The sequence below is a fragment of the Molossus molossus genome, unplaced genomic scaffold (assembly GCF_014108415.1).
Source record: "Molossus molossus isolate mMolMol1 unplaced genomic scaffold, mMolMol1.p scaffold_m16_p_6, whole genome shotgun sequence".
NCBI lineage: Eukaryota > Metazoa > Chordata > Mammalia > Chiroptera > Molossidae > Molossus > Molossus molossus.
In genome coordinates this window covers 5,847,642-5,983,000 of record NW_023425399.1, presented here as the reverse complement: position 1 = coordinate 5,983,000, position 135,359 = coordinate 5,847,642, and the positions used below count along the sequence as shown (strand labels likewise).

General features: G+C 50.1%; 1 protein-coding gene across 1 annotated transcript; it reads right to left on the bottom strand.

The window, feature by feature from the left end:
• Positions 1-30,210: 30,210 nt before the first annotated feature.
• On the bottom strand, positions 30,211-99,002 carry BCAS1 (brain enriched myelin associated protein 1). The gene is made up of 13 exons (XM_036245287.1): positions 98,920-99,002; positions 90,018-90,094; positions 88,277-88,355; positions 78,545-79,116; positions 64,855-65,010; positions 63,390-63,434; positions 60,901-61,035; positions 56,557-56,733; positions 50,535-50,576; positions 45,634-45,808; positions 39,072-39,133; positions 35,819-36,082; positions 30,211-30,429 (listed from the first exon to the last, which is right to left on the bottom strand). Exons 2-13 carry the CDS (start codon positions 90,087-90,089, stop codon positions 30,355-30,357), a joined length of 1,854 nt encoding a protein of 617 aa, XP_036101180.1. The 5' UTR covers positions 90,090-90,094; positions 98,920-99,002; the 3' UTR covers positions 30,211-30,354.
• Positions 99,003-135,359: the final 36,357 nt, after the last annotated feature.

Sequence of the window (135,359 nt, the reverse complement as noted above, 5' to 3'; positions counted from 1 at the left end):
CTGTTCTTATTATTGAGTTTTAAGGAGTTCTTTATATATTCTGGACTTTCATTGGATACATATGTGTTTTGCAAATATTTTCCCCATTTGTGACTTGCTTTTTCATGTTCTTGGTGCATGGGTCGAAGCTTAAAAAAATTTTGTTTTTCTTTATTGATTCTAGAGAAAGAAGAAGGGAGAGGGAGAGAGATAGAAACATCAATGAGAGAGAACATTGATCAACTGCCTCCTGCATGCCCCCCACTGAGGATCAGGCCCATAACCTGGGCTTGTGCCCTGACTGGGAATCGAACCAGCGACCTCTTAGTGCATGGGTCCACACTCAACTACTGAGCCACACCAGCTGGGCTGCTTTTTCATTTTCTTAATTAGTGTCATTTAAAGAGCGTAAGTTTTTCATTTTTATGAAGAACAATTTTTATGGATGATGCCCTGGCCGGTTTGGCTCAGCAATTAGAGCTTTGGCCCACGGACCAGAGAGTCCGGGTTCGGTTTCTGCTAAGAGCATATACCTTGGTTGCAGTTTGTCGATGTTTCTCTCTTTTCCCCTCTCTCTCCCTCTGACTCTATCTGCAGATAAATGCAAAAATGTCCTCAGGTGAGGATTAAAAAAATTGGATGATGATCTTGTAACCAAAGATGACATCTTTACCTAGCCCAAGGTCACAAAGATTGTTCTCCTGTGTTCTTCCAGGAGTTTTATAAGTTTATCTCTCACATTTAGATCTATTAGCTCTACAGTTCATTTTAATTTCTTTAATTGAATTTATTGGGATGACATAGTTAATAAGATTATATAGGTTTCAGGTATACAACTATAATACATCATCTGTATATTGTATTGTGTTCATCACCCCAACTCAAGTCACCTTCCATCACCATTTATCCCCCTTCTTCCCTCTGATCCATTTCAAATTAATGTTTTACGTATACTGTGAGGAAAGAATCACAGTTCATTACTTTTGCATATGAATATCCAATTGTTTTAGCATTGTTGTGGAAAAGACTACCATTTTTCCCACTAAATGAACTTGGCACCTTTTTATGAACTCCACTGATCATATTTGTGTGGGTATATTTCTGCATGTTCCATTGATCTATGTGTCTGTCCTTACACCGATAACACACTGCTTTGTTACAGCACCTTTAGAGGAAGTCTTGAACTCAGGTCGTTGAAGTCTTCTAATTTTTTCCTCTCAATGTTCATTTACGGAGTGCCAACTACATATCCAGTCCTGCTCATTTGTTCACTGAATCATTCAAGAAATATTTCTAGAGCATCTATAAGTGCCAGGCATGGATTTTGGTGCTAGGCTACAGGGGTGATAAAAATATACAAACTCCTGCCCTGGCCAGTGTGGCTCAGTTGGCTGGAGCATTGTCCCATGCACCGAAAGGTCGCAGGTTCAAATCCCCGTCAGGGCACATGCCTGGTTGAGGGTTCCAACCCCAGTTGGGTTACCTTTGGAAGGCAGCTGATCAATGATTCTCTCTCACATGGATGTTTCTCTCTCTCTCTCCTCTCTTCCTCTCTCTCTCTAAAAAAAAACAGGTGGTGTGCTTCACTGTGACATAGTGGCCTGTATTTCATAAATGTGTCAAGCCCGAGAAACCACTGGTGTGCCGTGGTGCCATCTGGCATCTTCCTGTAAACCCCCTACTTCGGGAGAATTTATGAAAATGCTCAGGGAGAGATGTCCTCACTTTTTGACTATCGAGTTGTTTTGGGTGCATACAGGAACTCTGGCTTGCATGAGCCTGAGGAGTGAGTTTTCATACAAGGGGCATGTGTGCGAATGTGTGGTTCGGATTCTGAATAGTGACTCATGAAGTGTATTTCCACATTCTACTTATTGTTGATAACCTTTCTCTGTCCCCAGTTCTTAAAAACACCTTTTCTATATAAAATTATGTCAAATTTACCAAACAAGTTGTAAACATAGAAATAATATAAAGAATACCTATATACTCCATATGAGATTTACCTATTAATAATTTACTCCATTTTTTTTTGGTTTTGTTTTGTTTTTTCCTCACCTGAGGACATTTTTCCATTTTTTGTTCAGATAGAGTGGGAGGGAGAGAAAGGAAGAGAGCTAGAGAGAGATATTGACGTGAAAGGGACACATTGAGTGGCTGCCATCCACACGACCCAACCAGGGAACAAACTGCAACCAAGGTACATGCTCTTAGCGGGAACCGAACCCGAGTCTCTCTGGACCGCAGGCCGAAGCTCTGACCGCTGAGCAAAATCGGCCAGGGCATACTCCATTTATTTGATGGTTTGGGTTTTCTGTCTCTCTTCACACACACACACACACACACACACACAATGTTTTTCTGAACTGTTATATATATATCATGGCCCTTTACTCCTAAATTCTCCAAGTATGCATTTGCTAAAAGTGTAGTGTCTTACAGAGATAGCTCCAGCAAACAACTTCTTCCATTTATACTGATGCAAACCTTTGGTCTAATTTGCCATCCACATTCCAATCTCACCAGTTAACCTCATACTACTCTTTAGGACACTCCCCGCTCCAGTACAGGGTCCAGTGGAGAGGCCTCCTTTAACCTAGAACATTGCCACAGCTATGCATTGTCCTTTGCCATACTAGCAGTTTTGAAGAATATGGTCCCCACCCCTTCGCCCCGTCCCATAGGATAGAATGTTTCTCATGTTGTGTTTGTCTGATGTTCCCTCCTGATTAGATATAGGTCATGCATGCTTGGCTAGAATGTGGGGCTTAGAGGATGTTGTATCCTTCTCAGGATGTCACCCCCACAGCCACATGATGTCCAATGTCATTAGTGATATGAAATACCTGCCACCTTCTATCCAATGTTGCTGGATGACACGGTGGGGGGTGGAGGGGAGGGAGGAAGAAAGTAAAAAAAAAACTGGGAGGCAGGTGACTCAGCACTTAGTTAAGTTCCCGAGTCATGTGCGTTGCTGATTTAACCATCCAAAGTAAGATTTTGTATAATCACCAGGGGTGGGCGAATTGGCACACACATGCACACACATGTACAGACACATGCTTGGTTCCACTTTGTGTTTTTTAAAGCGATCATCAAAGTCCTGTTTTGGCACATGGGGCATTGGGAGAAAAATTTTGAAGAGATTTTGAAATTCTGCATTAAGGCTTCACCTATAATCATTACTTCCTGATAATTCCTTGGGTCTTAAAGGATTTGGTGCTCTGGTTCGGGGTTTGTGGGCACCAGCCAAATAAGTGCATTTGCTGAGAGCAGTGGTTTTCAGCCCTGGCAGCTCAATAAATTCTCCGGGGTGCACTTAACAGGCTGGGCTCTGCCGACCCCACCCCATCAACTGAATGAGAACCTCCGAGGGTGGGGCTGGGGGACAGGAGAAGTTTAAAAGCCCTGCAAACTCTCTAGTGCCTTGCCAAGGTACAGCAGCGCCAGCTTAAAGCTATGCTTCCAGAACTTCAGTGATCCCCAAACAGGTCTTAACTTTGGGTCAGGTGCTCCCAGAAATAGCTAAAGTGTAGCCCAGCCAGTGTGGCTCAGTGGTTGAGCGTTGACCCATGTACCAAGAGGTCAGTGGTTCGATTCCCAGTCAGGGCACATGCCCAGGTTGTGGGCCTGATCCCCAGTGGGGGCCGTGCAGGAGGTGGCCACTTGATGTTCTCTCTCATCTATGTTTCTCTTTCTCCCTCTCCATTCCTCTGTCTAGAATCAATAAAGAAAATAATAATAATAATAGTAATAATAAAAATAGCTGAAGTGTACTGAGTGTCATAGATTTTGTTTTCAGAGTGTCCACTTTCTCTTCTCTGGGTATGAAAACTCCCTGCTGTTCCTCTGGCTAATTACCACCCCCCACTTGCAGCTCATGTGGTTTTGGGGGCTGACCCTGATTTCTGACTTCAGGTGTGGGCACTGATTCCTAGGCTTGGCAAATTGGTCAGTTCATGAATGGTCTAAGTTGTTCAGGTGACACTTGAGCCAAGACTTTTGCTGGAATGGTTGGCAAAGAGGTGTTTTATTTCTGTTGGGGCTTAAAATGGAGAGAATGTAAATGTGAAGTAACCAGGGGCTACTATGGAAAGGAGACCTATCCAAGAGTGAAGTCAACACAGAAGACAGCAGAGAAAGGGATAAACTTGGTCGCTGGCTGTGCTTTGAGCTCCTGGATCCAGCCATGCCTGAAGCTATCAACTCCTAGATATTTTTTTTTTTTTTTTTAATCCTCATCTGAGGATCTTTTACCCCTATTTATCTTCAAATAGAGTTGGGATGGGGGGAATGAACATAGATGTAAGAGAGGCACATTGATTGGTTGCCTCCCGCATGACCCTGACCAGGGCTGGGGACAAACCGCAGCCGAGGTACGTGCCCTTGACCGGAATCAAACCTGTGACTCATTGGTTCTCAGGCCGACGCTCTAACCGCTGAGCAAAATGCTGGGCTCAACTCCTAGACCTTTAAGTGATATGAACCACTAAATTTCTACTTGGCTTAAGTCAGTTTGAGTTGAGGTTTAAGAAGCAGGCAAGACAAATCTTACCCAAAGATCAGATGACTTGACAGAGGGCAGGAAGTTATCAGAGGCAGGAAAGCCTTAGAGAAGGAGGATTCAAACACAGATTCTCTGGCCTGTGGCCATGGGGCACCACCCACCACCGTTGTTTAGCCTCCCTGGGTTCCAGCCTACGCCTTGGAGGGGGCAGGGGGCAGGGGATGGGATAGCGGCCCCTCAGTGTCGCCTCAGCATTCAGCTGCACGGCCTGGTGTGGCCCTTCGCAGTGGTGACCGCTGGTGCCATTTTAGGAGCCTGTGTGAATTCAAGTAGGTATCTGGGAGTGGGTGGAGCAGGAGATAGGGACGTCTGTCTCTGAACCTAATTAGTTCCTGGGTCAGCCGCCTCAGTCCCCCTGTTTGGGGCCTGCGTGAACAGGACGTGGCCGGAGAGCTGGGCTCTTACTTGCAAAGCCTTTTTATGAGCTTGCTGTCCATCCTACCCCTGTCCTGTCCCTGAGTTCAGGCAGGAGCTGTCGCTTCTCACCTGTGCCCCCACCCCGCCCCACCCCCTCCTGCTGTGTACTTGTCACTTTAGGTGGCACAATCCAGTAGTGGGAGGCAGGCTGAACCCTAACAATTGCAAGGCCATCGGAGTGGCCTTAGAGCGCCAATGGGGTCCTGAGCCCCAAATGAGGTTCAAAAGAAAGATGTATTAAAGCATAAACCAGAATGATGGTTTTTGTTTTTGTTTTTTTTTGTTTGTTTTTTTAAAGGACACACAGCATTATATGCTACAACTAAGTTATTTCCTTTGAGACGGTCTCTTTTTTGGGGAGGGAAGCCCCTTCTTTGCTTGGGCCTCCATGGTGGGACTGCTCAGTGCCTGCTGGGGGCCTGCGCGACTGCACGGAGCTCTCGCCTCCGCCACCCTTCTGCCCGGAGAAGTGGGGTGATTGTCCATGGCCTTGGGGCTGCTCCGCTCTGGGGGTAGGATTCCATGCCAGGTCTTAATCTCCTGTCTCTCCCCCTCCCTCCTCCCTTCTTCTTATCTATCTATCTATCTATCTATCTATCTATCTATCTATCTATTATCTATCTACCTATCAATGATCCGTCTACTTATCTATCATCTATTTATCTACCCACCTATCAATGATCTATTATCTATCTTTCCATCCATTTATCTATCATCTATCTATCTATCTATCTATCAATCATCATCTTTTTTCCTACATATCTTTGTCTGTTATCCCTGACTTTGAACTTACCCAGGTCTGGTGTTATGTTCTCTGTACAGTGACCTTATTTATCATCCAATCTAGGTGGCACCTTCAGGACTTAGCGCCCACTGGCACGCTGAGATTTGGGGGATGGGGGTGGCCAGGTATTTTTTCCCCTAAGGCTTAGCTCATCAAAAGGGCTCCCTAAATTGTGTGGGTGTGCATGATCAACAGTCTCCGGAGAGGTGGTGAGCCAGCGTTGTTCAGAGGGAAACTGAATCAGACAGCAGTGACTTACAAACTCTCGAGGAGGAAGTCAGGGTGAGGGAGCCAACCGCTCCTCGCAGGTTCAGGGGATACTGAGCTCCCTCCAGCAAGCAGCTGGCGCAGAAGCCAAGCTGGGGGCCTGCTGGAGGGCGGTCCTGGCAAAGAACATAGTAGGAGCTGGTGTTCGCGAACCCACACCACGTGGCTTCGCTCAGTCCTCCACATCGGGGTCTTATTTATTCCTTAAGGAAGGTACGATTATTACAGAAAAGGAAAACGAAGGTTCAGTGGACAAACGTCGCGCTGCCAGAGTCCAGGGCACCCGCCGCCCTCGTCCCCAAAGCGCAGCGCAGTGACTGCTTTCCAGGGAGAAGCCCCATCTAAGTCCTCCGGGAATCTGCGCAGAGCAGGGACCGGCTTCATCCCCACGTACGTGCCACGCACCCACGCAGGCCAGCCTAGGACCCCGTCTCTTAGCGCGCCCCGGAGCTGCATCCCTTAGATGACGAAGGCAGAGCACAGCTAGAGGTCAGGGGTCAGCCACACGGGGAGCCCAGGGCAGGAGCCCAGTCAGCCAGGATGGCAGCCCCTTCTGGGGGGAGGGGAAGACTCCTGCTGAGCAGAGGCCAGGGGAATGGGGTGATGGGGTGGAGAGAGAACAGAGACAGGCTGAGAAGTGGGGAGGAGGGAGGAGGGAGAGAGAGGCGAGGGGAGAGGAGAGCAAGGAAACAGGAGAAGTGAGGAGGGGGTGAGAGAGAAGCAGAAAGAGATGAAGAGGAGGGGGCCTGGGGAGAACAAGAAGCAGACACAGAGGAGACGGGGAGAGAAAGAGGGGCCCATGGATACACAGGTGGTGAATGCTGACTGACGTGCGGAGCCAGGCAGCCAAGCCAAGTCCCCCGGTGGTCCCTGCAGGGCCACCACCATTTTGTTGCCTGGCCGGACTGGGACATGCTGGGCTGTCTCAGAGGAACACACAGTGCCTGCCAGCCCCGGGGTGCAGCCCGGGCAGCTCCTCGCACGCCAGGCCTGCCTCTGGGCCGCCCGGGCTGCACGCCCCGCAGTGCAGACCTCCCGTGTCGGGCGTTCTGCAAAGTGGTGTCTGCCGTGTGCAGTTCAGGCTGCGGGTGCCCGAGCCCGGGCAGGGCAACGTGCGGTCCCCACCCAGGTGGCTGCAGCCTGGACGGCTCTCATCTCCGAGTTTTGATGGCCCGTCCTTCGGGTGATCTATAGCTGGTACCTCCGAGTGCTGCTCACAAAAAGTATCACTGAAGGAAAAAAAAAATCCCTCCTGAGCCTGTAAGTAAATATCCTTTAGGAAGAGTATTAAACTCGGGTGCCCTCTGCTGGGCGAGACAGGTAGGGCGCAGGCGAGCGTGGCTGGCGCCTGTGGCCTGTGGCCCTGAGCTAAGGAAGGCGCCCTGGGGTGCGCACCGTGCTGGGGAGCTCAGAGGAAGAGCCACAGGAGGGCTGTCCCCTGCGCCCATGACCCGCGGGCATCGTTCCGGGCCAGAGGGCCCCTCTGAGCTCTTTCAGGCAAGGGGAAATGAGAAAAACTGACACCGCTTACAAGGTTAAGCATGCACTTGGGGAGAACTGGAAATTCCTTCACCTGGATCTTCCCTGGTTCTAGACTCACCCTGTTCGATCTGGCACCCGGGAGAGGATCAGGAAAAACGAGGACAGGGCTTTGCTGACTCTGCCCAGCACAAAGGCTTCGGGCGCAGGGAAGTCTTGGAACACAGGTGGCCCCGGGGGTGGTGGAGAAGCCCTGGCCAAGTCCATTTGTGTTACTAAGTTATATTTCCCACTCAGGACGTGATTAAGTGAAAGAGGGTGCTATTAGTGATTATACCAGGTGTAACCCAAGGAGGTCCCAGGACAGTCACATAGTCTAGTCAGACTGTCCCGAAAGAACTTTCCATGTTGATAAGAACATTCTAGACCAGCGCTGGCCAATACAGCAGCCCTACCCACGCGCGGCTATTGAGTATCTGAGATGTGGCTACAAAACCGAGACCAACGTGTAGCTTCCTTCCGCTTCTGTGCATCTAGATGTAAATGTAAGTAGTCGCATGCGTGGTGGCTAGTGTACTCAGAGCTCTCTAGCCGTCCCGTTCCAAGGAAAAGGCCAGCACAAAGCATGGCAGCCGCTCAGGCCCCGGCTCAGGGCTTGCTGAGAGGCCCTCGGTAAGAATCTGTTGAACAAATACAAAACTCAGTAATCAGAAGTCACTGTGATCTGTCTCCATAGGGGCAGGAACTCCAACTACCTCTCAGAGACTTCCAGGAACTTCAAGAAGCACGTTTTCCCCGGGGAAAGCCGAGCCCAGGGACATCTCCCATAGAATGTCTAAGCCTAACCCAAGGTCTGAGTGTCAGGACGCGCGGCACTGGGGCCGGCGGTGAGATTTGCACTCGTTTCCAGTACTTTCCTGGTTGTGTCCTGAAAGCCAGTGGAGTTTCTGTCTGGTCAGAAAAGATGTCTTTCATTGAAAATTTCTCTCTCTCTCTCTCTCTCTCTGTTTTGTTAATCCTCACCTGAGGATATTTTCTCATTGATTTTAGATAGAGTGGAAGGGAGGGAGGGAGAGAGAGATACATTGATGTGAGAGAGACACATTGATTGGTTGCCTCCTGCACGACTTGGACTGGGGCTGGGAATCGAACCTGCAACCCAGGTACATGCCTTTGACAGGAATCAAACCTGAGACCTTTTGGTCTGTGGTCCGATGCTCTAACCACTGATCCAAACTTGCCAGGACTCCTTGACAGTTTCTCTAAATTTCTCCTGGTGTTAAAGATTTGGAAAGAGGCAGTTTTGTTTCTAATGCTATATTCCTGGGTGATATCATCCAGTTCCCAACACCCAGTGGGGCGATACTGAATAGGAGGAGACGCTATGCTAAAAAGTTATCTTGGGGTGTCAGCAAGAAATGATGAGAAACAGCATAGTTTGGGGAAATTTTTTCCAGCCTGCTTTCTGGTTTTAGCAACTGCATTGGCAGAGATAAGATACACATGACTTTTATGGAGGCAGCAGGATCTCCAGGGGACATGAGACAGGAGAAAACGTCCAATCACGGATTCACTGAGACACAGATAACAATGTAGCAAAGGAAGCTGTTTAAGGAAGGGCTCCTACAGGGACTGCTGGGGCCAAGATTCTGTGGGCGCTGGGACCGCTTGACTTCAACTCAATGGTATTTGAATAATCTGCCAGAGAGAAAACGGACCCAGCGCACACTGTCACATTGAGGGTCGGAACTCTCAGCTTAACTCTGAGTAAGGTTCAGCCATGCCCCAAGGTCAGGCCGACGCTCACTCAGAAATAAGTGGGGAATCGCAGCAGTTACTGAGATAGCCACAGACCGAGCTACTGGCCGGGGTCGCATCCCCAGTTTAGCCCAGAAACAGTAATGCCGTAAGAAGCTGATTGTGATTTGTGGAGCTGTCTTGAATGTGAATGTATTAAGGAGGGGAGATTTCAGAAAAATCAGAATGTCAGTGGGAATGTGTTCAGGTTGCATCATGCAGCCAGAGTGAAGTGAGAAATTGGGGGCCTTTCATCTTGCTTTCAGCCAAAACGGGTAGAAAGATCTGGGTTTAAGTTTTTCAGACGGCTCAGCTCTCCACATGGCTGTTCATTACACACGTCGTTGAGAAATTTCATGTTGCATTACATTTGGGCCAAAAGGCAGAACGTGGTGAAACAGCACATTAAGAATTTTGAGATGCTATGAATAAAGTGATAGTGTTTACAGCTGGCCCTTAATTAGTCTTTCCTGGTGAGTTCTGGTGGACTTGCCGTGGGGTGCAAGTGGCCCCCCAACCCTGTTGTTTAGAGTAGCTTGGAATAGAATACAGTTTATCTGCCTATAAGACAAAACCTAAAGAGCAGCAGCTTAAATAAGAGTTATTTTTCCCGTTCAGTAAGAATCCAGAGGTAGATGGTTGCTGGTGTCCCACCGACTTGAAGGCCAGACTTTTTGGCCTTTTTCTCATGGTCACAGAGCCTTTCAGGTAGCAGAATAGGAGAAGGGAAAAAGAGATCACCTGAGTGTCCCTCTGCCCCACCAGGACCTCTAATGAGCTTTTTGGGAAGTCTACCCTGTGACTTCTGACAGCTCATTGGGCAGAACCATGTTAAATGGGCATGTATTTTTGCAAAGGTTTCTGGGAAATGTAGTTTTAAAAGCTGACCATCCTAAAGCTACTGCCCCCCCATTAAAGTTGTTCTGTGAGTAAACATCAAGTAGACTTTACCACTTTAAAGAATCCTAAAACAAAAAAAAAATGAAATTTTTTTAAAATCTAGTTTTGCAAAATAAGACTAACTCAGTAGTCTTTATGAACAACTTGTGTCTATAACTAATTACCATGTAATAAAACAATGATCATTTATATTATCAAATATGTAAAGGAAGAAAACCAGTTAGTTAAGGGGGGTGTGTGTGTGTTCTCTAGGAAGGTGAGCTGCATTTTTTTTTTTTTTTAATCCTCACCTGAGGACATTTTTGCATTTATCTTCAGACAGAGCAGGAGGGAGAGAGAGAGGAAGAGAGAGAGAGAAACATCAATGTGAGAGAGACACATCAAGTGGCTGCCATCAGGACGACCCCAACCAGGGCCAGGGACAAACTGCAACCGAGGTACATGACCTTAGCAGGAATTGAACCCTGGTCTCTCTGGTCCGCGGGCCGACACTCTAACCGCTGAGCCAAACCGGCCAGGCTTGAGCTGCATTCTCACTGGAGGATCTTCGGGGTATTTCTCTTGGGTGTTTAGAAGGACGCAGTGTGACTGTCCGTCAGCAGCACAGTCTTCCCCGTCAGAACCTGAGCCGAGCAGGACCCTCCTGAGAACTAGACAGAGCTTCAGTCAGGGTTCATTCAACCAGAGACGCACTGTCCAGAGCAAGTGCAACCTCATTAGTGATTTGAGAGAGATTTAATGAGCCACAGGGAAGACCTCTCTGAACGGAGTGTGTCTACCTTGATTTGAGTCACTAGAACAGTCATGGCATTGGAGTGGCAGTTAGGTTCAAGTCTGAAACAATTTCTCTGTGAGTCAGCCAGTATTCATGATGGAAAAAAGGAAGAGGTTAGGGGGAAAGGCTGGGAGTTAAGGCTGGGGGTAGAGTGCCAGGCCATATCACACAGGGTCTTACGTGCACATTAACAAGTTGGATCTTAGCCTTTGGTTCAGGTTGAAAACCTTTGGGACCAGGCAGTAACATGGGTGCATGAGGCTGGCTTGGCCTAGGAAATAGGGAAGGGAGCAAAGTGCCTGGCTCCCCAAAGTCACGGTCACTGCTGGGCTCAAGCCAATTCATTCCACGTAACAAACAACTTTTGTTTATAACTAATGACCCTGTAATAAAACAATGGTCATGCATGTCATCAAATATGCAGATCCAGGGCGGTTAGCCAGTCAGATGTTTCAGGCTCTGTCTGAGTTAGATGTCTGAGTGTTGATATGAAACCTGATTCGATAATGCTGGGTCAAATTTTATATTGCTGGGCCAAGTGCTGATCAAATGTGGCCACCGTTAGCAACTTTGCTTTATGGGCAGTACGGCTGCAGTAATGCTGTCTGAGCCGGGGAAGGACCTGGAGACTTGCAGCTCCTTCTCTTGATCCTTCTCTCCCTCCCTCAGCCGTGGTGAGTATGTTGTGGGATGGAGAGGAGGGTAGTACGTAGGTTGGGGTCGCGGTGGTATCAGCTGGTGGCAGGAAGCCGGTTGGGGTGCTCTGGTCATAGCAGTGGCAGAGAGGGCGGAAGGGTGGGCTGGGTTCCAGAACAATTTTATTTTATTTTTTACATTTTATTTCCATTTTTTGTTCATATAGAGTGGGAGGGAGAGAGGGGGAGGAGAGAGAGAGAGAGAGAGAGAGAAACATCGACCTGAAAGGGACACATCAAGTGGCCGCCACCCGCATGACCAACCAGGGCCGGGGACAAACTGCAACCGAGGGACGCGCCCTTAGCAGGAACCAAACCTGGGTCTCTCCGGACCACAGGCCGACACTCCAACTGCCGAACCAAACTGGCCAGGGCCAGAACAATTTTTGAGTTGGAATTAGAGGATTAGTGACGGATTGGGTAAGGGACAGGGCTCGTTTATGGGAACTGAGGAAGCGGAGGTGACTTTGAGTAGACATTCCCTTCTGACATCTTGGCAGCTGGACCCTCCTCATAGGTGTGTTTTATGTACCACGTGGGGTTACAATTTTTTTTCATGTTATTTTAGACTCTTAAAAGTTGTGAGCATTTACATACACATCTAGATTTTTAGCTCCTTTTGTGAAAGATCCTAGCATGGTAGGCACAGATTCTGCAAATGCAACAACAGTTGGAGGTGGGTTGGGTTGGATTTAAAAAAAAAACAAAAACATTTTTTTTCTTCTTTATTGAGTTTTAGGGAGAGAGGAAGGGAGAGGGAGAGAGATAGAAACATCAATGAGAGAGAACATCGATTGGCCGCCTCCTACATGCCCCCCCACTGGGGATTTGGCCCACAACCTGGGCATGTGCCCTGACTGTGAATCCACCGGCAACCTCTTGGTGCATGGGTCGGTGCTCAGCCACTGAGCCACACCGGCCGGACTTGGGTTGGATTTTGATGGGAAATTCTGATGGACTTCAGAATTTTTCTTACCCACGGGGCTCCTGTAAGTATTTGAGTCTGTGACCCCCCAGGGGGCTGTTGTCCCAACCATGGGAGTATAAGTGTTCAGGCTTCAGCCACAGTTCAGGACAGTCAGGGGACATTGCCAAGGGGACGTAAGAAAGATGAGCTGGGAGAAGGAAAAAGCAACACGAAGAGGTGGAGTAAGAAATAGAAGCAGCTGCCTGCTGCCTTGATGCTAGTGGAGAGCTCAGCAGTGCAGAATTTAAGTAAGCTTTTCATGGGGGTTTGTGCAGTTATCATGGAGGGGAGATTCAGCAATACCTATTAATGGTAAGAGGTCCAGTGCTGGAGGTCCAGAGTGGCCTGGAGGTCCAGTGCTCTGAGCTGCTCTGGAGGAGTGGAATTCCCACAGATGAGTGTGGAGAGACAGGTAGAGTGTTCCTCCTCTGTTGTAGTGACGAAATAGAAATGCCCACAGTGTCCATCAGTAGAGTTCCATCGTTTAATGGTCCATGGTATATCTGTGCTGTAGAAACCCAAGAATTAGTTAAAAATATAAGAGACACTGAAACTTCCAAACAATACTTAGCAGTATAGTGGTGTTCTTACATCTCTCTCTCTCTTAGACCTGAGGGCCCGCCACCACTCTTGCAATGCTAGTGGAAGGAGAATGTTTCCAAGATCAGGAATAAGTGATTACCTTTATCTTTAAGCTGTTCATTGTTTTAACTGGGGAAATCCATTTCTGTGTTTCTTGTGTAGTTAAAAATTAATCGAAAGCACAGGACACTGCATTTGGGAGTGTGCAAGGTCTGTCTCAGCAGAGCAGTGGGAGTGACGAAGGGATTACAGTATCTTGAGCAAATGGGAGGTAAAGAGTAGGAGATCCAGGCTAAGGGAAGAGGAACACAAGGCTGTGGGCAGGGCGGGGGTGGGGGAGTCAGAGAAAGTTCTCTGTTGGTTTGCTTTTTTTTAAAATTGCTTTTTTTTTTTTTTTTTTTTTAAATAGAGAGAGGAAGAGAGAGAGGCAGAAAAACATCGATGTGAGAGTGAAATATGAATTGGCTGCTTCCTGCACGCCCCCTACAGGAGACGGAGCTTGAAACCCAGACATGTGTGCTCACCAGGAATCGAACTAGCGACCTTTTGGTGCACGGATGATGCCCAACCAACTGAGCCACATTGGCCAGGGCTGGTTTGCTTTTAACTGGCTGAGGGAAAAGCTCAATATAAGGACATTTTGGTTTCTGCTACAGGGCACTGATTTTATAGTAGAGCACAGGGTTTGCTTCTGAGCTGAGATCACACCTAATTTTGCATCTCAACTTTTTTGATGTAAAAAACTCTAGAAAGATTTTGATGGAAAATTAAAAGTGTTTGTTTGGGCCCTGGCCGGTTTGGCTCAGTGGTTAGAGTGTCAACCCACAGACTGGAGTGGTGTGGGTTCGGTTCCCACTAAGGGTACATGCCTTGGTTGCAGTTTGTCCCCAGCCCTGGTTGGGGTTGTGTGGGTGGCAACCACTCAATGTCTCTCTCACATGGATGTTTCTCTCTCTCTCTTCTTCCCTCTCTCCCTCCCGCTCTATCTGAAGATAAATGCAAAAAAAATGTCCTCGAGTGAGAATAAATAAAATAATATAAAATAAAATAAAAAGTGTTTGATGGGATAGGACCCCAAAACTTGTGTAAAGGGGAACCATTCATATGAGGAAAATGTTGCTTGAAATAAGATACAAAGGAATGTCCACCAATGGGAAAATGATTAAATATGTTTTAATGACCGCTAGGGCAGACTATTAGGTAGTTATTTTTAAAAATCATGTTTTCCAAGTTTTAAAGTATAAAACATAGGGAAATGCTGATCATACAAGGTTTGATTAAAAATTGCATGCCACAAGAACTTTGTATGCAGTTGAGTCCAACTGCACTTACAAAAAGTAAGTATGTGTGCATAAGGGGAAAAAAGAAAGAAAAGTACTCAATTAGTAACACTGCTTCCCTCTGGATGATGGGGAAATTGGTGATGTTATTTTACATGCATTTCTGTTGATACAACCCTTTTCTACCGAAAACACTATTGCTTTTACAATTCCCCGAAGGACTTGTTTTTAAAACTGTAGTTTGAGAATCGTTTATAAGGGAAGATAGCCAAGGAAGGGTTCCTGTTTGGCAAGGAATCGGGCAGGCGGGGCCCAGCAGCCTTTTGGAGACTTTTTGCCTTCTACCCAAATGTCAGATGTCAGGCTCCCATACAGTTAAAAGGACCTAGAACCATAATCATCTTTGCAAGGGCTGGGTAACAAACAAATGCGAACTGCTCCCCACTCCCAGTCTAGGGCTGTTGTGTGATCTTCATTTCCATGAGAAAACACAGAACTCAGCTGGGTTGGAGCCACAAGCTGGCAACAGAAGCATGGCCCCGTCTCCTAGGATGACACCCCCCCCCCCAAGTATTCTGTGTCCCGCAGAGAAAAGATGGCTGGTCCTCTTCCTTACCTCACCCCCTCCTTCCCGCCAACGTGGCAGGAAGCTAAGCAGACTCATGATGAAGCCCATAGACTTGGAATCAAGCCAATCCAATGGAATTCTTGTTCTTTTACTTCACAGCTCTGTGGCTTCCAGAAAGTTCTGCAACTTCTTTGTACTTGAGTTTTCTCCTGTGTAAAAAGGGGATGAGGATCCCCCACTTCACCGGGTCCCTCTGAAGATGAAATGAGATGAAATGCACCACGAGGACATGTAGCAGGCATCGAATGGGCGGTCTCATTCTCGGGTTGCCTGACTTGGTTTTCTCCTCGCCCAACCTTCCAGCCATCACTCACTGGCTGACAGAAGGAAGGACAGTTTGGGGAGAAAGATGCTCTTGTTTTCCTGTGAAAAGCAGAGCCATCCAGGGCCACGTTGTTGAGCACTGTGACCTTTCAGGGGGTGTGCATGGGTGGGTGTCACATAGTCACATCGTCCTGTCATGTTTTATACAAACCAACCCTGAAAACAGGCACTTCCTGCCACCCCAGCACCCACACTAATCTAAGCTACCATATTCCCTCAAGAAGTGACCGTGCCCTGGCTGCTGTGGCTCAGTGGTTGGAGCGTTGGCCTGTGCCTTGAAGGGTCTCCGGTTTGTTCCCAGTGAAGGGCACGTACCTGGTTGCAGGATCATCCCAGGCCTCGTTGGGGCGTGTGTGGGAGGCAAGCAAATGCTGTGTCTCTCTCACATCAAAGTTTCTCTCTTCTTCGCCTTCTTCACTCTCTATTTAAAAAAATTTTTTTTTCTTTATTGATTTTAGGGAGAGGGAGAGAGATAGAAACATGGATGGGAGAGAACATCGACTGGCTGCCTCCTGCATGCCCCCCACTGGGGACTGGGCGCACAACCTGGGTATGCCCCTGGGGAACCGAACCGGCTACTTCCCGGTACGTGGGCCAACACCCAACCACTGAGCCACACCGGCTGGGCCCCTACTTCACTCCTTAAAAAAAATAAGTGACAGCAATAGCCTTCTCCTGGATGATTCTTCCTGGCTGTTCAACCAAAATAAGAGAAGAACCAGTCTGGGCAGGCGGGCGTTATGTGTGGGAGCCCAGGACACTTGGAGGCAGGGAGACTTGGGACTGAACCCTGCCTTGGTTGGTTACTGACTTACCTCTGTCACAAGGCAGCAGGTGGCAGAGCCACTTGTCATACCTATGCTGATGGGCTCTGGAGACCCCACTGTGGGCCGCCAGCTTGCAGCCCACCATGGCTGCTCTGGGGAGGGAGCATGGGGCCGTCTCACCCCTGAACATGGCTGAGACTCTCCCCTTCCTCTTGTCTTCCCGACCCAGGAGGGAGGAACTGGCCCACCCAACCCATCGTGGGATTTGGGGGCTGCTGCTTCAGGAAACATAATAGGCAGCTGGGAATCTTTCCTGCAGCTTTTTAAAGTCGAGCTTTGAATGAAACAGAAGATGTAATGAGATCTCTCCTTGCGTATATCTGGTCAGGGTGAATTTGTTGGTTTTGTTCATGAATATATCAACATACTCATATCTGTTATTGATCTGTGTTGGGGGATTTGGGAGTTTTAATATATATATATATATAATTTGTTTGCAAGAGCAAAAAGCAAAGCTTCAAATGAAAATAGGCTCACCCCATAATCTCATCACCTTCTAGAGTTGATTTTTTTTTTTTTATTATAGTCCAGTCTTATGGCAGGAACCCCATTTTGGTTTCAGCTTTTTTGGGCTCCCTTCCAGCTCACTTAAAGGGGAAAGGGAAGTGCTTAGCCAAGGCTTGTACTTTTGACACAATGAGATATCCTGGGCCATTAAAATAATAATCAGATAGCTTAGTGAAAACATAAGGGGAATGTACATGATATCATTAAATATTGTAGTATATAATACATAATTATAACCAAGGTACATAAAACATAAAACAAAGTAGTTTGCATAAAGTGGGACAGTCAGGACCACTTCTGGTCAAGATGGCGGGTAGGTGAACACGGTATCCATCCTCCCACAACCGCATCAAAGTTACAGCTAAACTACAGAACAACCACCATTCAAAACCACCTGAAATCGAGCTGAATGGAAGTCCTACAACTACGGAATTAAAGCAGCAGTTGCATTGAGACTGGTAGGAGGGGCGGAGGGGACAGGCTGGTCTCACACCCACGTGTGGCAGATAAAAATCAGGAGGACACCTCGGCTGGGAAGGTCCTTCCTGAGGACTGAGGGGTCCCCGTCCCACACCAGGCGCCCCGCTCAGGGTTCCAGTGCCAGGAAGAGAAGTCCCCATAACTTCTGGCTGGAAAAACCAGCAGGAACTGAGGCTCAGGGAAGCTGATGTGGCTGGAGCCCCAGGCAGCTCCTTAAAGGGCCTGCGCATGGACTTATCGGACTCGCTCCCTCTAAGCTTGGAGGGGAAGCAGCTCGAGGGGCGCCAGAGACACACAGGGAAGAATTGAGCTGTTTGGCACTGGAGCGAGGGCTGGGGAGGGGGCTTTCTCGAGGACAGACGTGTTGTCAGAGGCCTTTGTTCCTTTGGTGAGCCCTTCCCTGGGGCGGCAGACAGAAGCCATATCTGGGACTCCAGCAACCTGGCTCACACTGGTAGCCCCGCCCTGGTGACTCCCTGAGGCCCCGCCCCACCCAACTTTCAGGCCCACCCAAGCTGTTGCCACTTGCTTAACCATAGGATTGGTCTGTCTTGGATCCTGCTTCAGGTTTTCCTAAATTCTTTCAAACAGGCAGCATCTGGTCTCAGTTAGCCCCATACCTCTCGTTAAGTAATACACAGAAACAAACACAGGGAGGCAGCCAAAATGAGGGGACAAAGAAGCAGGTCCCAAATGAAAGAACAGAACAACCCCCAAGAAAAGAACTAAGCGAAATGGAGATAAGTAACCTAATAGATGCTGAGTTCAAAATACTGCTTATAAGGATGCTCAATGAACTTAGTGAGAACCTCAGCAAACTTAGTGAGGGCCTCAAGAGCATAAAAAAGGACCACTCAGAAATGATGGATGCACAGTCAGAATTGAAGGAGGCATTAACTGAAATAAAGAACCAGATTCAATAGTAGAGTACGTAAATCCAAGAAGCAAACCATCGATTTGGAATATAAGGAAGCAAAAAACGCCCAATCAGAACAGCAAAAAGAAAAAAGAATCCAAAAAAATGAGGAGAGTGTAAGGAGCCTCTGGGACAACTTCAAGCGTGCCAACACTCGCATCTTGGGGGTGCCAGAAGGAGAAGAGCGAGAACAAGAAATTGAAAACCTGTTTGAAACAATAATGGCAGAAAACTTTCCTAACTTTGTGAAGGAAACAGACATACAAGTCCAGGAAGCACCGAGAGTCCCAAATAAGATGAACCCCAAGAGGTCCACACCAAGACAAATCATCATTAAAATGCAAAATGTTCAAGACAGAGAATCTTAAAAGCAGCAAGAGAAAGGCAGCTAGTTACCTACAAGGGAGTTCCCATAAGGTTGTCAGCTGATTTCTCAAAACAAACTCTGCAGGCCAGAAGGGAGTGGCAAGAAATATTCAGAGTGATGAAAAGCAAGAATCTACAACCAAGGTTAATCTATCCTGCAAAGCTATCATTTAGAATCGATGGCCATATAAAGAGTTTCCCAGACAAGAAAAAGTTAAAGGAGTTCATCACCACCAAACCAGTTATTATATGAAATGATGAATGGTCTTTTTGAAGAAAAAGATAAAATATATGAACAAACAAAATGGCAATGAATACATATCTATCGACAATGGAATCTACAAACAAAATGAACAGGTAGAACAGAAACATTCTCATAGATACAGAGAACATTTTGTTGGTTGCCAGTTGGGAGGGGGGTTGGGGGAATGGGTAAAAAAGGTGAAGGGATTAAGAGGTACAAATTCATTGCTAGACTGACAAACCTCAAAGGGAAAGGGGTTGGGAGGTGGGAAGAAATAAACCAAAGAACTTATATGCATAACCAATGAACACAGACAATAGTGTGGGAAAAGGCGGGAGGGGGGCGGGAGTGGGGAGGAGGGGGTCAATGGGGGAAAAATGAGGAACATCTGTAATACATTCTACATTCAACAATAAAGATTTAAAATAAAAACAACAACAACAAAAATTGGACAGTCGGGCAGTCAGTATGCATTTTACTGAGCACCTACTGTGTGCCTGCTTTCATAACTATGAAACGCTCAATATAAAAAAGTCTTTGAAGGAACTATTTAGAAATAAGATTGAGTCAGAGAAATGGGATTATGATGGACTGTCTTACCTTTATTCTCCCCTAAGATGAAAAAAAATATCATGGTGTTATAACAAAAAAGGGAAAGAAATGTTTCAAACATCATGATGATACAAGTTACAAATACTAATTTTGTGCTGACTTACTCCCAGGCACTGCTCTGAGCTGTCTGTGCATATTATCTGATTTACTTCTGTAATGATGGCAGTATCAAGAATGTCAATCCCATTTTACAGTGAAGAAACTGAGACCCACTATTTCTTATCAAGCCCAATGTCTCAGAACTAGTTCGGAGAGCTGAGTTCCAGAATGTTCTGAGCCACTACGGCAAACACATCACACAAAGGCATATGACCCAGTTGTGCAAGAGAGATTTCCCCCAGCATGTCTTTGCCATCTGGCCTCTGAGTGAGGTTTCCTGAGCTCTAACGGACCAGGCTCATCTCTCCTTGTTTGTCTCCCTTCCAGACCCAGGCTCTCCGCTCACAGTCAGTGGGTGAATCAACCAAGTCCACTCTGATGGAAGAGGCCAGGACTTAGGTTGACACTCGAGTGTTTTGGAAGTGCCTATCAACTTTGGGGGACCTTCACAGGGTTTTTATCTGGGTGCCCACCATTCCAAATTGAAACAGATGGTGCCCGCCCAGTTCACAGGAAAGGACAGTGATTAAAACAGGAAATTACTTCACCCTGGGAGTATTCTGGAAACCAAGTTTGAAAAATTGCTTCATGTTGAGTTGGACACAGGTTCATTTGCAGGTTGACTCACACATGTAAATACTTCTGACTACCTTATGACTGCCACACATACACATAAACACCTATCTTTCCAAACTGCTAACTGTGCAGAATGAACCAGTCACTTTTATTTTTATCTTTTTTTTAACCATTAAAAATTTTTTTTATTGATTTTCAGAGAGGAAGCAGGGGGACAGACATTGTTGTGAGAGTGAAACATCAATGGCTGCTTCCTGCTGATTTATTTAGTCCATTTATATTTAATGCAATTGTTAATCCATTACTAACACAATACTAATATACTATTAGCTGTTTGCAGTTAGTTCTATCTGTGATGAGTTTCCCCTTTCTCTCCTTTTATAATAATGAGGTGTTTTGTTTTTTTTAGATCAATCTATTTTTCCTCTCTATAAGCTTATTTCCATATTTTCTTTATCACCCTACAGAGTACAAGTGTGATCCTTGACTTAATAGAGTCTAATAAAACTAGTGCTTTTACAACTTCTCAGGCAATGCAAGGAGGATGGGACAAGATTAATTCCCCGTTCTTTCTTGCCGACCTTTTGTGCTACTGCTGTAATATATTTTAATTCTACATATACTTTAAACCCCATGAAACATTAGTGTTATGTTTTAAATACAGTCAATATGTATTTGAATTCACTTATACATGTTTCCTTCTGCTGTTCTTTATTCTTTCCTAATTTCTTTTTCTTGCATTTGAGATCATTTGCTTTCTCCCTATAGAACTGTTTTTACTCTTTTGTTTGGTTCAAGTCTGCTGGTAATGTCTTCACTCAGTTTTTGCTTGCCTGAAAATGTATCTCTTTCATCTTAAATTTTGATGGATATTTTGTACTAGGTGTAGAATTACAGTTTGACAGTTACTTTCTTTCAGCCCTTAATTGTTTTCCTAAAGGGTTTTGTCTTCTAGGTTCTAGCAGTTTTACCGACATTCAGCTGACCGGCTCCTCATTGCTGTCTGGGGGAGGTGGGGCCCTGTGTCTCTGTCCCACGGTGCCTTCAGAACAATCTTTTTTTTGTCCAGCTTTTCTAGTTGTTCTCAGTGGGTGAGATTGTCTGCAAATAGCTATTTGGCCAGTTTTCCAGAGAGAACTTTTATATATTAAATGGCTTGGGTTTTGCCCAAAAGATTAGCTGTTGTCCGGAGGCAAAGGGAAGATATGGGGACAGAATGGCACTTTCTGAAAATAAAGGGCCCCAGAACCTCAGAGGTGGTGATCTCCAATGTCACACTTTATATTGCTCTTCATAGTGTCATTCTTCCCTGAAGTGACTGAGGTGCAGGGGTGTAAGTCAACGTGTCCAATCTCATGGAGCTGGTACATGTACTAAGATTTAAACCCATGCCTGTGGCCTCCAGTGCCCACACTTTCAAACAATAAACTGTAGTAAAGACCAGAGACTTTTAAGCTTTTCTGATTATAAATCATAGTAAGAAAAACATATTGAGTCTATATATACATATTCATAATAAAATACCTGACCCCTCACTAATTGCTGTAATAAAGCATGAAATATTCTATTCTATTCTATTCTATTCTATTCTATTCTATTCTATTCTATTCTATTCTATTCTATTCTATTCATCCCATCCCATTCCATCCCATCCCATTCCATCCCATTCCATCCCATCCCATCCCACCTCACCCCATCCCCTGGCTCAACATTAATGAGTTGGTCCCAGTTTCAAGTAAAAATCACTGCTAAAGACAATGCCATACCTTAAGGCTTCATTAAGTACATAGCTCCGATGTGCAAGGGAATGCTCAGAAAGCGAGGGGCGGGAGACAAAGAAGCCACTTGTGATGGTCTTTCAGGGGTTTTCACACACACGGCTTTGGATCACCCACTTCAGACTGGGTGGTAGGCAGCCTCCAGGAGGGGCTTGCACTCCCACGGAGCACTGAGCGAGGGGGAGTTACCTGCTGTCTGGGCCCCTCTCCACAGTGCTCGGGACACAGTGAACCTCCAACAACATCTGCTGCCCTAGTCAATAAAGGGTCGGATGAAGCCTTTGCTGTTCTGATCCTCTCTGTGAAGCCCCCGAAAGAAGAAGGCTCCCCATTGCTCTCTGGATCAGCACCAACAGCAGAAGAACATGCTAGAAGGGTCACTTTGTCCAGGACTGCCATCTTCGCCTACTGCAGCACTCACCACGGGATTAAAGACAAATGCCACCTCCCCACCCCATCCAGAATTTCCTGTCCTGTCTTGTGGTTGACTGAAAACATTTTCAACTCCCTCTTTCTCACCCTCTCCTTTCCAGGGTTAAAGAGGTTGTACATCTGCAAAGGAAGTGATGAAGCAAACGCAGGGGTCTGGCGAGGGGACTGGATTTCTCAGGGCCCTAGACTCAGAGCTGAAGACATCTGCCCAAGGAAGGGTTTGCACAGGTGAGTTTAGCCTTAGTCGGGCGGGTGCCTGGCTTCCTGTTTCTGTGTCCTCAGCACTGCTCAGCGACTGTGAGCCACTGGCCCTGAGAGGCGGGTGAGGCCTGGAGCCCCTGGGAGCCCAGGGGGGGGGGAGAGGCTGCTTCTTCACTGCTGGCAGGACTTCTGTGAAAGGGGAGAGGTTTTTTGTTTTTAAAAGGCAATGAAGTACAGAGTAGAGGTAGATTCTAGACATTGATGTTGGGGGTTTGGGTGGTAAAGAGAAGAAACAAGTCTGAGCAGGAATTTTAATGGGCTGCCAGAGATCCAAAGAGCCGCGGAGTCTCCAAATGTTCTGATAAGCTCGAGCATTTATTAGACACTTACTGTGTGCCAGGCACAGAGCCAACTGCTTCGCCTCGAATAGATCCTTAGATCCCCATGGCAACCCCACGAGGCAGCTTCTAGGCTCACCCCATTTTATGGCTCTGAAAGTGACGCTTGAAGAAGTTAGCCATCTGGGGTTCTAACCAAGGCCTTTTGGATCCATCGCCTGTGTGGTTAACCACAAACGACTCTGTTCTGAAGCTACAGGAAGTGACAGGTTTGTCACTGGGACCCTGATCTACGTGTTTGTTTGTTTAGATCCAGCAGAGGCCATGGGGCCCTCACCAAAGTGGATCCCTGATTTTTGTTTTCTCTCAACGCAGGGCTTCAGAAGGTGCTGGGCATTTGCCTATTTGCTCTTAGCTCTTCTTGCCACGTTGCCCTTTAAACTGCTTTGCCCAGGTGCCATTGCCAACTGGCACTCTCATCATCAGAATGGCAAAGCTTCTGGGGAGCCCCCTCTGGTTCCAGCTACCCCCCTCCCCCATGGTGCTCCGTTTCTCCTGTGCATCCATGTTTCCTGGCTCTGGGAACATCACTTCTTTTTGTCTGCCTGGTCCTAAGGATAGTTGTCGCCTCCTTCTGTCTAATGCCTGGATGGCCTCTTTGTCACAGGCTTGCCTGTTCTGCTCTTCCAGCACCTTTAAAACTGGTGCCCGTATGGATTTCCCTCCGTGAAACTACTTGGCATGAGCTAGGTTTCCCAATAGGACCCCACACAAGACAGGCTGTGCCTTAGACACAGACACTGAGACAAAGACTCGGATGCAGGTACTTTATTTGGGAAGCGGTCCCTGGAGGCACAAGTGGGGGGCAGCTGGGTTCCGTCCTGCTGAGGACCCTTTTGGGAATATGGAGAAGACACTTCAAAGTTGTCCCACTGAGAGATGGGGAAGCTGAGACATTTGTTTGCCATCTTCATCCTTCACTGGTTGAGGGATGCATAGAATTCCAGGCCTTTCCCCAGTGCCCTGTATGTGGGCTGAGCAAATTCCCACCACCCCGGAGAAAGCCACCCAGAAGGAAGGCCAATGACGGAGGGGTCTGTGAGGCGGGCGGCTGTCATCGCTGCAGGTGAACTCAGAAGTGCTCTGCTACCATGGCAACCTGGCTAATGTTATAGATACATACAACCAAGGCAAGCCGAAGGCAGTCCCCTTCACAGAAATGGGACCTGACTTTAGAACGGGAAGGACATCAGGGAAAAATCAACATTTTCTTTTTTCTTCTCTCCTTCCTCCTTTCTCTTGCTTTGGAGAAGCCAGTCAGCCAGCCAACTGGTTACCTGCAGGGGGAGAGACTGGGACACCGTGTAAGGGTGTCCTGAAGACTGGGTGTGCTTTCAGCCTGAGACAGAGAACACATACATGCCACCGTGGGCAGGTGTCGTCCACACCTCATCAGTAGTGCTCAGTGGGTGCTTGCTCCTCACCAGGCATCACAAGTATGTGCTCTAAATGCATTGTCTCCTTACTCTGCTCAGCGACGAGTACCATTGCTATTCCCATTCTACAGAGGGGCAGCACTGAGGCTCTGAGTCAAATCTGAGGCTCACAGCCTTGGGTCATAGGTATGAAACATCTGAGTGGATGGGGCCAAATTCCAAATTCACATTTATGACCCTTGGATATAAGCATTTTCAGTACCCCCTTAAGAGCCAAAGCCACTGAGAAGTTTTATGTAGGTGAGAATTTATTTATTTTTTTATCCTCACTTGAGGACATGCTTAGAGAGAGGTGGGGGGGCGGGGAGAAACATCCATGCTAAAGGGGAACAGTGATCGGTAGCCTTCTGTGCGCTTCCCAACTGAGGGTCAAACCTGCAGCCCAGGAATAGACCCTGACCGGGAATTGAACCAGTGACCTGTCGGCACACATGATGCCCAACCAACTCCAGCCAGGCAAAGTGGGACTTTCTTACACTCTTTAAAGAAACTTAGAAAGAATGGTTACACATTATTTTCAGCAGCTAGTTCAGGTCATTCCATGAATATTAGTTGAATTGAGTTTGTATTAGATTCCACCTGCAACCAAAATACAAATCTGAGCGAGTCACGATCCAGCTCAGGTCTCTCCCGTGGCCGACCCCCTGTTGCTCTCGGGAGAGTGGAACCTCACTGTGGCTTCTCTCCCTGTGTCCGAGCCTCCTCTCCAGCCTCCATCATCTCATCTGCCCTCCTGCCACCTCCCTCCAGCCACGCTGAACTACTTGCTTTTGCATTTCCTCTTCTGCCTCCTCGAGTTCCACAACACCCTGCATTTACTCTCTTACATCACATTATCACTGTCTCTCTGCCCATCTCTCCCACAAACATGACAACATGTCTTGAAGACCTTAGGTTACGTTTCGACCTGGCACAGACTCAGGTCCCATGTTTGCTGTGATTGTTGCATCTTCAGGGCTGGTTTATTTTCTTTTCTTTTTAAGTTGATGTTCAGTAAGTGGTAGCTCCACCCTGATCGGTGGTTTTCCCATTTTCTCATGCTCAGAACCACCTGGGTCCCACCCCCATAGTTTTTTTTATCTAGTGGGTCTAGAGTGGGCCCAATCATTTGCATTGTTACCTGATTCTCAGGTGATGCTGGTCATTATGGGACCACATGTTAATAACTGGGCTGTCCACCTGTGGAGGGTGGATGTCTGATTAGAAAGACCAAACCCTTGGAGCTGAAATCAACTCAATTCCCAGTGGATGTGGCCATAGTCTATTGATCTATCAATCTATCCAGTCAGCCGGTATTTATTGAGAATCTCCTATGCCCAGGTCTCCTGTGATTCCCAGCCCACCCCACACAAAGATCGAGTTGGCTAGTTTGTCTTCCCATTTCTTTCAGCTCCGTCTGGGATGAAGCTTAAGGACGTATAGCGTGATTGCAAACTTTTAAGCTGGTGTCCTTGCAAAGCCATGAAGTCATCCTTACCAGCCTTGCCTCCCACATCTCCACACTCAGCTTGAGGGCCAGGGACCCAACCTCTCAGTTCCCTTCCTGAACAACAGGACACCAGTGCCTGCGTGGTGGAGTTGCTGTGAGCGGGCGGGAGATGGAGCATGCCCGGTTCGGCCCCCTTGCTCTTCAGTAAACTTGACAGCTTTCTAGAAGTCAATCAACAAACACACCCTTGAGCGCTGCTTCTGCCCAACCTCCGGTTTGGGGAATCAGGAAAGAGCCCCAGTCCTGCACTCCCCCTTGTGGCCAGATGGAAACGAAATCGTCCCCTGGAGAGTCCATGTCTGTGCTCCTTCGTGGCTGGCACTGTCAGAAATGCAGCCATTTTGTCAAAAAGTGATTCTCTGGAGGGGGAGGGGAGCCATACAGGTGCAGGCCATTCCCCTCGGAATGAAACGCAACACAGGCAGCAATTAAGTTCAGTTGGGGGCACACAGCTCTACATTAGATAATGCATTTAAGACATTCTAAAGCTGTGACGTGTGATGCCTACGGTATTGTTAGTATTTCCCTTACTTCGGTGGAATTGCATGGGTCTCCCAGGGGTAACTAGGAGACGGAGAGGCTCCAGCGAATAGCTCTCTGGGGAAGGAAAACAGGGGCGAAAGGGTTAAACTCCCCAGAAAACCAATTTATTCGAAGGACTGGGTTCTGACGCACCGCACTGGTGTTCAGCCAGTGCTAAGGATCTGAATTCTGAATTACAAATGGACCGAATTCGTTGCTCAGGAAGTAATTTCTTTTCTTCCTAATGGAGCTCGCTCTTTGCAGGGGCCAGTCCTCTTCATTTTCACTCCAGAAGGAGATCTAGACCACAGAGGAGCCGGATTCTACTCCCCTTGGGAGTTCCTTTTAAAAAGGCTTCACCCAGGGCCGTGGGAGGAGGGTTAAAACCATCCCTCAGCAGCTTACCTTTCTGCAAAGGGGATTCTCTGCATTTGCTCCTTGGGTAAGTTAAGAATGAAATCACCTTCCTCCCCTTTAAGGTGGGGGTGGGTGGTGGTGGTGGGGGGCTAGCCCATTGCATTTTTAAAGCTGCAGAGCAACTTGGTACTGTCTGACATAAGAAATGACATCTCAGCTCCCAGGGGTAGAAATCTGCCCCCTTCCAGGCTCTTTGAGAAGGACGCCTCTGGGCATCTACCTGAAATCTGGGCTGTTTGCAGACAAACAAGGACCATTAGCTACAATGTGCACGTGTGTTTACCCCCCGCACCCCCGCACTTGGTTTAAAGAGCCGGGGTTAGGGGTTGACCACAAAAAACACAAGAGCTTCACTTTCTTTCTCTTTCCCCTCCCTTTTGGGCATTTTTTGGGGGGTGGTATGTGTCCTTTCCCCCAAACTGATGACTTCATGAGGGACCTAAGGGCTGCTGAGAAGACCCGTGCATTGGAACGGGTTCTCATATGGACGTCAGTCAAAAAGTCACTGTCGCTGGACCTGGCAAGCGGAGTGTTTCGGCTTTTTGTTTTCCCAGTGGTGGCTTCTCAGCTCCATTGCTCAGTTCTTAGGAAAGGCCACTGCTCCTTGAGAGGCAGAAGACACACTTCCCTGCGCACCTACAAGTAAATGAGTGAAGAAGTCAAGAGAGCACGCGCTTCAGGAAGGCACCTCTGCCCCTTCCCCCAGGTCTTCCTTCCTCTTTCTGTCCGGGGCGGGGATTAGAATGCTTGGCTGTGCCAGTCATATATTTTGAGGAACATTAGTCCCTCTCTGAGTCCTGTCTCGAGGGCTTTCCTGAGCTCACCTGGGGGTTCTGTTCGTGTTCACTCTAGTTCAGCACAAGGCACAGACGTGTATTTACTGTAAATGCTCAGGAATAGGCTCTCGACTAAAAAAAAAAAACCACAAAAAATCTCTCCACCCCCGCAAACCTCATAAAACAAAAGCCATGCAAAACTCAGAGATGGAGTTGAACTTGCTTCTTAGGCTATAACTCGATTTAGAATCCCCCATGTAAGTCAGCTCATGCCTTAAAAAAATAAAAACAAAAAGCAAACAAAGAAACCAAACAACTAATTTCATTAACAGATTGCTCTCCTTGGCCAGGAGGATGGGAAACCAGTTACAGAAACTGTTGGCACACTTAGCAGGGAAATTCTCAGCAAAGTACCTCTCTTTAAAAAAAGTTTTCGTTTTTTCCTGGGGAGATAGCAGATGGGAGGGTTCCCTCTGCACTATGACTCAGGTCCCCAAGGGGGATTTCTCAGGAGGGCCAAAAGCCCCAGTGTCCAGTGAGGTTAAACTCGCAGAGGACACTGTCTCCTTTCTCAGCGGACTGGTGTGGCCCCGCGACAGCCCAGTGTGTGGGGACAAAGGGCTAACCAGCTGCCTGGCTCCCGTGACCCTTCCCTTGCTCTGTGATGTCAAAGTTGAGGGCACATTACCCTCCCCAAGGGCTTTCCCAAGGGGTTTACTCCTGATTTGTGTCAGGTTAAGCATTTCAGACATGAAGTGCCATGAGATCATTCTTCACTGGGTGAGTCACAGACACCAGTGATCTCCAGGGCTGGGCAGGAGGTCCGAAGAGGCTAACTCAGCGGCAAGGGCAACACCTCTGGTCTTTATGGGAAACCTAGCATCCAGCAGGCCCCGGCAGCAAAGGGCCCCCTAATCTGGTGTTTTAGAGAGACCGTTTTCATGTTTCTTCTCCCAAATACATTTTCCACATGCCTCTTAGCCAAAGCCATGGTTTTGCGGTGCAGACTTGGGAGAAGAGATTCAATTATTTCCCGTCACGTGTGATGGATCACACCTGTGATGGATTTGTATGCGCCCGTGTGTGGGTGGATCTGTTATATGCATCCATTTGTATGTGTGTGACTATGAATGTGTGCACCTATTTATTCCTGTGTGCATTTATGTTTATATGTGTGCACATTTATTTATATGTGGTGTATGTTTATATGTATGAACACGTGCATCTATGCTTATATGTATGCATGTGAATGTATATGTATGTATTTGTACTGGTCCCTGTCTTAGCTGCTAAGGGATCCCAGCTTCTCAGTGCAATGGAAGTAGCACCACCTCGCAGGGTGGCCCATGACTCACCGACAAGGATTCAGAGGCGCCCCTTGGCTCAGGGTAGCACCAGCTGTGTGGTGCGGTTCCTGCTGCAGCGCCCCCTGGGGATAGTGCAACTCAACTCCAGCTGAGCCCTCTGCTCAGCTCCTTCCCAGCCCTGTTCTCTTCCTTTCAGCTGGGAGGCCTCCCTGGTATTTCACATGCATGGGAATGAATCCCTGTCTCAGGCTCTGGTCTAGCCAGCCTGGCCCAAGACAGTGCTTTTATCTAGGTGCGTGTGTGTATGCAAATGTACACGTGCACACGGTGTACCCCGGTGTGCCCCCACAGACAAGGAAATCTAGGGGGATCTGGGAGAGGAGGCAAGAGCATAATTTTTTTTTTAAACTGGGGAAGATAAAGGCATCTCAGACACAGGATATGAGAGACCTGCTTTAAAAGTGGAAAATTAAAAGATGCTTTAGATGTCAATGTATTTTTTTTATTAAATCAGAGAAAGAAAGATACAGTACATGATATCAGTCATTCATATGCTACTTTTGAATTACATTTTAATAGACTCATGGTCCTATTTACTTCTCTGTACAAGTATTAAAGAAAACTCAGGTATTTGAATACTCTTCTGTGAATTTTTATTAACTGGGGTTATGGGGAGGGTTTTATCAGAGCACATCCCGAGAACATTAGGAAATTACAGACAGACTTGAGATAAGCTCCAGACAGAACAGATGCAGCAAGCCCCTCAGCTGTCTGAGAAACATTAATAATATAAGATCTCGAACACCACATCTCTGTTAGGGACACAGGACGCAGGATTAAAATGGAGCCCCAAGCGCCCCCTTGTGTTGCAAAATAAACTTGCATTTATTTGTTTTGGTGTGTGTGTGTGTGTGTTTAAAAGTTGTAATCGTCTCGCCCTTGTCACTGAGCCTCAAAAAACGCAATTGTTTACCCAAATCATTTCAAGCCCTCTCCAGTCAATTTGCCCCTCTCATCAATAACTTTCAAGGACCCTATTTGAAAAACAGCTCGTATTCATTCTTTTTCCTTCCCCACACATTCTGTTCCAGGAAATTGGCAACCTCCCAGTACAGAGCCTATGTCCTCCCTCCTTGAAACATGAACTTGAACGAATTCTCATCTCCCCCCAGATGAGCCTGTGTTTACCACAAAGCTTAGGGCAGCCATTTCTTTCCTGCAATTTACGTGCTGGTGCCCTTTTCCAGAACTTAATCAGAATGCATTCCTCCACCCCACCACCGGCTCTTCTGACCTGCCTCGTTCACCTGCTAAACCATCCTTATAGTTATGTACCAGGAAAGATCAAACCAGAGACATAAATAATACATCTCAACATATAACAGCTCAGGCTTGGTTTGTAGGCAGAATTTCATTGATGGCCATCAGAAGAAAAAATATATATATACATGGAGTGGCTTTGGGGAGGAGACGGACAGGGAGGAAGCATCTTGGTGGCAGGAGGACTTGGTGGAAACTGTGGCGATTTGTTTACTTGGATTTGCCAACTGGGCCAATGGCTACGGGGTCTGTCTGCACTTGAGCATCCAACATCCGCTTTGGTCCCTGGAGAAAAATATAAAGAAGTATTTCCTAGTGAAGATCAGTAATATAAATAGCAACAACTGCCATTTATTCAGCAGTGCCAAGTGCTGTGCTCTGTGCCAAGTGCTGTGCTCAATAAATACACCTTCCTTGCCAGTGGTGGATAATAGTCTCCCATCAGATGCCCAAGTTCAATGCCCAGTTACATTCCTTTCTAGCTCTGTGATGTCTTGGACAAATAACTCATTGTGCTTCAGGAGGTTTCTTTTTTTTTCTAGAGAGCGAGAAGCCTCAATTTGTCGTTCCACTTATTTATGCATTCATCGGTTGATTCCTGTTTGTGCCTTGAGTAGGGATCGAACCCACAACCTTGGCATATTGGGACAATGCTCCAACCAACTGAGCTACCTGGCCAGGACCAGTTTCTTCATCTTTAGAAGGAGGGTGATACGACTCCTCTCAGAGGACTGTTCTAAGATAGTGAGTGACTTGCACCAGGAAGAGCTCCGGGCGTAGAAAACCCTCCGGTTACAGCTCACATCCGTAGCCTCTCCAATCGCTCCCTAGCCACACTGCCCGTTTCCTTTTCTTACAAAACACACCCCCTGTGAAATGACGCTCTGTCTGCTGTGCCCTCGGTGCGCAGCACGTGTCTGGCACACAGTCAGTATGAACTGAATGTGGTTGGATAAACTCTGTGAGTCAAGCACTATTATTACTGTCGTCATTATTATTTAACCTTTTCCATCAAGTATAATTTACCTACAATAAAATTCACCCTCTTTCGTGTGTGCATTTCTGTGATCTTTGACCAACACAAATAGTCATGGAGCTACCACCACAATCAAAACACGGAGCAGTTCGGTTCCTTCCAAAACCCCCCTAGATGCCTTTGGAGGCAACCCCTCCCCCAAGCCCCAGATGCTGGCAAGGACTTCTGCCTCTTTCAGGGTGCCATAGCAATGGAATCACGGAGTATAGAGCTTTCGAGTCTAGCTTCTTCATGCTGCATAATGGATGTGAGGTTTACCCAGCTTGCTGCCTGTTTCAGGGGTACTATTATTGTTGGCCCCATTTTACAGCACAGTAAATATGGTGTAGAGTAGTAGAGTATACTATGGGGTGGTATATACATACAGTAAAGCATGTATATAGTGCAGATAGCACATACAGTGAAGTACATATAGTACAGAGTAGTATACTGGTACATATAGATAGTGCCGTGTAGTATAATGTAGCATATGATAGTATACTACAGGATTGTGTATATCGAATAGTATGTTATATGCACATATATAGAAATCCAGCATGGTAATATAGCACAGTATAGAGTAGATATAGTCCAGTGTAGTACACCATAGTATATATTACACAGCATAGATACTATATACAGGGTAGCATGGTGTAGTATAGTCTAGTATGTATAGGGATGGGCAGAAGTAGGTTTACAGTTGTTTTATGGAAAATACAAGAGTTAATGAATAGTAATACAAGAATAAGTTCTGTCCCAGCCGGTGTGACTCAGTGGATTGAACGTTGTCCCAGGGACTGAGAGGTCCCAGTGCGATTTCCGGTCAGGGCACGTGCCCGGGTCACGGGCCTGATCCCCAGTAGGGGGCGTGCAGGAGGCAGCCGATCAATGTTTCTCACATCCATGTTTCTATCTCTCTCTCTAAAAAAATAAAAACATAAAAAAAAAAGGATCAATTCTGTGTTTGGCGTACTCACAACTGTAAACCTACTTCTGCCCAGCCCTGTAGAGTGCATGTAATATGCAGTGTGGGTAGGGTAGCAGAATCACTGTGGTGAAGGGCGTACAGTCCAGCATGTACCCATACTACCATGTCATGTGTAGTTCAGCAGAGTAGACATCTCGGTAGGATAGGATGGCACATAGCACAGTGTGCTTGTGTCCCGAGCACCTACTACATGTGATATGCTGTTAGTCTTGACCAGTACAACATGGTACAGTGAAAGCCTGGGCTCAGGTGCAGCCACAGCTGGGTTTGAGGACTGTCTCATCCCTCCCCAGTTTTGTGAGCTCTGCTGCATCCTTTGCCCCGTGAGCCTGTTGCATCACTAGTCGGAGTGGCGGGTCTTAGGGCAGTGATCACACCTGTCCTCACAGCACCCTACGAGGTTGACTGATGTCACTCACTCAGCCAAGGAGGAAGCTCAGCGAGTGTAAGTCACTACAGTGAGATCTCCGCTAGTGTGGTGGCCCCGGCTTCTGTCTCCCATGTGCCTGAACCCTGAGCTAGTTCCCGATTCGAGGCGATTTTCACCCACCTGGTTTGCATTGCATTGTAAATACCTGACGCTGGGATTAGATGGCCAGCTCCTCAAACAACGAGCATCTTACTCATCCCTGCACCTCTATGACCTGGCAATGGGCTGACTAAATGATACGCACGAAGCACTTATCCCTTCCTGACCAATCACAACGAGCCAGTTTGTGCTAAGGACACGCCACACCATCTCATTTCCTCTTCAGGCTGACCCTGTGACATCAGCATTTTTAGCCCACTGATAGGGTACCTGAATTTAGAAAGGTGACTTGTCCAAGGTCACATCGCCACTATGTGGCAGAGCTGGTTGAAAATCCAGCAACATGCTCATTGGTTTCTAGGGCCTGGACTCAGGCTACTGTTGTTTTTTTTTTCCTCTTACCTGAGGATATTTTTTCCATTTATTTTCAGACAGAATTGGAGGGGGAAAGAGAGAGAGACAGAGAGAGAGAGAAACATCGATGTGAGAGAGACACATCAATTGGTTGCTCCCCACACGACCCTGACCAGGGCTGAACACTGAACTGCAACTGAGGTATGTGCCCTTGAGCAGAATCGAACCTCCGACTCTTTGGTCCACAGGCTGACACTCTAACCACTGAGCAAAATCAGCCAGGGCTAGGCTGCTGTTTTAGTAAGTTGCCACAGACAATATGTAAATGAATGTACCTGGTCGTGTCCCAATAAAACTTTATTTATAAAAGCAAGTGTTGGGCCGACTTGGCCCACAGGTTGCATTTGCAAACCCCTGGTCCAGCCTTGACTTTATTGATATCTCTTCTTTGAAAGGGACTCTCATGTACCTCGTAGGACATTTAGCAACATCCTTGGTCCCTACCCACAATGTCCCAAGAGTACCTACACTCAGTCGTGATCATCAAAGTTGTCTCTGGACACTGCCAAATGTCCCCTGTGTAGAAAATCACCCCTGGTTTGGAACCACTGGTTAGACCCATCCCGTTAGATCCAGGATTTCATAGGTAAGGAGACATGCAGAGAAAACCTTATGGGCCTCTGGCAAAAGAAACCAAGAACCACCAAGAAAGAGACGCTGGGGCTATGAGCTCCGGACCTTTCTGGAATACAACCCTCCCCACACTACACACCACCAGGTGTGCTGCAGCTTGGCAGGTCATGATTCGACCAGAACTCTGGGCAAATAAAATCCACAGTAGGTTTGGAAATTACTGAGACAAGTCTGATTAGGGTTCGTATTCTGCAAGGAGCTAGAGCTGAGCGTGGAGGCAAACACTCCAACAAAACTACCTAAAAGATGATCAGTCTTTTTTTTTTAAAATACTCACCCAAAGGTTTTTTTTCTTTATCTTCAGATAGAGTGGGGGGTGGGGTGGGGGAATGAGAGACAGAGAGGGAGAAAAACATCGATGTGAGAGAGACACATTGATTGGTTGCCTCCCACATAATCCTAGTTGGGGCCGAGAACGAACCCAACCAAGGTACGTGCCCTTGACTGGAATCGAACCCGACTCTTTGATTCACAGGATGATGCTCTAACTGCTGACCCAAACTAGCCAGGGCGTGATCAGTCTTTATCCATCTTCCCCTTTTGATGGTCACTCTCCCTTCTTCATCACCTCCTTGAAATTGGAGGAGGGCCTTCCCCTAAGGCGCTGGGGACTCAGCTCTATGCGAGGGTTTCTCGTGGAGTATATCCTCAAATGGCTTCACATTGTGACTGTTAACACTGTCTCAGACTGAGGTTCTACACACATACTCGAGGACACAGAGACTGGATAGGAATGTGATGACATCAGTCAGACAACTTTACAGTGGGGTCTGAGATTCCTCATTTCCAATAGGATCTCCAGAGATGCTGTTCTGAAGACCAAACCTGGGCCGGGGGAGCATTGCCCTCACCTCCTTCCACCTGTTAGAGGCCACCACTACATACAGATACTCACAGGATGGAATAAGGATGAATGACGAGGTAGGTGGAGGGTGGTGGGCTTCACGTAAATGCCCATCTTTATTACAGCATGAAGGTTAACCCCAGTTCATGGCCTTATGACTGGTGTCAGTGTTATTTCCTTGCCTTGCCCTCCTGGCTCAACCCACTTTTCCCTGCATCCTAGGTCTGATTTTACTTGTTTCTTTTTCTAGTTTATGCTAGATTATCTTGTCATCTGAGTAATGATCCTTCAGACACTCCTCGTTTGCCAGGATTTACATTCTCAAATACAATGAAATATTTCCTAGTACCCCTATCTAGCTGTCCATGCATCCATCCATGTATCCATCCATGCATGCATCCATCCATCCATCCATCCATCCAGTCTTCTATCCATCTACCCATGCATCCATCCTTCCAGCAAACATTTATGAAGCGTCTATTATGTATTAGCCACCACACTGGGGAGGTAGCACATTTGCCCATGACAGTTATGGTCATTGTCTTCCCATAGCCAATAGTCTAGGGAAGGAATCAAAGAACCAAATAGAAACAAAGAACAGAACAGGTTGACTAATTATTTAATGTCTGGCCTCCACTCACCCCTGACTGGGCTTCCCTGGAAGGAAGGAGCTAAGCACTAGTCACCTCTGTGCACCCTGTCCGGGGTCAGGCTTAAAGTAATTTCCCTGGTTTAAATTCTTCAAGACTCCCTTTGGCCACAGAGAGACATCGATGCGTCTGGCTCTTCCCTGTCCCTGCCATCTCCCATCCTCGCGTCCTCTCTTCCAGCCACACTGACTTCAGTTCTCTGCTGCCTCCCTAGCACACCTTCCTTCTGCCTTCAGACCTCCCCTTGTCCTCTCCATCCACAGGCTAATTTGAGATCCCACGTTTCCTCTGAAAAGCCCTCCCTGACGCTGCCCTCAGACCCAAGGCCAGGCCACCGTCCTCACCCGCAGGCTCTCCTTGGACGCCTGCCTTCCGCCTCCTAGCTGTTCCCAGACTCAGCACCCCTGCCCCACCCATCCTGCCCCGACAGCAAGGCCTGTGTCCACCCTGCCCCCGTGCCCGCCCGGCGCCTGGCACACAGCAGTGCTCAATACTGTTTGACAAACGTCCGGCCAGCCTCTACCCGACCGGTCCCCTCTGGAGGCGGGAAGCACACCCCTGGCCCGAGAGCCCAGAAAGAAAGGCTGAAAGATCCACCTACCAGGCCCTTGAAGAAGCCCCCGAGGGACTGCCGCCGCTTCGCGGGTCTCTTGTGGGGCCTGTCCCCGTTCTGTGGTGCTCCGGCCTGCCCCGCAGCGGGCTCTGCACACGGGCACGGGGCGGGCTCTTTGGCTTCCTGCTTGTCGCTCCGCGGCTTGTTGACCTCGGCCGTGGCCTTCCTGTCCTTTGAGGAGCCCTCCTTGCCCCTGTGGCTTGCTCCTGCTGGCTCGCGCGGCGTGCTGGCCTTCTCCGCGGGGTCCGGTGTCTACAGCGAGTTCAGACAGAATGCATCTCAGCGGCTGCAAAGCAACTCTCAATAAACATGTTAAAACAGAGATGTTCAAGGGTTGGGTGGTATCTATGTTTTCACGGGTCCTGGGTGAAATGAAGGAAAAAGAAAAAGAAAAATGTGCTAATACTTATTATGGTACGAGGTCATGGTAGGGAACATTTATTTATTCATCGAATAATTCATGAATCTCATGCTTTCCCAGCCAGCATTCTTCTTCCTTCTGGTAGAACCTGGGTTTTCCTTGGGGAACCACTCTTCTCTCTCGTCTATTCCTTGGGGTTTAGCTAAACTAATTACCCTGCTGGATAAGGGCACGTGACTCAGAACACCGCATGTGATTGGGCTGCTGTGATTGGTTCAGATGGCCAAACACAAAAACAGAGCTAATCTCAGAGCTTTGCTAAAACAAGAGAGAGAGACCGACCTGCTCCTTTCTGTTGGGCTTAAAGATAAAAATCTAGAGCTTCCAGAATCACCACCATTTCCTAGAAAAATCTGCTAGAAAAGTTATCTAACAGAGAGGAAAGCTGAGAGATGAGAGAGAAAGAGAGAGAGAGAGAGAGAGCTGAGAAATGAAGAGAGAGAAAAAGAGCTGAGAGATGGAGAGAGAGAGAGTGTGTGTGCTCACATGCTGATGGCATTGTGTGTGCTCCTGGATCTAGCTGTTCCTGAAGGCCTCCCATGCTTACACCAATTTTGAGAGAGTTTCTGCACTTGTAACTGCATGCAACTCTTTTTGGGGGATACCTTTTCTTTTCTGTATGTCTATCTTGATTTCTGAAATTGTCCCCTTGCTTCATAAAACAGTGATGAAGATGATTGTTTTATTTCTATTTTTGAACTTACATCCTTTCAGGCTAAAATGAAGTGTTTACAATCCTACTTGGTTTCTACAATTTAAAGGGATGAGGCTGTAAAATCCAAAATTCTAGAAAATGCTGGGTAAATTACAGATAACAAAAAAAAATCTACTAGGAAGTAAAAGCCTTTTCCCCACAGTTTACTTGGGCTGAAAGGCCTATGGGTGCCAGATAGATCACATAAGCCATGACCGAGGCTACAGGGAAGAAAAATTTTATGGAGACCTTATTCCCCCAGTTGTGGAACCAACATAGGGCCAAGGAAATGAGGTTGTTCCCCCAAAATGTTCCCACAACTTTGAATAATTATAAAACTAGTGTTTATTAAAATACACTTCATTTTCAAAATGTAACAGAATCTATAGACACTCTGTATACATTTTTTTTTGGACACTCTGTTTTTCTCTAGTGTGAAAAGAAAAACACCAGTCTGGCTGGTGTGGCTTACTGGTTAAGTGTCGACCCATGCACCAAGAGGTCGCTGGTTGGATTCCCAGTCAGGGCACATGCCCAGGTTGTGGGCTCGATCCCCAGTGGGGGGCATGCAGGAGGCAGCCAATCAATGTTCTCTCATCGATGATTCTCTCTCTCTCTCCCTCTCCCTTCCTCTCTAAAATCAAAAAAGAAAAAAAAAAAGAAAAAAGAAAAAGAAAAACACCAGTTCCAGCAATGCTGTCTGTGATAGGGAGCTAACCTGGAGCAGGGGGAACTGTGGAGGACTGAATGTCACATGCCCTGTCCAAATAGCTACTCAGACCCAGCTGAGAGATGCTATGCAGGGTTACAGCCCAGCATTGTCAGATCTGGTTTTTCAATAGAAACTTAAAATTGAATTTTTAATGGTGAAATATGTCTGTTTTGAAATATTGGATTCTCATGTTTGAAAGCCCTGTTCACAGCTAACCACCACAGCACCAGTACCTGTGTGGGCCACATTTGACCTACCAGATAGATGTTTGCAATCTCTGACTCATAAAGTCATGTACTGTCCCCAGGTCCAGAGAGTCTATGACAAAGGCAGTTGGGTTGAGGAGGCAGCAACCAGAGAGCTGTCACTGACCCCCGTGGACGAAGCATACCCCTTGGAAAGAAGTGAGAAGACAGGGGAGATTCCATCTGGGGGTCTCTGCATCCCCCTGGAGGGCAGAATCTCTCAAGAAAGCAGCGTCAGACATCCAGTGCACCCGAGAAGCTGTTCTGCAGCCACCCATCTTCAACATTCCTGCCGGATCCGAGCTGCCTCGGTTGTGGCAAATGTTAAGAAACAGAAGTCTGAGTACAACAGAGAGCCCCGAGCAGATACCTGCCTTCCAGTGAGCTAGGGACTCCTACCACACTGCCTCCAGCAAGGCCAGAAACCTGTGACCCCATTCAAACAGCTCATGAACTGTTTTTGCTGTGTGCAAGAATTTAAGACACAGTGACTAGCCAAGGGCTTAGTGTCTGAAGTCAAAGGGACCTGGTTCAAGTGCCATCACACCCTTGCTGTGTGGCCTGGAATGAATGGTTCCATCTCTCAGCTTCCTCGTCTGTGTGGGGGTAATTAAAGTCATCATGACGCCACTGTGTGGGGAGGACTAAACTAGCCGGCAAGGGGAGCCTGTTTGACACCAAGCCAGGCCCATGTGAAAGGTCAAACATAAAGGGGCCAATCATCTTGGCTTGCCTGGGAGTGAGGAGGTTATAGGACATGGAACTTTCAGGTTCAAAACCAGGAAAGTCCCGGGGAAATTGGTCATCCTGGTTCAACATCGCCAGAGGGGATCCTGAGAGACCACGTGGACCCTAGTGCAGGGTGCAGATGAGGCACTCGGGAAATACTGTTGAATCAAGTCCCCTGTGACATTTAGGCCAAGACCGAAAGGACAGGAAGGAATTTTCCATGTGGAGAAGAGCTTTGCAATAAAGGGGCAGCTGGGGAACTATGGCTTGTTCATGCTTGTATCTGCAAAGCCCAATTCAGGGCCTGATAGACAGTAGGCACTTAGCCTATGCTTTTTAAAAGGGTTGGCATGGTTGAGGATTGCACTGGCAATGAGGCTGGAAAGAACCAAGAACATGCCAGCTAAACCCACCACCGACCCGAGGCTACAGGCACTTACTTGGTAGCTGGAGTCTTTCCCATTTATTTCTTCTGGATGGGTGACCCCTCCATCCCCTTTCACTGAATGAAATAACAAACAGACAGTGGGCTTTCAGCTACCGGAGGCATAGCACAATAGAGAACGCAAAGGAAGTTCTGATCCGGGGGGCCACAGTCATTTGTTGTTGAGACTTGGATCCAGACAAATGGAAGACCAGGGGAAATGGATTACTTACAAGATACACAATTTCCATGTGGTCTGTACACACAGTCTAATTAAATTCAAGTGTGTTGGCCTCTCAAATGACAACAACAAAAATCTTACACTCTGGGGTCAGGTAATTCTGGGATGAATAAATGATGATGAAAATAGCAATGTTGGAACCAGGACTGAACGTATTGAACGGAAGAATCAATGAACACACAGGCGGTCCAATGGTACAAACATCCTGTGATAAGATCAAGTACTAGGATGTAATGGACAACAAGATGACTATAGTTACCTCTGCATATGATCTATAGAAACACTGTTGAGATGGTAAGTCCTAAAAATTCTCGTTACAAGAAGAAACATCTTTTTTCTCTTCTCCTCCATTCCTTTTTATTGTACTTGTATGAGATGACAAATGTTAGCTAAACGTATTGTGGTAATAATTTCAGTCTATGCAAGTCAAACCTTTATGCTATACCCCTGGAACTCGTACAATGGTATATGTCAATTACATCTTAATAAAATAGGAAATATTAAAATTAATAGATGAATAAACAATAAACCATTGGTAGCCTTTCACTGGTGACATTTGTTGATCCTCCCTCCCTCCTCCCTCCCTCCCTCCCTCCCTCCCTCCCTCCCTTCCTTCCTTCCTTCCTTCCTTCCTTCCTTCCTTCTTCCTCCTTAATTCCTTCTCTTTTCCCTCCCTCCTTCATTTTCTCTGTATCTCCCTTCTTTCCTCTGGGTAGAGCTCTCTTTCAGAGACAAATTAGAGTAGTGCATGTCTGGCTTTTTGTTAAAAGGACCATAACCACAGAAACCTCTTTTTCCCAGCTGTCAAAAATAGCAGAGTTCCTGTTGTTGTTGTTTTTTTTTATCCTCACCTGAGGACATCTTTTGATATTTTGTTCAGATAGAGTGGGAGGGAGAGAGAGAGAGAGGAACATCGATGTGAAAGGGACATATCGAGTGGTTGCCACCCACACGACTCCAACCAGGGCTGGGACAAACTGCAACTGAGGTACATGCCCTTAGCAGGAACTGTACCTGGGTCTGTCCAGACCACACAACGACGCTCTAACCGCTGAGCCAAATAGGCCAGGGCCAGAGTTCCTGTTTAAAGAGACTACAATTCTTTCGGAGAGGAAGACTTAAAGAACAGGCTGACCCCTGCAACACAATTCTGAGACTTCTCCATGTGGAACTGAGCACCTCCTTCATGGAGACTACTCTCGTCTGTGAGTGTCCAGGGGAGAGCCTGTCCACACGCTCATCCATCCTGCGGCACAGACACAGGACCTGGTTGTGACATCCAAGCCTTGCGTAGTCACAGAGTCATCTTCCATCTCTTTTGCTTTGTCATACATTCCTATAGCTTGATCCTTGGAGGCATGTTCAGACCACCTCCAATACATCGATCTCGTAGCTATTCATACTCCTCGTGGAGATGTTCGGCGGTCAGTTCACATTTCCTTCAAAGGAGTGGAAGTGTGTTTCGATGGAGATCTAATCCAACCCAAACCAGGATTTACAAGAACTTCACTTTGACTTGGTGTGAGCGCTCAGCGTCACCATGACAAACCCAAGGAACACGAGCTGCTAGAAATTTCCAGGATAAACTGAGGCTGTGCATCCAGACTACTGTGTTTTACCAACATGCTCATTTGAAATGCAATCAAACTGTTCAGACAAAATTACAGCCAAATAGAGAAGGCAGCGGAGGTCAATCTCATTGAGTGACAAGTACTTTCAGAAGGTCATGTGTCAATTCCTCTTTGTTGACTTATGATTTCAAGTGCGTGTAATCTGAGGGGGCTTCAGGGAAGCCCAAGACATAAGAATGATGTCTGCCTGGAAAACATTACCAGGAGAGTCACCAGAACAGGGCTACAGCTCTTCTGTCTCCACGGGCCCTCCCGGGAGGAGCGCAGGAAGCAGAAGTGACAAGAGCACCAGGGCGAGCATTAGAGGCGACAGGAACGGGAGCTTCGCCACTTAGCAGCTCCGTGACGTTGGCCGAATCGCTTACATCCGAGTCTTCATCCCTCCCTCTGCACAGGGGGCAGGAGGCACCGCTTGCTTCCCCGGGGTCTGCTGTGAGGGACGGGCTGAGACCCGCCACGTGCTCACTAGCCTAGCGTGGCCATGCCGTTTCCACGCAGTAACCGGTAGCTACTATCGTCATGATGACCGAGAAGTGCAGAATCCCCTTCAGGGTGGAAAGGAACTCAAGTCCTGGTGAAGACAGAATTTGCCCAGACAAACGGTGTTTTCAGACACCTTTCCGAGAGCGGCTCAGGATTCACATGTCACACTCAGGGGAGAGTTTGAGATCCAGAACTTTGGCTAGAAAATGCTGGGTTTTCTGATTTAGAATGACCATTCCAAACCGCCCTCTTTCCCCTCCAGCGAGTAAATTTCAGCAGGTTTTCTTAGACTTATTAGATTGAGTGTAATCAACAAGAAAAACTCTGATTTTATGCCCTGGCTGGTTTGGCTCAGCCGTCAGAGCTCTGCCTGCGGACCAGAGAGACCCGGGTTCAGTTCCCGCTAAGGGCACATACTGCAGTTTGTCCCCGGCCCCAGCTGGGGTTGTGTGGGTAGTAACCAGTTGATGTGTCCCTCTCACATCAATGTTTCTCTCTCTCTCTCTCTCTCTCTCTCTCTCTCCCCCTTCTTCTCTCCCTCCCACTCTATCTGAAGATAAGTGCAAAAATATCCTTGGGTGAGGATAAGAAAACAAAAAAACAGCAACTCTGATTTTGTGGCTGTCTCTTCATTTGGGCCTGTAATTTGCCCAATACTGAAGTTCACTGTCTTTCTTCCCTAAGCCCGAGAGTGATGTTCTAACAGAGTTTCTTACCAAACAATGGTTTAAGGGGACTGGAGGAGGGTTCAATGAGACAATGTATGTGACACGAATTTGGAGGAAGAAAGCGCTTTTCAAGCACAAGGTGTTATTAACACTGACAAATGAAAAATCTGTCTCTATTTCTCCCTACTGCCTTCATGGCCTCATCTGCCTACCTGGTTTGTGGGTACATGAATACAGTTCTCTACCCACTCACTTTACAAAAATATACCAATGCTTTAACTGTCCTATCTCCTGACATACCATTCAATTAATGCATAGAACAATCTCTTTTTGATTTAAGGCATGACAGATGTCTTAGCTGTTCCTTGCAATTATTTTGAAAGTCTGTAGGAGCCCATGGGTTTTTTTGTGAAGTGCTATATTTACCTGTAATGTAAGGATGTATGTGACTCTTTTCTTTTCCCTGAAATAAGGTTATTTGAAAAAAAAAAACAAAAACGATCTTTCTCTTTTGACTTTTAAGAGGTTAATTTCTCAGAAGGAAAAGCTCTCTTTAGAAGTGAACCAGGCAATGCATTTATTAAACTAAGAACTCAGCCAAGAGTTACTTTGTCACGGGACAGTGACTACATTGTCTGAAGGAAACTGAGGGGTGACAAAGGCCAGAAGGTAGGAGATCTAGGTACAGATAACAGAATAAGGGTGATGCCTTTGAAACCGAGTTTTCTCTTCTATCAAATCAATTCTTTGAAAAAAGTATGCTTTTTGACAATATCTAAAATCAGTTGAAACATTCTATTTTGCTAAGAAATAAAATAAAATAAAATAAAATAAAATAAAATAAAATAAAATAAAATAAAATAAAATAAAATAAAATAAAATAAAATAGAGACAAGATACTGTCTTTGTTTCCAAGGCCTTGGAGCATTTTTTTTTTTCTCTTTATTTTCTTCTTTCATAAATGCAAAGACTTTAGATTTGTTTGGGAGCCATGACATGTAACCTAACTGTGTTTCCTCAAAATAATCACTGACGCCGGACTCCCAGGAGTCCACACTAAGAGGATATTAACACAGATGCCTAGAAGTAGGGGGCACGGGTTCTCCTGCAGATGAGCAGAGGGGCTGAGATCTCCATGGTGCGTGATCACTGAAGGCAGCAGAACTCAAAGCAAACCTCAGCTTTCCTCATTCCGCTGTATTCTCCACCAGGCCAAGAACAATAGGTGTACTTATGTTCACTGTTGTATCCCTAGTGCCTGGAACAAACCGGATGCTCAACAGTTATTTGTTCAGTAAAGGAATGAACGTCATGTAACAAGCCAGAAACAAATCAGTGGTCCATCAACAGAGCAATGGCCAATCAGAGTATAATAGATCCAGACAATGAGATTCAGTGAAGTTGTTATAAAGAACGAGCTGGCTCTAGACCAGGGGCTGCAAACTCAAATACTTACACGGATAGGGCCAGGAACAGGAATGAGGGAGCTGGGCTGGGTGTGACGGTGTGACGGTAGGGAGTGGTGGGGACTGTGGTAAACTGGAAAACCCAAGTCTTCTGTGGATTTGAATTAACCACAAGAGTCATATAATGTTGTAATGAAAACAAATCAAAATGTAAGACAAGGATCGTTCAGATAATCTGGAATTTTAGGGGGAATCCCAACCCTCATGGGAGTTTTGGAGTTTAAACATTAAAAGGAACAATGTTCTCCCTGGCCGGTTTGGTTCAGTGGTTAGAGCGTAGGCCTGCGGTCCAGAGAGACCCAGGTTCAGTTCCCGCTAAGGGCACATACCTCGGTTGCAGTTTGTCTGCAGCCCTGGTTGGTCGTGCGGGTGGCAGCCACTCAATGTGTTTCTTTCACGTCGATGTTTCTCTCTCTCTCTCTCCCTCTCTCTCTCCCTCCCACTCTATCTGAACAAAAAATAGAAAAATGTTCTCAGGTGAGGATAAAAAAAATAAAAGTAATAATATTCAGGCTCCCAGGCACCACCCTTTTACTGGGCAATAGGTAATAAGAACTATGGACATTGTGAGACCTGACCCCAGTGAAGTCCACTTCAGGAAAAGGGGTTCTCTTCTCCCTCCCTCTCCTAGGGAAAATCAATTCCAGAGGACTTTTGTTCCCCTAACAGTTCAGATTTGCCCAGTATATCACTAAGCAATGGATAGGTCTGGAGGATGAGTTTAATGTGGGACACCACTAGAATGTAAGGATTTGTTTTGAGTGAATGGTTTAGATGTCTTTCATGCTTTATTTGACATCTCTTGTATTTTTCTCTCTTTTAAATGAAGAAGTATCATGTTGGTTATTTGGAAGAGACAGTTATTTGGAAGAATATCTCTCAGCTCCATTCAGACACAGGCAAAATGGAATACACTCAATGCTCTGATGAGCTCTTTGGGGATCCCATTTGTAATGTAGATGGGGTGCTAGAAACAGGCCAAATGTTCTTTTCTTTCCTAGACATCGTGTAAAAAATTGGTTTAAAAATCTCAACTCTGGATCCTCATTTTCAGTGCCAAATCGCAGAGTAACTGGCCAGGAATATAGATGGGGATCCAGCCACACGGACCGCCCCCTCCTTCCCCGACGCATCTCCCTCCGTGAGAACCCAGAAAGGAAAGAAAATGATCCCTGCCAACAACTTCTCCGAGTTATTTCTCACGTGCCTGACTCCCACCGGCAAGGGTGTTGCTTTGTTTTGTCTCCAGGACTAGAAAGAATTCCTTAGCAGGTTGGGCCTGGGAAATTAGGGTTGCTTTCCTCAAGGCTTACATTCCCAAATACGCCCGAAATCAAAGGCACGCGATAATGAAACTCTGGTTCCTTTCATTAAAAGAGAATTAAGCCAATGACCTTTTACATTTTGCATTTTTGGTGTTTTGTCTTCCGGCTGAGTTGGGTTTTAGTGCATTCTGGTTCAGTTCTTGGATCTTTGGATGTTTAGTGTCGACACCCGGAGATGCCCGCCTGCATCCTGTCCGTGCTGTGTGAGCTCAGGGCTGGCCGACAGCCAGCTAAGCTACAAACGTTCACTCTCGGAAAACGACGCGGTCACTTCCCTGTTCGGATGCTCTGCACGTCAGCCCCCTCCCAGTGTGTGGCGCTCACGTGTCACCTTCCCAATTTTTCCGACATCAATAGGTAACGCCTATGTATTCCCTAGTGTTTGAAAACGCCCGTGCTTGATGTCAGTGAGTGTGCTTCAAAGGAGCCGGCCAGGGTTGCCGCAATAAGCAAAGCAGCATCGTTCGCCATAAACAGGAGGGACCCGTTTTCACTTCGAGATGAAATGGAAAGTAGACAATACTGTTAACTTCCAGGTGGATACTGTTGCCTGCCGAAACCCAAGGCCAGCTGTTTCTCTGTTTACAAAAGGGGTTAGTTGAGGTTAACGAAAGGTTACGAAATATTAGCGATCAATGGAGACTCTCTCTCCGATCGGACCCCAAGCTCTCACGCACACGCGTGTGCCGTCTACACCACCTGCACCGCCTACGGTTCTATCCCGCCCCTGTGACCTGGGTGCGGACTCCCACGAGCCGGGCGGCTTACCATTTGTCTGAGGAACGCCATCAGGGAGGATCTCGGCGGCTTGTGTTCTTCTCTTCCGAGCCTTCCTTCAGCGGGTTCGGGGGTGGGCCCCTCTTCACCGAGGTCCACTGTCTGCAGGGCCGACTCCGCTTCCTCGGACTTTGTAACCTCTACTGGTGACTCGCACACCACCTGGATCATTTCGCCAGGTAATAACACAGTGAAAAACCCCCACAACACTCCCCCCAAACATGTTTCATAAAGCGGGGTCCGGGGCCCCTCTGTCCACCTAGTGGCTGCAGGTCTGAGCCTATGACCGTTTCTACACAGGCACATCTTCAAAGGGGACACTCATGTCGTACGAGGTGTTTCACAGCTAAGTTCTGGACGGTCACCAAATAGCCTGACTTGGGGGCAAAATCCCCGCCCCACGAAGGTACAAGGCTGGGACAGGAAGTCCCTTTTGGGGACTGCCCCACGCGCACGCACAAAACCCCTTCCACGCTGGAGGGCCCGCCTGTGCTCTGCCATCAAGTATAGCACATCTGGCCTGTGTACATATCAGGAGGGATCAGTCCCTTAAGCGTCTGACTTGAGAGGTGGTGACCGAGACAACTTTCATTCCCCCTCCTGTTTCCCCGTGACTGAGGAGAAACCGTCTCCTCTGCGGAAAGTGTACTGGCAACGCCACCCCATTGACAGACGCCACGCCCCGGTTCACTCATCTCCCACCGACCCAGACGGTCACTGGCCATTTTTGCTCAGCTGAAGTTCATGGTCCCAGGAGAGAAATGAACTTGTCATGAAAAGTCTGGCTAAGTTGCTTATGGCTCCCAGCAAGGTGCCCAGTGAACTCAGTGTCCCCTGATCGTCTGTGGGGGGAAGGGCTGGCCAGCCCTGGGGGCTGAGCCTGGAGGTCTAGTTCACTTGATCCCACAGGTGTTCTCGTGCACGGCCCAACTGCCTTCGTGCGGGGCCCCAGCCACGCCTGGGACGGTTTCTGCATTGGCTTCGGTCCCTGCGACAGGACAGAGCTAAGTGGCCCAGTTCCTCCGAGCTAAGAATGGATTTCACGTTCTTTAATCCTCACCCAAGGATATTTTTCCATTTTTTGTACAGATAGAGTGGGAGGGAGAGAGAGGAAGGGAGAGAGAGAGAGAGAAACATCGACGTGAAGGGACACATCGAGTGGCTGCCACCCGCACGACCAACCAGGGCCGGGGACAAACTGCAACCGAAGTACACGCCCTTAGTGGGAACCGAACCTGGGTCTCTCCGGACCGCAGGCCGACGCTCTAACCGCTGAGCCAAATTGGCCAGGGCGGATTTCACGTTCTTAAAGGGCTGTAAACATTTTGTGAAGAGATGGAAAACATCCACCAGAGGCTGTGTGTGGTCTGCGACGTCTAAAATCCTGACTCTGGCCCCGACACAACAGCTTGCCGCCCGCCTCGGAGGGGGCACTCTCTCAACTGGCTTTCCTGGTGCCCCGCCCCCTGCTCAGCATCTTGTTCAGGGAGCAGGGGCAGGGAACCTCTTTCCTTCCAAAGCACAGTACGCTTGTGGAGAACCACGTTCCTGTCCTTCAAAGAAAAACACACCATTGGTTCTCCAAGGACCCATATGATCCAATTACAAAGGACCCTTACCTCTTATTGTCACGGGAGCAGGAAGGTGCCTGTCCCTCAACATATCAGCAGGCAGGAGGACCCCGAAATAAGGGAGTAAAATCACAGCTGTCTCTCCCTACTTTTTGCTTCTTAAAACGTTGACACGACCTCTAGCATCTTCGCTTTGTAAACAGAGATCTAGGCTGGGGAGCCACCAACTCAGAAGTGCCCAGGAGCCAGGCAGCTGGCTTTCCGCAGGTGACCTGAGCATGGACTGAGCAGGTAGAAGGCAGAAAGGAGCGACGAGCAGTCTAATGAGCAGAAGACATGTTGCTCCATTTAAAGGTATTCAAAAACTGAGAGCCCCCGCTGGACCAGCCAGAGGAGGAGGAGGCGGCTTCCCTGTGGGGTCCGGGACCCGGCTCTGGCCCTTAGGAACCAGGCTCAGACGGGAGCCATGTGAGAGGCTGGAGTGCAGCCCACGTGGAGTGGATTTCCACGTCCAGGCCTGATTGCACTGAATGGCATTTCTGTAAAAGAAGCTTCAGCCACAAGAGCCCTGGGGTCAGCCTGAAATGCAGGCCTCTGACGTGGTGATTGCGCAGCTTCTAGCAACAGCCTGCCCAGGTCCAACCTCGGCGCAACCCTGCACGGGGGCTCTGAGAAACCGCGGTCCCCACGCAGCATCTCTGCGCCTGTACGTTCTCGGTGGGAACAGCATACACCTCAGGAAGTTGTGTTGAGAATCAGATCAGGCAACGCATGTCAAGTTCCCAGAACAGCGCCGGGCACACAGGAGCCCTTGGTTAACACTGTGGCTTGTGACTGGGCGGAGAGCTGTTGACTCCATGGACACGGACTGCCTGGAATACCCACCGTGCACACGTGCACCCTTCAGAGATGACACGACTACCTGATATTGTACCTGTCATTGTCCAACGTAGTTTTAATATATTCCCTCTAAACAGTGTCAGAGACAGCTCGGAGCAGATACATGATCTCTATCTACAGATGAAGAATCTGAAGGACGGAATGACTCTGCCGAAGTCACACACACGTAAGTAGCCATTTCAATGAGGATGAAGCTATCTACCAGTAACGGAATATCTAATGGTGTCTTAATCAATAATGACATAGAACAAAAAGTCTGGACGTTGGAAGTTCTGGGATTGGTCTAGTGGCTCCACAGTTTCTCCAAGAACCCGGGCTCTTTCTGTCTCTTGGCTCTGCCATTCTTAGCATGCTGGATTTCCATCTTTTCATTTGCTACCTCATGGATATAAAGTAGCTGCCACAGGTCCAGGCATCACATCCTCCACCCCATGTCCATGATATGGTTAAGCACACCTAGCAGTCCAGTTTTGAAGGTTTCGAGTCCCACACATTGTTTGGACAAATACCATCTCTTTTATTTGGGAGAAAGAAATTGGTTTACACCCCATGTGGGCACTGGTCAGCTGTGAGCTGTATACTTTCTTGGGGAAACATAATCACTGATGACTGGGGAACCTTCATTCGTAATGTTACAGCATCAATGCAGGAATGGTGACTGTAGGGGGCAGCACCTTTCCCTGCAAAGGGCTTTGTCAGGACCACTCAACTCTACAGGTGTAGCACAAACCCAGCCGTAGACCATGTGTTAAGGAATGGGTGTGGCTGTTTGCTAATAAAACTTTACTCGCACACCCTGAAATTAGAATCCCGTATAATTTTCAAGTGTCATGAGATATTATCATTGGTCCATGAGCTGTAGTTTGCCGACCTCTGAATTACTGAGTTCCTTCTTCTTATACTTCAGGAAGTACGGACATTACATGAATTATCCATTTAATTCTCACAAGAAGCCTTAGTGGTCGGTAAAAGTATTACGGCCATTTTAGAGACGAGTAAACTGAGGCCCAAGAGGTGGCACAGCCTGGGGATGATGCCGCCAAGATCACAACCTTTTAGCCTCGTTCCCTCTAGCTAACAGGCTGTTAGAAGATGAAATGCTGAAGCTTAAAAATAAAAACCTTATTTCGGGGCTAAGCAATCTAAAGCCATTTGTATACTGCTCCTTCATTTCCTTGAGAAAATGTTTTGCTGCCTTTCATTTATGAGCTTTTGTGTTTATCTTTGGTGTCAGAAATTTAATTCACGTTTCTATTTCTGTTTTAAGTTTCACACTGGACAACGGAATGCTTCCCGTTAGACATTCACACTGCATCGCAGCGTGCGAGTGCGAGCGACCCGGGGTGCCTCAGACACGCAACCACCCCCAGACGTCCAAAGGAAACGTCTCTGCAAAATCTCGGGACCGAGAAGCTCACTGGTGCTCCAGAGTTAACCAGCAGATCTCAAAGATCCTCGTCCTAACAAGAACGAGAACGTAGCCATTCTCATTTCTACTCCACATCGTCGACGACATTCCTGGCCCAGACCTGGATTTGCAACATCTGCTCAGTCCAGCAACTACATGAAAACAGAGATGCACGCACTCTCCAGGGCAAATACGCAGACACCTGGAAAGGGCGGAAAATACTCCGCTCTTGCTAAACGGTGGGGGTCAGTTTCTATGTGGAGCAGAGTGGATTCGCGCATCCCCGACTCGAGACACTTTCCAGACTGCCCCTTCTTTCGGAGCAGACAGCGCCGTTTGGGTCGGGAATGCGTGAGGCCAACTCATTCGTTCTCTGGAAGGTGCTTGGGGAAAATACATGTTTGTGGTGTCTCCTATAGTGTCAGCTCCTCCAGACACGAGTGCACCATCTTGAAGACGTTGACCATCGCTGAAGATAAAGGCCCAAAAGATAGCAGGGCTCAACCGCTGCCTCTCAGGTGTAGACCCACGGAGCTGGCTCTCCGACCCGAGACCAACAGTTGCAGCATCTACTGCAGCAAGATGCTCTCATGCCGGGGCACTACCTGTCCTGGGCACCACCCACAGTTAGCAGAGAATCTGGGTTGTCATGCAAAGAAAGGCGAAGGAAGCGATCAGAGCAGAAGCAGAGGGTGCCCCATCCTTGTCCCGGAAGGAAGTATAAAGATGTTCTTACGTGTAGTAGACTCTTTCAGCCCCTAAAGGATAACCAATCAACAGTGTGCGCTCTGAGTTGGCACTTCGTCTGCACTGATTCGATGGGCGTCACCAATATTCACCCGAAGTGATTCCCCAGGGGTCCCTGATCCCGTGACGGGGTGAAAGAGTCTACGGTGGATGAACAACGCTGAGAGCACCAAAGAGCCCAGGACTCGAAAGCGGAGATGCCCACAGTCCAACATGCAGACGATGAGAATGGAATGGGTCTGTCACGTAACATGTCACTTACATTCTCCTCTGCACCTGGGGGGACTGAATCCTCTTTAACTGACTGAAGGGAAGAGAAAGACAAAAGCAAGAGTCAGAACGTTACAGACACCAGGCCGACAGCCTCCCGGTGCAACTCCCGGATGTCGCTCCTGTGTGCCCGGTTCCAACACAGCAAGATCATCACGTCATGTCTTTTTCAATGCAACAGAGCAAAAATAAACAGCCAGATGCAGCCAGGAGAGGGGTTACCACAGAAAACACAAACCACAGTCTTGGCTGTGAGTAAGTAATATGCTTATCTTGACATTTCCTGGCAGCGGATGATAAGAGGGGAATGTGATCGGTCATGCCATACATGGGCACCGTTGGGTAGAAACCAATGATGATCAGGAAAATTCTGGTAGCAGGACCAGAGACATTGTCCCAGGTCCTCAGGCAGCAAGCAGGCACTAGTAATAAGCAGGGTCCTTGCCTTGTCCTGACCTTGACCAGAGCCAGACACTGCTTCTTACATCAGCTCTCGATAGGGGCCAAGCTCACCACGTCCAAGCTGAGTTCGGTTAAAATGCTTCTACGGAACGTCAGCGGGCTGGGGTCCAACACATCCAAGTTCAAACACTGTTTCTTCCTGTCCGGCCCCAAATAAGACAGCAATGACCCCAATTCTATCCAAAGCCACAATCGTATCGGTGTGCGGGGCTCCAACTTTGGAGCTCGTGTCTGGATCATTCCTGCCTCCATTCTTAAACTTTTTCGGGACGGTGGTGTCTACAGACCACGTTGCGATTCACTTGACAGATCTGGACCGTCTTCCCTCAAAAATAAACGTCCGCAAAATATTTTTGCCAGTTAGTGTCAGGGTGTCCGTAGACTCGCACAACTCTTCTCTGGGATTCCCGGTGAAGAACTGTTCCCTACCTCTAGTTCCAAGGCCCGCCTTTATTTTCACCTTGAAAACACCCAGGGCAAGGGGAAAGGGGCTGACATTTACCAAGACATCTTTTGCCCTTGGCTCTTTGTATACATTTTCTCACTTAATGTAGCCCCGAGCGGGAAGTACGGTGACCCTCATTTTCTCAGCACGGGGAGGGGCAGTCACTTGCCTGAAGCTAAAAAGTGGCGGACGGACGTGGTTCTTCAGACCAGGCTTCCCCCTGCCCAGCTGACTTCCAGGATCAGAGGCCTATTTGGGGGTGGGGGTGGGGTGGGGTAGTGACTGCGTTTGTTTCTTTCTCCATTAGCAGTCTGCTTTCTCTCCGAGTGAGAGCGTCCGTGTGGACCACCTGTTTCTATTTATCTTCTTCTCTGGTCCGCAGGCCGACGCTGCAACCGCTGAGCCAAACTGGCCAGGGCTATTTACCTTCTTCTCATACCGATGCTTGCCTGGGCACAAACATGTCCCTGGAAAGGACGGTGGGCTTTCTGGAAGCTTCCGATGGCTAAGAAACCATAGCACGTTCAGAAGTGTTGCTTTCTCGGAATCGCGCCCCCTTCTGCTGGAGCCCAGTTGCGTGCACGCTTAATCGTATGAACGGACAGAGAAGGAAACAGTAGTTGGGAAGCCAGAGCTCCTGAAACTTGACCCGCAAACGTTTTAAGAGTCCGTCGACGGTCTACTGCAGGCTGAGAAAAGCCTTCTTTCAGAAGAGCAGATTTTAGTTTTTCAAGCCTCTCCCCGGTCCCAGTTGGTTGTGATGAGATTCGTCCGTGTCTTCGGTTTCCGGAGGCGGGGAAGTTCCTGGCCGAGGGTGGCCCACTGGAGATGGACCTGGGGTAGGAGAACAGCAGAAGGCGGTGCCTCTGGACACTGATGTTCCTGTGAACTTTGTCGTGGTTTCCGACTTCCAGATCTTCCTGATGTTTCAAGAAATTGGCATGATAACTATTGTCTGTTCCAAGAGAACTTGCTATTTCATATTTAAAAATTATAGGACGCAGCAAAACATGCCTTATTTGGGGAATTAGTCCAATGGAGCATTTCCCATTGACTTCGACAACGCTCACCATCGATGCGATTCTTTACCTGTCCACGAACTACCTGTAGTCACTCGGTATCTTTCTTTAAATTGACTGCTTTCTTATTTAAATAAATCTCCTTTAAAAGAAAACGTCATTCTAGTGAATGTAAAACAAACACCCTTACTGTAAGTACTTGTAAAGAAGTACTTGTAAAACCATTCCATGAATAAAACAAAAACGCTCGTGAGATGCTGATGACTTCAAGCCTTTGTTAAAGAGGGAAGTGGGCAAGTGTTAGCACAGTGAGAGATGTTACTGATAACACGACGGGGTGCCAGAGGCGGCGGCGGGGACGGAAGGGACAACTGTGCCACGTGACTGATCACGCTGTAGGGCAGTGTCCAAGAACCACGAGAATCCTCTCGCACAACTTCACACCTTTGCACACAGGCCTGTTAGAATCAGGACCCACCAATGGGCTCTGTCCGCCTCGGGTGTTTGGCGCCTGTCAGAGAATCCTGCTCAGGACCCGACGAGAGCATCGTGGACTGTGGGTTCGTGACTGGAAATATCAGCTGTTTCTAGTGCTTCTCTGTATGTTTTCAAACATTTTACAAGGATGATTTTATAACGGAAACTCAGTTTAGTTTAAAGAAAAGAAAACAAGGTGTCCATGTTGTTTTTGACTAGAAGCTCCCCCATGAGGCTGTAAAAACTGCCAGAGGTCAGCCGCCTGCCCACTGCCACCTTCCCTGATCGACTGACTGATGTTCCAGCTGGGGTGACGCTGGTTCATAAATCTACACAGGTTTCCAGTGCACAGTTCTCTAATATGCCATCTGTGTGTCGTACTGTGTGTTCACCACCCCGAATCAGGTCTCCTTCCATCACCATGCACCCCCTTTCCCCTCTCCCACCTCCCCACCCCCTTCCCTCTGGTCCTCACCATCACCTTTCCCACCCCAAGCCCTCCCCTCTGACAGCGGCCGGTCTGCTGTCCGCGTAGGAGTCTGTCTCTGTTCTGTCTGAGAAAGACGAGGCCCGCAGGATTGCACTGACCGCTGGAACCCAATGGACAAGTTCAGCTCATGCCGCCTTTCAATGCCGATTACTTAACCGCCAGTATTTACACGCAGAACAGTCGCTCAGGGAAACTGATGAGAGTACTACCTTCTAGTGGTGTGAGTGAGCCTTCCCCACTTTACCTCCGGGAGGGCTGCTCGCCCCGCTGACCGACAGGGACTGACGAGACCCACACGGGACTCAGTTTCTCTCTCTCTCTTTTTATCCTCACCGAGGACATTTTTGCATTTATCTTCAGATAGAGCAGGAGGGAGAGAGGGAAGAAGAGAGGGAGAGAAACATCGATGTGAGAGGAACACACTGACTGGCTGCCACCCATACGACACCAACTAGGGCCGGGGAAAAATCGCAACTAAGGTACGTGCCCTCAGTGGGAACCGAACCCGGGTCTCTCTGGTCCGTGGGCCGCTGCTCTAACCGTTGAGCCAAAGCGGCCAGGGATCAGTTTCTCTTAACTACGTAATTTTTCTAATCTACTAAAGAAATAAAGCCAGATAATGTTGGGGGAAAAAAAGAATGAACGGAAATAAATGAAATTCTGTTGTGAGGGAGATACATGTCAACTACCCGCCTTTTATTTTATTTTATTTTATTTTATTTTTATTTATTTTTTTATCCTCACCCGAGGACATTTTTCATTTTTTATTCAGATAGAGTGGGAGGGAGAGATAGAGAAAGAAACATCGATGTGAAAGGGACACATCGAGTGGCTGCCACCCGCACGACCCAACCAGGGCCGGGGACAAACTGCAGCCGAGGTACGTGCCCTTAGCGGGAACCAAACCCAGGTCTCTCTGGACCGCAGGCCAGCGCTCTAACCGCTGAGCCAAACCGGCCAGGGCAGTACCCGCCTTTTAAAAAGGAAAACTGCCCAGCTGGTGTGGCCCATGGTTGAGCATCAACCCCTGCACCAAGAGGTCGCCGGTTCGATTCCTGGTCAGGGCACATGCCCAGGTTGTGGGCAAACCCCTGGTGGGGTGCGCAGGAGGCGGCCAGTCGATGTTCTCTTTCATCCATGTTTCCATCTCTCTCTCCCTAAAAAAATCAAAATCAGTGACACAGGGACTGTGACGATGCTCACCGGCCACTTCCCTGCCGGGCACCGCGTCAGGATTCTCCCGGAACTACCCCGCGAGCCCCTTCCATTGTCACCACGGAAGTGCTGTCATTATTTGCATTTTGCACATCAGGAAGCAGAGGCGGATCAAGCAGACCGGGACGCGGAGTCAGATGGGTCTGACACCACAGTTTCCACGGAAGGCATCCTCAGACGTCCGTGCCGACCTCCTCTTCGGTCCTAGCCGTGCGGTAGGTGCCATGTGTACCTCCACGGGAGTGTGGCACGCATTTCTCTGCAAGGGCAGCCTGGGACTGTCGCGCCTTCAGCGTCCGAGACTGTGGTGCTGCCCAGGCTGTGTCCTCCCTGGTGGCTCCAGCCAATGACTCAGCAGTTGGGGTGCTGGGCCATTTCTGCCCAGTGCAGGGTGCCCCGAATGCCTGTGTCTGCGCTGGGATTCCCCACTGGCTCAGCCCCCCCCTCAGGCGGAGGACCTTCCTGTTCCTTCTGCCCTCTCTCCGGTCCCAGGTCCCAGGTGGAAGACCCTCGGTGGTGGGCAGCTCTGTCACCTCCTCCCACCCCTCCCCTTTATCCGTCACACTCGCCTGCCTCCAGCAAACCTCTGGCACATCGATTGCGTCTCGGTGTCTGCTTCCGGGAGGACCCAAATGGACCATTATTGATTTACCATCAGTACCGTAATGTATGTAAGACTTTCTTTCTAATGGGGTTACGTTTTACTGATCTCACCTTGCACGAAATATCTGTTAAACCAAATTTAAGGTACCTGTTCTGTTTTCCCTAATACCCTTTACATTGATAGATAGTTAAATAAAAATAAAACTGTTAGGAGTCACCAGGGTCCTCTCCCTTTGCCACCCATCTATGATGTCACTCACTGGAAAACTGTCCCCTACATTCTACTGCTGATAAAAGACTTTAGAACGTAAGTCATCTTTGTTTGGTGAGGGAAGAGGCTCGGACCGAACACCAGATGACATCACCTGAAGTCTCCAGTTACCCCTGGAGTTTGTTTCCGGGCGGAACCTAGAAGGGAGAATTCCACACGCGAGGAAAACACTCGGGGAAGGTATCCAGAGATCCAGCCGGATTCTGGACAAGGGAATAAAACTAGCTTCCCAGTGGCGCCTGTATTTTATCACCAGCCCGGACTTGTGTGCCAAGTGGCATGGATGTGGATGAAATGACATTCGATTCCCCCAGCTCTGTGAATCACACCCCGCTGCCTGCCTCACCCACCACGTCTTGCTCATCTTTTAGCCACACTGAGAACAGGCCAGACTTGGGAGCGCACGGCAGCTGGGGTGTACTCAGCAGCGAGGACCAAGCGTAGGTCTCAGATTACTCAGCCCTACCCAAACCACTTCCTTGCTCCTTAGAGAGGAAACAAAAAAATCAGACTGTGGTTTGAACTTTCCTACCATAGAGCACGTTGTGAGCTGGCCCTGGTGGGAAGCTGGTGGACACCTGCTTTTTCAAAGAGGACCGTGAAACCGGGTCCTTCTAATGACGGATTGTCTCTGGCTGGGGAGACAGGGAGCCCAGCGGTGGTTCCCCTCGCCACGGTGAGAGCGCACAGAGGAAACCAGGGGGGATCAACAATCAATGATTTTTGAAGGAAAATGAAATCACGAAATACCACAACCCTCAGTCATGAACCGGAGTGATTCCAAGAATGAAAAATTCTATTTGTTCATTTCCCTTCCTTTCCCACGAAACACATGTTTACACCCTGATAGGCGTTTCATGCTTCCCTGGAGTAAGTCAGTAAGTCCTCAACTCAGTGGCTAATTGAGTCATTTGAGGGAAGAAAGAGAAACTCCAAACACTGTTGGAGTTAATCATTGATTGGCCTACTAGAAGTCATTTCTCAAATCATCCTGGCCCCAGGTACTTCCCACACCTTGAGAATAGGACTTACCTTTTTCCAGAACAGTTTGCTCAGAGGCAGAGAGGAGGGTCCCCCCTTCTGCTTGGCACCCTCCTTTGCTGTTTCTGTGGGTGTAGGATTCTTGGCTGCCCCTTGGGTCTCCTGGGGTACAAAGGTGGCTTTGTCCGACTTGAGGTCTGTTGAGGTGGTGGGTGACTTTTCAGCACCCTGTAGTGTTAAAAAAACATTCAAATGATCTCCAGGCTCCAAAAGGGAAAGATTCTCCCTTTTATAAACATGGGCTGGGGTCATGCATGTTAATTTTCCTCCTTCTCCCTTTTATAAACATGGGCTGGGGACATGCATGTTAATTTTCCTCCTTCTCCCTTTTATAAACATGGGCTGGGGTCATGCATGTTAATTTTCCCCCTCCTCCCTTTTCATAGTTTCCAAAGGTGCTACTATGAATGTGGATTTGTGTTAAAATCTTGGAAAAAGTCAAGATACTTTCCTTTTGGAAGAAAAAAATCTATGGGACTGTTATTTGTCATGTTTTTGTAAGTAACTCATTAGGAAGCAAGGGGATCGGAAGAGGCAGTTGCTGTTAGAATGGTATTTAGTACCGAGGCCACTGGTCTTCAGACGATTTCGATGGTGTTTCCATCAGTAGGAACGTTTTGAACATGCCCCTCCGATACATGCATGTCTGCATGGGGATGTATTGTTTGACTGACTCAGGTTTGAAAAGAAAGAAGGGTTAAAATAAACAGGGTTTAAAATAGAAGTTCTCCTCTTTGGAGATCAGGGATCCGGCCTGTAAGTAAGGATGAGACAGATTGGAGCTCAGTGGAACCATCTTGAGTGGGAAGAGTACCCACAGATCCTATTTCTTCACGTTTGGATGAAATTGAATTGATTGTAATTGACTTAAAACTCAGTGTTCTTTATTTGACCCCTATTTTCTCTCTCTCTCTCCCCTCCCCCTCCCCTGTTCCTCTCTCCTCCCTTCTAAGTGGCCAGCTGAGGTCTAGTCCCAGGACATCTGACTTCCTTGGTGGCAGGGCTGTCATTTCCCATGCGCTGCCTCCTCCGGAGTCATCGGATGAAGGAAGAGTTAGGAGAAAGACCATCTCCATTTTTCTCGACATGATTGAACATTGGCATCACCAGTTTTAACACCCGGCCCGTCTGACCTAACCTCTTTATCTTAAGCATCTTCGTTTTGTGAATTTTGCTCCTGGAGTTTGTGACACAAACCCTTTCAATCCCGGGGATGTCCGATCTTTGACTAAAAGGAAAAAAAAAAATCCGGCAGTAAAACTGGGGTGTGGAAAATTCAGGAAGTCTCAGAGCATTTTTGACACCGGACAGAGTCTTAGAGACCATCTGGGCCAATGCCTGAGTGTTCACAGACAGGGAAACCGAGGCCCACGATCTGCCGGTGTTTATTAGGGGCCCGCAGCCTGGCCTCAGGCAGGACTTGGGTTCCTCGCCGCTGGTCTTTCCATACAGCACACTCTCTCCAAGGATGTTTGCAAAGCACACGAAGTTGACTGTTTGAAGCCATACGCTAGGTGTTCTGGGCTTTTTGGATACGAGGAAGGAGAAATTCTAGAACTTCAGAATCCGGACGGCTTTTGTTTTTGTAACCCTCAAGTGGCTTTGGCTGAATGGGCTGAGCACAGTGACCGGGCAGCCAGGAGCTGGACAGATCCCACAGCTGCTACAGTGTGGGTCACCAAGCACCAGATTTTCGATCAAAACAGCACGGGGTCATGAAGCAACCCAGCTTCTGCTGTGATGACATCGGCAGGACCGCTGCTTGGCTCATCCCAACCCCTTCCTTAGAAATGGGAGTGAGGGTAGCCCCTCGGGGAAACCTGAGTGGGGAGAGGAGCATTTCCCGGCTCGGCAAAAACACTCGGACACCATGCCGGGCCTGTGTGCACGTGGCCACGGCCTTGTGTGCACGTGGAGGGCGCGTGAAAAGGTTTGACCCCGAGGCATTGTCTGTGATGAAACCAAGAAAAAAGGTTCCGATCCAGCCTGAAGGAAAGCCGATGCCCTTATTTTTTTATAAAAATAAACTTATTTCATTTATTAATTCCAGGCTTCTCTACTTTTTTTTTTTTTTTTTACTCTACTAATAGTCTTTTTATAGGAAGGAAAATTGAGACCTAGAGAAATGAACCTAGGCATTAGCCAGAATTGGTAACCATTGTATTTTTATTTTTATATTTTATTTATTATTATTATTATTTTTAATCCTCACCTGAGGGTATTTTTCCATTGATTTTCAGAGAGGGTAGGAGCAAGGGAGGGAAGCGGAGAGAGAGAGAGAAACATCAATCCGAGAGAGACACATTGATTGGTTGCTTCTTGTACAACCTTGACAAGGGCCCGGGATCTAATCGCAACCAAGGTACGTGCCCTTGACCGGAATTGAAGCCATGACTCTTTGGTCCATGGGCCAACGCGCTAACCACTGAGCATCTGTTTTGTTTGTTGTTTGTCTTTTTACAGCAAAACTAGAAGATAATATTCCATCCTTGAATTTGCTTGGATTTCTACTTTTCTGCCCTAGGTTACAATAAATTCAAGAAGAATGATTTTAACCACACCTCCTATAATCAACCACAAGGTTCATTGATAGAATCTGGTTGGTCAATTTCAATGGCCCTACTTTCCGATCTTTCTGGAAAACAGGATCATCAAATGAAGAAAATAAATAAACTGTCCTATGCATTGAGGCAAGAGCCAAAGAGATCTACCAAACCGCTGCATAAATGAGGATGAATAACATTTGGGAATCGTCCCCTTATTCAACTTTTACATAAAAAACAGACTGAGTGTAGCTCAAGGCGAAACCCGAAAGTCCCTGCAGGTGAATTACAGAATCCCAGAAAGGGACACCTGCTCTCCACCTTCCAGTGGTCAGAATCCTGGCCTGCCCCAACTTGCAACCCAGTGGCAGGATGTGAGGCCGATGATTCGGCGAAGTCTTAGGAATACTAGACTCGAGGGGTCCGCTGAGGGTGTGGGGAGAGAGTCTGGATATGGCATGAATGTCGTCAGGAAATGCAGATCTGGGGCTGGGGGTGGTTATCTTACGTTTCCAAGGCCCCTACCCGCCGAGGCTCCAAGGGAGGGCTCGGCTCCGAGAGGGGGCTCGGCTCCAGTCCTTCGTACGAGATCTATGCTGTCTCACTAACTGTTACCAAATGGTCTCCCCACACCACACACAGTACCACTACTTTTTAACGTCCCCCTGCCATGGCAATATCCATCACTCACCCCTTTCTCTCTTTACGGAACAAAAGAAGCCTGTATGGACATTGAAGGGTGGCTTCCTAACGCATTTATGCAAATATAGAATCAGCAATGAGAATTTTCTATGGGGCTTTTATTTGCATATACAATCCTGGGACTATCACATCCAGCTGGGGCAATTTTTTTAATAAGTTCATTCAATCGAGTGGAGAATGCTTGATATTTTAGACAAATTTCCAAGTCTGCTGACTCAATTCAAGGGTCTTTTTAATGGATGGTTGCAGACAAACACTGGTGTCACCCGAGTCATTGGAAGAGTGAAATCTCCCCAAACGAGGTCATGGAGATAGACTCGTTCTGCCCATTCACTGTTTCGTCCCACCGGGGCCTTTATGTGGGTTCAGTATAAGCTTAGTCAGTGCTGGCGTGGATGGAACAGATCACAGAAAGATCAAACTGTTATCTTTGAGGTTAGACGAGCATTTCCCAAAGTGTAGAAAGCATGCCGTTGATGGTTATCAGAGATGATCTGACATTGCACAGAGATATGACACGAAATGACACTCGAGGTATGAGAACCGAAAATTCTTGGTCTGCTGCTGTTACGTCTTGAACATTTCTCGACTGTCGGCTAATTAATTGCCTTTCAATGCAGCTAGAAAGGGTGTGAGACTCAGAGCTTAACACAAACAAGACCTGATGTATTTGATATATATATATATATTTATTTTTGTGGCATCTTTTTAAATTAGCCATATTAATAGTTACCTTTCTCTAAAGGTATTTGGGTCGGAATTGGGTCAACTTCAATATGAAATCAAGTAGATAATAGTATATATGATAACAGAGATGAACGTGGCATGCACACTTTCAACATTTGGGAAATACTGGGTTAGAAGAATAATTTCCGAACCCTGGTCCACACTAGGAAGAGACTAATCTGAGATGGTTACAGCTCTGGAGACTTTAAAAAAATTTAACTGAAATTCGATTCACAGAGTCTTGATGCTCCCTTTCCTGACCCCAACCACCCAAGGCTCCGTCTTCACTGGAGCGGAGCTGGGTGGGTACGAAATGGTGAAGACCAGGGTTCTGTCCCCGCTTTTAGTTTGACCAAATACAGACCTTATGCCTAAAGAACTTTCTAAAGGTGAGCCCTAGCCGGGGGCTATGCAGGTGTTTTTTCTTGGCGCCCTTCACAGGGGTCTCGGACATCTTCTGCCCAGCTTGCCCGTCGGAGACACTTTCTGCTTTGCGTGCCTTTGGGCAACAGCGGTCACCGTTTAGAACTTCGTTTGAAACAAAACCATTTCTCCTCATTGTTTTTAAGTTCATTAAAACACCTCGACAAGTAACCGCTGGTGTGTGACCTCCATCCCCCAACCCCAAGACGCCATGTGACTGTCTGTCTCCTTGAAACTCTTACAGATGATTTGCCAAAGGGCATGGTCCATGTCAGGTGCATACGGATTTTCAACAGGGCGACCTGGTGAAATGACCCCAATGAACAGCTCCTTTCGCTAAAGACAATGATGGGACATTTCAACTTTGTCCACATGACATACAATATCCAGATGGAAAAAAATCTTCAAAGTCAAAAAGATAATACAGTCCCTACTTGATGGTTTTAGATATCTAAATGGTACTGTCCCATGGGAAAGAAAAAAAAAAATGATTTGAAGGCAAATGATTGATTTTTGCATCCTAGCATCAAGGCAAATACTGCTACTAAGTGACTTTCATTCCCAAACGAATCTCCTTGTATTCAGTATCAGCGACACAGTATCACCCACAAAAATGTTAGCCGACTTCTAGATGGGCAGATCTCCCAGGCAAAAGACGTTTCTAGTATGAGCCAGCCCACCGAGCCAAAGTAGGGAGACATTAGAACTGAATAGCCCAGCTACGTCCATTCAGAATTGTTGACTCAAGTTACAAACGGCAGCCCATTTTTGGTAGGCTGTGTAGTGTGCGAAACACCTCCCAGGGCCAAATGGCAAGATGGACCAATGGCATAGACATTTCAAAAGTATGATTCCAAGAACTTCAGTGGAAAAGGTGTTCAAAAGGCAAGGTCTGAGAACCAGGGTTGTAGAAAGAGTCTGTTGGTGGGTGTCACGGACAACCTACATTCACAAAACCCTCTTTTGAGACCTGGCTCCACCAGTAGGGACCCCACAACTGTTTGGGCAGGACAGTGAGATTTTATCAACTAGGCCTGTTCAGCTGGGACCACATTCTGTGTGGAGGATGCGTCGTGGTGTGTGAGCAGCTGAAAGGCCATCTGAACATCAGGCCACTGAAGCCACAAAACACACCCACACACCCCGCTATTTAGAACACATTGTGTAGGTGACCTCAATGCAAAACACAGACCCAAACATTCATTGAACTTGACCCTGGCTGCCTTATAGCCAAAGAAGAATTTTATAGGAAAACACATGTAGATGTCTCAGGTATCTGCTCTTTCAATAAAAGAAAAACAATTCTGGAGGACCCAGCCAATACCAGACCAATGTAATCACAGTGTTCTCTGCCTTCCAGTGATCATGGAACGGGGGGTCCCCTACATCTGAGTAGAGCTCCATGGTGACCAGGCATTGTCAAGTGTTCACTCATTCCTGGGCTGGGGAGATAGAATGTTTGCTGTCCCCATTTTACAGATGTGGAGATCTGGGTTCAGACAGGTTAGGGTCACACAGCTATGGAGTAGCAGGACCAGAGCTGAGATGTAGGTCTTCTGAGACAAATTCTAGGATCCTTTTCATAACTTAGCTCCTTCAAATACAGGTAGCAGATGTGTCGGGCTGGCCAAGCTATTTATTGGGTCCCAGTGTCTTTCAAAGCACTTTCAGTTAACAAAGGAAGGATGCAAGACCCTTAGCTGTCACCAGGCTAAACTTTCCTCGGGGGTCTGTGAGTATGAGACCACGTGGTCCACCAGAGATAATCAGGCCTGTCCATTATGAAGGGAAAACATCTCTAGCAAGTAGTCATTCTAAATAAAATTTATTTTGAGGGGAACTGGCTGAATTTCCAGTATGAGAGTGGAAAATACCCAGGTTCCCTAGGGCATCCCTACTGCTGTCCAGGCTTCTGCAGTGGGGGCGTCCGCTGGTGACTCTTATTTCATCAAATAATTGCCGGTGCAGTGGGATTTATTTTTTCAAAGGACATGAAAAACAAAGAGCATATTTTTTTAGAGACCAAAGATACAGCAGCCTTTACTTCTGTTTTAAATTGAGTCTCACCCCTTCCTCATGGCCATGAGGTAATTTTTACTATATTCCCTGGGTCTTGCTACATTTCAAAAGACTAAGATAATTATCAGTATTCTGTTCTTATTCTACCTAAGAAATAAGTTATTGTGACATTATTTAGTCAGATTTGGCATGCATTTCAAGTTTCCCACAAAAATTTTTCTTAAAATGCCATCAACATAAGTGAAAAATTTAATCTAACAGAGCTATTAAATTGCTAAATATGTATATATGTGCGTATGCACACACGTGCACACACACACACACATACCCACAAATTCCAGAAACAAAGAAGCAGACACCGATTCGAACCCAATTCTACACACAAATCCAAACACACTTCAAACTACCTACCGTATCTTCCAGGTCTTTTTTTGTTTCAGCTTTGTTAGGCGAAACCTTAAAAGTTTGAGAAAACCAACTGTTAAAACTTATAACTCTTTAGGGTGATTTTTATTTTATACACACACAGTGTTTAGGTCTGCTCAGTACACTATATAGATAAAGAATGTAATCAGAAGTCCTTCAGTCTAGTAGAAACCCAGAGACTTCTGGTATACCTAGGTATGCCAAGTGAACAAAAATGAATGTTTTATAATAAAATGCGTCAGATCTCATACATTCCCCAAGAGTTTGACCACAATAACAAAACTGATGCCTGGCCTGGCTGGTGTGGCTCAGTGGTTGAGTGTCAACCCAGGCATCAAGAGGTCACTGGTTCGATTCCCGGTCAGGGCACATGCCCAGGTTGTGGGCCAAATCCCCAGTGGGGGGTGTGCTGGAGGCGGCCAATCGATGTTCTCTCTCATTGAGGTTTCTATCTCTCTCTCCTTCTCCCTTCCTTTCTTTTTAAAATCAATGAAGGAGCCCTGACCGGTTTGGCTCAGCGGTTGGAGCGTCCGCCTGCGGTACAGAGAGACCCGGGTTCGGTTCCCACTAAGGGCACGTACCTCGGTTGCAGTTTGTCCCCGGCCCTGGTTGGTCGTGTGGGTGGCAGCCACTCGATGTGTCCCTTCACATCGATGTTTCTCTCTCTGTCTCTTCCTCTCTCTCCCTCCCGCTCTAGCTGAACAAAAAATGGAAAAATGTCCTCAGGTGAGGATAAAAAAAAAAAAATAAAAAAAATAAAATCAATGAAGGAAAAAAAATGGATGCGTGGAATGCCACAGACTTTCCATCCGATTCTGCCACAAATCCAAATGCATGCACAACCCTTTGGTGTTTGTGGCGACCTTATTGTTTTTTTGGGGGGTGATTCTTCTGGTTAGTCTTGGCCTTTGGAAATAGCCCAAACACACTTGGAGCTGTCTGCTTAATGACACTTCATTCCCAGCCCTTTTCTGAGTATCTGGCATGTGGCAGGCCGTGGGCTCTGCCCTGGAGGTCAGAGATGAGCAAGCAATGCGACACAGGGGTCCCTGCCTCCATCCAGGGTAAATGGTAGACTGAGCTGGAACAACACGGAAAGTGGTTTCTACAGCTTTATTTGCCCCGTGAATGTCAACACTGCTTTAGTGGGTTAATAACCCAAGGACGTATTCTCCAGTAATTTTCATGATCCATGGCCACCCAACTGCAACTGAGTTCCATTACGACATAGCTCACGTTATGGAGTTTGGGCACCCGTGGTCCCCATTTCTGAAGCCTCCCGCATCGAAAGCCTGGCAGAACCCAGTTTCCTTGCAAAAACACATCTTGTCGCTGTTCTCCAGTATCCCAGCTGCATCGTTCAGAACAATGACACTCCAAAGTGTATCATTCTTAGCACAACAAAACTTTTGAGCAATAGAATTGAGGGGAAAGGAAGGAACGAACTTACCAGTGTTTTAAAGAAGCTCATGATGGAATTGTTATCCTCAGTTATATCTCCTGTCTGGGGGCCCTCCTTGGCAACCTCCAGCTCTTTGGGGTCCCCCGGGAGAGAGCAACTCGCAGGTGTGATTTCCTGTCCTTCGTCTTTGCCTTCAACTATGCCCTAGGAGCAAAGCAGAGTTTTCACAGTTGCAACTTGTTGAATGTGGACTCTCCAAGTCAGATTTCTGCTCCGCACCCCTTTCTGCCTTGCCCCCTAATTCCAGCCATACTTCATCTGCCCACGGGTGTGTAGAACAATCAGGAGCTTATGAGAGTCCCTCTTCCTTCCCCTCCCCCTCTTTCTCACATCCTCAGCATTTGCAGTTAGCTGGAGGGACATTGTTTGGAGCCGAGGCCACAAACACAGCCCTGCTCGCTGCAGTCCAGACAAGAACCCTTTCTCCCAGTCCCGCCAAGAGGTTGGGTGCGATGCCCATGCTCTCCGGCTCTGCGGTCTCCCAGTGCAATGATCCCCAGAGACGCGTCTGTTTGAGTTCTCACAGGCTACACAATGATGAATCCTGTCGACTAAAAAAAGTGCTTATATTTGAGAAGAATGATGATGTTGTCAGGATCTGGCTGTTCAGTGGTGCCAGGAAAGCGATATGGGGACTGAGTTTCTCCTTTAACTCCGCCGGGGGTAGGATGCATTCCGACTCTATTTTCCTGTCCCAGGCGCTCCTAGGTCCCTGGGTCAAGCCGCGGCCATCTCTCCACCCCACGACTGCAAGGGCCCCGCCCCCCTGTCTGCTTGAATTCTTGGCCACTCTCACCCACTGTTGACTCAGCAGACCTCACCCTCCCGCGCCTTCCCGCCCCCCAAAGGCTTCCTATGGCCTGTGGCGTCAGTCGCCCATCCGTGCCCAGTCCGGCCCACGTCCACCTGTCCGGCCTCTGTGCAGCTCTCTCCTCCCTCCACTCTCTCCGGCCCCGTTGCTCGGAGTCTCTCGAACAGACTGAAAGCTAGCTCCACCGCAAGGCTTTCTGTCTGCAACGTTCTCCCCCCTGTGCCTGAGTAATTTCTGTCCATCCTTCACGTCCTCACCTCCCCCTGCCTCTCTGGACTTTTTTTTTTTTTTTTTTTAAATCCTCACCGGAGGGTATCTTTCCTTTTATCTTCAGACAGAGCGGGAGGGAGGGAGGGAGACAGAGAGGGAGAGAGAGAGAGAAACATCGATGTGAGAGAGACACATTGACTGGCTGCCTCCCACACGACCCCAGCCAGGGCTGGGGACTGAACCACAACTGAGCTACGTGCCCTGGACCGGGACTGAATTCGAGACCCTTGGATCTGTGGACCGACACTCTAACCGCTGAGCCAAACGGGCCAGGGCTCCCTGTCCTTTCTAAGATGCCCCTTGCCCTGTCCCGTCTTTGCTGTTACAACATGTTTCTTTATTTGCTCAGAATCTGCCCCTTTCTGCCCCCCCCCTGAAGGTTTGACGAAGGCGGGGTTTACATCAGTGTGCTCGCTGCTGCCTCTTTAGTACCCGGGGCAGGGAGGCCCACGGCGGGCATCCACTCAAGAGGGGCCATTTGACTCCTTCACAGACGACTGGAAGGAAGTAAACGTGATGTACGTGGGTGGTGCTACTGTATCAGCTCATTTTCCCACGGAGCACAAGAGTGCAGTTCGCAAGACCCTGGGTCTGCGCCATTCTTCACGTCGCACGGGGTCCTCTGTTGTTCGGTTGTGACACTATTCACTGCCTAATACCCCTATGGATGGGAATCTACGGTGCTGAAGGCTTCACTTCTAGGATGCTATAACCGTGTTTGAATCCGTCATGTGTATCTATATTCCCTTTGGGTAAGGTCCCAGCAGTGAAACTTCTGGGTCCAGAGTATGCACATTTTACAACTTTATAAATATTCTTACACGTAAAAGGAAGATTTCACTTGGAAGGTCCCCTAGGGGACGACTGGGGGTCTGCAGGGCTGTTCGGTTCATTGGCAGGGGTGGTAGGTGGTACACAAAACACGTCCAAGGTAGGCAGCCCCGTGCTGGGCTGTGGGTTAACCGTGGGGGCTTGACCTAGAGGGGGGTGAAGTGAGGGAGAGCTGAGTCGCTGACTCCCCCCAAATACAAATAAACCAATCAACGTAACACACGACTCAGGCAATGCAGACTGAGAGGGAGAAACTGAAGAAGACGAGGGAACGGGCTTCTTTAAGAGGCTGTGTGTGGGGGGTGCAGGGGAGACAACTGTTCTGGAAGGTTCGGACCCTGAGGCTGGGTCAGCTCTCTGGGCCTCTCTGGTCTCACAGCTCATGGGCTGGGGCCCGAGTGCTCACAGGGAATGGAAGGGTCTACGTCTAGGTCACCCTGCTTCCCAGGACTAAACACAAAGGAGCATGTACTGAGCTTCTCGGAAATAACACGGAATGCAGCAAAGTCAACTGAAAAGGAAATGAGCTGGTAGAACGTCAGGTGATCCTCATGGACCAGGTCGGGTCTGCATGGACAAGGCTGGCGTCAGGGAGAAGCTGCCACAGTGGGTCTCCTCTGAATGAGGGTGAGGGGACCCTAGGACTTCTTCACTGAAGAAAGGAACTCTGGCTGGGGGGACAGGGCGCCCCAGAGCTCAGGAAGAGAGGAGCCCTCCAGCCTCCCTGGGGCACTTGCCCAGCCGCCTGAAGATGCTCTCCCGTTCCTGACTCCCCAGGTGCAGGGACTTGGAAGGAAGAGGCTGGCAACCTGAAAATGCCCACGGACACTGACCGGAAAGAATTCTCTCAAAAAGCCGCCTCTCTCAGCCAAAGTGTCGTCTAACAGCACAGAGCTTCCGAACAGAACTGCCCTGCATCAGCCAGGCACCAACTATGTGAATCAACCCTCATTTCAAGGTTAAAAAGTAAAAAAAAAAAAAGCATTCTAGGGCAGGGCTGGAAGGGTAAGGACGAAGACCCACGAGAAAGTCTGGAATAGGGAGATCAGGCAGCGCGTGGTGTGAACGTGTGAGGGTTACCTATGCGCACGCGGTGCAGTATTCTGCAGCCATGATTGTTCTAGGAACGCGTAATGAGAAGGAAAAGTGTCCATGACGATAAGAAACATGGCCCATCTTCATGTGTCAGGCTCAATGCCAAGCTAGTGAAACATCTCATTTAATGCTTAGAACGACCCCATGCAGTATGTACTATTTGTAATTTCGTATTTACTGATGAATAAACTGATGCATGAGAAGAACGAACAACTTGTCTGTGGTCACAGAGTAGAGCTGGGATGTGACCCCACACTCAAATGATTTCAGGGGCAAAAAGCTTTTTCATTGACTGGCGGGGGGGAGAGAGGGAGATATGAGTTTGTTGTTCCACTTATTTATGAATTCACCGGTTGATGGTTGATTCCTGTATGTGATTTGACTGGGGATCAAACCTGCAACCTTGGTGTATCAAGGTTGACTCTACCCAGGGCCAAAAAGTTTGTTTATTTTATTTTATGAAATATGTTTTCATTGGTTTTTTTAGAGGGGAAGGGAGAGAGAGAGATAGAAACATCGATGTGAGAGAGATACATTGATTGGCTGCCTCCTGCACGCCCCCTATTGGGGATTGAGCCTGCAACCTGGGCATGTGTCCTGACCGGGAATCGAACCGGGACCTCTCAGTCCATGGGACGGCGCTCCATCCACTGAGCCACACCGGCCGGGCCTATAAGCTTGTTTAAAGCACCACACTGCATTGCCTCAGTCATCCCCCTTCCTCCAGGTGTTTACTTAAATATCATCTTCTCTGGACTGCAGGCCGATGCTCTAACCGCTGAGCCAAACTGGCTAGGGCAATATCATCTTCTCGCCAAAGGTTTTTCTATTTTAATTTCCTTTGCCTCTATTCCTTTTCCCTGCTATATATTGTTCCCATTTTCGTCATCATCCATATACAACACAGTTTACCCAAAGACATATGGGAATGTAGCGTATCATAAAGGTAACACTTCACATCTATCAAAGCGAAGAAGGACTTTTAAATAAATGATGTCAGGACAACAGGTGACCATCTGAAAAAAAATTTAACTTGTCATTAGTCAATCATAAAATAGGATAAAATCCAAATGAGTAACAATACTAGAAGAAAACATGGGAAAAGTCTTCTATAATTTTGGATCAAGAAGCCTTTTGCAACGGACTAAAAACCCAGAAGTTACGATAAGAAAGATTGAGACCGAAAACGGCCACATGTTTGGAAGCATTCCTCTGGGAGCCAGAAAGAGACACAGGCACACGTTCAGACAATGCTGTTTTCAGTGTCAATTAATTCAGCCCTGATGAAGGGCTGACATTTCAGCGTTATTGACTGAAAGTCAAGAAAAGAATACATTCTTCTGTCCAGAAACATCACATCTAAGAGCTGATGCTGACCCTCCATTCACACACGTGTGAAATAACAAATGTACGAGGTGAGTCCCTGCAGCGAGGTCTCAGCAAATGTTTGGAAACCAGCCACACGCCATTAGGAAGGTCCTGGTTAAATACTCTCAGTACATCCATTCAAGAGAAAACTCCAGTAGGTATTGCAAAGGAAGAAGCAGTACGGCTGTAGAGAGAAGAGCTCTCTGTACAGACGTGAAAAGCAGCATCAGCTGAGAGAGTGTACAGAGTCAAAAACAAAAAACAAAAAAGAAAGAAGAACTTATGCTTGTATTTACTTTGTGTATGTCCAAAGAAACCCTAGAAGGATACATTTAAAAATACAAAGAATGCCCAGCTGGTGTGGCTCAATGGTTGAGTGTCGACCCATGCACCAAGAGGTTGCCGGTTCGATTCCTGGTCAGGGCACATGCCCAGGTTGTGGGCCAGATCCCCAGTGTGGGGCATGCAGGAGGCGGCCAGTTGATGTTCTCTCTCATCGATGTTTCTGTCTCTCTCTAAAATCAATAAAAACAAACAATGATTATCTGTTGGGTGGCATTGGTAGGCAAGGATACCATTTCATCATTTCTTTTTTTTTGTTTTATCCTCACCCGAGGACATTTTTCCATTTTTTGTTCAGGTAGAGTGGGAGGGAGAGAGAGGGACAGAGAGAGAAGAGAGAAACATCGATGTGAAGGGACACATCGAGCGGCTGCCACCCGCACGACCAACCAGGGCCGGGGACAAACTGCAACCGAGGTACGCGCCCTTAGCGGGAACCGAACCCGGGTCTCTCTGGACCGCAGGCCGACGCTCTAACCGCTGAGCCAAACCGGCCAGGGCCCATTTCATCATTTCTTAATTTTCATGAAAAATTACAGTGAAAACAAAACGTGGGCTACTCATTCAAATTTAAAAAAATATCCCGAGGGCCAGCCTAGACTTGGCTGGAAGACGGTTCACCCCTCAGCCCCGGTTTGTGGCCTGTGCCTTAAATACGGGGTTGTTGGGAGGCTCTTTGGCCTTCAAGACAAATACGGTTTTGCTATTCTTCTCGCCTCCAGATCGTTCTCAGAGAACAGACATCGCAGACGGACCCGCACACGTTCCCCAGCCAGCATTTGGAGCCTCCTTCGGGCGACAGGTGTTCCTGACGTCAGCCTGCTTCTGCTCCGTGCGGAGGAAGCCTATATATCTTTCTCCTTTCTGCTGACTTCAAAGCGCAAACAGACAGGAACACGGGTTCGATGATGACAATTTGTCATGTTGAAAAATAGCGCCGCCTTCGCCTAATTTGATTGTCTGTGATAAAACCCACATGGAACTCGGGGCGCCTTCTTTCAACCGCCCGTTATCGACTGGATCCCGGGCTCCTTTAAGCAGAGTCGACGTTGTCAAAGTGAAAGTGTTAAGTTGAGGCAGGATGATCAAGGCTCGGAAGGCCTGGTCTGGAACCATTTGTGATAAACGTCGGCCCCGCCTACAAGTCCCCCAGTGATTGCACCTCGCTGGTTGCGTGTGGAATCTTTCCACCGGAACCTCACGTACCGTCGGACACGGGGAAATTTGTCTGAGAAATGTTGACGGCACAGAAACCATTACTCCGCTCCTTTCCATCTGCTAGAAATTTGGGCCACATGCTGCCCGAGAGCAAAGGGAAAGCTGTCTCCTCTCCCACTTGGATGCCCCCACGGTACAAACGGCACCGCCGGCTGGGCAGCAGCGGTCTCCAGACGGTCATTAAGTCTTTACCTTCCTCCTGAGAGCACCGTCACCTGCAGAGAGCCACGGTCAGACTGAGGAGGAAAAGTGGCATTTGGTCCATTCTTGGAGATGCAATTAGCGCCTCCAATTCGCCTCGGAAGGAAGGCACATTCAAAAGTAAGCAGGGACTCTCCAAACCCAACGCCGACCAAGCATTGTTGCGTGGAACATCAAAATGTCCCAAGTAGATTGGTCTTCGTTAATGAATTAATGTTATTATTATTTGACTTGGCTTTACAACAAAGCTGAAACTCACCTAAGTAGGATCTATTGCTGTAGCTATTTTATATTTTTATTTTCCCCACTATCCCTGCCCCATTCACAGCAACTGGTAAGAACGTATTCCCATCTTTTAAGCCCCTGGTTAAAAAAAGGGGGGGGGGATGAACACAAATTGCATAACCATTAGAAATGTCAATTATGAGCGGGCCCCCAAAACGGCCCACCCACTACGAACTCTCCCCTTCCGGAGGTTACTGCACACGAGCTCGAAGGGAATGTTTGGAAGGCAGTGTGATTTCGGAGCAAGGACTTGGCACGCAGGCTCTGGGTGGCATCGTTGGGGAATTACCAGAAGCGCAAAATCACCTCTGTTGCCATTTCTAGTGAACTCAGGACACCTCAAGCCTCATAGCACAGCTTAGTGGAGAAATCAGGAAATGACCTGGATTGTAGTTTTTTTTTGTTTTGGTTTTTAAACTTAGCTAGGCAGTATGTTGTTCTTTTTCCTTTTATAAACAAGAGGAAATATAGATGAGCAAAGAGGAGTTATATAAAATTCCCCCTTTATCCCATTACTGAAAGAAAATACTGCTAACAGTGCACAGTTTTTCATTTTAGACTTCTTCGGGTGGAAAGATGACTATGAGTCAGGCATCGTTTTACCCCGAAGGGATCACGCTGTAAATACTATTCTGAAACCTGCTCTACCTTTTTTTTTTTTTTTAAATCTTCACCCAGGGATATTTTTGCATTGATTTTTAGAGAGAGAGGGAGGGAGGGATAGAGAGAAACATCGATGTGAGAGCGATGCCTCTATTGGTTACCTCCTGCACAATCCCCGATTGGAGCTGGGGATTCAACCTGCAATGCAGGTATGGGCCCTTGATCGGAATCACACCCGAGACCCTTTGGTTTGCAGGCCGATGCTCTAACCGCTGAGCCGAACCACCAGGGCGAAACCTGCTCTTCTTGATTCACATGATATCAGGCCTGTCTTCACACGCCCGTGATCCTGTTGCTATGCCATCGTTTCTCCGGCGTCCGAGGAAGGGACCACATCATAATAAGAGCCGTCCTGTCGGAACTTCTCTATCCTTCCGGCTTTGCTCGTGCGACGCTGGCATTACAAAGTCCTGGGCATGCCACTTTGCCCCTTTTCTCAATGAGTTCCTGGGTGTCAAATTGCTCATAGTTTCAGGACTTTACAACTGAGTACTGCCCAAGGGCCAAGCGCCATGGTGGAAACAAGCCTCCCAGCAATCCAGGTAGCTGGTTAAGAACGCCCAGAGATCTCAGAGATCTCAAAAAGATAACATAAAAATATTGAAACGTGGAAGGCAGACTTTTGTGGTCCTCCGGGATGTTGTCCACGAGGGGAAGGCAAGCTGCAGGGACAGGGGTACACATGCTCCTTCACCCGTTGTTCCCCTCCTCTTGGGGGAAGAGAGGCATCGGCGTGCATCTGATCTGCTTGTTCTAACTGACTAGAGCGAGGCCGGGCCAGTGGTCCAGTATGATGCTTTCTACTGCACAGCCTGAGATCAGCACCTGCTACAGTACTCTGCGGGCATAGCCTCAGGGTGCTAGAAACTCGTCTCTCGGTAGAAGTCTTCACGCACACCTTGATGGCCGGGCCTCATTCTTCTGCAGTATTGACCGATGCAGAGATGTTATACGATGAAATAAACCCGTTGCTCGTCGTGGTCCGAGACGGAGGGTGGAAAAAAATCAATCAGAGAAAGCAATTCATACTGGCTTCCTATAAAAGGGGGTTTTCCATGTTCTCTCCCAGCAACGCCTCCGCTGGAGGGGTAAGTGAATTTGTCAACTTGATTTCCAGCGGCGAGTGAAACGTGGGCAGGGAATCAAGCAGCAAGATACTCTTTTCCTCTTCCTTTCTTTCGGTTCCTGTGGGGCAGCAGTCATGACGCTGGGGACAGTGCTGAGCACACATGAGCTTAGGAATGAGCTTTCTTTAAGAGCACACTCTTAAATAAAGTCCACGATGTACGACACGGAACAGAAACATACATTGGCTGTAGGCACGGAGTGGGTGGAGAGCATGCCCAGGGCAAGTCACATCGGGCAAAGGGATCTGTGGCAGGGTCTCTGTTCCATGTTTAGTTCCAGCCTGTATCGACATGGCGCTTCACGTTTATTAGAGCAAAAGTAGCCAACGTGAAAAAAAAAAACGACTTCAAAATGCGAAAGCCAATAACCCAGAGCCTAGAACGCGTTCGTCATCTATTTAGCAAACACTTCCCAGGAGTGGGAAAACTGTTTTGGATGCTGGTGGAACGAGGTGGCAGGCTTTCTAAGAACGGTTTGGCAACTGTGCAGAACGGGGGGCGGGGGGGCATCGCATATGTTTTCCTGAATTTCTGATTAGACCACACTCCTTCCTGACCCTACCCCCTACCCATTTTTTTTTTTTTTTTAATTAATCCTCACCCAAGGATATTTTTCAACAGAGTGGAAGGTCGGGGGTTGGGGGGGGGAGAAACATTAATGTAAGAGAGACACGTTGATTGATTGCCTCCCATATGACCTCAACCTGGGCTGGGGATCGAACCTGAAACCCAGGTACGTGCCCTTGACCGGAATTGAACCCGAGACACCTTTGTTTTGAGGGCTGATGCTGTAACTGCTGAGCCAAACTAGCCGGGGCTCTCCTACCCAATTTTAATGATCAACTTCCTATCTCACATTTTAATGATCAGCTTTCTATCTCGAAGTCGTTTATTTCATTCATAGCCCTTTTCATACTCTGGGACTGTTTGCTTTGTTTACTAATTGTCTTGTTTTTTGCTTACAGGTTGGAAGCACCCTTGAGGTACATTGTTCTGTCACCCCAGACCCAACACCATTCCTGGCACAGAGAAAGCGCCAAGATGTTTGCTGAATGAATAAACAAAAGTATTCATGCAAGGCGGTGTGGCTCAGTGGGTTGAGCGCCGTCCCTTGGACTGAGGTCCCGGTCAGGGCACATGGCTGCGTTGTGGACTCCATCCCCAGTAGGGGGCGTGCGGGAAGCAGCCAGTCGATGTTTCTCACATCAATTTCTCTCTCTTTAAAAAAATCAATAAAAACATTCTTAAAAAAAGTATTCCTGTCTCTTATTTATTCCACACGTGCCAACCGAAGGACATTCTGGCTGGATTTACAGTTTATTAACCAGATGGTCACCTTAAGTCTCATGAAATTGTGGTAAGTGCTGTGGAGGGAGGAAAGTTTTTGTTTTTTTTTTTAAGTAAATATTTTAACTTGCTCTCAACTCTAGCGCAAGAAAATGACAAAGCAAGTGTTGTAAGGGACAGCTACTTTACACCGCTGCCCAGCTGGGGATCAGCGGAGGGTGAGCACCTGGGCGAATCGGCGTGTGGATGCCCCGTCTCAAGGGACAGTCACAACGCACGTTCCATCTCGGAACCCAAGACACGATTTCCCATTTCTCAGAAATGTCTGAAATGGGGAGTTGTATCGAGACCTCATAATTTTAAAACATTGTCAACGTTGCCAGTGTAACAATAGTATCAATTAATTAGAATATTATTTCATACACTGTATATAGGTCGAATAAAACCATTTTCCAACTTTGGTCTACACGCCTACCTCAGCATTTCCTAGAAGAACTGTACCTTGGAAGATATGCCCAACCACGTGGCCCAACTCTAACAAGAGCATTTTTTGGGGGGAGGATAAAAGCCTGAAAGGAGCATATTCAAGACAGAGAATAAAAGGAGGAAGCCAAACCACCCAGTATTTTTCTTCGTATCAGTGGTCTGGACCCATTTGCGGGTCAATGCCCTTATCACAGTTCCCCTTTAAGAAACGGTGCCTCTTACTAAATCGCATGATCTTTGAAGGACCAGGACGAGGTGGGTGTTTAAATAACAACTGCAGAATTCGATCACACGTTGAAAAGAAAAGGAATATTCCTATTTGCATCTCAGGACCTGCGTTTGACGACATTTTTGAGGCATGCCTCCTGCCCCCAACACAAAGACACTTCTGGAAGTCTGGCCGACAACAGCAATGTAGTGTGTGTGTGTGTGTGTGTGTGTGTGTGTTTAACCAGTAAAGGTCAAGTTTTTATTCTGTGCGTGCGATGAGTCTTCAATGCAGATCTTATCACTTTGGTTCAGTTGTTGAGAGGGGAGAGAAATTAAAAAGAAATCTTATCCTCGCGGACACGTTGGTTCGCGTGAATCACAGCTCTGTGAGACCTCCCGGGAATCTAATTTATCTTCCCTTTGGCCTACGTAGTAAATGCTTCATTTGTCCATGAATTCTGGCCTTGTTTTAATTCTGCCATGCCCTGAATGTAGTTTTACGAGGCACAAAAATCAGATTGTTGTTCGGAAAACACAGGAGATTTGTGTGTCCCCCCTACACCTCCCCCAAGAATGAAATGGTAGCATCTTCCTCCCAATACAGCCTGGTGGGTCTGTGGTTGGAACTCCACAGCAGTGGGGGGGGGGGGGCAAGGCTTGCGTGGGTGGGAGGGGAGGGACAGCGGTCGTGGCCGAGCCCAGGCGTCATTTACTCCAAGAACTCTGAATCAATACATTGACCATTGATGCACACTCTGCCACCCCCACCAAGAAGGCCATTGATGGGGAGCGTCATGCGTGTCACTTTCGCAGGCTGCACTTGCTCAGCACACTCGGGGAGCAGCTGGTTTTGTTTGTTTTGTGGCTGCAGGCTCACAACCGAGCGGCCAGACATCAGAGGAGAGAAACCAGCAACCAAAAAGCTGATTGTGAAGGCGCTTTGCAGACACGTGTGTTTGCATGTCCTCCAGCTCACAGGCTGCAGGGAAAACATGGCACGTGTTTTCCACACGTGTCTGTGTTTCACGTGCAGAGTGGCATCGAATCCCACCGGTCCTGCCCCCAGGGAACGGAAATCGGCACTGTCCCCAAAACAGACGCAATTTTTATTAGTGAATCTAAGGGTAGTGATTCACTCAAAAAGGAAGGCAAGTGACCATTTTGGGGTCTTCTGAGGGGTGAGGATAACTTCAAAACGTCGCCTGTGTGCAGACAGGGGTCACGCTCTCAACATCAGCCCCCATCTTCTGACTCCAATCCCATGTTGAAACTCATTCCAGTCAAACTGAGGTGCTCCCCGTAAGAGTCGTCAATGCGAACAGAGAGCCAGGTTGGCCAAGCTCCACTCGAAAACGTCTCTGCGCTTTTCCTACGGATTGAGGGAAGTTGCATGCGTGCGAGGCCCCGTGATCAGATGCTGGACTGGTTTCCTTAATTAAGACGGGGATTTGGGTGAGTCACTAAGTCACCGGTCCAAACACGGGTCTTGCCACAAAAAAAACCCCCAATCTTTCCCTAAAGCAGGCATCGAGTTGACTTGGGAGGCCCGTGTTAACAAGACGTGTGACTATTTGATGAATCCCAAGCTCGGAACGGCCGTAGGAGCCCATGGCCGATAACCTGGACTCAGTTTCCCTGCTCAGAGTAAAGTGGTACCTAGTTTCTCACACAGTCCCGATACTGATGGCCAGTTTGTGGCCCCCAGACACGTCACGTTCTGCTGCAGGCTGATACAGAGATATGCTGCTTCCCGGGCCAGTGAGGCTAATCCCTGTGTGTGGGCACCCTCTCCAGCAGGTGGTCTCCCCAGCAGAGCCTGAGACCTTGCATCATAATTGTGGGGTTCTCATACCGCTTCTCTGCGGGACGACACACTCGCTGAGGACAGGGACACTGTCCTGCCCACCCCAGGGGCTGGCCTCACCTGCAAGGGCTGTGTCACACGCAGCAAAGACTCGACACCTGAACACATCCAAAGACTTGCTTTGACTCACACAGAAAGCAATTCTGTTGGCTCTTGAATTGGTGCCTTTGGGGAGGGGGTTGTTTGAAGGGCACTTTTTCAAACCTTTGAAGGAAAATTTGAAGATCCTATTTCTTGGAGTCAAATTTCACGGGCACAGCGAGAATGCTGACAGTTAAAAACCTAAGCCCACGTGCTTAGTGACCTTTGCCCAATTTTTCCTGTTCAGATTTTTCAGCTGGTGTTTAATATGTCCACTATAATGCGTGACACTCCATCCGATGCATTACAACCACAGAGTGATGTGATACAATGCATGGACAGTATTTAGGACAGAGCCGGGCACACTGTTAGTGCTCAATAAATGGCCGGTGCAGCTCCGTTGGTTGAGTGTCGTCAGGCACCAGGAGGTCACTGGTTCGATTCCTGGTCAGGGCACATGCCTGGGTTTCGGGCTCAGTTCCCAGTGTGGGGCATGCAGGAGGCATCTGATCAATGTTTTTCTCTCATTGACGTTTCTATCTCCCTCTCCCTTGCTCTCTCTCTCTCAAAAAAAGAAAGAAATAAAAACATTAAAAAAAAAAAAAAAGGCAGCCAGTGTTCTTATGAGCAACTTGGCCATGCACTTGGCTTTTATTAAGACAAATATATTGATAGTCATGACACATGGCCATAGAATAACAAACAAACTCAGCCATCTAATTTCCCCCTGGCTCCAACCTCAACTAGAGGCACTGGAGTTCATCCCAGCGTCGGAGAAGTGCTGTTATTTAAAAGTCCATTAACGAAGGACATAAGTGCCTTAAAGGACAAGTCTTCGCTTTTATTTCCTTCTTTATTCAAGAAGCTCTTTTCTCTGCCTCGAACACAAACACACATTTTCATGGTTCAAAGCAAATAAATGCTCTTCCTTTGCCCAGGCGGAGTGTGTGAAGGAAAAACAGCCTCTGGACGCTCCTTGAAAAGACGTCTGTTTTTGTACAGGTATGACGCCAGGTTGTTGGAAAAGAATTAGTGCATAAAAGAATCTGCCCAGAGCGGTAAGCTCTTTATTTAAACTCACCCTTTCCTACGAAAGATAGAGATCGATGCGGGCTATTCAGAGTAAGAAATGCCCTGTTCCAAGCAGAGCCTGGACACACACGGTGCGGGAGCCCAGCCGCTGAGGGCTGGGGCGTAAGTGAAGGCTTTTAGGACCCATTTTCTTCTCCTCCTGCCCCCCCTCCCGACTCCATGGATCATCCACACCGCCCGTCCCGCTTCCCCTTGATAGATGGAAGGATGGATTCGTCCCTGTGTAACTCGCCTCCTCCCGCCTTTCACATAAAACAAACGGCGCAGCTGTGGCTGGTCGGCACACAGATGTTTCTGCTCACTGAGCAGAGGCACCGGCTGCGCTGCGTTTGCTGGGGGGCCCCCGAGGGCTGACACCTCGAGGAACCTGAGTGCCCGCATCCTGCCCCCGCGGGGCGCCCCTGAGCGCGCGCCAAGAACAAATGCACTGTCGCTCTCAGCACTTACCCTCTCCGCGGGGACATGGTCCGACGGCCCGGGGCGTCCAGGAAGGTCGTCAGCCGGGTCCGGGGGCGCCAGGCTCTTGGCTTCCTGGTGGCCGACAGCGGGTGCCTTTTCCTGCCCCTTGTCCAGTTTGAAGAGTTTGTCCAAAAAGCTGGCGTCCTTTGGCTTGGAGGGGGACGCTCGCCCTGGCTCGGGTGGCAGAGGCCCCGAGCCCCAAGTGGCAGAGAGGACTTGGCGGCGGGCGGGGGTCTGGCCGGGGTTCTTATCTGGGTCGTGCCCCTGGGCAGCTGCGGGCGGAAGGGCCATGCTGTCACTCGGGGCTTTGTTCCCCGGCGCTGCGGCCGAGCGGACAGGGGGCGCCCCTGGGGCCCTGGCTGGGTCCTCAGCTCCGTCTCCGGTACGCCCTGGTACAGGCCGAGAGAGTGACAAGAAAAAACGCGATCTGGCAGCTGGTGCCTCGGGGTTGGCCTCTTTCCCAAGATTCTTTCCGTTGGCACCCGCGACGGCGCGGCTCTCCACGGTCTCGGGGGAAGAAGCGGCCACATTGTCGTCCCGGACACTTATTCCCAAGTCGACTGTAAACACAAACACAGACAGGGGTCACTCAGCCGCGCCAGGAACTCCAGGTGGACAACGGACTGCAGCCGTTGCACCCAGGCCACCATGCAAAGTGGGTCCCCTTGTTCTCCGGCCACCAGGAGCAGGAGGCGGGATCCAGACGCCCGTGGACCCTCCTCTACCGGGACAGAGGAACGGAAGGTTAGTGAGGAGGAGGCCCTGCACGGGAAAGTACACCCCGGTGCTGTTCCTGAGGCTGGTGGCAATGACCTCTCTGCGTCGTCCTGGGACTCTGGGAGCAAAGGGTCGTGATTTCAGCCGGGAGGCAGGAGCGGCTGGGAGCTTGGGCTCCACCTGGAGAGGAGGTTTCTCAGCCTCGGGACTCCGGGCATTTGGGTCGGGTCCTTCTTTGTTATGGGCCCATCTCACGCCTTGTCGGGTAGTTGGCCCCATGCCTGGCCTCAGCCCGCCAGTTGCCGGCAACAGCCCCAAGATGTGACAACTAAAAATGTCCCCAGACATGGCCAAATGTCCCCTGGGCGGGGAGGTGGGGGGAAATGACTGATATTTGAGAATATCAAGTATCACTGAGCTCCAATGTCTATTTGAATCCAAGTCACCTCTTCTGCGCCTCAACCGTCTGGTACAATGAGGCACTTTGCTATGACAATTCCACGGGTTGACAGACTTCACACACACAGCCAGCTCAGTGCTGGGACAGAGTAAGTCCTCAGGAAGTACCAGGACCGTTACCTGTGCTCAGGGCTCGTGAGTGGGAGAACGGACAGCCAGAGAGGCTACGGTGAGAAATCTGACGAGACTACGAACAGATTTTCAAGATGAAGACGCAGGGAGTTTCTCTTTGGAAGGCGAGAGCAGATGTCCACACACGAAGGCCAGCCAGACCTCCAGCCCACGAGGAATCGGACATCCGGGTTCCCCGTCCAAGGCTGTCCCCTGCGGCGTGCAGCGCCTGGCGGCTCCGTGCTGCGCCCTGATCGACCTCATTCACCCGCCCGCTCCGCTGGGCCCCTTTATAAGGCCGTGCAGTGTTTAGGGGGAAGGAGAAAAGCCACACAGTTTGGAGCCACAGTGAAAGACCAAGATTTTCCGCTGATAAGTGGAATGCCCTTGGACCAGTCACTAACCTGTTTGCATTTATTTCCTCACTTGTCAAATGGGAATGAGCAGCTCCCTTGCAGGGCGTTGCGGTCTTTAAAGGGGGAACCTTCCTGAGGTCTGGCACCTGCCTTTTCACAGGAGGTCTTTGTTGTTAATCCTCACCTGAGGGTGATTTTCCATTGATTTTTGGACAGAGTGGAAGGGAGGGGTGGGGAGGCATCAATGTGAGAGAGAGACATCTATTGGCTGCCTCCCGCATGACCCTGACCAGGGCCAGGGATGGAACCTGCAACCCAGGTACGGGAATCAAACCCGCCCGACCCTCTGGTCCACGGGCCAGCGCTCTAACCACTGAACGAAATCGGCCGGCGCTCCATAGTAGGTCTTGATAGTTACAAGATACTGTGGTGACTTTGAAGATTTCTGCCAGGCCTTTGCCAGTGTTGCATCCTGCTTTCTACATTTGTGGAGTCACTTCTTAGTATCTGTTTGCGGGGGGGGGGGGGGGGGGGGACCGAGGCTTCTTGGTCTACTCATACTGGGTGTTAACATGGAGTGAAGAACACACATGTCCACACACACACACACACGTCCACCCATTAGCAATGATTTTTGCCAAACTCTAGTATCTGCCAGTGTCTAGAGTGAGGAATAAGCAAACATGGAGAGAGAGGGAGGGAGGGAGAGAGGGAGGGAGAGAGAGAAGGAGAGAGAGAGAAGGAGAGAGCTGTAGCCTCATGCAGAGCTGGTCTCCCCCTAAGCTCTGAGGAGCAGAGGGGGAACTGACCCGAGACCAGAGGCCAGCACCAGGGTCTCCTCATAAACGTGGACCTCCGGGGAGTCACCTGCAGGAACCCCGCCCATGTCTTCTAGCTCTTCTTAGCCTCTCTCCTGCGGTCCAGGAGCTCACGGTCACGGTCAGTCTTATTCTCAGGGAGGACCGGAGGGAGAGAGAAAGGGACAGGTGAGTGTGTCGGGGTGCCAAGGAGGCAAGTCCGTGGTTGAGGTGTCGGAGTGACTGTCACTGCATTGTGTGGGCATGGTCCACGCCAGGGGAGAGGAGACAGGTGACAAAAAGGGAGAGCGTATGATTCAAAACAAGGAAGGGCTTTTGAAAATGCCAAGAGCATCAACTGATGTGGTCCTGCCTTCTTCCTCGCCTCCTCACTCTTGGCTGGGAGCCAAAGCAACACCGGTATGTGAGGGAGGGTCAGGGCTGTGGAAATTGCCTCTGAAAAAAATCTTCCCGTGGACAGGTTTTTTAAAAAAGTGCCAACATATTGCTTTGATAAAAGATACATTTCTTACATCCCGGTATCTAGACAAGACTTGGATGCATTTAGAGGGTACAACAGATGTGGCCCATAGCTCTTGATATCAGAGAAGGAGAGAAGTGTTTTTGATACGTTGTGTGACTCCGGACTCCTTAGGTGGGACACCCCATGATGCTTTGTCCCCCAAAGTTGGGTGAGTGCACACCCACGCCCATCCCCTGGACCTTCGATTTCCCTTGCTAAGATGCCCGCCTCCCAGGTGGGCACAGGACCTAAGCAAGACCAATGAAAGAAACCCCGTGACTCTTGCTGAACCTATTAGAACGGAGTTTTGCTCTTTGTGCTTGGGTGGACGAACAAGTAGGGGATATTTGGAGCTGGTGGCCTTGGCCATCATCTTTGGGAATGCTTACCTGCGGGCAAACACAGATGAAAGCAGAGACAAAAAATCCAGGGAGCAGATGGCCAATGGCAGCATTTGGACACCTGAATCCAGCTGTGCCTGAAGCTTGATTACTGTTACAGGGCCAACAATCCCTCACCCGCAACTTACGCCAGTTAAAAAATTGAGTACATGCTCAGTACCTTGGAGAGAATTTCAGGGACTTGGTCAGTCCTATTTCACTGGTCTAGTAGCAGCAATCAGATCTCTCCCTGAGAAGCAGTGTCCAGGCCCCTCGCGTCTGCCTACAAGGCATTTCGTATGGGAGGAAGGAAGGTGAAGAGAGTTCTAAGGAGCTGGGCAGAAGTTAAAAAACACCCACCAACGTGTTGTCTTCTTAGTAAAAGTGAAGGAAAAAATCCACTTGGGGAAAAGAGATTATAGTCCTTTGAGACCTTAGGTAAACATTAAAAACAAATATGTTCTAAAATAATAACACACACACACACACACACACACACACACACACACATCCAATCTGTGTGAGTGAGCAGGAAGAAAACCTATTGGAGCCCTGACCGGGTAGCTCAGTTGGTTAGACCATCGTCCTGATACGTCAAGGTTGCAGGTTCGATCCCTGGTCAGGGCACATACAAGAATCAACCAATGAATGCATACATAAATGGAACAAGAAATTGATGTCTCTCTCTCTCTCCCTATTCCTCTGTTTCTAAAATCCATCAATAAAAAAAATTGTAAAAACCCCTTGGAGTTACAAGTTTTATCCTCTTTCCCTTGGAGTTACAAGTTTTATCCTCTTGCAAAGGTGGGGATCGCTGACACACCTTCTTCACGTTACTCTGGGAAGAACACTATGTTCCTTCCAGACGACCAGAACTAAACTTGCACTTCCTATAAAAAGCCTTGGGAGAAGCCCCTCTTGAATCTGGTTTCAATAGAACGTCTCCTCCTAAAGCAGATTCACAGATGACATACCGGGGAGTTTTACTTTCCGTGAAAAAAAAAATGTGCAAGCATTTAAGGATGATGAAAAGGAACCGCGTGAACGCGCACGGCAGCTCCCCAGTGGGTAGGAGGGATGAGAGCTTTGATCTCTGCAGTGCAGGAAAGAGATGGTGTATTTGGTGTGTGGTTTTCCTTTTTCAGAACGTCACTTTATCTAGACGTGGGATTGAGGACTTACTCCGGGCCAGCTCGGTGTCATAGTGAAGGAACTTGGATTGTGGCTCAGAAGGACCTGGGCTTAACTCTGAAGTCCTCGTTGATTAAATACGTGCCCTGGTCAGGTTACTTCATAGATTTGTGCCTCATTGTGACTATAAAACGAGCAGGAGAATAACAATGCCTTCCCCAAAGGGTGATTTCCAGGATTAAATGACGTATTTCCTACAAGACACTGAACGCGGCAGTTGGTCTGTGGTGGATATTCAGTAAACCTCCGTTGGTTTGTGACATTTTTGTCATGACTACAAAGATCTGTCTTAGAACAAGGAGTTTTTCCGGTGGTTTAACCTACCGACTTAGTGCTCGGTGGAGACTTTTAAAAATAGAAATGGGATGAATTAATGTATCCTCGGAAATTGAGGAGAAAGAGAAGCTTCAGGAATGAGTATCCTTTTCAAGCACCAAGTATTCTTAGTCCAAAATGCTTCCTCAGCCTTCTAATTCTGTACCCAAAACAATACGCGCACAATGTGCATTACAGTGTTCAGAACTTCCGAGGAAGGATTATCAGCTTTTTAGCGAACATTTTATTTTTTTAAAATTTTTTTAGAGAGAGAGAAAGGGAGGGGGAGAAAGAAAAACTTTGATGTGAGAGAGAAGCATCGATCGCTGCCTCCTGCATACCCAGACCGGGGACTGAACCCACAACTTAGGTATGTGCCCTGACCGGGAATCGAACTCACAACCTAGGTATGTGCCCTGACCGGGAATTGAACCCACAACCTCTTTTTTTTTTTTTTTTTTTTTTTATCCTCACCCGAGGACATTTTTCCATTTTTTTGTTCAGGTAGAGTGGGAGGGAGAGAGAGGAACAGAGAGAGAGAGAAACATCGACGTGAAGGGACACATCGAGTGGCTGCCACCCGCACGACCAACCAGGGCCGGGGACAAACTGCAACCGAAGTAGGTGCCCTTAGCGGGAACTGAACCCGGGTCTCTCAGGACCACAGGCCGACGCTCTAACCGCTGAGCCAAACCGGCCAGGGCGAACCCACAACCTCTTGGTTACTAAATGGTGCTCAACCAACTGAGCCACTTGGGCGGGGGCTCGTTTATTTTCCGGTACCGAAGCTAAAATTGTCCCTTGGTACAACTGTGAAACAAATCTAGTATTCATGTGTCATACATGATGGTAGATGTTCCATGTAACCAGAGCATTTTATTATTTATTATTTATTTATTTACCTATTTATTTATTTTTAATTCTCACCTGAGGATATCTTTCCATTTATCTTCAGATAGAGTCGGAGGGAGAGAGAGAGAAACACTGATGTGAGAGAGACACATCGACTGGCCGCCTCCCGCACGACCCTGACCAGGGCGGGGGATGAACCGTCACCGAGGTACGTGCCCTTCACCGGAATCGAACCTGCGACTCATTGGTCTGCGGGCTGTTGCTCTAACTGCTGAGCCAAACCAGCCAGGGCCAGAACATTTTATTTCGTTATGATGGCAACTCTACGAGCAAGGTTCTGTCATGCTCCTGGTTCACAGGTGGGGAGATCGAGGCCCTGAGGAGTCAAGTCACTTTTCTAACATTGCCCAGCTCACACTCGGCGGAGTCAGGATTTGAACTCATTGTGCCCGATCCCAAAGCGGAAACAGGAAAGAGGGAGGGAGGAGAGAGGAAGGAAGGAAGCAGACACAGTTTGGTTAATAGAATCAGACTTCCAAAAACACGCCCAAAAACCGTGCACAAGAGAAAAAGAAAACCTGTGTTTCCTCACATCTGGAAAACATAAATGATTTTTTGGTTTGTTTTAAGTAGAAGTCGAATCGTGCCATTTATCTGCATAAAACCGTCCAAAGAGAGCCTCATCACGGAAAAATCAAGTCCCGAGTCGACCAAGGATCACGGCTCATCCCGGCATCTTCCTCCCCCCCGCCCGGTGCACACACCAACCTAGTTCCCACCCGGAGCCCTTCGCCCTAAGTGTTCTTTCCACCTGGTCACGCTTCCCCAGAGACCTTCCCATGACCACCTTGTCGTCACTCGGCCTCGGCCAGGCCTCCTGGAGCACCCTCCCTGAAGGAACCTCCACTCACCCCTCCGCTCTGGGTGGCAGAGCGTCCCTTGCTGTCTGAAGTCGGCTCATGATTCACGGATGGAGGCCCCGCGTGGACAGAGACTCGCACTGTTTCTGTTTCGGCTGCGCCCCCCGCATGCCCAGCAGCGATGGGCACACATAACAGAGTTCCGGGAACCTGATGCCAAGCACTCAGAGACCACGGCTGTGACAGTGGTGGCAGAGGGGAAGCTCCGACCCTCTGAGAACCCATTCCCCAAAGCCCCCAGTTCCTAAGGGCCGCGGACCCTGTCGTCGTGATTTTACTCACACGTGGAATGCCCGCATATGAAAACGATTCCCCACTCCAATCTCCCTTCCTCAGCAATGCCCTAGTGGGTCAGGATGAAGGACAAAGAAAATGGAATCGAGTGCACGCTCCTTGCAAAGAGAAATGGTGAATCTTGCCCGAAATTTGGGAGTTTGAGGACGTGTGAAGCGACTGGATCACGCCCGTGGCCGTTGTGGGACCAGGACCTTCAAGTTCAGACAGTCCGCCCGCACCCCCGAGGAGGAGGGGGAAGAGATGACAACACGCTAAGAGCTGCAAAAAGAGAATCATGTTTGAATACAAAGGAAGACGGCAAGCGCTTAGGAGATGCTGATGGAGAGCTCACAAGGTTTTGCACAAACGGTCCTTTTGCGATCACACTGTGGGAGTCGGCGACACTTCAGACCCCTGCGCCTCCTGAGTTGTGCTAATGCAGGGGTTGTGTTAAAGGTCTGGAAATGAGGGCCCACGTGGCAGATCACGTGGGGCTTGGAGGAAGAGGTCAGGCTTGGAAATTGTGCCCGAGCCTCAGATTTCATGCTCTCCACCTCAGCATTGAAAAGCGAGGCTGTCTCGGCCCCAAAGGTCTAGCATGAGGAGAAAAGAATGGGTTTGGGGTGCGAGCTTGATGTGCCGTCTAAGCATTCAGCGGTGAAGATGCTCAACTCCTGCGTGATGTGGGCGGAGGTCCCTGCTCACCCCACGCCGTCGCCAACGACCCTCTGCCGTCGCCGGTGGGCGTCTGTCGCTGTGGGGCTACTCTGCGGCTCTTCCTCCCTCTCCCTGCTCCCGGGTCTACAGACGGCTACGACAGACAGGCAAGTCCAGGGCAAAGCCTTCACTCCGACAGACGCAAATATTGTCACTCACCTTAGATGCTTGAGGTTTCTTCCTTCTCATTTTGATGACACACTTTTAAAAAAAATTTAATCCTTACCTGAGGCCATTTTTCCCATATTTTGTTCAGATAGAGTGGGAGGGCAAGAGAGAGAGAGAGAAACATTGACATGAAAGGAACACATAGAGTGGCCGCCACCCGCATGACCCAACCAGGACCAGAGACAAACTGCAACCAAGGTACGTGCCCCCAGTGGGAACCGAACCCGGATCTCTCTGGACCACAGGCTGACGCTCTAACCGCTGAGCCAAAGCGGCAGGGCTGATAACACACTTTTAACATGTGTTTACTACCCCACCTGATTGCTCTCTCCACCCCTTCCTGTCCCTGTCTATACTCTTCACCCTCACCTGGAGTCATGTACCTCTCAGAGGTTATTTTATTTTATTATTTTTAATTCTTTTTCTTCATTGATTTTAGAGAGAGAGGAAGGGAGAGGGAAAGAGAGATACAAACATTGATGGGAGAGAACATCGATTGGCTGCCTCCTGCATGCCCCCCACTGGGGATCAGGCTCACAACCTGGGCACGTGCCCTGACCGGGAATCGAACCGGCGACCTCTTGGTGCAGGGTCGATGCTCAGCCACTTGGTCACACTGGCCGGGCTCAGAGGTTATTTTAAAAAGAACTCATGAATCAGCCCCATGGGCAGTTATGGGTTTAAGAGGAGAAAATAAAGCTGGAAAGGGGACAGGCCACTGGTGACCTCCCACCCACGCGCTCCCCCCCCGGGCACACACAGGAGCGTCTGGTCTGGGCAGGAGGCCTGGGGAGCCTGGAGCCAGCAAGCACACTCGGAGCCACGGACACGCCGCAGCGTCTGTGACTACAGCTGGAGCCAGGCTCCTCCGGAGCGAGGGTGCAGAGCAGGGATCTGAACCGCGTGGGGCTCCGCCTGCCGCGGTGTTTTCCCTCGACTGCTTCGATCTCACCTGCTGCCAACCTGTGGCCTCTTGGGGGTCACACGTGTCAGAGCAGCTGAGAGGTGCTGCGTTGAATTGCATCCTGGAGGAAGATGAAGTCCTACCCCCAGTACTGGGGACCTCCTTTGCAGATGACCAGGTCAAGATGAAGTCAACTCAGGTGAGAATCCAGCGTGGCTGTGTCCTTATTAAAATGGGGAATTTGGGCCGGCTGTGTGGCTCAGTGGTTGAGCGTGGACACATGCACCAAGAGGTCGCTGGTTCGATTCCCAATCAGGACACATGCCCAGGCTGTGGGCCTGATCTTCAGTGGGGGGCGTGCAGGAGGTGGCCAGTCGATATTCTCTTATATGGATGTTTCTATCTCTCTCTCTCCCCGTCTCCCTTTCTCTCTCTATAAAATCAGTAAAGAAAAAAAATAATAAAAATAAAAAAAGTGGTAAATTTGGCCCGGCTGTGGCTCAGTGGATTGAGTGTCGTCCCAGGGACTGAGAGGTCCTGGTGGGACAGCTGGTCAGGGCACATGGCTGGGTTGCGGGCTCGATCCCCAGTAGGGGGCGAGCAGGAGGCAGCTGATGGATCGAAGTTTCTCTCTCACATCCATATTTCTCTCTCTCTCCAAAAATCAATGAAAACATATTTAAAAAGTGGGGAGGGGGACACAGACAGACGCACGGAAGGGAGAGAGACGAGGACGCAGAAGAGCTGAAGGCTGAGGACTGAATGCCCGAGGCTGCCGGGAGCTCCACAGGCAGGGAGCAGACCCCCCCTCCCCTCCCCGGTCCCCAGAAAGCACCGACGCTGCTGACACCTTGATCTTGGGCTTCCGGCCTCCAGCACCGGGGACAATACATTTCTGCGGCTTAAGCCACCCGTTTGCGACAGGTTGTTAGGCAGCCCCGAGAGACGACACGGTGTCTCCAAGGCGGCCCAGGGCTCCCCTCCTTCCGGTCTGTTTCACCGTAAACAGGATCAGCAGTAAGGGCGACACTGACCTTCGTCGTAGAGCTGAACCGTGTGCGTTGACACCATCACCGGCATCCCGTTTTGAACACAGTCGCTCCTGGATGCCGCCTGAATAGAACACGTGCCGGTATTAGTCAAGTCTTGCGGGAAAATCAGAAGAACCCGAGGCCACAAGGGTGCCTCCCAAGATCAACCTTAATTTAAAAGCCGTGTTTCTGGAACCCCCCAGTGTTCTAGCAGGGAACCCCGACCCCACCCATGGACTGGATCCCTGGGATCCTGAGAACAGCCCTTGCCTGGCTCAGCTCAGGGGCCCGCGGGCAGGACGGACGCCGTGCGTGCAGGGAAGCCCAGGCCGCCTGGGCACCTGTCTGATCACCAGGGATCATTCAGCACGCGGACTCGACACCTGTGAGGGCGGCCACCCCTCTGCCCTGCACACCACACTCCTTGGCCAGGCCCTTTGTCCACACCTGCCGAGCGCAGGACGTTCACTGGAGCGTCTCTGCCCCTCAGCTCAGGCCGCAGCCTTTTTCCAATTTCTGGCCACTGCCCTGATTTTTTCCTCTTCTGTTGTTTATCGCAGATATTTAAAAAGGTGTGTGTGTGTGTGTGTGTGTGTGTGTGACCTAACCTGACATTTGAGGCTGATCCTTCTTTGTTGGGGGGCCATCCTGTGCCCTGTGGGGTGTTGAGCAGCACCCTGGCCCACCACCCACCAGATCAGCAGCACACCTCCCCAGACCCCAAGTGGTGACAACCAGAATGTCTCCAGACACGGCAAGCGTCCCCTGGTGGGGTGGGCAAAGTCATCGGTGGTCAAGAACCACTGTTCTAAACCCCCTGGGGACAGTGTCAGACTGGCTCTGCTGGAGCCGGCGCGGAGGTCGAGAGGCACAGGCTCCCTAGACTCCCAGCTCGACGGCTTCCGACCCGCGAGGCTCAGGTGGGGCCCTCACTCCGTTCTTGCCCAGCGCGCGGCGGATTCCGGAGGCTCCAATGCGACAGAAGGACCCGTGGGAAGGCGGGTCTAGGAGACCAGCAGGGAGCACGCACGCTGGGCCTCGCTGTCTCCCCAACGCCTCCCGCAGGGAGCACGCACGCTGGGCCTCGCTGTCCCCCCAACACCTCCCGCAGGGAGCACGCACGCTGGGCCTCGCTGTCTCCCCAACGCCTCCCGCAGGGAGCACGCACGCTGGGCCTCGCTGTCCCCCCCAACACCTCCCGCAGGGACCACGCACGCTGGGCCTCGCTGTCCCCCCAACGCCTCCCGCAGGGAACACGCACGCTGGGCCTCGCTGTCCCCCTAACGGCCTCCACGCAGGGAGCACGCACGCTGGGCCTCGCTGTCCCCCCCAACGCCTCCAGCAGGGAACACGCACGCTGGGCCTCGCTGTCCCCCCAACGCCTCCAGCAGGGAGCACGCACGCTGGGCCTCGCTGTCCCCCCAACGCCTCCAGCAGGGAGCACGCACGCTGGGCCTCGCTGTCCCCCCCACGCCTCCAGCAGGGAGCACGCACGCTGGGCCTCGCTGTCCCCCCAACGCCTCCAGCAGGGAGCACGCACGCTGGGCCTCGCTGTCCCCCCAACGCCTCCAGCAGGGAGCACGCACGCTGGGCCTCGCTGTCCCCCCAACGCCTCCAGCAGGGAGCACGCACGCTGGGCCTCGCTGTCCCCCCAACGCCTCCAGCAGGGAGCACGCACGCTGGGCCTCGCTGTTCCCCCAACGCCTCCACGCAGCCCAGGGGCCCAGGCCCGCGATGCCGCTACCTCGCGAGTGTGTGTTTCTGAGTCGTGCTCTGGGTCTTCGGCTCTTTGCGGGACACTGATCTGGTTCCCCATTGTTCCTGTAAAGAGGGGAGAGAGAGAGATGACAATGCGAGACAAACGAAATTCTATCCCCTGCCTGGGAAGCTCAGGTGCAGGGACCTGAGACGTTACGAGGGTGTATTGTCACAATTCATTCTGGGGAGTGAGACATTTTAGACGGTTATTCCAAAGCTAGTCAAACGCAGCCCCGATTTTCTTTCCTTCTTTTTTCTTTTCTTTTTGTTAATCCTCACACAAGAATACTTCCCCATTGATTTCTAGATAGAGTGGAAGGGAGGATGAGGAGAGAGAGAAAAAGAGAGAGATGAACATCGATGTGAGAGAGACACATCAATCGGTTGCCTCCCGCACGACTCCAACTGGGGCCGGGGATCGAACCTGCAACCCCGTATGTGCCCTTGACCGGGAATCAAACCCGGGACCCTTTGGTGCTTGGGCCGACACCCTAACCACTGAGCTGAAATGGCCAGGGCCCCAATTTTCAACTGCATTTCATTTGTGGGGTAAATATTTATCATCATGAACAGTGTGTTCAGTGCAGGTAACATTTCTTCCTTCTCAGGCAAAGCTTTTACACCCAGATTTTAGGATGAAGATAATGAAAACGATGCCGTTTTTAGTATTCTCTGACCCTCAACCTAAATGAGCCCCCCTCGGCCCCGCCCCGGGTCAAACCCATCATAGCACTCAGCACTACTTATAATGATATATTTATTGGCTACATTTTCACTCATTCATTGACTCAGCCAATGTGTATCGAGCACCAGCTCTGCACCTGACACCGTGCCAGGCGCTAGGGTTACACTGTGAATGAGACACGAGGCCCCTGACCTCGGAGGGCTGCATCGGGGGGGAGGCGGGTGGACAAACAAAACAAGGACTCGACATACCAGGCCATCCCGATGACCAGGCAGCAGGGCGCAGTGGCCAGGAGCACAGAGCCTGGACAAGACCACCTGGGCTTCAGCCCTCTCTTTGCCCCTTATGCTGTGTGTCCTCGGATGAGTCCGGTACCTCTCTGTGCCTTGCAGGAGTCCTACGCACTCAGTGAATTAAGGCTTGTAAAGGGGCTAGAATGATGTCTAGCTCACAATAAGCAGTATAGCAGCATTGGTTAAACAAAAGGCAGGGTGCAGTGCTATGCATGACAGTACATGGGTAACATAACAGGAGGGACCACGGCCGAGGACAAGGGGTGGAGGGCAGAACACAGTGTTCAGTGTCTGTCTCCCTTCCCCAGTCAACGCTGCGGGCAGGCCTGTCTGTCTCACCCACCCTTGTATCTCGGGTTCTCGGCACGGTATTTGCATTTCTCAGGTGCTAACTGTTACTTACTGGTTGAATGAAAGACTCCATCACTGATCACTGTCCTCACCCAGCGTGCCTTGAGCTAGGCAAGCCCACAACCTCGCTGAGCCTCCAGAGAACCTTGCTATAACCGTAACGACAACGGTCAACACTGATTTAGCATGCTCTCCCTCCACGCCCGATCTCCAAGGGCACTTCCTGTGTCTTTGCCTTTGGCCCCAGAGTTCCTGTAAGGGAGGGGTTCCCATCATCTCGCTCTAGGACAAGGGAGCTGTCCCAGGAGGTTCCATTACTTCCCAAAGGTCACCCAGGTAACGAGGGCAGAGGCGAGATCCAGCCCAGGCGGCCGGGCCCCTCTCCTCTGAGCTGCGCGTGTAGCAGCAGCGCCTCCCCTCGGAGAGAAGGGAATGAGCCTCCCAGACTCACCCAGGACACACCTCTTCCAGCTGGCGGAGCCCGGATCTGACCCAGAGTCTGCCGGTTCCAGAGGGGGGCTCTTGCAGCCACTCCAAGACCCGCCCCCTTGCTCCCGAAACACTTCTAGTTCACACTTCTAGTTCACACGCACACGCAGGTGACCCCAGTGGAGCCCCAGCTCCAGACACCTGGCCGCGGGCTCCTCGGCACTGGGGGCTTCCGGGATAAAAGCCAGGACTTTGGATTTTCGGCAGAAGGCAGCCAGGGCCCCTCCGAGGGTCCCCACGGGCCTCTTGCCCATGGAAATGGATGCATTGAGCAATCAGAAATTCCAGAGGCCGCAAGGAGTCGTGGACTTCGCTTGTTCTCTGCGGGGGAATTTGGTAGATAACAGAATCTGCGGATTTTACATGTTTTCTAATCACACCATGTACTAACGCTGAGCAGGGCTGACATACAGAACACTAGTTATATGCAATGCTTTCTCTTTGTAACATCCCTGATAGGCATCCTCACAATAGATCATCACTTCATCCCTAAATGGGACCTTGTGAATATAATATCGAATCCTCAAGACCAGGGTCAGCAAATGACAGCGGGGGGGGGGGGAGGGGCAGCCAGCCCGCAGCCTGTTGGGGTGCAGCCAGCAAGCTGAGTGTGGGATTTCCATTTACAAGTGGTTGGAAAAACATCAGAAGAATCTGGGATTTCGACCCATCATAATGACATGAAATTCAAATGTTGGTTTTACCGGCAGAGAGCCACGCCCACTCATTTCTGTAGCCTCGACGCAGGGCCGCTTTCTTGCTACAAGGCGGAGCTGGGCAGTTAGTTGTGGCCGAGCCCGTTTGGCCTGCCAAGTCTAAAATATGTACTCTCTGGCCCTTTCCGGAAAGTTCATCAATCCCTGCTCAAGAACTCTCTGGGGAATATAGAACCATTTTGCAAATGAGGGGATCGAGGCAGCTGAGAGATGTTGCCCAGAGTAAGACTGGCCAGGATTTGAACCCACTGTATGCAAAAGTGATGACAATAAAGCTTTAACAACCATATTAATAAAATAGTAACAACAACAACAAATTTGGCAAGTGCTTGCCATGTGTCGAGAAACTATCCTAAGAGCTTTACTTGCAGTAAAATAATTCACTCCTGGCAGCAAATCGACAAGGCAATGGTGTCGTCATTCCCATTTTACAGATGGGAAAACCGAGGTTTACAGGTTCCACATCGTGACCAAGGCCACGTGCACGGATATGCACATGCCAGATGGTCTCTTTCTAAATGCAGCTTTTTACACAGTTAAAAAGTATATGCCAATGGGTTTGCGAACTTTTAAAACTCCTATTATCCCATTTAAATTCAGTCCAAATTTGGGGCCACTTTCAATCAAAATGTTTGAAGTTATGAAAACTCTTCGGGCTGGGAGAAGTGGGACGTGTGTGTGTGCAGGAGAGAAATTTGGTTTCCTGCAGAACTGGGGTCACACGGTCCTGTCATTGTACATTTTCAGTAGCTTCCCTGGACGTCTTTGGGAGTGACAAGCTGGATTCGGGTAATAATTGCTTTGCGACAGACAACGGCGGTAACACGCTCGTGAGATCCCTCCTGCCCCGTCTTCTACTTTTGTGAAGAGCAGGATTTATACGGGACAAAAACAAAGGGTTACTGCCACCTATTGGCGGGTGTCAGTATCAGCAGAAATGAATGGATTCAGCCTACAGGGTGAGGTCAAAGGATCTGGGGGGGACAAAGGAAATGCTTTGCGATGAAACTTTCACAATGAACAGGTCAGTTTAAAATTTAGCAATTAAAAGTTGGCAACAGAATGGCAAGCCTTTTAATGCCCCAAAGATAGTACAATGAAGAAAACGATGATGATGATCACATCGGACGTGTAGGAAGAGCTTGCCAGGTGCCCGCCCGGCGCCGCTCTAGGTAGCGGGTGGTGTAGCCTGGAGGGTAACAATGCGGCCTCTGGAGACGAACCCCGAGTTAGGAGTCCCTGCTCGGCTGCACGCGGAGTACGTGATTCGGGGCAAGTTATTGAGCCTTGCTGCTCCTCAGTTCCCTAATCTATAACGTGGGGGTAGACACAGCACCCGCTTGAGGAGGTGGTTGTGAGAATTAAACACACGAGTATATGCAAGGTGCCCTGGACAGGACCTGGCACACGGTAAGCTCCGTGCAAGTGCCAGGTACGGTGAGGACGATCGTCATCGTCATTATTGATATTGTCATGTCCCCCAAAGCTGCCTGACCGTCAGAACCAGCCGAGGGACCTGCCTGCACTTCTGATTCTCACCAAAGGTCAGGCGGGGGCCCCGGAGCTGTAGTGTTAGCAAATACACAGGTGACTCTCATGATCAGGCATGTCTGGAAAATACCGGGATGGTGTCCACCTGTCCCAGCACCCAGGGCATTCTGGGAGGCAGGACCTTCCTGTTAAAACGAGGAAAGTCCTGGGCAAACCAGGACGGGCTGACCAGCCTATCCGCTGCTCAAGGACTGTGAGGTAAGGACTGCTCATCCCCATTCTACAGATGGCAAAACCGAGGCTCCGGGCAGTTCTGGCAATAATCCCCGTGATGTTTCCTCCAACAAGGAAGGCCAATCAGGGAGAGGTTTTCATCCAGAAAGATGCGTTCATTTGAAAGAGCTAGTCTTTCTTTGGAAAAGGACAAAGTTTGAAGGTGATGTCAAAATGCCCTTCCTTTCGTGAGCCGGTGGTGTTCGTTGTTTTGTTTCGACGCCCGTAGTTGACATTAAACACAAGTGGCCATATGGCAGAGGGTTTTGTTTTTGACACTGGACTCGTGTTCAAGGGCCCAGCATGTTGAGAATGTGGGGTAAATCTTTCGCTGGGTTGGGTGGGGGGTCGTTCAAGTGAAAAAGCCCCTTTATTTCTCCACTTCCCTCTGTGTCCAGGAGGACAGGCCTCCATCCGGGCCACACTTGGGGGTCACAGGAGGGTATGCAAATCCCATGCTCAGGCCCCAGCCAGCCAGACTGCCTCGGGCTCTCCGGAGCTGGGGCCCAGGTGCGGGTACAGTTTCAAGACGTCCAGGTGATTTCCATGACAGCCAAGGCCGAGAGCCACTGTTTTGGGTATTTCGGGGTGAGCGAGGTCCTTGGCTGGGGATCCCTTGGGTGCAGCCTTTCCTGACACACAGACCAGGCTGGGGATTCCCAGAGGCCAGCAGGGCCTCTGGGGCCAGTGACCACCAGCCCGGGCGCCTGAAATGTTCCCAACCCTCTCCGGGTCCCCCTCTGCGGGCTCTGTGCTTGTCAGCCTGCAAAGAGACACGGGTCCTGGGTCTGCAGCTCTCCTTTGCTGAGGACGAGTATCCAGGGTATCCTGACCCCCCTGGAGGCGTTTCCTAGTGGAAAAGTAGAGTATTCTCGACAGCGACAACATCAAATGCGCGGGGGGTTTCTGTGTGCTGGGCACGCTGATGGGCGTGGTCGGCCTCCCTGGCCTCTGCAACCACCCTCTGGGGTAGATGCTGTTATTTGCTTAATTTTCTGGTGAGAAACTGAGGCACCGAGAAGTTGTGGCACTAATCCAGAGGGCCTTATACGCCACAGAAGGTTGGATGTGGTGGGCATGTGTCTGGCATGTGACAAGTGGCCGTGAGGGCCGTGTAGAGATATAATGAGGATCTTTCTATTATTATATTAAAATGTTCTCCTTAGAAGTACACTGCTCTCCGTTTCTGACTCGCAGTAACTCACAGTGTTTCTCGAACGGGGGACATTTAGGAGTGGCTGGAGACATTTTTGACCGTCACAACTGAGTGGGGGTGGCTACTGGTACCTAGTGGGTAGAGCCCAGAGATGCCCCTGAGCATCCTGCAGTGCACAGGAGGGCCCCACAGCAGAGATGCCTCTGGTCCCAAATGTCATCGGTGCTGAGGGGGAGGTACCCTGCTCCAGGGGCTGGACTTCTGATTTTCTCCCCACACGACGGCCCAGTGTCCCCCAGGGGCCTCCATTTCTGCAGAGCTGGTTAGAGACCCCTCCGTGGGGGTGACGCAACAAACCCACCCTGCTGGGCTCAGACCCTGGCTCGAACCAGCTGTGGGCAGAAGCCTCGGCTCCTGGCCTACTAGGGGAGGGGTGGGGAGGGGACCACCACAGACCTCACCTCATTGGTGTCCGGGAAGCTGCGTGGCTCTCACACCAACGCCCGGTGTTCACGTCACCTCATTGTAGGCACAGGTGAGCAGTAAGCCCACCTCCTGGACGGAGTGTACACCAAGCCCGGCCCCAGCTGCCCTGAGAACAATGAGTCTGCAGCTCCGGCAGCGAAATGACCGTCACACGGAAGGGGGAGGTCCTGGAAGGCTGCAGTGGTGACAGAATTAGTCACCGAGTAAACAGAAACACCTTCGACCCATGCAGTGGCATGTAGGCAAACCAGGAGCCCTCCTCACCCCCCAGGTGAGGGCAATGCCAACATGGCCAGGCCGGCACACCCAGCAGAACAAGCTTTCTGCCCCCCCTCCCCAAAGGCAAGGTCAGTGTGAGTGAAGGGAACAGACCTCTGGCCACGGCCCCTGGTCCTGCATCCCCCTTGTTCCCCAGCACAGCGATGCCGGGTGCCCAGCGGTGCCAGGTGCCCAGCGGTGCCGCCTGCCTCTTCCACAAGGGGGCGCACGAGCACCGACCTCCTTGCGTCCGTGCGCCCCCAGCCCCGCGTCCGGCTGTGGGGCTGTGTGCGCCCAGGCGAAGGGGTGTCTTCAGCAAAGTAGAGCTGGGTGTTCCGGGAATGCTCGGTACTTGATGCTTTGCTGTGGGGGCACTCGGTTATGTCTGCATAATGTTGATATTCCCAGAAGGCTTAGAGCTCAGTGCTGTCCTAACAACGACAGCAGGTAACGTGAACTGAAGGCTTACTTACTGTGAGCCAAGCAGGGCCAGGATGGGGGCGGGGGGGGGCAAGAGAGGCCCCCAGGTGCCAAGGAGGCACCCTCTCCGGGCTGGGCAGGCCCAGAATTGGCACTAGCCAGTGAGTGTCGCCCTGCATTTGCCCCGAAGGCGCCTGGCCTGCTGCAGGCTGGTCCTGCCCCGGGCCAGGCATTTACTGGGTGGTCTGCGTTTCCCTACAGCCGCTCATCACCCATGAAGCAAAGAAACAGAGGCCGCGATGCAATCCCCTCCCCCCTGGACTGTAAACTGCGAGGGCGGGCACCTTGCTTGTCCCGCCTGCAATGGCGAGCCCTAAATGCACCTTGGGAGATGGAGAGACCACCCCACATCAGAACGCTGCGAGGAGGCAGAGTGGGGTCCGGCCAGTTTCCCTGGGCGTCCTACTCAAATCCTTGACCGCTTCCCGCCCAGCTCCGGGCAGAGGCGAGAGGCTGCGCACGAGGTGCCGGTCAGTGGTTTCTAGCTCGGGACAGATGAGCCTGCATGGCTGGGGGTCCCCGAGCCTCCCCAGGCGGTCCCACCATCTCCCTGTGCATCGCCTGCCGTCAGAAACCAGCCCCCATGGGCGCTCTTACGGCCCGTTGCTCTCCCAAGGTGGGTACCTTTTCCCTAAAACTACCACCTTCAGAACTCTTAGGGGAACAAATCTTCCATGATTTGGGACCTTTGCTCACTCACCCACTTTCTTAAATTGAAAACCACCATAGGGTGCCCCCCCCCCACCCCTGGCGTTTATTGATGGAAAGAGCAGGACTAGACCCCCAGGCCTGAAGCCGCCCTATCACAACAGGAGGAGGGTGGGGTGAGTGAGCCACGCCCCCGGTGCAAAATGGAAGGAGGAGCCAGAAAACAGCCATTGAGATAAACATATTTTCACACAGCCTTTAAAAAACCGAAATGAATGCTGTTACTGATTCCGTCTTCACTTAACACATTACTCTGTTCCTCGTAGATCTCTTGGAATTAGTTTAAAGTATTTTTATTTCTTACTTTTTTGTTAATCCTCACCTGAGGATATTTTTCCCATTGATTTTTTTTTTTTTTTTTTAGAGAAAGTGGAAGGGAAGGGCGGTGGAGAGGGGAGGGGGGAGGAGAGAGAGAGAAACACTGATGTGAGAGAGACACATCAATCGGTTGTCTCGCAGGAGCCCCCACAGGGTGGGAGCGAACCTGCAACCCAGGTACATGCCCTTTACTTGGGATCGAACTCCATCCTCCTGTGTGCGGGGCTGACGCTCTAATCATTGGGCCACACCAGCCAGGGCAGTTTAAAAGACTTAAAATATTGCCTTAAAATAGAATTTATTTTGATGACTGAGTTCTTTCGGTGTCTCTTAAAGTCTGTACCGAAGGTGAGCGCCTTGCTCTGGAGACTAAGCCCAGCCTTGGCTGGATCCCAGTCCCGCGACCTTTCCCAGGGCCGGGAGGTGTCCCTTCCCCTGCCCCCAGCCTCTCCTTCCTAACTAAATGGACAGAATGGTCGCAGTGCAGCAGCTGACACTGATCATGCGCTAGACAGTCATGTGCCCTGGTCCTCACAGCCCAGCACTCACGACCTTCACTTTGATCTCAGCATTATTATTACGCCCATTTTACAGCTCAGGAGCCCCAAACTCCAGGGCACCTACTCGCGGATCAACCACGACTTCAAGGCAGAAAACGAGGTTGTAGGGCCAGGCCAGTTCCTGGAGCTCAGTAGCTGGCACTGGAGTCCTGCGTGCTCAATGAGGCAGTCTGTGCAAAGAGCCAGGTTCACAGGGACCCTGTAGGCTTTCTTCTCCCTGACTCCTCCAGGTCTCAGACAACGCCCCTTGGTGCCCGCAGAGTAGGTTTAACCATGGGGCACTCTTGTCCTGGTAGTCGTCCCCAAATTACGGATGGACCTTACCCCTCTACCTGCTGATTTCTCCCCAGGTTTTACGTTTACAATGACCTTCCCGGGTTCCGTGCAAATAGGAGCTATTTCTGTCGCTTTGCACCCGACACTGCCCACTTGACCACTGCCCCCTATAGAACTCTTTTAGGCAAGGCTATCTTTGGGTCCCTCTCACAGGTGCCCAAGGCCACACAGTGGATCTGTGGCAGAGCTGGGGTCAAACAGCCCCCGCTGACCCCCTGCTTCTGTAGATCACCGCCTACCACAAGTAACAGACCCTCATGCGTGCTTCAAGGAGCCGAAAGGGATTACCTGTGGAGTCCCTGGTAGGGGTGCCTTCAGTCCGCTGGTGTCACTTGGACTTGCTTCTGTGCAGGGTGCCTTGTCCCCACCTGGTACAGCCCAGTACCAGCTGTCAACTGAGCCTTTGCTTCCTCATCCGGAGCCCGCTGGCTGAATACACAGGGCAGGGCAAACATGGTCTGGGTGGGGCCATCCTGTCCCCTGACTGCCCTATGGGCGCAGCTTCTCTTTCTGGATGTCCTTGTCTCTTCAATAAACACCACCAGCTGATTCCTCTCGCACTAATGCCTCCCTGGCCCTCCAAGCATCCTGTCCAGTGCCCCTCCCCCACCTCGGCTGCTCAGGTGGACCTGGGTGGCCAGTTCCCTTCCCCAGTAACCAGAGTCATGGTCAGAGCAGGGAAAACACGTTCTGTGAGGTTTTGCAGTTCTGTCTGCCTTTCACCTTCATTTACTCCGGATCACCACCTCCTCCACCACCCAGCCAACCACGGAATCGGAAGGAAAAGCATCTCACCCATTGCACTGCCCCTACCCACGTAAACACCACTCCCAAAGGGCTCTGGACACTGGGAAGCAGGTTGCCTGAGGCAGACTCAGTGCTCTGGCGACAGTGTGGCGTCGGGCTGTTTAACGTATTTCATTCCAGTGAGGGTATTGATTAAAGCGTCTCGCAAAGACGTATGCAACACAGTCTGAGAGCACATGTTAAAAACAGCAAAAGGAGATAGAAAACCAAGCGTGGGCACCTCCATGGGACCAGGATCCTCAAAAATGTGCATGTTGATTTACAGCCTTGTTATGAAGATACAGCTTTGAGCTTCCTAACAGCCAGTGCAAAAAGGGAAACATGGTGAGTTATACTAGTCAGTGTTCTTGAGCAAACGTTGAGGAGAAATGCAAACTAGTAATCACTGTGGCTTTATTCATTAATGTGCTTATCCCAGCATCCATCATGAATACCTGTGGAGTACCAGGCTATAAAGAGACCCCGGTTTAGACAGAGGAGGAACAGAGGCCCTGTCCCCACCCTCCTGGGCTCCTTGTAATTGAACAGAGTCCTACAAGTAAGCACAGAACCAGAGTGTGACCCTCATTATGAAACAAAAGCCAAAGTTGCTAAGAGAGACGCAGGGAGGGCCGGAGGAGGCCCCTTTCAGAACGCAGCGCGTCAAGGACAAAAATGGTATTTAAGTAAACAGAGATCACAATTGGACGCACCGTAATTAGGGCTGTGAACTTGATTCCAGCTCAGCGCTGAACCTTTAAGTCTGGGATGTGATCAACCCGATTGCTAGGCAGCGGTCAGGCGCAGAACCTGGCCTGCAGCCGCAGGAGCTGGGGTGCTGCCCTGGGCCCAGAGGGCGACCACCCCACCAGCCGCCTTACCGCCCTGTCTCCGCGGGCCGCCCTTGGCTGTGAGCGCCTTAGGGCTTATTTTATGCTTATTTAAAAAAAAATGTTTTTATTGATTTTTGTTTGTTTTTTAGAGAAAGAGCGAGAGATACATCCATCGGCTGCCTCCTGCACGCCCCCTACTGGGGATCGAGTCCACAACCCCGGGCGTGTGCCCTTCCCGGGAATGGAGCCGGGACCTCTCAGTCATGGGACGATGCTCAGCCCACCGAGCCACACCGGCGGGGCTGTACCGGGCGTGTAACACCCCGGGGCTGTCACAGGGCGGTAATGTGAGTAGGCAGGGATATGATACGGCTGGTTCTTGGGTGGTTTCTGTTTCTTGGAAAGCAGAGCCTTCTTTCTGCATTGAGACCATTTCTGATTTGCACGGAAGGTGTGGCTTCTCAGGGCCCTACCAGCTCGGACCTGAGAGAGCAACAGACAGTGGGCACGTGTGTTGTACACGTCACTGTCCAGGCAGCTGACTCCCTTGACCAGGTTCGCCTCCTCCCCCCTCTCCTCCCCATCTGGCAACCACTCATTCATCTTTTTTTTTTTTTTACATCCTTACTGGAGGATATTCTTCCATTTATTTTCAGATGTGGGGGGGGGGCATGGATTGGTCACCTGACACGTGACCCCAACCAGGGCCGGGGAAGGAACTGCAACTGAGATATGTGCCCTTGACTGGGAACCAAACCCTTGACTCTTTGGTCTTCTGGCCAATGCTCTGACTGCTGAGCCACACTGGCCAGGGCCTGCCCATTAATCTTTTAGAGAGTTTTTAAAAAACATTTTTTTCTTTATTGATTTTAGAGAGAGAGGAAGGGAGAGGGGGAGAGAGAGAAAGAAACATCGATGAGAGAGAACATCGATTGGCTGCCTCCTGCATGCCCTCCACTGGGGATTAAGCTCACAACCTGGGCATGTGCCCTGACGGAGAATCGAAATGGTGACCTCTTGGTGCCTGGGTCGACGCTCAACCACTGAGCCACACCGGCTGGGCCCATTAATCTTTTAAATGTCTCCATATTTTTCCTTTTCCAGAAGGTCAAATAGTTGGGGTCCTATAGCTCGTCGCCTCTTCGGACTGGCTTCTTTCGCTCGGTAATATGCATTCAAGGTTTCTGCACGCGGCCTGAAGGCTTGTTTATATCTAGCCCTGCGTGATATTCCATTGTCTGGCGTACGCCTCACTCACTGCCGAAGGACATGGTGGTTACTTTAAGTTGGCAGTTGTGAGCAAAGCTGCTACAAACGCCCCTGTGCAGGTGTTTCTGTGGCTAGCAGCTTTCGGCTCCTTCGGGCAAATACCAAGGAGCGAGATGGATGGATCACAGGCAGAAGCGTGTTCAGTTGGATGAGAAACCGCCAGGCTGCCTTCCCGAGTGGCCGTTCCGCGTTCCCACCAGCCACGAGCCGGTCCCTGCGCCTCCACGTCCTCATCAGCCTTTGGCGTGGTCCGCGCTCCGCCCTGGGGCATTCTGATAGGTTGTCCCGTGAGATTTTACTTCCACAACACAAGGTCAAAGATAAAACTATTTTATTTTTTTATCCTCACCTGAGGACATTTTTGCATTCATCTTCAGATAGAGCGGGAGGGAGAGAGGGAGGAAGAGAGAGAGAGACATCGATGTGAGAGAGACACATCGACTGGTTCCCTCCCACGTGACCCCAACCGGGCCCGGGGATGAACTGCAACCGAGGTACGTGCCCTTAGCGGGAACCGAACCTGGGAGTCTCTGGGCTGCGGGCTGATGCTCTAACCGCTGAGCCAAACCGGCCAGGGCAGCTAAAACTATTTTTAAAAACCTCAAAATGGTGACTGCAGAGCATTAAATCAAGCTCAGAGCGTGGCTGCTGGCATCCGGAGTCCCCAGGAGGAAGGGACTTCCCAGAGCCCACACGGCGGCTCCCCAGGAATCCGGCTTCTCCTCCCAAACATACTTTAGTTCTCACCAGCCCATCTCCTGAGTCGTTTCGCCTCGTAATCTCCTGGCTTCACCGTCTCCACCCCTCTTCAAATATTGACGAGCCATGCAGTTGTCAGCTCCTCTTATCTCCCTGCTTTCCTGGAATCTGGACGGGAGCTGGTCGCTGTGCCAGACGAGGGCCCTGGAAACCTCAGGGCTCAGACCCTCGCAGCCCCCTCCTCCATGCAGGCCTCCGCTCACCGTCTGTAATCAGAGCCGCAGGCGGGCGCCTTCGCTTAGCATTGTCCAGGTCACTCTCTTGTACATATAACGAGCTCCTTCTTACACCCCTGTGACATAAGGAGTGTCTGTGTGGGTAAGGAGGGGACACTAAGCTCAGGGAAGACAGACACCTCGCCCCAAATCAGACTGTGGATAGATGTTGAAGTCAGCCTCTTAAGGCTAAACCCAGGGTCCAGCCATGGTTGGGGCCTGACTCTGGCATCATGAATTCCGAGAAGGAATCTTGGCTGCACCTGCTGGGTAGCTGTGTGACCTTGGGCAGGTGGCTTGCCCTTCCTGTGCTTCTATTTTGTCATCTGTAAAACGGGGATGTGGAGTTTCTGTGGGAATTGAATGAGATAATTCACAGGAAATACTTAGCCCAGGGCCTGGGACAGTATGATTGATAATGAGAGTCATCAACAGGCAGGGTTGCGGTTTCTGCTCTGAATGACATTTTCCGTATGCATACTTAAAAATATATGTACATACCTGCAGCAACAAACCAAAACCCACAAATACGTGTAATTCAAGGGACAGAAAACATAGTAACAAAACTCATATGTAACCCAAAAGCTGCATGTAGACCTCACTGATCACCTGGCTATGCTCATCCGTTTGAAATCTCTGGTTCTCTGAGTCACTTTTTTAAAAACATTCTCACCTGAGAATATTTGTCCATCTATCTTCAGATAAAGTAGGAGGGAGGGCGGGAGAGAGAAAGAAACATCAACGTGAGAGGGACACACCGATTGGTTGCTTCCTGCGCGGCTGGGGACCCAACTGCAACTGAGGTACGTGCCCTCGGCTGGAATCGAACCCACGACTCCCTGGTCCAAGGATAGATGCGCTAACCGCTGAGCACCGGCCGGGGCTCTGAGTCGCATTTTAACTGAGGTCCTCTTTGGGGAACTGCATGGGCTGCGGTGAGACAGTGGACACTCTGACTCCCGTGTGAGCGGAGGCTACAAGCAGAGCTCAAGCCAGGGCAACGCGACTCATGCAGAGCGCAGTTTCTTTTTTTTATCCTCACCCGAGGACATTTTCCATTTTTGTTCAGATAGAGTGGGAAGGGGAGAGCGGAAGAGAGAGGGAGAGAGAGAAACATCGACGTGAAAGGGACACATCGAGTGGCTGCCTCTCGCACGACCCCAACCGGGGCCGGGGACAAACTGCAACCGAGGTATGTGCCCTCAGCGGGACCCGAACCCCGGGCTCTCTGGACTGCAGGCCGACGCAGAGCGCAGTTTCTTATTCGCCTCAGTCCATGTCCCTGAGATCCGCGGCTGTCATCTGCAAAGGCCCCTCCTGTCATCTCCCGTGATCCCAAACCTGGTTCCCATGGTTGAACGCTAGGTATTGGCCTCCACGGGGGGCTGGTGGTTAGCCGAGGGGTTGAGAGCAGGGCCCTGGCCCGTCTGGATTGGGGCTCGTGGTGTGCCGAGGACCATGAGGTACGCGCCTTCCTGAGGTTCGGATCCTGGAGCTGCAGCGTAGCCATGGGAACGCGAGCGCGTTCCTTAGAGTCCCGGGACGCAGCGTGCCCAGGGCCACAGTGGGCCGGAGGCCTGATGTAGCGGAAACGCTCCGCAGACCGCGTGGGGCGGGCGCGTGATGCCGCCGGGGTGGGCCTGTTTGCTGTTGCTGCGGCAGGGGGCACCACCTGTGCTGGGCGCGGCGCACAGGGCTTTACAGTGTTGACATTTGGGGCCGGGTCATGCTCTGAGGTGTGACTGTCCTGCTACTGTGGGTGTTTGGAAGCATCCGTGGCCTCACTGGATGCCAGTCGCACCTGTCTCCCCCATTGTGACAACCCCGAATGTCCCTGGACATTGCCAAATGACCCCTTGGGGGCGAACCCCTGGTTCCCGGCTCGATTCCCAGTGACTGGGGTGGAAAGAGGAGAACATGCTGATTCTGCTGAGAACTGAGGACAAGAGGCTCGGAGGACGAAGGACGGAAATCCCCGGGGGGGGAGGAGGCAGAGAGGAACACAGCATCGACCGGCTGCCTCCTGCACGCCCCCCACCAGGATCAAGCCCCACACCTGGCATATGCCCGGAGCGGAAATGGAACCAGCAGCCTTTCGGTGCCCAGGATGACACCCAGCCAACTGAGCCACACCGGCCAGGGCACAACTGTTGTTTTCCACAAACACACATTCACTCTGGAAAAATGCCTAGGCACTGAGCGCTTCTTAGATGACAGAGCGTTTACACCAGGTGCCATCTGGTGCCCTGGGCCCTCCTGACCCCTGTAGACACTTGGGTGTGTGAGTCCCGACAAGGCTGCTGTGGGGCCGTATGGCCTCGTCATACTCGGGGGGAGCTCTATGCCGAGCTTTGCGAATGTTTTCCTTCCCTTGGGAGGATTTCCCAACTCAGCTCGCAGTGCTGGACACTGGCTAGCTTGGCCCCTCTGCAGAGCTGCCCCTGGGAAAACGGAGCCATCCCCGAGGGGATGCAGTGGTGCTGGACACTGGGTAGCTTGGCCCCTCTGCAGAGCTGTCGCTGGGAAAACGGAGCCATCCCCGAGGGGATGCACGGCTCCAGTGGATTAGCCTGGCCCCTCTGCAGAGCTGCCCCTGGGAAAACGGAGCCATCCCCGAGGGGATGCACGGCTCCAGTGGGTTCGCGCAGATGCTGGAAAGGCAGGCCGCGAGCTCCTCGTGGGGGGATCGAAACCGCATGCACGTGGCCTGTTTTCTCCCCCCGAGCAGGGCTTTGCAAACTCACTCGCGATGTGGGCCATCCTGCCCACCTGTCACGCCGCCTCAACTCTTACTTCGATATTTTCTCTACGTTGACTCACAGTTGTATTTAACACATTTAAAAACATTGAAGATGACTACCATGAAAGGAACGCTGGTATTATGTCCCACAAATAAAAGGTATCATTAAAATATAACACAGCAGCCCGGCAGGTGTGGCTCCGTTGGATGAGCGTCATCCCATGGACCGAGAGGTCCCAGCTCGATCCCCAGTCGGGGGCGTGCAGGAGGCAGTCCATGAACGTTTCTCTCTCAGGACAAGTGTGAAGAGCGATCTTACATTCTAGCTCGATTCTGTTGCCTGCCTGAGTCCTGTTCATTCTGTTAAAAAGTGTCAACGAAATTCCAACATCACACGAAGACTTTCTCCCTGACACAATGAGAAACATTAGTTCATACTTGGAAGAAAGTTGCACAGGGACTAACGATCCCACTTTCTTAATTGGGGATTTAACAGTATTTAAAAGCTTACTTTACACGCAATGTAAAATTTTCCCTCCATCAGCACTGGTAAGTATTCCACGATTTGTGAAATGTTATCCAAATGCAATATTACTCACTAATTAATTGAGTTGAAAATATCTGTATGGCTACTTGGGTTACTTCCACCTGCTAGCCACTGGGCCAACCCGTTATTGATTGAACAATTCAACACTGCTATTTTGTCTTCAATCCTGACACGGCCCCTTGAACTAAACTTTTATACTACTTTTCAAGTGGCCCCACTCCCCATTTTACATGTTAGGAGAGATGTTCAGAGAAGAAATTTAGCAAGGTTCCCTCAACGAGTCAGTGATAGATGAAATTCAAAGCCAGATATGGTATTACTAGTAATAGTTTTCAGTTACTTCTCCGTCAAACCAACTATCAACTTCACTAAGGTTTTACTCCTTCAGCCCCATCCCCCCACCATGTATTAAAGTGAGGGTGCCCCAGAGAACCCTGCCGGTGTCATTTCCCCTTAACAAAAGCCAAGGTGTAGTTTCGGTCTCTTAGAGTTAATCGTAGGTGTGAGCCACACTAGACTTAGGTGACACACTAGACTATATTTCTACGCAGGTGACATTTGATTCAGATCAGCACCAGACCATCCTTTTGGGGAACAAGAGTTCAAAATAAGACAACTTACATTCTGATAGGGAAGTGTGGCTTGGGCCTTCTTCCCCAGGGATGGAGTCACAGAATTTTATGGACCAGTTACAGTGGGAGAAGACATGATTCCTTTGAGTTCCCGTCACTCCTGCACCCATGTCTGCTGGGGGCATTTATCCATCCCCTCAGCCATCTCTTCACCCACCTGCCTATCAATCCACCCAAGTACCATTCATGCATGCATGCAGGCATGCATCCATCCATGCACCCACCCACCCATGCATCTGTGCATCCATGCGTGCATGCATCCACAACCCACCCATTCATTCATGTATCCATCCATGCATCTGTGCATCCATGCACGCATGCATCCATAGACCCATTCATTCATTCATTCATGTATCCATCCATGCATCTGTGCATCCATGTGTGCATGCATCCACAACCCACCCATTCATTCATGTATCCATCCATGCGTCTGTGCATCCGTGTGTGCATGCATCCACAGACCCATCCATTCATTCATGTATCCATCCATCCATGCACCCAGGTATGCATGCAGCCATCCATCATCCATGCATGCAGCCATCCAACCACCTATTTTCATTCATTCACTTACCCTCTTATCCTTCCAACATTTATCAAGCACTTACATACCAGGCACTGTGTTAAGTGTTATGATTACAAAAGAATACAAATATAAAAAGAGTCTAGTTCCTGTCTGGGCCACAGACTAACAGAAAGAAAGATGTGTGTATAAACGGGGGAGGGGGGGTGTTCAAACAGGAATAACCAAGGGGGAACATGCAGCTTAAGGCCATGTCCTGTCTCAACCTCTGGTGGGGAAAAGAATCCCCCAAAGAAACATCTTCTACATGAGAATTGAATAAAAAAAGTGGCATTAGTCAGGTGAAAGCCAGGGTCCAGCAATGTGGAGAAAGTTGTTCGAGCACAGAGAGCCTCATGTGCAAAGGCCCGGCACAGCTTCTAGGAGCACAGTGCTGGCATCTCAGGCCCCTGATTTTTGGTCCGGAGGGGGCTGCCTCAGCCTCAGCCGGTCTTCCTGGATATTCAGATTCTTGCTCGGACTTGCCTGCCTGAGGACTTGGGTTTCCCTGTGTGTTTGCGTTCTGACGTTGGCTGACTCTTGGTCAATATTGTCCTGGTTTGTTTGGCACCAGGATGAAGGGCCACACCATTACTCAGAGCAATTAACCTTTAGTATCCAGCCCCGCATAGCCACTGTCCCTGTCGAACAAGACTGCGCTCTTCTCCAGCTCTCGCTGCTGGCCCAGGGCTGCCTGTTGGCAGACACTTAATCCAGAATTATCTTGCCTAGAGACCAACGGGGTGGAGGTTCTCTCGGATGGCTGAGGTCAAACCAGCACAGGGCTTGCTTTCTGAATCTTTTAGGCATTTCTACTGAGACCATCCTCCACCCCCAGCTGTTTTGTGGTGCGGCTGAGGGTTGAAAACCAATGTCTGTTTTCTTCACCCTTTTGCCAAGGACACAGTTTTATAGCAGGGCAGTACAAGTCAGTAAGTCTGTGGGCAACTCAATCCTGTCACTGTCCCGAACACCATGATGCCTGGCACTGCATCCTGCATACACTTAAGGAAAAGTGAACTTGGTATTGGATGGGCTGTGTGCTCTTAGGCAAGTTACTTGACTTCTCTGGGCTTTAGTTTTCTCCACCTGTAAAAATAAGGCTGCTAATAGCATCTACCTGATGACATTTTCATGAGGATGAAATAAGTGAAGTGAAGAAATATTTGAAGTGTTCGAAACAGTTCCTGGCATAGAGCAAACTTAGAAATGTTTGTTAAATGCAGTAAAAAAATAAATAAATAAATAAATAAAACCCAGGTATGTGGTAGGGGGCTGTGGTCAAGAGCAAAGATGCAGGAACTTGGCCGATTTGGTTTCTATGTGAGTTCCGTCACCTTCTCGCTGTGCAGTCTTGGGCAAGTCACTTAATCTCTCTGGTACTCAGTGTCTTCACTGCTAAAATGAGGGTGCTCATAGTCCCTCTCCCGTAGGACTGTGTGGGGTTGGAATGAGACAGCGCCCACAGCCCTCTCGGCTCAGTGCTTGCAAAAAATAAATGATGGCTGTTAGTTCACTGTTATTATTACTCCCCAACATAAGCCCCGAGTTCACCAAAATAACGAGTTTCAAAACCAGACATGGAAAAGCAGGGGGAACCTCCAAGCCCTGGCAGTTTTAAATGCCTGAGCACCCCCCAGCTGCTGCCACCCGACAGGGATCTCTGTAGGGACAGAGAGGACCCGGATTCATCTTGACAACAGTCCTGGGCCACAGGTAACATTAGATTTATTTTATAAATACGGATTCGGAGTCTTGGTGACAAGGTGACCAGAGCACCAGCCTGCATTTCGTTCACCTGTTGCCATGCCCTTGGCAGACCAGCCATCAGAGCTGGGTTTGAATACCGTCTCTGCCATTTGCCGTGTGACCGATGGTGACTCTGTTCCCCGCCCTCAGCCTCGAATCCCTCCACTGAGCACCTGAGCGGTGGGAGCTCCGTGCCGGCTCCGGAGCCGTTCAGGTGAGTCGGCGCAGGGACCGCACGCGGCAGGGCCTGGGACGCGGCTTCATGGAGTCTGCAAGGACTCAGCTGGCAACCAGGGGTTTTTGCTGCCCATGACTCGGCACATTTCCAGCGCTACCTGAAGTCCCCAAAAGAAGAGGGAGAAGAGGCTTTCTTGCAAAGCAAGGCCCCCGCGTTCTCACCCTGTCACGGCCTCGGTGGTGACTCCTCCATCGCTGCCGACTCCCTGGGAGTCACACTGTTCCCATCTGAGTCGCAGGGTGCAGACTTGCCCAGGAGGACGCTGGCCGGTCCGAGAGCCAGGGCCGCTGTGCAGCAAATGGGGTGGGCCAGGTGCTTCTGCAGCAACGCCCACCCCGCCCCCCTGTTGCTTCCTGAAGACCCGCTTGGGGTTCTGGACCAGTCCCCTGGGAGGAACGCCTATTTCAGTGACCAATCTTCTCCCGTTGCACCCCCCCCCAACTTTGGAATCAAGGCTGTGGCCAGAACCCCAGAGAGCCCTTCAGCGGAGGGTCATGGTCAAAAGGAGACACGTGGCCACGCAAAGGAGGACGATGGAAGGCAGATTTCTCGCCTGCAAGACTGACAACCGAGATGTGGGTGGAGACAGAACAGCTTGGAAACCCACGGGCGTGGGTGGGGGGACCCAGACTAAAGAGAGCGGGGTAAGGCTTGTGGCAGTACTTTCTGTAGAAGGACACTGGCCACCTGAGGTCCCCTCACTCTCCCCCCTTCCTCTGACTTCCCGCCCAGGGCCAGAGCACCACAGGGATTGTGCGACGACCCTGTCCGTCCAGGCGGCCTTGGGGGCACAGCGCAGGGGGAAGGGGTGGGAAGTGGGCCAGGAGGGGCTGCCTCAGGAGGGACAAGCTGCTGAGCTGCCGGGGTTGGAGGGCGCTGGGGAAGCTGGCCCTCGAAGACAGCTGTATTATCGATCGATTGCTGAGCTAGCGACTCAAGGCACCCATTAAACCTGGGCAAATCCTCTCAAACGAGGATATCAGGTTGCATTCCCACCCAAGAAGTACCATGCGGTCGTCCCTCGTTTAGTGCGGTTCATCCGTTCCAGACTCTAGTGGTGGCACCTGGAGTTGAGGGGTTCCCGGGGTGCTCCAACACATAGGCCCACAGTCCACACCTATGGTAATTTTAACTGTAACACAGGGTGTATAATTGACTCAGACAACCGAGCGCGCGCTGTATCGTTTTCACTGTCTCGATCAATTTTTTGATGAATATATTTGAAAAAACCGTGATAGAGTGAAGGCACGAAAGTGGAGCGCGAAGTGGCAGGGACGCCTGTCTTCCCCAGGGAAGTACATTGTGAAGCCCAGGTAACAGAGAGATCGTAAAGCAGATCTTCTTCTTCTCCTTCTCCTTCTCCTTCTCCTTCTCCTTCTCCTTCTCCTTCTCCTTCTCCTTCTCCTTCTCCTTCTCCTTCTCCTTCTCCTTCTCCTTCTCCTTCTCCTTCTCCTTCTCCTTCTCCTTCTCCTTCTCCTTCTCCTTCGTGAACTTTTCCTCCATGGGCTCTGCATGTAGTGGTTTTTCATTTGCATGGCCTGGGACACACGGAGGCTGCGCCGGCTGCTGACAGGCGGCTGCTCATTCCGGGGCTGAGCCGTGTGCTCACCACCACTCACGTGCTATTTGTTCCCATACCTGCTTCTGCTGGTAGCACCTGTTCATCGCCATCAAAACAAATACTCTTGTGAACTGTAAAGATTGAAATAAAGAGAGTAGTTGCCTCGGTGAAAATGTAGCTAAACTTCTTTGGGGAGGGGGGGAACCTCAGTAAAGGCCAACTTTTAAAAACCAATTGCTGGCCCTGGCCGGTTTGGTTCAGCGGTTGGAGCGTCGGCCTGCGGTCCGGAGAGACCGGGGTTCGGTTCCCGCTAAGGGCACGTACCTCGGTTGCTGTTTGTCCCCGGCCCTGGTTGGTCGTGCGGGTGGCAGCCACTCGATGTGTCCCTTTCACATTGATGTTTCTCTCTCTCTTCCTCTCTCCCCCTCCCACTCTACCTGAACAAAAAATAGAAAAATGTCCTCAGGTGAGGATAAAAATAAATAAATAAATAAATAATAAAAACCAATTGCTGTTGGATAAGTTGTGAGTGATGGGGAAAAACAGAAGACTCTAGAAGGATCTATTTCTAATTGACGGTCGTTAGTTCTGTATTTTCCCCTTGTCCCCAGTTCATGCTGGTGTCCTTGCCTTGGGGGATTTTTCAAGAAGGGCAGATGATTCTGCTCTGAGGTCACTTGCTAAAGCCTTGGTCACTTTCTAGAGTCTTTGATGTCCCTTTTCTTTCATCCAGAGACTTTTCTCCTTCCCTTTCTCTCTTTATTTTTGTGTTTAAATCCTCACCCAAGGGCATGTTTTTCTTGATTTTGGAGAGAGGAAGAGAGAGAGAGAAACATCGATGTGAGAGAAAAAACATTGATCGGTTGCCTCCCGTAGGCCCCCTGACCTGGCTGGGATCAAACCCGCAACCTGGGCATGTGCCCTGGCCAGGAATCGAACCTGCAACTTCACATGTGACATGCAGCACAGCACCTCTATTTCCTCCTCACAAAAACCCTGTCGGCCACAACAGAGTCTCTCCAACCTTCCTGATGGTCACTTACAACTGAGAACCACGCACGCGCACATACACACGTGCACCTGGGAGAAATGCGTCCACCTGCTCTCCGTGTGAGCCTTCCTGTCAGGGACACCCCTCTGTGTGCTACCTACTGTGTTCTGGTCCATGGAGACACTGTGAGCCTCAGTATTGCTTCTCCGAATCACCAGTCGATGGCTCTTCCCCCGTTCGCAGAGTCGCAGATCAGAGAGGTTCAGGCAGGTTACAGAAGAGGCCCAGCCGACCAGAGTCAGCCTGGACCTGCACCCAGGACTCTGCTGGTGCCTGAGCATTCACCGTGATGTCATGCTGTCCTCACAGGGCACCCCCTGAGGACAGGAGAGCCTGGCTTGCTGGTGATGGGCAGCTGTCCGCCCCGCCCACCTGCCGCCAGCCCTGTGGGTCTCAGCGGGGCGGCACGCGGAGGGACACATTTCCACAGGGGGTGGGCGGCCTGCGCCCAGGTATCTCGCGTGATTTTAAGGCTGCTCAGGTCCTTTCTCTGCGCCTCCAGGGGGAGTCCCCGGGAAGGCGTGGCAGGCTCGCGTCCTTCTGTGCTGCTGGGGCCCGAGTCAGTGTTGCTAACTTGCTGGGCGTGGACAAGCAGAACATCGTGCCTCTTCCAGCGGCAGACGGTGGGCCCCCTTCCCCAGCTGGCTCCCCACGTGGCCGCAGCGCAGGGAGAAAACATGGGTGTGCCCTCCTGAGTGTCTGGAACCCCCACTTCTCTCGGCCTCCCCTGGAGGACGACAACATGCTCATCGCACGAGCTGCGCAGCCGGAGTCGGAGCCTGGCTTTTCCGCGTGTGCACAGTTTCAGCCGGGCCGAAGGTCCCTCAGTGGAGGCTGCCTTCTGCCCACAGCCATGGCACAAAGGCCGAAAGAATTCGGGCAGACGGGGTTTTCTTCTGCGCAGGCTGACGGGTTTGCGACTGCGAAGGGGTCTCTCCACAGGGACACTTTATTTCTGGAGCAGGAGAGCTGTCCTTCATGGGTCTTGGGGGACCGTCCTCCACCGGCAGGGCCCACTTCCTCCCTCGGAAACACTGTGCACCCTTTTGACGGCCCGGACTCCCAACCCACATAGTTAGCAAATAAGTCACGAAACCACCTACCGATTTACGGCTCGAAAACGCCCATATTCCCATTGAGTTGTGCAAGGACTTTAGGGAGATCATTATAATGACTTTTTAAACATTTTATTACATTTACTGGGGAGGCATTGGTTAATACAAGTACATAGGTTTCAGGTGTCCAATTCTGTGATACGTCACCTGTATATTGCATCGTGTGCCCACCACTCAGTCAAGTCTCCTTCCGTCTTATATTTGACCCCTTTACCATTTACCATGCCCCCCGCCCCGTAACCACAATACCAATAAAAACACTCTTTCATACACATGCTTGCTTTAACATTATGCTTTGTGTTTCTGCTCGTACATATTATTGGTGTCTATGAGTTTTTGATTTTTTCGGGTCTTGTTTGTTCATTTGTTGCTTTCAGTTTTATATCCCACAGATGAGTGAAATCACGTGGTTCTTGGCGTTTTCCGACTGACTTCTTTCGCTTAGCATGATATTCTCAAGGTCCATCCACGTTGCCACAAAGGGCTGCATTTCATCCTTTCTCAGGGCTGAATAGTATTCCATTGTGTATCTGTACCACGTCTTCTTTATCCAGTCATCCATCGAAGGCACGGTGGTTGTGTCCTTGTCTTAGCCAGGAACGAGGCTGCCGTGAGCATAGGGCACACCCTACGAGTATGTCCTCACATGTCTTTATGAGCAAATGTTTTCGAAATTTTCAGGTAGCTGCCCAGAAGAAGTGTTGCTGGATCATAGAGGAACTTTATTTACAATGACAGCCTGTGCATATGCCGCGGTGGAAAGAGGAACACAGTCCCTTCTTCCAAAGAAAGGTCTACATCCTCAAAGAGAAGGGTGAAGGGCGGAATTGACAACTAGCCTGGAAATCCACAGCTCTTCATTTTAGAAACGCACAGTATCATGCCTCACAAGAGCAATTATTATAGCTCATTATAGCATCAGCATTGATTGATTGCTTGCTAGGTGTGGGGCATCTTGTCATCTTCTGATGAGGATGATCTCCTTTAACCCCACGAATGACCATATCAGATAAAAAAAAGCATTAACCCCACTTTTCAAATGACAAAACCGGGGTTCCGTGAGGTTATAACCTGCCCCACATCACATGACCTACAGATGTCATTGCCAAGAGAGAAATGCAGGTCCCAGGCTACTGAAGACCCCGCCACTTCTCCCCAAAACATGGTGGGGTGTCACTGGTGGTGAGCAGGGTGCTTCTAGGCATCACACAAATGAATTCTGGGTATTCCAAATGAATAAATCCAACAATAAGTAGAGTGAGCGATGCCATCCATAAGTTGACAGATATGATTCCTTAGGATAAGGACAAATAAAAACAAAATGGATAGATTACAGGAAAAAGCACTGAGTCAAGAATAATCCAGGTAGTATGTGTCAGAAATGTTAATAGCTTATTTGAGTGACTGGGAAATAATTATTATTATTATTAATTTTATCCTCACCCGAGGACATTTTTTTGCATTTATCTTCAGATAGAGTGGGAGGGAAAGAGGGCGGAAGAGAGAGAGAGAAACATGGATGTGAGAGAGACACATCGAGTGGACAAACTACAACCCTTAGTGGGAACCAAACCTGGGACTCTCTGGTCCGCAGGCCGACGCTCTAACCACTGAGCAAACTGGCCAGGGCTGGGAAATAATTTTTAAATGACAGAATAGAAAATGTGGTGGGTCCTTGGTTATACATTTTTTTATTATCATTTTTTTTTATTGATTTTGAGAGAGAGGAAGGGAGAGGGAGAGAGAGAGATGGAAACATCGATGAGAGAGAACATCAATTGCCTCCTGCATGCCCCCCACTGGGGATCAGGCCCACAACCTGGGCATGTGTCCTGACCAGGAATCGAACCAACCACCTCTTGGTGCAGGGATCAATACTCAACTACTGAGCCACACCTGCCAGGCCTTATTACTATTATTATTATTATCATCATCATCATCATCTTCACCAGGGAACATTTTTGCATTTATTTTCAGACAGAGCAGGAGGGAGAGAGGGAGGAAGAGAGAGAGAGGAACATCAATGTGAGTCAGACACATCGTGTGGCTGCCACCCACATGACCCCAACCAGGGCCGTGGACGAACTGCAACTGAGGTACGTGCCCTTAGCGGGAACCGAACCCGGTCTCTGTGGACCACAGGCCGACGCTCTAACCGCTGAGCCAAACCATCCAGGGCCAGGCCATATTTTTAATGAGTTAAGTTATGGTTCCTCGAGCCACAGTCCCCACGTGCAGCTCGGCACTGGGGCTCTGGCATGTGTCCTCAGTGAACACTGCCGAAAGTGCGGGGTGGCCAACGGCGCCCAAGTGACCTTGCTCATCTGTCACCAGCTGCCGTGTGACAACAGGCCAGTGGCTCCACCTTTCTGTGCCCCAGGTGGTTTCCCTCTTAAATAAAGGGGGTGGAAACTTTCCGCTTATTTCAGTGCTGAATTTCTGGGAGGGGTGAGTTAACGAACCGAAAACATGTTGACTGGGTGCTTTTCTCCGGCTGGTTTTGAGGTTGCCCAGCAGGGGACTCTGGAGGCAGACGAACTAATTTGACTTCTGTCCTCACCACGTGTTGCTGTGTGATGTTCAGCAAGTCTCCTAGGAGTCCCCGCACCTCAGTTTCCCCCGTAGAGTTAATTCGTCCACAAAATTGCTGACTTGCAGATGCCTGGCTCTTCGCAAGCGGTAGCAGATGGTACCACTTTTATCTCTCTGCGCCAGGGGCCGTGTAGGTGAGGCTCCGGGGACTGATTTCTTACCTACACAAATCATGTTTATTCTCTAAAGGAAGAAAGGCGAAGAGGATGGTGGTTTGTGTGTAGCACAGACTGTGTTTGCCAAGGTTGATTTGCATCGAGCCATACATATCAAGCAGGACTGGCGACACCCCTTGCACCTCCCAGCACTGCCAGCAGGTGGTAGTGTTGCGTTATATTTTAGATGGGGCCGCGCTCCTTCAGCCCTGGGGTTTGGGAAGCAATAGCCTTTTTTTTTTTTTTTTTTTTAAATCTACACCAGGAATTATCAGCATCTGGAATAAATAAAGGTTATCTTTGTCACTCAGTGCTATAGAAATACCAGGAAATGTCCTGCTAGTTAGAGCTAATGATACCAGAGGGACTCGTTAGAAATGCAAAATACGAGCCCCACCCCAGCAGGCTCAGGAGGAAAGTCTGGGGGACGGGGTTGGGCCCAGCGTTTTCAGGAGCCCTCCAGGGATTCCATGCACGGGGTGGGAGCACCTCTGTGCTGAGCCAGGCAGCAGCCAGGTCTCAGTTTTAACTCCAAATGGGAGTTGGTAAAGAGGGGCGTTTGGTGAGGGCAGGGACCAGCGGTTCGGACCCCCTCGTGGGGGACTTAGAAATGCAGTCTCACACCCTCGCGTGCAGGACCAGAATTTGCATTTGAACCCGATCCCCAGGATTCTGCACAACCTTCTTCTCTTTCCTCTTCTTTATCTCGGCAGTAAATCGAGGTGTTGCTCTTGCTTGGCAGAATACCGAATAAGCAGTTGTAAAGTCCTGTGCCTCTTCCGGCTGGCAAGCCCTCCCCACCATCACCAGTAAACAGGTGGGTTTGCTGTTGTGCCCGGGCCAGAGCTCCGGCCAGGCAGACGCCAGCTTGCTGGGCGGGTTTTCTCATGAACCCTGTCAACTTGCGTCCAAAATGGGTGTGACGGCTTCCGGGGCTGTAAGAATTAAATCGAGGGCTGAAGTCACTGAGTTCAGTGCTTTGTGGGTACTCAGCAGACGGTGACTAATATTATTCGTGCAGAAGAGGGAGAAGACAGTGATCTCGAACCACGGATGCTGAGCTCTGTATGAAACCTGACTTACGTTTTCTGGGCAGTGGGGTGGGGGAGGGTAGGAGGTAGCTCTCGTTTTTTTCAGAAAGGGGGCATGGTGGGGTGATGGAGAAAGCACTGGATTCTGTCTTAAAGAACCTGGTCCACCACCTCTCCTCTTGCCTTTGGGCCTCAGGCTACAGTGAGACATTTCTTTAGGTCAGTGGCTCTTCAGGTGAATGAGGTCTGTAGGGTATTGGTTCCCAAGGACGAGATTTGGAGTCTCAATAATTGACACATGCTGTGATCCAATTAGCTAGGGAAATGCGAAGCAGAGGAAACAGATTTTGCAATCATTATTACGGGACTTCTCAGAGCCTTGAACACGCCGTGTAAGTGGTGAGTCTGCAGGAGGCCTGTGGTAGCCGGCGTTTCCCCAACTCCCTGGAAAGACACGCTGGGGCTGCTTTACTCCTCTGTCGTCTCAAAAGCTCTTCCAGGCCTGAGATTAGAGCATTCTGATGGCCGGGCCCTGCAGAACGGCTGGTTTGTTGGAGGGCGGCGACCGAACATTTCTGGTTCTGACGTAAGGCTGCTGACAAGCCAGAGCTTCTCAACTTCTCATCTCGGGACGCACCTGCGTCATTCAGGGATGCCTCCCTCCTGTGAAGCAGGTGCCCACGGTCGACTTCGTCACCGTCCCCGTGGACTGGAATAGTCATGATGGTCCGAACAGACAGGGACGACTGGGCAGTGTCACCCTGACGAGACCACTGAGACAGCCAGAGGGCAGTCCGTCATTCTGTCCAGACCAGGACGGTGGTTCCAGCCAAGGCCTCTCATCTCAGCACGTTTCTTTTTTTATCCTCACCTGAGGACATTTTTTTCATGTATCTTCAGACAGAGCAGGAGGGAGGGAAAGAGAGAGACATCGATGTGAGAGGGACACATCGAGTGGCTGCCACTCACACCACCCAACCAGGGCTGGGGACAAACTGCGACCGAGGTACATGCCCTTAGCGGGAACCAAACCCAGGACTCTCTGGTCTGCGGGCCGATGCTCTAACCGCTGAACCAAATCGGCCAGGGCTCAACACTTCTTTCTAATGTTGTCTTCACTCATAAGATCCTTAAACGAAAAGAACTAAGCAGGGACATAATGATGGCTATTAATTATTAAGATGTTTACTCTGTGCTCCTGTACCCTTATGTCTGTAATATGACTTTCTCCTTCCTCAGAGCCGGCCTTGTCCAGCAGAGGGCACCCTGCGCACCTCCCGCCCACTCGGTGATCATCAAGCCCTCAGGACAGCCAGTGCTGGTCAGCATCAGCTAATCTTAGGAACCAGGGCTCAGGTCTGTTGACCCCGAAACAGAGTTTTGGTCAAACTAGAGAGAACACCTGGGCTGCAGTGGTGTTTCAGCTCTAGGCCCAGGAACTGGAACGGCCCCATTGACCACACCGTGAGACCCCAGACAGAGTGACGTGACAGCTGCCATCAGGGCCCATGTGATGAGCTGCTACCCCTCCCCTAGTGCTGACCGTCAGGAGGGCCCATGGCCCTACTTCCCTTAGTGCCCTGTACGCCCCAGGCCCCGGGAGCCATCCGGGAGCTAGGTCTAGCAGTGCACAGCTCCCCTGGGACCCCTGGGGTCCATTTCCTTAGCACGTCCTCTCTCCGCTGCACACGGCTGCTCATGCCCATCGATGTGCGCAGGCGAAGCCACGCCTTCGTCTGGTGACACCCGCTGCGGTCCTGTTCTGCTCGTTCTATCACCGGTTTCACCTTGAAGAAACCAGCCCTGTCATCCATCCTTCTACAGGTGAGCAAATGGAGCCAGAGAAGCCAAGTCCAGCTCCCAAAGTTGCGCGGCTGCGAAGGGGACGAGCCGGGTCCTGAGTCCGCCCAGTCCCAGCCGTGCGGCCCAGGCCACAGCGCCCCCTGCCGGAAGCTCCTCTGCAAAACCAGTCGGAATCGCTGGAGCAGCAGCAGGGTGCGTGGCAGGGGTGAGGGTGCGCTACAGGAATGCGGGGTTCCTGACAGTGCTCAGTGTATGTCCGCTGTTATTTTTAAAAAATATGTTTTTATTGATCTGAGATTTTCAAAATAAAAATTTGAACAGATTTTTTCCAAGCACCCCAATTATTTATATGTTTTTATTTCTTTCTAAAAACGCTGTAACCACCGTTTTTAGAGACATCCATCAGCTGCCTCCTGCACGCCCCCTACTGGGGATCGAGCCCACAACCCGGGCATGTGCCCTGCCCAGGAATCGAACTCGGACCTCTCAGTCCCTGGGACAGTGCTCAATCCACTGAGCCACACCGGCCGGGCTTTATCTATATTATTTTATGTCTTATAAATATATGGGGGCATCAGTGACCAATAGTGAGATAAGACAAAACTGGATGGTAGATCCTTTCCTCACAATTTAAAACTTCACCTTTTGCTGCTCGTTCCGTGTGTTCTCGCCGCTCTGTTTCTCTGCGTCTGCTCTGTCGCCTCGGCGCCCGCAGCACCCTGCTGAGACCAGCACCTTTGGGAACCGCGTCCTCCTCCTGCCGTGCCCCCTCTGTCCACGGTCCCCGGTTCACAGGTTTCAGTTCCGAGTCTTGCAACTTGTTTTCTGCTGGGTTCGGTCGGGAGGTCAGAAGGTGCAGGCTGGAGCCAGGGTTGAGTTAATGATTTAATCTGCTTCCTTCCACTCGGTCCCTGGCAACCCGGTGAGCTGTTGTGACAGTGGCCACGGGGGACAAGGGGCCAGGGAGGTGCCAGGGTTATCAAGGACAGGAGGCTCGGTCAACAGCATCCCCCCCTGTCCCTATCAGCCCATCAACAGTGTGGATGAGACTTCCCGGGGGACTCGGTGCAGAGTGACGACTGACTGACAGAGGGAAGTTCAGAGAGGCCAGGAGGTGTGTGACTTTATCAAGGGCAACGGGGGCAGATAAGGCCCTGAGTTCACGGATGAGACCCAGTGCCCACGGGGGCAACTCTGCGTGCGTGTGTGCGCAGGGATGCCTGTGCGTGTGTAAGTGAGGCGGAGCACGAAGACGTACACGTGCAATCCACAGTCACCAGCTTTGCGCATAGTACCCTGTACCTTCCTTCTCGGCCACCAGGAACGTGATGCCTCTAACCGCACAGGGACCGGGAATGTCACCCAGGCAGGGAGGGCTCTGGGTTCCCATAACGACCTTGGATTCCGAGGAAGCCAGGGGCAAGCATCAACTCTGTCTTCTCTGTGGATGGGTCGGTGGTTGGTTGGGTTTGAAAAGCTTTTTCAAGATTTTATTATGGTTGGATACACAGTTCAGCAGTGTCTCCATTCTTTCGAGCTTGAAGTTGCATAACTGGAACTTGAACCTCTTCATTAACAAGTGGCCGTCCCCTGCCCCCAGCACCCGGTCACCACCATTCTGTTCTTTGCGTCCATGAGTTGGACTATTTTAGGGTCCCTCACAGGGTCACGAAGTATTCGCCTGGCTGGCGTATTCACGGAGCATCAGGTCCTCAAGGGTCACCCATGCGGTTCAATACGGCAGGATGTCCTTCCTGGTGAAGGAGGAAGACCAGTGCACTGTGTGTCGACACTGCATCCTCTGCCCAGTCGTCCTTTGGGGGGCTTTGGAAAAAATCTGTTCAAATTTTTATTTTGAAAATCTTAAATTACAAGAGCGTCCAATGAACACCTGTCTACTGTGAGCCAGAGTTTCCAAATGGTTAGCAGTTTGCTTTCTCGTTCTTTCTTTATACTATACCCTACATATTAGGTCACATGTATAATATAATCTATTTTTCTGCTGAACCACTGGTGGGTAAACTGCAAACATCGTGCCCTTTTTCTCCTAAAGCATCGCCTGGGAGCAAGGGTGTTCTCGTCTAGCAACACATGCAACTGTCAAACTCCGAAAACGTGACGTGATACCGTTTCCGGTTCAGTTCATGTTCAGGTCTCCCCAGGTGCCCCGGCCCCGCCCTCGGTGCCTCTCAACGCTGTTCATTTTCTGAGGCAGGGCCCAGGGTCCCATGTTGTCCTGTCTGCTTGGCTCCCTTCGTTCTAGAGTCGAGCCTTGGCCCTTTTCCGACGTGGACAGTTTTAAAGGACGCCGGCCAGCTGTCCCTTAGAACGACTCAGTTTGGGCTCATTTCCTGAGCAGTTCCTCCTGACCCAGCGCGGGCGCAGTTCCTACAGGAGAACTCTGTGAGTGGGACCGTGCTCGTGTCCGTGGGTCCCGCCAGGGGGCACCCCAAGTCAGCTTGTCCTTGGCTTGGCGACATCCGTTTTGATCGCTTGGTTAGGTGAGACTTTGACATTTTTAAGATGCAACTCACCGGACCATGCATCTGGCCATGACAGCTTCCTTGAACCTAGAGGAGGCTTTCGAGGCGATGCCTCTTCGGGATGGCACCTCTTTGTTGCTACGAAGAGGGGGGGGCTCAGCCAACCCTGCCTCAGTTAGAGCTCGGAGGCCCCCCCCCCCCCAGCTTGCCGTTTGTGGGGAGAAACAGGTAAGCGCATGGACACTGCTCTGATTCGGGCGGTGGCTAAGTGTTGTGAAGGATGTGAACCCAAGAAATGGGCAGGGACAAAGTCACCCTGCCCTGCTGGGGTGTCCTCTGCAGCGGGCAAGACCCGGGCTAAGCCCGAGCAGATCCGCAGTGAGCCAGGGAGTGATCAGCGTCGTGCAGAGATCTGACGCTGGGAGCGGAGACTGTCCTCGAGGGTTGAGGGTTCCGTGTAGGGGGCAGAGGACCCGGGTAGGAGGTGCCCGTGGAGTGAGGACAGCGCTGTGAGGCTGGGGGCGGGTCTGGGCAGACAGAAGGGACAGCGAGCACACAGACCTGGCAGCAGGGACCTGCTCAGTGCCATGGAGGGGGGGTGGGCTGGCGCAGAGGGTGCCAGCCGGGCAGGAGGAACTGAGAACATGGAGGTCCCTTGGCCCAGGTTAGGACTTTGGATGTTATTCTGAGCGGACTGGGAAGCGGCCGGGAGGCTGAGAAGGTCCACGCTTCCCCAGCGTTGCTTCGCCGGTTTTGTAGAGAAAGGGGTGAGGAGGGAGGGTCGCCCCACGGGGAGCAGGGGGACCAGTAGTACCCAGACGGGAGCCGTTGCCTCCAGCAGAACTGGTTCCTGGTTTTGTCCATCTGTCTCCCCCGTGCCTCATAAGGGGTGCTCTGTAGCTGCTAGATGGACCTGTGAGTGGAGGGACCTGGGAGTGGAGGGACCTGTGAGTGGAGGGACCTGGGAGTGGAGGGACCTGTGAGTGGAGGGACCTGTGAGTGGATGGACCTGTGAGTGGAGGGACCTGGGAGTGGAGGGACCTGTGAGTTGGCTTCTATCATTCTTCATTTTCAGGTGGAGGCATTTGTCTGATGGACGGTGGGTTTGCACTGTGTCCATTTAGCTAAGGTGGGTCATGTCCTTGCATTTGCTTTCCTCCGTGTTTTCAGACTGGGGGTGCCCGCAGCGGGAACTGGCACCAGATGTAGAAAGGGGAAGGGGGGCAGCCGTGTTAAAGGCTCTGAGGCCAGTCCGGAGCGGACACTTGGCAGCTCACGCAGCTTGTTGCTGGTCTGTTGGCTCAGCTCCTTGGCCTGGGGCAGCATGCCCTCGGGCCCCGCTGAGCACCTCCCCCTGGTCTTTGCATCCTGGTCCGGGTAGGTGTGCAAACCGTGGTGAGGCAGGTCAGCTGCTCCCGTGGGGGGACACATGTGGGTGAGAGCAGAGACGATGGGACAGCTGGGCTCCGTCTCCCTGCATCACCCTCCTGGCGGCCAGCCCCGGAGCCAGACGTGAGACTCCCAGGTAGTCCTCCCGACCAGATCCCCGGTGGTACAGGCTGAACCAGCATTTCTCCATCCTGGAACTTCCTACTCTCTTCTAAGTTTTAGTGGGAAAAACGATGCAAGTTTCTAGGTAAATTTATCTATGTCACTGATCCATGTCTTAGCGATCCTGGTACCGATGATGCTCATCCTAACACACAAAAGCACTCTCCCACGAAGGAGCCTGGTCATTCCGGAGTTCTATAGGTGTTTGGCGAGAGGATTTCCAAGTGTTTGCCTGCCCAAGAGGAATAGAAGAAAATGCCTCTGATTTTGCAACACGTGAACTGGATGACCCCACAGCGAGGCGTAGGGGCGGTAAGTTTGGTTGTCAATCATTGGCAGAACCCTGGCCTCTCCGTTTGGGACCTCTGACCTCTGCGTGAGTGCCTGGGATGAAGGTTCGGTCCCGGTTTGGGTCAGATCAAAAAGATCTTGGTGTTTTGGGATTTATGGGAAAAAGAGAGTAGCCACTTGAGATCTGGGCCATTGGGACAAGGGGAGGAGGCCACTAGGCTTTGTCACAGTTAAGGGCTCGGGAGGTGTGTGGTGAGCCAGAGCCGGATTTAAACCCGTGACACTGTGTAACCAGAAGGAATTTATGGTGTGTCTTTAAGACTCGCTGTTCTGGCTGATAACGTGGGGTGAGCGTTTCTTTCTCGAGTGTTGGCAAAGGTCAAGCGAGGCGCTGAACAACGAACTCGTGCAGTTCCTGGCGCCCAGGGCAGCAGGAGAGACACTCCCCGGCCTCGGGGACCTGGGACAGATGAGTGTACGGTCCCAGGCCTCGGTTTCCTCATCTGTAAAATGGGGCTGTTCATAGCACCCACTTCGTAAAGTTCTCATGAGCGTGAAGTCAGTAAATGGCAGTGCGGTTGAGATTCAAATCCTGGCTCCCATACTTATTCCTGTGTGACCTTGGAGGGACCACTTGACGTCTCTGAGTCCGATTCGGGTCCTCACAAAACAAGCATGGTCAGAACTACTCCTTGCATAGGGCTGTTGTCACACACGTGAGGCAGTGAGCAGAGCTTGGCTGGTATGGTAGCAAGGGCTTCGTCGACACTGGTTATTGTTATTGCCGCCCCTATCGTGACGATCAGCCACGGTCACACGCCTGGTTGTTGATGACTCTGACCGCCCTCCTGTCCCCGTCTGAGGGAGACGCTATTGGAAGATGGAGAACACAGTCCAGGCCATCTGTCTGTCTGCTCATCTCTCCGACTGGGGAGCTGAGCCCCAAACCACTCTACTGTTCTGCCTCCAGTTGTTTTTCAGGGATGTCTGTGGGCGATCGGTGAGCTGAGCAGCCCAGCCCTCGGGAACCATCGCTTCTCCCTGAGCATGTGATTCGGTGCCGGGCAGCTGGGCCCTGAGTGCCTGCCGCGTGCAGACGGGTGTCCTCTCTAAGGGACACGCTGGAAAGCCCTAGAAGACGGAGGGTCCCGAGTATGTTGGGGTGGGAAGGACTTGGGGGAGGCTGGCTGATTTTTCTCGTTCTCCCTCAGCTTCTGCGACTCTACATGGATCGTGGGAAGGCTCCGGGAACACCCTATAACCTGACCCTTTGTATTCCTGAAGCAAGACCTTCACGAATACTGCTTTTCAGTAAGGGCGAGTGTCACTACAAAGCTTAGGGCAGCTCTCCACACGGGCTCACTTGAAGCCCACGTCCGTGAGCACACTCATGGCTAACAGGCGAGGGAGAGGGACAGACTCGTAGTGATTTTCTTCTCGGTGACTCTGGTGAGTGAGGACAAAGGGTGCTGGGGCACCGAGCTATGGCATCGCCAAGGCCAAGTAGTTCAGGGCCCGGAATGTGTCCATGAGTGGTTTTCAACATGGACGGCATGTGGCCCCCCCGGGGAATACGTGTCAGTGTCTGGGACATGTTTGGTTGTCACAACTGGGGATACATCTCTAACAACTGGCATCCGGAGGCTCGGGACAGGGAGACTGCGGAACACCCCAGGCTGCACGGGACAGACCCTACGACAATCCCAGCCGTCTGATCGGAAATATCGCTCGGGCCGAGGCCGAGAAGTCCCGAGTCAGGGGAGAGCGAGGCGGTTGTCACCAAGCGCGAACAGCTAAAGAAGAGTCCTTTGTGGGAGGACCTGTGTCGCGGTCATCTGGGCCACGGAGACAAGATACGATCGCCCGCGTGGCCGCAGCCACACACGTTCATTGCTCACAGATCTGCGGGCTGGGATCTGAGAGCCGGGTCCCGGCAGGGCAGGTTCCTCCTGGCTCGCAGACGACGGCCGTGTCCTCACCCGGCCAAGAGAGTCAGCCAGAAGTTCAGGAACCTTCCGGAAGGCTGTTAAGAACTAGAAAATGCTTTGAACTCTCACCCCAACCAGATTTGTCATTAAAGAACCTTCTTTTTATAGTAAACTAGAGAGAGGATGTTCAAAGTCCGGGTTCATAAGGGGCAGGGTTTTTGTTCAGCGGAGCCCAAAAATAGAATTGCGAAAATCTGACCTGGTCAATCTTTAACGGCCCAACAGAACTCCGTCCCTCCCGGGGCAGGCACCAGAGCGGGGTCTACTCTGCACTTGGAGGAGACTCGGAGGCATTACACGTCTTCTGCCCCCCCGGTCTGTTCCTCGGTCCCATTTGAGCACCCTTAAGGCAGGAGAAACAGGAGTATAGCACCCGGCTAGATTGTAAGCCTTTCTCCTGGATTTTCTTTTATCCTCATCCAAGGACATTTTTCCATTTTTTGTTCAGATAGAGTGGGAGAGAGAGAGAGGGAGAGAGAGAGAGAGAGAGAGAGACATCGATGTGAAAGGGACACATCGAGTGGCTGCCTCCTGCACAACCCAACCAGGGCCGGGGACAAACTGCAACCGAGGTACCTGCCCTTAGTGGGAACCGATCCTGGGTCTCTCTGGACCGCAAGCCGACGCTCTAACCGCTGAGTCAAACCAGCCAGGGCTTTCTCCTGGATTTTTAAGCAAACTGGGAAAATGAGTCAGAGATGAGTCATAAACCCATGGACTTCAGTTTCCGGTGAAACCCTTCATTTAAGATGAGGCCATCTCTCCAGATTATAATTTTTACTATCCAGTGAACAAATGTGTTTACTTTCCGATAAGGATCTTGAAAGTCATTAAACGGACACCACCTTTCAGAGAACTGCTAACATAGTCACCGTGATGGGAAAATACATTCTAACAAAAGAATGGGGGACAGAAATCTGAGTTTTCAGCTATTAAAATTTGGGTTACAAATGATATCCATCTCCCCTCCCCCTCCACATACTTTCAAGACACAAGATAGACAGCATCTACGGTGACCAATCTCGCCAGTTCAGTGCATGGCTCTGAGCTTACTCTCTCCTCGTGATATAAAAATGCAGCTCTTAACATAGTGTCTGGTGCATAAAAGTCCCTACACGGGCAGCATCACCGACGCTGACACTTCCACGCCTGATTGTACAGGTATCTTGCTTCCATCTATTAACAGACGTAAACAGAACTAATTCCAGAGCTCATGTTTCTTCCGTGAAGCCCAGGATAAATACGGCTGGAATTCATAACCTGAGTCTGCTTATCACATCACGGGGGAGGGAGAGAGAGACGGTGAACACTGGACAAGGTGCATCTCATGCGGTGTGAGTGTGTTTGTGTCGGTACAGACCCAGATGGCTCGCTCTCGGTGTCCCCGGGCAGCATCGCTGCTCTGTGAAATGGCTTGGTGGGGACATCGAGTATATTTGGGGGACATCGACGATGAGAGAGAAGAAACCCAGTCCCTGGGGGTATTAGGTGAATCTGTAGGCAGTGGCTGCTGGGGAAGTTTTACATAAGCTTATCACGCACAGGAAGTTTGGCTGAATGTGCCGGTGATTTAATTAACTAGCGGCCCAGACACTCCAGCATGTCCGCTCAGATGGATCCGCCTTTGCACTCAGACGAGGTGCAGCTGAAATGGGAGCACATCCCCCACCTTCCTGCGTCACTCCCGTGGGGCAGTATGGCGGAGTGGTTAGGGGCGCACAAGCGAGAAGCAGCGCGCTGGGGTCTGATGTCTGGTTGTGCCAGCCTGTGGCTGGTTAACGGGGGGTTGGTAAGACGGGGATGATGAAACAGTGGTGGCAGCTTATAACTTGGTCGGGCGGACTCAGTAAACGCTTAGAACGATGCCCGGCCCCGAGTACATCGCAAGACACGTGAGTTACCCCAGCTCGGTCAGTGCGCAGGCCTAAGAGATTCTTCACTTTCGAGCCCCGAGCTAAGGACCCTATCCCAGAAATGCTCATCGCACATACACCCACATTTCGATGGCCTTTCAAGGGTCCACCGATCCTCTTTCTAGAACCTCAGTCTGGAAAACACCCGAGAGAGATGTGGACAGGTGTGCTTGGGTGTGCAAACTTCTTTTTTTTTTTTTATCCTCACCCGAGGACATTTTTCCATTTTTTGATCAGCTAGAGTGGGAGGGAGAGAGAGGAAGAGAGAGAGAGAAAAACATCGACGTGAAAGGGACACATCAAGTGGCTGCCACCCGCACGGGGACAAACTGCAACCGAGGTACGCGCCCTTAGCAGGAACCGAACCCGGGTCTCTCTGGACCGCAGGCCGACGCTCTAACCGCTGAGCCAAACCGCCCAGGGCAGGGCGTGCAAACTTCTTGAGTCCTTGTCCGGGGAGCTCCAGTCTTTTCTGAACCAGGCCAACAGGTTGTGTAGAGGAACCTGGTGAGGGGGCTGGGAAGTTTATTTCTGCTTATCAGGAAGGAGAGCACGGGGTCTTTGCAGCTGGGGGGCCGTCATCCAGTCCTTCAGGGAAAGAAGGGGTGAGGAGCTGCCGAGCCTGCCCCCCCCCTGCCCCGAGCCAGCTCGGAGCAGCAGGGCGACTGCAGGCGCCTCCCCTCTCCCGAGCCCCTGCTCCAGTCAGAAGCTCAGGAGGGGCCCCGGTATCACTTCTGTGCCCAGACACACCGAAGGCAAACTGCCCGTTCACAGGCGCCCGCACCCGGGCGGGAGGAGCAGGGCAGCTGTCCTCTGAGTCACAGGCAGAGGGAGGCGTGCGGGCACAGGTTCACGGGCAGAGTTCCCGCCCTCACCGGGAAGGGGAGTCATGGCGTCTCCTGCCAAAGAGTCAGCAAGAAGACACGCTTGCTTTGGTCTCCGGTCTCTGATGCCCGAGCAGAACCCGAGAGGGCTTTGAAGCATTGATGAGGCCCGAGCCTTGAGGAGGACCGCGACGGTCATTCGGAGAGTGGGTGCCCAGTACATCCCGAGGGCAGGAGTTCAAGGGCCCACTGCCCTGGACAATGGGCTGCTCGTCTCTGATAATTAATGAAAAGAACTGTTTGAAAAAATCTGACCAGTAGCAAAGAGAGAATAACTGCTTTGGGTTGTTCTTCAGAAGCCTAATTCAAAATGCTGTCAACTCTTCGAGGCCCTGTCCAGCTGTTCCACAAATGCCTTTTCCTCAAAGTCAAGTTATTCTTCTCTCTGGAATGTTCTACCCCACACCATACAGGTTGGACTTCAAGCACATCCCACACTAAGTCATACTTTTATATATTTATGCATACACACTCACACATGTATACACATCTGCACACATACATATCAAGGCACTAGTTTGAGGAACAGTTGATTATTGACCTAAGTTTTGGTTTTGTGGGTATTTAATGAAACGTCTATTACATGTGGTTTTCATGTTTCTTTTTCCTGTGTTAGACACATCCCCCCCCCCCCCCAGTTTCAACCATTTTCATAGACTCTGTGAAAATCCAATCTTAAATTTAAAAATTTTTTCCTTTATTGATTTTAGAGAGAGAGGAAGGGAGAGGGAGAGAGAGATAGAAACATCCATGGGAGAGAACATCGACTGGCCGCCTCCTGCACGCCCCCCACTGCGAATCGGGCTCACAACCTGGGCATGTGCCCTGACCGGGAATTGAATCAGCAACCTCTTGGTGCAGGGTCGATGCTCAACCATTGAGCCACTCTGGCGGAGCTGAAAACTCAATCTTAATGTGGGTGCCATGAATAACCTTTGGGGGGGGGGTATGCTTTATGGCCTCATTATAAGTGAACATCCCCGAGGTTCCTCCGAGGCTTGACAACTCTTCCCGAGGTTTTCAGAGCTGAAACACTGGAGGTTGTGAACTTGGTCTTACATCTTAGAAAGCAAGGTGGTTCCATGCTGGACTGGCAGGCGGGATACGACGCTGTCTTCGGCTTGGGTCTGAGAGGGTCAGGGAGGTCCCCTGCTCCAGACACTGCAGGAGAAGTTCAAAGAGCTCAGGTGTGTGCACCGAGACCCCGAAAGGGACATTTTGAACTCAGAGGAGTGTGTGTTTAAATAACAATATAAATCTGGGCAAAGCAGATGCTCTGAGAAATGCCATCCTCAAAGGAGGGAAATCTTTCGGAGGGTCTCTGCAGAAGCAGCTCTCAATGCCCAAGGACCGTCACTTCTAAATGGAACCAAGGCACCATCCAAGGCACCCCGGGCTTCATACAGGTCCCAATGAGGTGGCTTCTCTCCCACCAGACTGGGAGCCTCACGGAGCAGGAACTGTGTCTGCTTGGGCTCCCATGTGACACCCCCTGCGCCAAGCACGGGCGGGGCACACAGTACGTTCTCAATAAATCCTCTCATTTACCCTTTGGGGAGTACCTCATTATAATGTAGCCATGGAGTGTGTGGCCAAGTTTTGCGGTCACTGCCTGCTGGGGTTTGAGCCCCAGCTCTGTCCCTTTTCGGGGAGGCTACTTCTGCCGGAGCCTCGATTTCCCCATCTGTAAAATGGGAATCATAAAAGCGCTTCTCTTCAAGGAGCCTGTTTGCTGATGCACAATACTGTCTAGATTCATGTTGCCTTGATGCTTTTAATGATGTTTAATGCACGATACTCTTTACATCTTTAGCATTAAAGTATGTTATGGTGATTCTGCTTATTTTCTTAATAAATGAGTGGACCAGAAATAACTTGGATCAAGGAAAAGGGGGGAGAGAGAGAGAGAGGTTGATTTTTTAAAAATTGCTGATCAGGTGTGTCAGTCCAAACTTCAATAGTCTGTGGCCTGCACACCTTTAGTTTGAGGAAGCATGGTCACATTTCGTTTGAACAGGTAGAAAGAAGTCTCCTAGTCCTATGCCCTCAGCAACACGCGAAGGACCACGAGCACTGGAGGAGGAGGGAAGAGCAATACGACCTCCAACGCGCGCCTTCCCATGTCTGCGCACGTAAAACATCGACGTGCTTTCACGTTTGCCCGTACCTGTCGGAAAGCCAGAGAGGAAGGCTCAGAGGAGAGAGGGCAGGAGTACTGTCTCCCACATGGCACCTGGCTGCCCACGGCCTGGCAGAAGGTCATGCCCAAGTGCCCTGGCGCCCGTTGGAAAGGGTGGCATCGTCCCTGGCTGTTTATCAACCGGTGGCCGAGAAGGAGACAACTCCGGATGTTCACTGAGCACCTTTCATCTTGTGATCTTAAGGTCAAGAACGAATTCTCTCCCCCCACGAACATTCCAGGGTTGGCCCAGGCGTACTGAGGGGGAGCGAGCAAAAGGCGAAGGAACCTGGATGTTCTAAGACTGAAGCGAAGGGCTTTGGTGGTGCCCTCCGAGGAGCCGGGTTTGCATCCAGCACGACCCTTGCTGAAGCTGTCTCGGGACACTCACGTGAGACTCTAATGACCCCAGTCTGTGTTTCAGAAATAGCACAAGACCCACAGTCTCATGCACGTGATAACTGGTGCTGGGAAGCAGGCTTCCAAGATACATCGTTAGCCTTTTCTTCAGGAGAAATCGTATTATTGTCAAATCAGAATCTTTTCAAGCCTTTAGAGGCTTATTCCGTCTGAGGCGCGGAAGCCTTCAACCCAGAGACGCGTGTATAGTCCTCACACGATCGTTTGTCAAAGTACTTCCCTTACTTCCCTTCCAGTTTCTCCTGCATTTTTTCTACCACGGATTGTTGGCCAACTGGCCATTTTGGATTGGTTGTCATTATGAGTGTTCCTCAAAGTTACCAGCAGGGCATAATAAACTCTTCCCGAATCTGTGATGCTGTTCAAATCCAGTATTAGTGGAGGATGAAGCTGATAGGAAATAGGCAATAGGTAGATCTTGAGATAAAGGCTCATCAGGAGGGATTCGGGCCCTCTCTACAGTAGAACATTGTTTTCCTGTTTGAGATTACTTAGTTTCTGCTATACACAGACCTCCTGATGCGTTGACCCAGCAATTATCACACCCCCTGTTGGGGATGGTGATTTCTGGGCCATAATTTAACTCAAGGGCTTTGTAACCTCCCCAAATTATGTGGGAAGAAATCTCACCAGTGTGCCTGAAGACCCCTGGGGTATGGACTTCGATGATAAAATGCTCAGCAGAGGGACCCACAGTCTTGCGGTTTCTCTGTCTAGGTTGCTTCTTGGCTGAGCAGTGAGCTTGCAGTTGGTCTGTGCATGTGGACCAGAGGTGGGCCGAGGGTCCCACGGAAGCCTGGTTGCGCACTGCCTCCAGGGTTAGGTATCTCTAGGTTTGAGGTCCTTGTCCATTCCTTTGTTTTATGTCCAAGTTTTTTTTCTCATCAAAAAAATCATTTCTTTCTTCTTAGAGAGCATTTCTAGAAATGGTACTAGGATTTAAAGTTCTTTTATCTGATTCTTTGCCTTTACTTTTAAAAAAAGGAAAGAGCCCAGCTGGTGTGGCTCAATGGTTGAGCGTCGACCCACCACCAAGAGGTCGCTGGTTCGATTCCCAACCAGGGCACATGCCCAGGTTGTGGGCCAAACCCCCAGTGGGGGAGCGTGCAGGAGGCGGCCAATCGATGTTCCTTCTCATCGATGTTTCTCTCTCTCTCCCTCTCCCTTTCTCTCTCTCTAAAATCAATAAAGGAAAAACAAATTTAAAGAAAAGGAAAGAGCTGCCGTGTGTGATGAAGCCATTCATCTGCCTCTGGAGGGGAGGACCTTCATTAATTCTTTTACGTTTTCCCGAGACAAAATGAGCTCATGCTGGGAGTAGGCGGTAGGATGTACCCGCCCTGGTCATCAGAAACAAAATGTGTCCCTTTCACTTGGGAGGGAGTTCTGAAACCCTATCTATGCGAAGCATGAAGGTGGTAGGCTGAAGGGCAAAAGAGGAAATATTTCTTGCAGGTGCCCAGTGAGAGCTGAGGAGGTGCAGGAAGGAGAGGACCCCAGTGGCAGACAAGTGACCCGACCAGGGATAGAACCAATAATCTGACCCCTGTCACTTGCCGGTCCCTGCGACTCCACAGATGCCACTTCTGCCGCCTGCGCCCAAATATGGTCACGGACAGAAGATCGGGGAGTTGCCTGGGGTTCCCTGGGAAGGGAGCAGGCAGAAGTGGACCTGGCTGGGAGGCATCCAGCTGGGTAAAGGTGACGTGGCCCCGGAGAAGTCGTCCGCCTGGGACATCCTTGATCGAGCCTTTACTCCAGCCCCAGCTCTGTGGGCTTCTCAGCCAATGGATCCACCCCGTGCAGCACGTGGGCGGCTCTGGTTGGTTTTGCTTCTGTCTGGTGAGTATCCTGTCCTGCTCAGCATCTCTCCTATTCTTCATTTTCTTCTCTCCCATTTTTCTGTTCTTTGCCTTCTCTCCTGTTTTTCCTCTTTGGCTAAGCAGTTTTCCTATCCTGGAACCTTTCTCAGCCCAGAGAAGGTCCTGAGCTCCCGCTCAAACCACGCAGAGTGGTTCCTGTATTTCCCCCCAGTGAAGGGCAGGAAGTGTCCTTAGGACAGCTGGGATTATGAACCTGGGACAGTCACCCAGGACCGTGTCTTCTGAACAGGAGTGCTGGTCTTCCTTATCAAAAGGAACCAAGATTTTCGGTAGAGTTCTTTTAGATGAGTACGACTTACATGTTTAAGAAGAGGAAAAACAAGCAACAAACAAACAAACAAACAAAAAACAACAGCAAACCAAAACACAAGGAAAAATATGAAAGGAGAAAAGAAAAATACCATAAACATTGAAAAATCTCTTCTCAGAAGATGATCGGTGATGTCTCGGCTCATTTTCTTTCAATGTGTTTGTTGTCTTCAGTTTCTACATCACTCAAAGGATTGTTTGGATACACCCCCAGGCTGTGATCGGCCTGGACGAAACGAAGCTTCCAACTGCTCTACACGGTGCCTGTGGGCTAGTCAAAGTGCCCCACAGATCCACCTCTCACAAAGTTATTGGGTGTTAGTCACCCCATTTTCCAAGCATGAAGATGAACTTCTTATTGCCACGGTCATCGTGTCAAAACATAAATGTATGACTTTCATCAGAAAGAGGGAAAGCTGTTTCCCCGTCAAAACATAACTTTATTGTCCGGGTTAAGACAGCAAACGGGAATTTAATGGCCTGTCAAAGCCCTGAGATCCACTTTCAGGGGACAGTGATCCAAATAGGCATGGAACTGGGTTTCCCGCCCTTTGAAGGTGAAAGTCACCCCGTTGCAGACACGTAGTTGAGCACAAAACCCAAACTGTTTCTGGTTTTGTCTTTAATGATTAAACAATGCCCTCCCCCACGAGACACGTCAACAGCCCATAAATTCGTAATTGGGGTGTTACCACCCAGTTCCACGTGTCCAATTAGGGGGAGCGTAAAACAACGTGTGGTCGGGAATAAGGACGAGATCACTCGTGTCTGGGCGGAATCTTCTTCGAAGCTCCAGTGGGTTCTGGGTCACTGCAGCCTTGGCTCCCCAGGCTGGTGACGTCACCACGTGGCCGTATTCAGAGGGCCAGAGAAGGCCGAGGAGTTACAGGTGGGCGTTTCCGCAGCATCCGAGCCAGGGCGAGATGCAGCGCAGGGGCGCAAGGTGGGCCGAGGACACAGCGCTTCCCACCCCTTCCCCGGCCCGAACGCTCGTTAGTGCGGCTACGTGCCGTCTCCACGAGAAGCCAGGCTCTCGTGCGTGTCGCGGTGCTGGGCTCCTTGGCTGGGCTGGAGTCATGGGTGGTGAACGGTGCCGTTGCTCAATGTCCTCAGTCACTGTCTTACTGGTAACCCCTCGTCATCGGTAGTTTGTACTCTTTGGGGGATTCCAACTGTTGCTTCTCTTGGCTTCTTTTGTCTTCACTGACTCGCTCATTTTATGAGGCCCTGTTCTGTGGCCAAGGCCCTGTTCCCGACAGTGATTGCAGCCGGTGAGCTGCAAGAGTTTTGAAAACATGCACGACCTGACTAGGGAGTCAGGGGCACTGACCTCGTTCCCCTTTGATGGTCAAATAAAAACAGTGACAACAGCCAGTGCAGCAATAGCTGTCCGGTGTGAATGAATCAAAATGACATCTTTTTGTCAGAATGGCAGAAACTAGACTATATTTTGTGCCACCGAATGTCAGTAATTAGTGTGCGTGTGCCGTGAGGTAAGGAAGGTTGAGGGGGAGCTGCTGGAGTAAGACCCTTGGAGAACACAGCGGTGAGCGAGGTAGATGAAGTCCCTGTTCTGTCATATTCTTGTGGAGGAGGTAAGTCAAGAAACACAATCATTTTAGATAGCGCGAAGGAATATGAAGGACATCGAATCGGGTGGCTTAGCGGGATGGCACTCCATGAGATGTTCCCTCTGAAGAAGTGACTCTCAGGTTGACACCTAGAGAATGAGAAGGAGCCAGCAGCGTAATGACTCGGGGGAATTGTCCCTGCGAAGGGGACCGCAGCGGGAGAAGTCCCCCGGCGGGCTGAGCTGGGCTGATGGAAGCAACAATAACCGTAGCTTCAGTGGGATCGGGGTGCAGCTGCACTTCTTGTCTGCGAGTATTTGGGGCTCGGTTATGTGGACCCTGGAGAGGGGTTGTCATTTTATTCAACGATATCTGTCCAACTGTTTTTGCATACTCTACATTTCTTTCTTTGTTTTTTATCCTCACTCGAGGACATTTTTGCATTTATCTTGAGATAGAGCAGGAGGGAGAGAGGGAGGAAGAGAGAGGAGAAACATCGACGTGAGAGAGACACATCGAGTGGCTGCCACCACACGACCCCAACTGGGGCTGGGGACAAACTGCAACCGAGGTACGTGTCCTATGTGGGAAGTGACCCCGGGACTCTCTGGTCCGTGGGCTGGTGCTCTAACCACTGAGAAAACTGGCCAGGGCCACCCTACATTTCTTTTCTTTTTTTAAAAAAATCCTCAACCGAGGGTACTTTTCCATTTATCTTCAGATAGAGTGGGAGGGAGAAAGGGAGGAAGAAAGAGAGAGGGAGAGAGGGGAACATTGATGTGAGAGAGACACATCGATTGGTTGCCTCCTGCATGACCCCCACCGCAACGGAGGGGCCGGGACCGAACCACAACCAAGGTACATGCCCTTGAGCAGAATCGAACTCGCGACTCTTTGGTCCTTGGGCTGGTGGATGCTCTGACCGCTGAGCCAGACTGGCCAGGGCCCTACATTTCTTTACTTCCTTCCTCATCCGTCTTAGGTTCCGCGGTTCATCATTATCAATGCTCCCTTGAAAACACCCTTTTCTTTTGTGTTAGACACCTGTCGCTGTGTGACAAATGACACAAACGTGTGGTGGCTTTATCTCCGCCGGTATCTGCAGGTCAGGGATCGGCGATGCTGGGTGGGCTGGTGTGGCTGAGGGTGTCTGATCACACCGCAGAGAAGACGTGAGCCAGCCCTAGAGAATCTCAGGGCCTGACCGGGGCTGCGGGGCTCAGTGCAGGGCTGAGTCCCCCGCATGCATGGAGAGTAGCCCTGGTTGCTGGGGGGAGGACTGGTACCTCGTCACAGGGACCTCTCCATAGGGCTTCTTGAATGTCCTCATGACATAGTGACTGGCTTTCCCCGAGAGGGTGATCCAGAGTGTGCAAAGTCTTTTCTGACCTCGCCTCAGAAGTCACACGCCGTTGTTTCGTAACGTCCTCTGATCACACAGGCCGTCGCTGCTCAGAGCGGAAAAGAAAAACCACGTAAGTGTCTCCCCATTTCTGTTAGATATGAACTCAAACTCGTGTGATTTTTTTCCCCCCAAATACTCGTTGGAAGACATCAACCATAGTGGTTGTGAGCCCATGCTCTGGATTCACAAAGAACACGGGGTTCGGAGACCAGGTGC

Bases quoted from the DNA above. Each gene is read 5' to 3' on its own strand.
- BCAS1 (XM_036245287.1), bottom strand. From the start codon at position 90,089: ATGGGGAACCAGATCAGTGTCCCGCAAAGAGCCGAAGACCCAGAGCAC. The intron at 65,011-78,544 runs GTAAGTGCTGAG...CTTTGCTCCTAG, and splicing joins ACCATGTCCCCGCGGAGAGG to GGCATAGTTGAAGGCAAAGA. The intron at 61,036-63,389 runs GTAGGTAGTTTG...TGTTGCCCAAAG, and splicing joins AAAAAGACCTGGAAGATACG to GCACGCAAAGCAGAAAGTGT.